At 47.5% G+C, this 143,704-nt stretch overlaps 5 protein-coding genes across 8 annotated transcripts; 2 read left to right on the top strand and 3 right to left on the bottom strand.

Annotated features, from left to right (window-relative positions):
- Positions 1-40,092: 40,092 nt before the first annotated feature.
- Positions 40,093-93,953, bottom strand: eipr1 (EARP complex and GARP complex interacting protein 1). Of its 2 annotated transcripts, XM_014410134.3 has the most exons (9): positions 93,775-93,953; positions 93,582-93,665; positions 85,879-86,011; positions 83,014-83,170; positions 71,070-71,169; positions 62,258-62,394; positions 48,118-48,285; positions 42,741-42,908; positions 40,093-40,387 (listed from the first exon to the last, which is right to left on the bottom strand). In XM_014410134.3, exons 1-9 carry the CDS (start codon positions 93,814-93,816, stop codon positions 40,213-40,215), a joined length of 1,164 nt encoding a protein of 387 aa, XP_014265620.1. In that variant the 5' UTR covers positions 93,817-93,953; the 3' UTR covers positions 40,093-40,212. The 2 variants fall into 2 exon arrangements, with proteins under 2 accessions (XP_014265620.1, XP_076733592.1); XM_076877477.1 differs by lacking the exons at positions 85,879-86,011; positions 93,582-93,665; positions 93,775-93,953 and adding an exon at positions 84,124-84,305.
- Positions 93,605-124,624, top strand: trappc12 (trafficking protein particle complex subunit 12). Of its 3 annotated transcripts, none has more exons than XM_024806335.2 (12): positions 93,605-93,687; positions 95,535-96,800; positions 96,918-97,034; positions 113,257-113,370; positions 115,611-115,749; positions 118,246-118,358; positions 118,670-118,742; positions 119,498-119,571; positions 120,444-120,542; positions 121,341-121,444; positions 122,178-122,265; positions 123,555-124,624. In XM_024806335.2, exons 2-12 carry the CDS (start codon positions 95,544-95,546, stop codon positions 123,795-123,797), a joined length of 2,421 nt encoding a protein of 806 aa, XP_024662103.2. In that variant the 5' UTR covers positions 93,605-93,687; positions 95,535-95,543; the 3' UTR covers positions 123,798-124,624. The 3 variants fall into 3 exon arrangements, with proteins under 3 accessions (XP_024662103.2, XP_024662104.2, XP_024662102.2); XM_024806336.2 differs by lacking the exon at positions 93,605-93,687 and adding an exon at positions 94,023-94,112; XM_024806334.2 differs by lacking the exon at positions 93,605-93,687 and adding an exon at positions 94,172-94,489.
- Positions 124,625-124,674: 50 nt separating this feature from the next.
- Positions 124,675-127,644, bottom strand: adi1 (acireductone dioxygenase 1). Its single transcript, XM_023153631.3, has 5 exons — positions 127,316-127,644; positions 126,511-126,739; positions 125,946-126,065; positions 125,373-125,552; positions 124,675-125,288 (listed from the first exon to the last, which is right to left on the bottom strand). The coding sequence occupies exons 2-5, from the start codon at positions 126,631-126,633 to the stop codon at positions 125,172-125,174; spliced, it is 540 nt and encodes a 179-aa protein (XP_023009399.1). The 5' UTR covers positions 126,634-126,739; positions 127,316-127,644; the 3' UTR covers positions 124,675-125,171.
- Positions 127,645-130,542: 2,898 nt separating this feature from the next.
- Positions 130,543-135,221, top strand: tedc1 (tubulin epsilon and delta complex 1). Its single transcript, XM_004569943.3, has 8 exons — positions 130,543-130,683; positions 131,620-131,701; positions 131,777-131,976; positions 132,047-132,184; positions 132,531-132,593; positions 132,848-132,934; positions 133,057-133,194; positions 134,113-135,221. Exons 1-8 carry the CDS (start codon positions 130,543-130,545, stop codon positions 134,458-134,460), a joined length of 1,197 nt encoding a protein of 398 aa, XP_004570000.1. The 3' UTR covers positions 134,461-135,221.
- On the bottom strand, positions 134,644-137,631 carry pth2 (parathyroid hormone 2). Its single transcript, XM_012924317.4, has 4 exons — positions 137,175-137,631; positions 135,583-135,687; positions 135,238-135,437; positions 134,644-134,980 (listed from the first exon to the last, which is right to left on the bottom strand). The coding sequence occupies exons 2-4, from the start codon at positions 135,684-135,686 to the stop codon at positions 134,802-134,804; spliced, it is 483 nt and encodes a 160-aa protein (XP_012779771.1). The 5' UTR covers position 135,687; positions 137,175-137,631; the 3' UTR covers positions 134,644-134,801.
- Positions 137,632-143,704: the final 6,073 nt, after the last annotated feature.

Genomic DNA, 143,704 nt, shown 5'->3' with positions numbered 1-143,704 from the left:
TCCACCAACAAGCGTTATGCGCTAAAATGCTCAACATGAAGGAGATCATGAATGTTGCAACGAAGATCGCCTGTTCTATTCGCGCCAGATCTCTTCAAAGACGGTTATTTCGTGCACATCTAGAGAAGGCTGACTGCGACCACTCTGAGTTGTTGCTACACACTGACGTGAGGTGGCTTAGTCGAGGGAAATTCCTGCAAAGATTTCGAGAGCTCTGTCCGGAGATTAAGGAGTTTTTCCGTGTAGCTGGACAAGCAGAATACATGCAACTTAATGACGGTCAGTGGCTGTTAGACTTGGCATTTTTAACCGATCTGACAAACATGTTGAATGACCTTAATCTACAGCTGCAAGGAAAAGACAAAACAGTGATCAACATGATCAGCTCAGTTAATGCTTTCAAACGAAAGATGCAACATCTCTCTTTAAAGCTGCAGCGCCATGATTTGATAAACTTTCAAAACCTGGCGTCAGAGCTGGAGATGCAGGGGATGGCCTGTTTGCAACTTGACAGTGCACGCTACACAGAGCAGATTGACAATTGTCTGTCAGAGTTTGACAAACGCTTTCAAGACTTTTCTTTGCTCGAGCCAGTCGCTACCTTCATGTGCTATCCTTTTCGGGAAGATGCTGATGTCGATTCACTCGCATCAAAAATTGCAAAACTATTTCACCTGAACTCTTCTGGAGTGGAAGATGAGATTTTGACACTACAAGCCGACATTGAGCTGAAGTCCAGAGATCATGGACAGTTCTGGAACTTACTCACAGAAGTAAAGTACCCCAACATGAGGAAATGTGCTGCCTCTTTGACTGCATTATTCGGCTCCACTTATTTATGTGAGTCATCATTTTCCCACATGAACATCATTAAGTCCAAGTACCGTTCCACCATGACTGATGAACATTTGGAAGTGTGTTTGAGGCTGGCCGTCAGCAGCTACTGTCCGGACTATGCATCCCTGGCTGATTCAATTCAGTGCAAGTCATCAGAGTAAACTCAGGTAATGACAAAAAATTTACATTGTTAATTGTGTTGTGAAATATTGGATATTGCGGTTATGCATGTATATACATTGTAGATATAAAGAATCCTCAATATATTTATAAATCAGAATCAGAATCAGAATACTTTATTGATCCCTGGGGGAAATTATTTTTTGTTACAGTGCTCCATTTTAAACCAACATTAAGACAAGACAGACAATACGCTAACTAAGAATAGTACAATATATACATATATATACATACATACATACATAAGTCACTTATAAATAAATATTTGGAAAAGAAACATGTGTAGTTGTAGCAGCAAACAGTGTGTTAAGTGGATGCGTTGTACAGGGAGATGGCCACAGGCAGGAATGATTTCCTGTGTCGTTCAGTGGTGCTTTTCGGTAATCTCAGTCTCTCACTGAACGAGCTCCTGTGACTGACCAGCATGTCATGGAGTGGGTGGGAGGTGTTATCCAACATTGTCTTTATCTTGGACAGCATCCGCCTCTCCGACACCACCTTGAGGGAGTCCAGCTCCATCCCCACAACATTGCTGGCCTTACGGATCAGTTTATTAAGTCTGTTGGCATCTGCGACCCTCAGCCTGCTCCCCCAGCATGCAACAGCATAGAGGATCGCACTGGCCACCACAGACTCATAGAAACTCCTCAGCATTTTCTGGCAGATGTTGAAGGACCTCAGTCGCCTCAAAAAATAGAGACGACTCTGGCCCTTCCTGTAAAGTGCTGTGGTGTTTTTAGCCCAGTCCAGTTTATTGTCAATGTGTACTCCAAGGTATTTATAGTCCTCCACAATGTCAACACTGACCCCCTGGATTGAAACAGGGGTCAAGTGTTTCCTGGTCTTCCTGAAGTCCACGATCAGTTCCTTGGTCTTTGCCACGTTGAGCTGCAGATGATTCTGCTCACACCACGTGACAAAGGAGTCGACCACAGCCCGGTACTCTGTCTCATCATCCCTGCTGATGCATCCAACCACCGCAGAGTCATCAGAAAACTTCTGAAGATGGCAGGTCTCTGTGCAGTGGCTGAAGTCTGTGGTGTAGAGGGTGAAGAGGAAGGGGGAGAGGACAGTCCCCTGTGGTGCCCCTGTGTTGCTGATCACCTTGTCAGACACACACTGTGGGAGACGTACATATTGTGGTCTTCCTGTCAGGTAATCAACAATCCAGGACACCAGAGAAGCATCCACCTGCATCGCTGCTAACTTATCACCCAGGAGGGTCGGCCTGATGGTGTTGAAAGCACTGGAAAAGTCAAAAAACATGACCCTCACAGTGCTCGCCGGCTGGTCCAGATGGGTGTAGACACGATTGAGCAGGTAGATGATGGCGTCCTCTGTTCCGAGACGAGGCTGATAAGCGAACTGAAGGGGATCCAGATGTGGTCTTACTATGGGTCGCAGCTGGTCCAGGATGAGCCTTTCCAGGGTCTTCATGATGTGGGAGGTCAGTGCCACGGGCCTGTAATCCTGGGGGCCACTGGGACGAGGCGTCTTTGGTACAGGGACGAGGCATGATGTCTTCCACATCACCGGGACCCTCTGCAGACTCAGACTCAGCATAAACAGTTTATGAAAGACTCCACACAGCTGGGGGGCACAGGCCTTGAGGACAAGGGGACTCACTCCGTCTGGTCCAGCAGACTTGCCTGAGTGAAGTCTCCTCATTTGCATCTCAACCTGGTATTGAGTGAAGGTGATGGGTGGGGGAGGGGTGTCAGGAATCTCACAGGAGGCAACATGTGAAGAGAGAGGCTGGCACAGTGGTGTGGCTCTGATGAGTATATGTTTTGGATTTTTGTAGTGGGTAGATCATGTTGACTTGGTCAAGTAGCTCACATGCGGAAAAAGTGTGAGCACCCCTGGCTTAGCACAACAACAACAACAACAAAAAGGCGCTCTCTCACCCAGGAAACACACAGTCCCAGAGCGCGTCACCCTGTAACCATGGCAACCGTAATGCTGCCGCCTGGAACAACAGAACAAACGAAACCCAAACAGTCCTGACCCGCGACAATATGAAACAGGAAAGTACCGCCGTGTAATCCATTTATTTCAACAAAGTAACTGTATTCTAAATACCACCTTTTAAATCAGTAACTGTAACGGAATACAGTTACTCATATTTTGTATTTTAAATACGTAACGGCGGTACATGTATTTCGTTACTCCCCAACACTGGGCGCAGGTACATCATTAGGTGGGGTTAGTCCTTTTTGGGTGGAGGTGCTGCAGTCTTTGGGTGTTACCTGGGCTTACCTGTAGGAGGGGAGGCACTGCTTTCTGCCAGGCCCCATCAGGCTCCATTAGCTGTCCTTGTAGCTGAGATGATTAAATAATTTAAAATAAGACCAAAGTTCCTACAGACTCTGGTGGTACAGACAGACAGACCTCCTCTCAGCCTCTGAGACTGAAGACGTCACCTGGATGATGATGATGATGTTTCTCCCACTGACATCCAGATGATCAGCGTTTTGAGATTTCCTCACCTGGATGATTGAGCACGCATCACGACGAGTTGACTGAAACATATTCAATCATTGCCTTTTGGTCAGGCTCCCCAAACTAGAACATTAATTGGATAATCTTCCCGAGGCCACGCCTACACCTGTGCGCCGAAGGCAGAGACTGCAGATTCGTTGACCTCCTTTAAATGACACAAACCCACTGAACTCCAGTCTCAGAGCAGTTCTATATTTTAATGCACAGATATTTTTCTCTTTAAACCATATTCAGAAATAAAAGCACATTATTTAAAATCCTATGCACTGTGCCTTCTCTCATTCTTCCACTAAAAGCTTTGGGGAATGCCGACCTAAAGCAGCGGGATCACCTTTGACCCCACCTGTGTCCACTCCCATTACATCCCATTACCACCATTCACGGCTCTGAGAGGAGGTCCCTGGTGGCAGCGTGTTCTCGCGGTGCACTCCGGGGGGGGAGGGTTCAGCTTCTCCTCTCCATCACTTCGTCCCTCCATTCATCCATCATCAGCGGGCTGCTAAATGGAGCAGAGCGCCTCGCTTCTGACCCCTTTCAATGAGCCACGGGGTCTTCCAGGGGTGCCGCGCTCCCTGTGGTCCCGGGGGGTGCAATTTGGATCAAGCCGCTCACGTCGGTAATGTCCTGTTGCTTTCAGGCTACATTAAGCCTCTGGACATAGCCTCCATCTACTCCACGCAGACCTCTGCACCTCCGTCTGTCTGCATACAGACGTCCTTTCACTCGGCAGCCTCAGGTTTGGTTCACGCGAGGAGAAAGAAAGCAGAAGGAAAAGGGAAATAAATCTGTCTTAACTTAATGCATTCGAGGAGAAAGTCGCACATTTTAATTGTGACACAAATTTTCCTTGGAAAGCTGTAAATCCCAATCTTTCCATTATTCCCGAATCTCCGTGCATCTCTGCCTACCCGTACATACTCGCTCATCTACCACCTCTCTATCCCATCAACAAGTCCTCACGCTCCCCTCTCAACACTTCTCCTGCCACTCATCCATCCACTTGTCTCCCCCCATCCATCAGTGCATTTACTCCCTCTGTGCCTTTAGCACTTCCGCGCTCCCCCGTCCATTATTTCATCCCTCCCTTCTTATTTTCCTCGGACCATTCAGTCTCTCCATCCATCTATGCCAGCCTCCGTCCATTCCTCATTTCAACCATCCATCCTTTACTGCTGTCACCTTCTTCTTCGCTCAGAGGTCATTTCTGTCCAGCGGCAGTCTGCCTGTCAGAGCCCTTCAACCCCGGCGAGTGAAGAGAAGCTCATCAAAGATATCGAGATCTGAGCCGAGCAGCCTGAGCTCACGGGGATTACTGCACCCAGACCGAGCACATTATTAGGAAATACTGCCATGTTCAACATTCACCATAGGACATATATGACAGGAAGTGAAGACAAGTAGGATATTTAGACTGTGTACCTCAGTAGGAGTCGCTGGCATGTTGAAGAGACTGATCGAGGATGTGTCAGCTGCAGGTCTGAGGAGGGAAGCCTGTGAATCCCACAGACGTTTGCAGCTGGGAGCCACTGGATTCCTCCTGAGGTCAACATCCTGTTTCAGGACGAAACACCTGATGATCCCACGGTCTGTCAGCTATGGACTGGCTGGCGTGGGATCATCAGAAGACAGAAGAGCTCTGAGTGTCCTTCAAGAAGCCTGGAGAACTTTTCCTGAAGATACTTAACAAGATGATAGAAAAGCTGCTCACACCAAACAATTTTAAACTCACAAATGTATTAATTTATTATAAATGAATCGAGGGCCCACTGACATAGACTGTACATAAAAGATGGACAGAGCCACCCAGCGAGTCTCGTTTTGAAGCCTCGAGCTTGAGTCATCTGTTGTGTCACCTGTGCTTGAACGGAAAGGAAGCTGCCACCAATCACATCAGTGTGTCCATCTTTTAGATACAGTCAGTGACGGCGGCACTTTCTTTACACTTTTTATATTTGATTCTTTGGTTTATTTGATGTTTTTTTTAAAGACTCGAGGGTTCGTCCTCGCTCATGTTTCAATTAAAACAAACGAATCCTCACATAAAATTCTGTCCATTACTTTCTGGAGCTTTTGATCCTTCCTCACAAAGAAGACATTGATCATTTTTGTGTTATTGGCCGACACTCAGCTCCAGATTATTGGATTTGTGACAATCATCCAAAAAGCATACGGAGGAAAATTAACATCCAGCCCGGGACCGCCGCGCAGTCACGGAGCCGGGTTTAGTTCAAATAATTCCCGGTGCGGAACAATCAGACCCACCTAAACACACTCATCTAACAAACACACAATCAGCCTGTTTTAGATGCAGCACCTGGATTCTCCCGCAAATCCCCTCGACGCACCGAGCAGCACAACGCAAAACAAAGAGTCGGCGTCGTCAGCCTGCGATTCAATCCTCCATTGTAATCCCCGAGTTTTTAATCAAGCCGTGTAATTACTGCCTATGATATAGCATTAGTTCTCGTAGCCTAAATTATGATTGCAGAGAAACTGTGATTATTTCTCTGGATCTAACTCTTCCTCCACTTGTGTCATTATGGCCATATTCGCTCTCAGCAATGGGATAACATCCACCCGCAGGTCAGCCCATTTTCTGCCTCGTTCCACGGGTGTCCACGCCGTTCTTAACAAATGTACCTCTGCAGCGCCTCACGGAGCGAGAATAGCTCCAGATGAATGAAGCAATCAGTGCTTGGTGGGTACCAAAGAGTCATAGAGGCTGATTGCACGGTGGGAGCCGCAGAGCGCAGCTCCTCAGACTCTCTCCATGCTCGGAATAACAAGCTCCATCGCCCACAGTGTGAAACAACAGACTGCTAATTGGAATCAGCACGCCTCTCCCCGAGTCTATTCTAATATCTGCCGGCTCCCTGCTTCATCTTATAGGTGAGGCCTGGGGGCGTGCTGACGCGTGTGGCGCAGACATCCGCCGTGGCGCATTTGGCAACGCGTCAAGCCAGAACGCCAGAAAGGGGATCCTACCGTACGCACGCACGCAGCGAGTCTGACCTCGGTTTGTCTCACACGGACCGTCGACGAAACACGCCCGCATCAGTCCCTGAGGCTAAGACAAGAGTCTGTGGACGCTTACGTTCAGCCGACCCCGTCGCCACGATCCAGTCTCACGCTACACGACCCCGACTGGCTGCACAGCTGCTCATAAACTGTGGAAACCGATGAATACACACATTTATTTACATACAGCAACATTATCAGCGGAGACGCTACATTTAAAGACTTCCTGGAGAGTTTCTGCAAACACTTGATGACTGCTCTGCAAACTGGAAACGTTCCCTTTCAAAGTAAAGGTTGTGCCTTCCTGCCAAAAACAACACGTGTCTCTGCAGCGAGCGTGTCTGCGTCAGTGTTTGAGTCGACACTGAGGATTTCATCCACAGAGATGTAGAGTCACATTCATGGTAATGAACATTTGAGCTGTAGTTTGGAATGACAGCTGAAGGACGTCGTTTGGGTGGAGCTGGACCTTGGTGGATGCGCCGCATAGCTCTCTCCTCCTGATCGCGGACGCTCGTCGTTCTCTCGTGTTTTCCAGCTGAATGCAGAGCAGCTGTTTCCGAGCCTACGCTCGATGTGCGTGTTCAACACAGCAGCTTTAAGATCAAACTGTTCCTGCAAACACAACCCACACAAACTCACAGCCGCACACGTGCAGGGCTTGTAGACGTGCTCATACACATGCAAAACATGTACGAGCTGGAAGCGGAGCGAAGCCACGACTCACTGACTGCAGGGCTGCGTTACATTACAGCTGGGAAACATGCAGGCGGCTGCATGCCCAAATCCATCATCCATCTTCTTAACAACTTACCCAAAATCAGGGTGGGAGGGGCTGCACCCTGGACAGGACCAACACAGAGAGACACTCACTGGCCCTCTCACTGCCACAACTACAGTAACATCATAACTAAGCAGAAGTTTAATAAAAGGAAAATTAAGAAGTGATATGTGAGTCTCCCACACACAGGCTGCTGAACGTGTCCCCCTCCCTCCTCGAGCCAAACCCACACCAGTGTCAGAGGTCAACTGGAACATCTGGAGAAATCCCACACAGGCGTGTTCAGGTTAAACCACGGGGAGGTGAACCAAGAAAAACTCAGAAAACACGGGAACAGAGTGAAACTGAGAAAACAAGGGTGACTCTGATTGGTTAAAGACGTCACTGGGAGGTAAACTGGTGAGCTGACAGAGAAACGCTGAACAACACGAAGCAAAGATCGAGGACAGACACAGTGAAGCTGAGCTTGAAGGCTCTGCCTCCCATTCTACTTTTAAATACTCCAGGAACAACAAGCAGGCCTGCAGTGTGAGAGCGAAGTGCTCTAATAGGGTGATATGGTACTACAAGGTCATTAAGATAAGATGGGGCCTGATTACTGTACACAAGTACTGCCATTGCAGCATTTTGGATTAACTGAAGGCTTTTCAGGGAATTTTAGGACTTCCTGATAATAATGAATTACAGTCGTCCAGCCTTTCTCAGCGTCACTCTGAGACAGGATATTTCTAACTTTAGAGATGCTGATCAGATGACAGCGAGAGCAGTCGTACATATGTGTCTGATGTCGTGTTGGGCTGCAAGGTAACGCCACTGTGGGTTTATCACATCGGTCGGTCAGCGGAGAGGGAAACGTGAGCTGGAGCTCATCTTGCTCCAGGATGATGAATTACCTGGTTTGACGATGGTGGGTGGAGCCACTGTTCTCCATATCTTTACAGCTTAACAAGAGTTATCATACGAAGGAGCAGCGAGAGAGCGAGAGACAATGGTGGGTGGAGCCACTGTTTGTCGTGATCCTGGGCCATGTTGGCCCAGCATTCTTAGTTTTCGTGTGTTTTGTTCTTTATTTATGCCTTCGTTTCTAGGTTGCTCTGTTAAGATGTCCCTTATTTGATTACCCCCTGTGTGCGCCTTTGTGTATCTGTAGATCCTCGTTTTTTACCTCGTGTTTTATTTCATGCTTTCCCCAGCCCGTCATGTCGTGCACTCGCTCCTCCTGTCCGAACCTCTGTACTTCATGTTTTACTTTGCCCGTCTCCCGTCAGTGTTGCGTTCACTCCTGCCGTGTCTTGTTATGATTATCTGTGTCACCTGTGTTCCCCGTGTGCTCCCACTTCCCTCGTTAACCCTCTGTGTATTTATGTCTGCGTCTCCCTCAGTTCAGTGTCGCGTTCTCCCTCATGACTGTGTGCCCCTCTGTGTGTTTCCTTGTGAGTCAGTTCCTTAGTACTTCCCAGTTTAGTTTCATGTTATTTTGTATCGCCTTTATCCTCTGTCAGGAATAAAGCTGTATTTTGAGTTCAGTCTTGTTTTCCCGTGAGTTTGCGTTTGGGTCCTCTCCTGCCTGCACACAGCCTGATCATGACACTGTTCTTCATATCTTTACAGCTTAACAAGGGTTATCATACGCAGGAGCAGCGAGAGAGCGACGGCAAGGGTGGAGGCGTGCGTGTTTCCTCATCACACACACACACACACCAGTGCCACCACAGTCTGCCATGTGCTGATCACCTGATATGTGGGCGGAGCTGAACTGGTGTCAGGAAGTAACAGTTCTGCAGTATCATTATAAATATTAAATATTGGGAAAAAACAGACATCAGAAAAAGGCAGAGGTGTGTGTGTGTGGGTGACGATGTGCAGCCTGTAGCTCGAGGTGTGGAATATCTGCCACAGCTTCCACAGACTGTCACTCCAAGACGAACAGTGTGGGTTCTGTGGGTCTGCTCATGGTGCACCTGTCGCTTTAAGAAGTGATCGACCCATAAAAATAAAACTGATTTTAAACTAATTTTAAATTCAAGATCAGCCTCTCGTGCTTCAGAGCTCAAACATCACAGTATAGAGTTTCATGTGGAGGATCGTCTGTGGCTCGTTACAGTTTTTAGTTTTTAGTCTCAGTCTATGAATCCTCCTGATCGTGCTGATCTTCGCCAACATCCTGTGGGATCTGAACGCCGGCCTCTGGGGCAGATTATACGCTGTGTCCACACAGTCTCCAGACAAAACTACATGTAGCAGAGCTGGATTTTACTTATTTACTTTTCTGGGTTTGCTGACCGTTCAAAGAGCTTTAGAGTTTACTAACACATTCATCCAGAGCTTTATTCTCTAAATTAGGGAACCCTGCCAAACTGCACCTTTCCAGGATCTCATCTCATTTCAGAAGTGATGGGAAAAGCTGTCAGAGACCCGTCTCGAACACTGGGTCGGCTTTAAGAGTGAAGCCGTTCAGCTGGTGTGGTACAGACGGGGATTTCTCCATGTCTGCTGGTCAGTGTTTCTCATCCTCTGCTTCCTTTTCTAGCGGTGTTCCTCAGGGTCCAGCCTCTGGGGGATGTTAGTAGGAGGTATAACATCGGTGTTCACTTCTACGCTGATGACCTACAGGTTTATCTTCCACTAACGTCTCAGGATACGCTGTTAAAGGCTGGATGACTAATGAACGATAATCTGTGGTTCAACCACACCTGCTGCCAGCTTCGTCTCACACAAAAGACCCGTGTGTTTGCTTCAACAAAGATATTTGTCACCAGCTAAGACTGGTGACAAACACATCCACGTCCCGACTGCTTTAACTCTCGTGTCTCTTTGAACGCGTTGGCCTTACTGCTTCCTGTTGTAGAACGCACCTGTTATATCACTGATTCATTTACGTTCAGCTCCCAGGTCTCTCTCCTCAAACTCAAAGCAGAGTTTGCTGCTGCATGATTGTGGAGTCAGAGCACCTGCTCTTTGCTTTCAATTCTAAAACTGAGCTTTACTCTGAGGCCTGACCGGCGCTGTCATTACGTGTCTGCTCATTGTCTTAATCCTGCACTCGGTGTGTCCACGTTTGACCTTTTTTAAATGTAACTGCATGTCTTCGTGCGCCTTCAGCATGGGTTTGCTTTATTGCAACGATCTGACTCGTGTGTTTCTGTAAGAGAGGACCTTTACAGTTTCTGCAGCTGCACCTTGACCCTCGGCAGGTGAGATAACATCCACATTTCACCTGTGATTGCCGAGTTACTACGATCGCATCGATTCCTCATTAAAACTAAAAATACAGACCGAGGTGGCTGCCATCCACCTGAAGAGTGCAAACTCTGAGCTGAAAACCTGCACAGCTAAAAATATGAAAACACGCACCCACCTGCAATCGTACGCCACAAACACGTTCACACAGCGTCCACCCTTTGTGTTACTGAGCGCGTGCAACCCTTCTTGTTTTTTCTTCCTTTTCCCACCCCTCCTCACCCCTTTTTAATTAAAGCATGCAGTAAGTGTGAAATTAACTCTCTCCTACACCAGGCCTGACAGCTCCAAGCGGGAGGAGGGAGAGTCAGACGCCTTTGTCTCGGCACATAATTAGTGAGATGGAGAGAAAGAGATGGGAAGAGCAAGGAAGAGAGGAGCAGTCGGTCAACCGGCAGCAAGAGATAAAGGAAAAGGAGGAGAGGAGGTGATAAAGTGGAGGGAGGAAGATAAAGTAAGATGGAGAGGGGCATCAAGAGGAGAAGAGATCTGGGGATAGGAGAGGTTAAAGAAAGAAAGAAGGTATGTGGGGGGTTTGTGAAGGGGTCATTACCACCTGCATTAAAAAAAAAGCTCACGGCGAGGATAATGTGGCGACGAGCTGCCGCGCTGCCTCGATCTGCAGAGAAGAAGGAGAAGGCAGAGGTAGCGGAGTCGTGCCCGACTTGATAGATGGCACAATTTGGAAAAGGAGAGAGGCAGGGAGTCTTATGAGTTTAAGAATTGATGAAGACAAAATGGGCCCGGGTAGCAGGGGTAATAACTTGTGGGCTGCGTGCTGCTCCTTATGGGCCGCGTCCCCGGCTCGGCCCGCCTCTGATAGACGGTTTCCCCACCTTCCTCCATCCGGCAGCGCCTCCCCTCTGCAGCTGGGATGAGAAAAGGGAGGAGTGTGATGCCGGGTTGCAGGAGGACGAGGCTGAGTGTGGTGGAAAGGTTGTGCTGCAGATCGGGCTGCGTTACCCATCTGTCTTCATGATTGGAGCTTTAGCTCAGAAGCTCCTGTGAGTCCGACTTCTCTGGTTTTAACCGAGGGCTGAAGCACGAGCGACGAGAAAATAACAACACACGACCAAGAAGTGCAGACTGGTTCAGAATACTTGATCTCACTGGTCAGTGAACTTGTGACAGCGGCTTAAAAATTAGAGACGATTTTTAGTTGCTGAGCTTCAGCTGAGCTGGAGCTTTGTAATCTCCTCATAACCGAGTGTTTGGGAACTCAAAGAGCCTGCAGAGCTCTCCCGGGATCACCGCCTCTCAGTGGTTTCCTACAGAGATGGATTTATAGACCACTTGATCGCATATTACTGTCGACGCAGTTTTTCCTGCGTCCACGCACAGCTGAGAACCAGTTACCTGTTTTATTCTGAACATGTTTAAATTGTTTAGAGTGCATGATTGTTTTCTGCTGTTCAGGCACAAACCATCAGTTTTCTCAAAGCTCCGTCATTTGGTTTTGCCCACTGAGCACAGATCAGTCAGCGCTTTGAATGCACGGGTTCCTTTCTCCTGTTTCTACAACATGTTTCTATGGCCATTCAAGTCTTCACCAGGCGTCAAACCACCAACCTTCCAACTAGTAGAAGCCCTGCTCCAGCTCCTGACCACAGCCACGCGCCGCTGAGATATAAGTCTAGCACATCTGGAAGGCGCGTGCTCAGCATTCCTGAACCTGCGCGACGAATGACTGAGCAGTAAAACTGTTGTGGTGTGTGTGAAAGCGCACATGTGGCAGGATTGGTGCAACAAGTTACAAAGTAATGTGTTACTGTAATCACATTACACAGTAACTACATGTTGTTACCCTGAGGTTATCTGCACATTTACAAGAACTCAAACAAACACACACTGAACGTTTGTGTGCTGTGGAGGAAAATGGTGGAGAGGTCTCCACCTGACGAGGGGTGGAGATACAGACTTTATTTTAATTGCACAAAAGGATGAGAGTTCAACCTACATCTGGACAGAAACAGCTGCATGATGCTGCTAACACAACTTTGGCTCTTTGCTAACATCTGCACAGCATGCTAACAGTAAGCTAGCAGCTAATGTTAGAGCTGAGTGTACGCAGCCAGAGCCTGAACGCAACAGGTAACAATGGAGGATTTTCCAGGTGTGTGTGAGTGTGTGTGTGTGTGTGTGTGTGAGTGTGTGAGTGTGTGTGTGTGTGTGTGTGTGTGTGTGTGAGTGTGTGTGTGTGAGAGTGTGTGTGTGAGAGTGTGTGTGTGAGAGTGTGTGTGTGCGTGCGTGTGCGTGCGTGTGCGTGCGTGTGCGTGTGTGTGTGTGTGTGAGTGTTGGGAATAATAAACTAATGTTAGTAGTTCAACATGCAGGATTTTATGAAGCTGCAGGTGTTTCACAGACTGACAGCAACAAACACAACTTCAGACGATATTCACAGGTGAGGCTGATTAATAACCTCTCACAGACAGGTGTGTGTCTGGGAGGTCTAACACGCGCACACACCCTGTAGTGCATTGTGTTTCCAGACCAGTGCTGGTGCTGAACAAGCCTCAGGATGCAAACAAGCACAGCCTGATACTCATTCAGTAATTATTGACTGGGAGACCTAATCCATTTAAAAGCACACAGGCTGTACACAGCTCTCTGTTCTGCTGTCCGCCGTGTGCGCGCCGCTTCTTTCTTTTTCTTCTCTTATTAAAGATGCTTTCACTCTGAGAGGCACAATCGTACCATCAGCACTCAGGGTTGGTCGAGGTCAGCCGAAGCTATTGTTGGATATTCAAACTCTCGCACTCGCCCCCACACACCGTTCTGATATTTGTATTTGAGATAAATGGGATCATTGAAGGTTTTATGCAGCCAGGCTGCAGGACTCTCGATTCAGGTGTTGTGACTGAATCACCGGTGTGTAAAGACGACCCAAAAGATAGAGGATAGGTCACGGAGTAACACGATTATTATAATCTAGACTGAAGAGAGGCACACCTTGCATTTGACACACAGTCACACACAGAGTGTTTTTCCAGCCGCTCTCCGGGTCGGCTGCGAGCTGAGAGCGTGAAGGATAAAAGTGGGAGGAATGGATGTCATGCGGTGGTGGGGAGAGAAACAGAGAGAGAGGCAGAGGATGTCAACAGTAATCCCGAGTGGATATCTCACCCCTGAGGGCATCCTGCCCTGCGGCGAGAGGGAGAGAGCGCGAGAGAGAGACCCTCGCGCTGCTCTGAGAGTCGAGTAACAACCAGCGAGCAGCTCAGCTGTTCGACACAATATTTTCTACCTGAAACTTGGAACAGAAACGACCTTAAGATTATCGAACCCTACAAAGACGAGACATCCCACACATAACTGCTGTTTCCACCGACACGCACACACTGAATGACAGACAGGCCACCGTTAGAGTCACATTGCTAGGCAACCCCACAAATTCTCATCTCTTCTTATAACACAACAGAAACGGATACGTGTAAACTCGCTCTGAAAAAGACGTCCCCGTAACCCTCAATCAGCCGAGCGCTTTCAGCCGCTAAACGAGTGGGCTCGTTAGATTTCACACAACAATCCTTTTTAACGTTCCCTTTATCTGTGGCACATACTGTATCCTAGGACATCTCACGACATCATTGATTTTCAGTCATTTTTATGCAAGAAGTTAACCTGTCTCATCTCCATCGGCTGAGCCACTTTCATCGTCACTTTGGGCTTCAAGATTACAGTCAAAAATATTTCACTCAGCTCCGCCCCTCACTGTGTTGTGGTCCTGCGTCTTTGGACTTCATCATGAAATATCTTCGATTTGATTATCAGTTTGCTTATTTGGGAGGTTTTCACCTTCATGTAGCCCCTCAGAGTTTCCTGCCTTTTGCTTATGTGCCAATGTTTAGTTTATTTCTGCATCTGTTCACTTCCTGTTTTATTTTGGTATCACATTTAGTTTTACTTCCTGCTCTGCCTCGTTGAGGTGATTGTCTTCACTTGTGCTGGTTTGCCTCAGCTGTTTCCACTTCCTCCTCGGCCTCCCATGTTGTGCTTTGATCTTTGTTTCTTTGATTGTCAGACTCAGTTTTGGAGTTTTTAGCTCAGTGTTGTTTTTAAACTCCGTCTTTGGGTCCTGATTCCTCACAGTCCACATCACGCTTTAACCATGAAAAGTTGTAGATGTTCATTGACAAATTCCCAGAAGGAAACATTTTAATGATTGAAAATATTTTATGTGAGCGTGAAAGCTGTAGCTTTCTAAAGATGTGTTCAAAATGCTGGATTTGGAGCCACTGTGCACTTCGAGACCTCTAACTCTGAAAATAATTGTCGTATGAGCTATAAGAAATAAATAATAAAGTAATTGTACCAAAGGAAAGACTATCAGCTGATTCAGACTTCCTGGACAGTCTGTTAGTACAGTGACCTCACAGCAGCCATATTGTTGGTCACATGATGTCATTAAAAATGCTTCAGCAGTACAAACACGGTCTAGAGGTCCAGCTAGCAGACAGCTAGCTGCTATGACCGCCTGTGACATCATCCAGCTGTCGGTCAAAGAGGCCACGCCCCCAACAATGCATTAATGTGAGCTATAACCCCCCCCCCCCCAAGCACACACACACACTCACACACAGAAACCCATATGGTTGTTATAAAGGCGGAAACAATCGATACAGACTAAAGGAGGGTTTTTGTATCGGTTACGTTTTAACATGGGACTGACTCACTGCTGCCTCTGCTGGACATCAGAGGACCTGTGGCGTTTTTGCTCCCCAGAGTTTAAGTTTTCACTTCCTGTTTTTGCCACTTTTCTCCTCTTCATTTGCTGAATTTGTCTCCTTTGTTTTCCTTTGACCCATTTTTGTTCTCAGTGGTCATTTCCCAGCATTCCTCTTGTTCTTCGTCATGCATGCCTGTCTTTAATAGCTGATTTTACATATAAGACTCGTTTTGGGACTTTTGTGTCCTACAGTTAGGTCTTCTGACTTTCTCTGAAACTGTTACGGCCTCGCAGTCTTTCCCTCGATTTGGAAGATGGCTGAGACAGCTCAGTGCAGTTTGGTCGTACGTGGTCACGGCGGCGCTGAGCTCTGACTCTTAATAAAGAATGCCTCGCCGCTCTCAAACAGCCGCTGACTGGTTTAATGTTGCATCCACAGAAAACAAGCTGCCATTCATATTCAGCAGCTTCAACACTCGGCCGTAAATATGACAACTTGTTTGTATGGAAACGACTGTGAATGTATGTAATTACAGGGCAGACGGTTTTTAGGATGCATTTACTGTCTGGGGTTCATTTATTCAGGTTCTGTCAGTGTTTCCCAGTAATGGGAGCTCTGATCAACAACGCGTGTGATGGAACAAAAGCCCCGAAACGGCCCAACGTGAAGAAAACAGGAATATTGAGTTATGCACCACACAATGAATTTTGGTCAACTCTTCGATCGGCTCTCAGTCGACCACTTAAGCTGTCTGAAGTGTGAAAGGAGGGCTGTCAGAGCGCTGAGAGCAAAATCAGCTGGTGACGCGGCGCCGCTCTCCGCCATTGATCCCAGCGTCCATCTGTCCGGCCCTCACGCCACCCTCTCCTTCATGTTTACGACGTCCCAGCTCTCGGGGTCGGCATCGTCCCGGCCCGTCCAAGCCGTCTATCAAAACGCCTGCCCAGCCCCGCCCCCTTTCCCCTCCATTAGCTGCACACAAACCCCTGGCGGCTCCACGGGACCAGACAGCCCGCCTCTGGCCCTGGCTCCGCGTATCGATTGGTTCTTATGGTAATGGCCGTCTGTCTCCCTATAGTCTAATTGGCTAAGTGATGGGATTGATCCTCAAGATTGTTCACTAAGTTCATTTGCTGCGGCCACCATCGAGACCAGCGAGTGGACTGCATGCATGTTCAGAGCTGCTGCGAGGCATTCAGGGTAATGGCTCTGTAATTGATCAGCTGCGAGCGCAGGTGGGAGGGGCCGGTACATTAGTGCAGGAGGATGTTCGGAGAATGTTGATTAAGGCTCGTTATGGCCGTCATTATGTGATAATCGATTGAGGCGCGCGTGTTGTATACGGGCCGGTGCGCCCTCTTTTTGGAGCAAACCTTTTATGTGACGTCTGGTCTGCAGAGCGGCTGTAACCGAAGACGCCGTCGCGAGTCACGTCACGGCTCCTCGTTTCAAACCTGGTTATAGTCCTGTTTAAACAGCTACTTCCTCTCCGCTGTAACTCCAGAACTTTCTCACCACCTATTTACACAAATATTTAAGCGTCACGGCAGCGTGCACGTGCTCTTTTATTTTATCCGCAGCCAAAACAGCGAGTGCAGGCCGCCGCCAGCCTCCTGTCCCAGTAGTAATAACACGTACTTAATTCCATATCTGAGTCTCACCTTGCTACTCCCACACTCTTATTGTTCCTCTCTCTGCGTACACAGAGCGGGCAGCGAGCAGAAACAGACGCGTGCACGCCGCTCATTGATTATGACACCTCTGAGCACGCGCACACACTCATGCACGCCACACGTGTGCGCTCACCAGCAGCGTGCACACCAGTCCGTGTTATCTCCCGCACATATGTTTACCTCAGGGCCGTCCCCGGTCCCTGTAATGAACTCAGTCAGTCTGAGCTGTGCTGGAGGGATTGTGGGATGTGTGTGTGTGTGTGGGGGGGGTCGCCTGTCATTCTCCTATAAAACAATTAAATCTGAAATCCTACCCCACCCCGCCTCGCTGCAGTGGCCCGCAGTGACTGCGACAGACACACACCGCAGATCTGTGTGTGTGTGAATATGCATGACGCCGCGTTCAGCTTTATCAGCCTCATTATGACTCATCGACATGATGCGAAGCTTCATTCACATTCAGGTGAATGCTGCACGTCTCCGGTACGATCCCGTCGTGTCAAGAGCACACATACGGCGCCACTTGGAGGAGAGTTCAGCGCCCCGGCCCACGTCAGCCCTCCGGTCTCCTGTGCATGTCAGTCTGCTATCAGTAATGCTTGAGCCTGAAGGGTGAAGATTTCCTCGCAGCAGGAGAAGAGGAGCAAAATAGCGAGCGTGGGATGAGGCGGCAAAGGGAAGGAGAGATAAGATAGGAGAGGGAGGGGAAAGGAGGTGACACGGTGATGCACAGCGATATGTCGTCACAGAGGGAAAAAAGGTTAATCCGTTTAATGTGCTGCATATGATCCCAAAAGCTGAACGGCTGCGATGCTATCGCGCACACAGAACACACCCTTTAAAAATAAACATGAGAACAATTACCCTCCAGAGGACGTGGGGGGACGGTGGGGCTCCCACTGTCTCCATTTGTAATGAGAACATTTTGACAACAAGCAGGTCGCCGCTGAGGTCAAGACATCCTGAGACTGGGACAATTATAACGCCGGGGCAACGTGGACACATCGACTAGTCTGAAATACAGAAATTAGAGTTTCATTTGAAAAGAAAACGAATGTGAAGAAAAACAGAAACGTTAGTTACATGAAAGAAACAGGACGATGTTATTTGCATCATGGGTGACATGAAAATGTAGGAACATTTTAGTTGTTAAGCACCAAGATAAATATCACTAGCTGCTTACAAAGATGAGTTTTTATTGGCTTTTAAAAGGGACCACGAGGCTGCAGCTCAGTCTCAGAGAGAGAGACGTGTGGAGTTCACTGATGGAGGAGCTGTGTCTCCTTTAGGTAGCAGCCTCGTGCGCTGCACAACCAGCTCTGATCGCATGACCTCAGGGTCCTCCGGGAACATAAGGGTGTAAGTTCTCGGACATAAGCTGCTGCGTGTCCATGCAGCTCAAAAACCCAAAACCAGAATCTTCAAGGGAAGACTCTGCGTTCTGCACATGTTGCAAACAAGCTTCGCTAAGACAAGTGAACACTGAATGACCACGATGATGAAATGAGTGCACGAATAACAATCTCCAGTGACGTGACTCCACATGGCAGTATTTCTCAAGTGATCCAAACAGAAGCGAAGCATTCAGAGAGAGGATTCAGGCGACCAAGACTTCCCGTCACCTTTGACACAAATCTGTCAGGGACACAAACAACAACCTGTTTTCTCTTCATCAGTTTGGAGAAAACTGTCAGCCGTCCAGCTTCAGTAGAGTCTAAGCAGCTTTGCAGCATCTCCAGCTCAGGAACATCTCGAGACATACAACAAGATGTCGTTGGCATAGAAGCGAACAGAAATGTTCTTAAAACTGCTCAAAATGTGCTGATGAGGGAGCAGGAATGACAGAAACATTAAAGGTGTCACGGTTTGCAAGCCGTGTGAATTATTTAGGACCAGGACGCGGCAGCTCTGGTGCAGGTGAGTATTTATTAACAAAGGAAATACAAACAACAAAGGCACTGGGAACATGAAACTGGAACCTAAACTGGGTAAAACTAACAAAACAAACCAGAAACAAAGGTGCAGGGAGGTCCGGGGAACTACACATGGAGCGATGCAGGGAGACCGAGGGAAACCAACACAGATGAACCAGCAACTACTATGACAGAAGACACAACTTAAATACACTCAGAGAATACAGGGAGATTACACACAGGTGGGGAACACAGCTGGGAGTGATTAACGTGACGAGACTAGGGAGGCAAACTGAAAACACTCACATAAGACGCAGACCTTCACAATAAAACAGGAACTTACACATGAAAGGACACAAACTAAGAAACGCGGACTAGATACAGGAACACACGGGCAGAACAGAGTAACACTAAACAGAGGAAGAACAGAACCAAAATCGCAAGAAGAGAAAACACAAAACGCTGGGTCAAAAGGACCCAGGATCATGACAAAAGGCACTGAAAGAGAACCTTGTGGCACACCACAGAGAAGGATATGAAGCTCCACCCGATACACCCACCCAGTATCTATTAGCTAAGCATACTGGATAAACTCATGAATGAAATTCACTGGAAGTATACTCGGAGGTTATTAGATTAATTTAAGCTAGCTTAGATAAGGTTATAATCATTATTATGATATTAAAACTAAAGATAAACTGCGATACTTGATTAAAATTAGCGGTAAAATGATCTGAATGTACGACTGGTGGAAAGAGCTCGGACTGAATACAGCTGTTCATGTAAGTGATAAATCAAACTAGTGACTTAGACTGATGACACAGTCACCTCATAGGCACAGAGCAGCCGAGCTGGAATCAAAGCTAATCGTTAGCTTCTGAAAAGCGACACTGCAATACCCAAACAGACTGAACTCATGGCGACCTCTGACCTTTGTCAGCAAGTTCCTGCACCTGCTGCTGCAACCAAACTCAAAGTGTTGTAATAAAACCATATGTAATGAAAGCCATTATCGAGACTACTGTTATTTAAGGGTACAAGTTGTTGAAAGTGCAAAGTCGAAGCTGTAAGTGTCCACGACGTCCTGCAGTCGTTTGTGATTCATCGCCACAAATGAAGTGACTGTTTCTGCGTCCGTGTGGATCACCCTCCTGTTAGCATGTTAGCTACATGATAGCAAGAACAACATGCCGGCGACTACCCAGAATCCACTGCAATCCCTAAGTCCCATTAAACAGTTAGCTAAACGTACGGGTGAATAAAACTTTAAATAGATTATAAATAGAGAAATGGTAAACTGCAAGCTCATAGTATGGCTAAAGGTTTAAATTATTAACACAAAGTTGGTTTTTTAACAGTTTTTGTTTGCTAAAAGTTGAAGGTTTGAGCTAATAGTGAGCCAACAGTTGTGGATAAATGGTTGAGACACTTTGCTGCCATAAACGTTACCCTGAATATCCGATCTTACCCCGAGAGGCGATGTTGGTGACGGAGCGCCGCCATCCTGATGGAAAAGGTTGGAAACAGGTGAGTTTGGCCAAAGGAACGAAGTGTGATGAACGAAATTCCCTGCGATTGTTTAGGCTGACATGTGACTAACGGTCCTGATTAAGAGCAAAGTTAGAGCACGCAGGATTCACCAAGTGTGTGTTAATGGTGTCCAGCAGTGCATCAGTGTGTGCGTGCGTGTTCGATGGCCGGCACGCCAATTACAGACGGCAACAGGAGTAGCAGCAATATCTATAGGTCATTACTGTGATACAGAGCGTGGCTGGTTCCTATGTATTTAATGGACACAGGGGTGTTTGGACCATTAGGCGGCTTCTCTGCAGCCATCTGGTCATCTGAAGAAACTCCTGTAACAACCCAACACTGCACATCATTACAGAGTGTGTGTGTGTGTGTGTGTGTGTGTGTGTGTGTGTGTGTGTGTGTGTGCGTGCGTGCATCAGGAAACGGAGGTTAGCGCTCGGCCGATGATAGAATCAGCAAATGGACGCCACCTTTTGCAGCAGGAGGACAAGTCATTTTAGCAGCATAATGGAATTTCGCAGCACTGGAATACAGTGTGTAGAAGAAGATATCATCTGGTGCAATAGGAGGAGCTGTGTGCTGCGGGGAATTCTGATATTTCTATTTATTCACTCACAGTGGAAGATGAAACTTATTTCCAGGTGAGGTTAACACAGATGAGACTCGGCTGCGGGACTTAACCCTCGCTCTGAGAGGAAGCCGGCCTGCAGGTAGAGCGCGCGCTCGTTGGCTCAAAGGTAAATTTCAGGGGCGTTTACAGCTCGTCGAGCGCCACGTCTCGCTTTTTAATAAGCAAAGCGTGCAGCTGTAAATAACTGCCAGATTCACTCAATCATTAGCCACTAGCTGCTATGTTATCAAAGGGTTTGCAGGTGAGGTTTATGTGTGTTTATTGGCACTGTGAATTTTTAAGGAGGGCTTCGCTGAGGGCAGGAGATCAATAGCTTTTCTATATACAAGTTCTGCTCTAAATCATTTCGCACTGCGAGTCAGGTTACAGCTCTGTGACATGCTGATGATGGAAGTTATGAGCAGCAGTATTGCTGCCAGAATAAAAAGCCAAGTACCATTACCAGGAGGGGGATAAACTTCACTTTGATGCAATTAAAATGTGCGGAGCTGCATAACTGTGGACGCTAACATAGCAGAGTGGGACTAATCACACACAGCACAGCCAGAGGTGGCTGTTCAATCTCTGCTTGGTTTTTGTTCGTGAACGGACCTTCAGCAGGAGGCAGCGCTGCTGAAAATCTAAAACTCCAGTTCTTCTTTGGCCCTCTAAACAAGGCCTGCTGATTGGTCCGGTCTTCCTCAGGTCGTTTAGGTCTGCAGCATTCGTTCATGCACAGCTCTCTGAGCTCTGCAGCAGCTCCGTTCTTTCCTTTTTCAGCCGTTCTGTTGGATCTTTGTCCTGCTGATGACCCAGTTTGGTCCCAGCTTTATCTGTGGGACAGACGTCCTCACACTGACTCTGGGACAGTTCATCATCCCTCCTCCACGTGCTCACAGCTGTTGTCAGGTCTTTATGCACAAACATCTGCACTTTGGTCCGTTTGCTCCTGAACTCGTTGCTCTGTTCAGATGCAGCTTTGCAAAAATAAGCCATGTTCTTGTAGACAGACGAGGCTTTTTCCTTCCTAACTTTGACCTTTAACCTGTAGAGTCTGAGGTGTGACCTCGGGGTGAATTTCCTGGCCTGCCCACTCCTGTGGGATGTGCTAACACACCTGAATGCTGCAGACCTGCAAACTGTCCAAGCTCATTCAGCTGTGCTCACAGTGGTGACGATCACGGCGCTGCTGCAGGAGCAACTGTGAAAATAAATCACTGAAACAGCTGAAGTTAACTAACTCTTAAAGTGTGTCCTGCAGTCAGAACTGTTAGCGTCCAGATAAACAGCTGCCGCACGCCGCTCTGCCTCGTCTTTATTTCTTCTTCTTTGGTATTGGGGTTGGTTGGAATCCTTTGCAGGCAGCACGAGCGATGACAGTCTGCTGAGGATGGGCACTTCGCACACTTGCTGCCAGAAACACGCTTCTTTACCAAAGTCTGCTAACCACTTCAGGTCGCCAAGAGCCGATCACTACAGCACCGAGACGTCCTTATCTCCTCAGCAGCACGCCGCTTTAGCCGGCCTTCAGAGGGGAGGAGACCGGCTGTGCATACAAAATATTCAGTCACAGATAAACAGAGGAGGGGAGATTTGTCTTTCTCCTCTTTCCTCCACGTCTCCTCTTACCCACGAGGCTGTGGGAGATGCGATGTTGGAACAGAAGGCGTGTGCAGCAAACCATGAGAAACACAACCAGTGTCACCCGTCGCCTAATTGCGGTGCTGCTAGCGTGAGGGCAGCGCCGCAGGAAACAAACTGCAAACAGTCGAATGAGATTTTATTCAAATGTGGCTCCTCTGGGGCACCGCTGAGGTTCACCTGACCTCCGTTTTGGACCGCTTTCTGATTGTTGACATGTTTCACGCTGAAACTTCCTGTTTACTCCCCAAAGAGGAGTTTTTGTGTAAACTCCCTCAGCACCTTTGCACTTCCAATTTGCAGTATTAAGTCGATTTGAGCGATCATTCTATTAAGCTGTCAGGTCCCAGAGTCCCAGCACTAGTTTGGGAGGATGAGATATTTCCAGACCTGTAAACAGAGAAAAAAACTGCTTTTTACTTTGTGAGGAAGCAAAAAAATGGCTGCTTATGGTTTCATGTTATAGTAAAATCTGGGCTGATGCACTGACTACAGCTCTGAGAGAACTGGGGAAAAATATAGAATAATCAAACTGGCTGAGCCGGTCAGTGAGAGCACCTGAGAACCACATGAAAGGAAGCAATAAAAAGGAAAAAAGAGCTGAAAGATGAAGTAACCTCCACAGTGGCAAATGTGCGTTACAGTTTCTCCTCCAACAAATGATCGGCTGTTCCTGCCCTCTGTTTTCCATCCTTTAAAGTGACTCTATTTTGTATTCAGTGTGATCTTAAACTGAAGGCTGGGCCCATAAAATCACCTCCACCAGGAGCAGCTCAGCACGAAGCTCTCGGTTTGGAGGCGCACGTCAGCGCTCGCAAACGCCTCTGTGAAGGGGTCCTCTTCTTCTGAGCAGCAGCAGTCTGTGGACGCTCTGATCCACGGCTCACGGCCCTCGGTCTGGTCGGACAAAGAGCCACAGGCCACGCCCACGCAAGTGTCCCAGAGTAAGATACAGGGCAGCAAAGTCGGTGTTAGGAGTCAGGCTGGTGACAGTGCGAAAACAGGAGTTCGAGCCATCACACGTGAACCATTTCCTTTGATTTTTCCAGTTTCTTCCACAGATTGTTTGTCACTGTAACTGTTTCACAGGGACACAAGCGTCACCTGTGAGAACAGAGCAGCGTTAATAGGATTGTTACAGTTTTACATTAATAATCTGAATCAGTAAAAATAAAATCTGAAGCTTTAAAGCCGACGTGGTGAAGATGTGCGCCTGCACGCTGCAGTTTGCCACAAACAGACACGTGAGCTGAGCTCAGATGGTGACAAACTCAAACTTTCATTTCATGAAGGATTTTATTGTGAAAGTCCCGCCCACCCACGGCTGACCCTGATGTCGAACTTTCTGATTTTGACCCCGGGCGGATGTTTGAATACGAGGACATAAGAAGGCATATCGGCTGTAATCTACTGCTTTCACACCTTGTTGCAGGCGCGCTTACATGATTAAGATTTATAGATGCAGTAAATATTGCCTGCTGATGAAAATTAATTGCACATCTGTCCGTTTTTTATTATTATTATTTATTGAAACACCGACTGTAGGTTCCCGTCCCAAAGAGCCTGTGTTGTTGCTCCGTGAGTTGCTGTGAGACTCCAGGGTCTACAAGTTGTGCGGCGCTGAAACTTGTCCGACTCATCCATCATTGCCAGGGAGACTTCCCACCTCTGGTGGCACAGCTGTTTGGGCAGTGACACCGGCGTGCCCGCCGTGGCCCGTACATCTGCTGCCGGGTGGGCGCCGACAGAGTCATCGTGGTTTTTTGGAACACAACAGGCAGCGCGGCGCCGCCTGCAGCAGACGAACCGAGACACAAAAGACGGGGTCAGGGGGCTGGAAGTGATATTTTGGGTGGAATGAGTTTGAGATGGAAGCTGATCAAGAGGAAAATGGACTGAAAAGAAACGTAAAGGCTTCATTTTGGGGTTCTTTCTCCTTTCTTGGAGCTTCTTGAGGAAAATATTCACTCTGCTGATCAAAGTAATGAGGTGAACATTCAGTTACAGGAAAGTGAGCACCCGAGTGAAGCTTCACAGGTCATCTGTGCATGTTAAAGCGTGGTTTTAAACTTCAGCTGAGTCATGCTGACGTTTTCTTTTCTGTAAATTTTTATTTAATATTCATTTATTTTCACGTAATAATTGATTGAATATTTATTAAAGGCTCTGTCACTACGAGGCCTCCAGCAGAGTCGCGCTAACCTTTCACTGAGCAGGAATCCACATTTGGAGGCACAAACACGAGTGTGGCTAACGTTAGCAGCAGCCGCCTGTCCCTGCAGGTGAACACACCTGTGCTGAACGTGATGATGCGAGGGGTTCATCAGCATGGTTTCAAATCCTGTAGGTAACATGCATGTGCCTCTGTGGTGGGAAGGGCTTATAACGGCCAGCGAACAGTGATTGGTTGTTCCTTCTTCCTTCTTGTTCCTGCCTGCTGCAGCTCTCAGTCCTGTCGGTCCAGATGCTTGTGTTGTAGCTCTGCAGCAGCACTGCGCTGAAGCCCATCAAATATTCTGTCTTCCTCCAGGTCCTCTGAAACCTCGCTGACTCTCATCACGCTGTGTTAGCTTCACATCACGTTCCTCTTTTTACTCTGGGGTCACATTAGTGAGAGAAACCACCCACGCACCAACAGAACAGGTGGATTTTATAGCAATTTGAGGGCATCATTATGATTATAATCAGGTGGTATTCACCATAATACATCAAGTACTTTATAGTTTATGCAGTTATGAAAGTTTGTGTTCATGAACAAACTACACACAAACGAAGCGAAAGTTAACTCAGAGAGGACGAGACGGAAAAGTTTCCAGAAGCTAAATTCATGTCTGTGGTGGAGATTTGAAAGCATCCTAATTTATATTAGCTGTCATGAGGCTTTTATTTTGATAGTCACACCTATCTATCAAAATAAAAGCCTCTGTCTATGCTGTGATCAACAGAAAAGTTAACTGAGGCTATTCTTTTAGAAAAATTATAGTCTTCCATCAGGAAACTGTGAGATCTACTTTGAAATGTGAGACATTTAAAACATCGATAAGTATCCCGCAGTTTTCAGCAGGGGCGCCTCTGTCTGACCGGATACAAGTAAGTAAACTTCTTCCTGGAGAGTTTATTCTTATTGAATAAAATATGATGCATGATGGGTAATATTTTCTCTGGGGGAGGGCTCTGAACACTCTGCTGGGTTACATGAGTTAAGTCAGTGTGGTTACTGCCATCTTTTATATACAGTTTATGGGCTAATTTTAGAGTAGTTTGGATATTTTTGGAGTCGTAAAAAACTTTTTAACTAAAACAAGAAATCAGCTCTGAGGCTGTCAGCGTTACCTCCGGTGCGGCGGTCGATCTTCTCACAGATGCACACAGGTGAAGCTCTCTTTTTGAGACTCTTGTAGCTCCTACTTTTTTATCCACAGACTGACGATTTCACACCAGGGATGGAAGGAGGGGGATGGTACGACTGGTATGTGGGTCCTTCATGGCAGATCATCAGAGTGTGGTCTGTTTGGCACCAGCAGGTTTGGAGCCACAAAGAACTGAAGGACGGCGACACTGCAGAGGCTCTTATCGTCAGGATGCCACAAAAAACTCGGCAGAAGGTAAAATCTCACATTTTCATGATTAAACCTGCAGTGCCACTAATGTCTCCTCTGCATCATATCGAGCATTCTCATTATCACTGTGTGGTTCCCAAAATGTATTTCTATAGTTCGCTTAATATCAGACGCAGCAAAACAAACTGCTCACCAATAAAAGATTAAAAACACAACATTCATTCCAACTAACATGTTAAAAATCAGCATTAAATATAATCGCTCATCAAACATCGATACAGCAAAGAGCACAGGTGAGACCTCAGCTGTGTGACGCCGTGGTCAGCTTCTTAAAGGGAACAAAAAACTCTCGCCAGTAACATAATCAAAAATCTGAGACCTGAAAATCTGCAAAAAAAAGCTGAAAACCATCCATCACATGTGCTGTGACGGTGTCACCTCCCTGACTGATACCTGCATTATTCAAACAGCTGAACCCAGAGCAGGTTCATTACTTTATTATTATTAAGCTTTTTACTTTATACATACAGTTTACACACGGACCAACCAATGATGCTGAACCAGTGACATGAGGCCTGAGGAGCTACTGAAGAGATGCAGGGCTGAAACTATAAGCTGCCATCATGCAGATGCTGAATGCGACAGTGCTGTGCAGCTCAAACTGCATTACAAATACTCCACGCCTTTCATACGTCGGCACAGAGATCAGCCTGTAAACATGTTAATTTCTGCTTTAGAGCCTCCGGTGGACATTAGAGGAACTGCACGTATTGATGGCTCACCTGCATACCTACAGGAGCCCTTTGGGGACATTTCACTACAGCCTAGCGTGTATTTTATAGTTTTCTTCAATTCTTTCTGCGACTCTCTGACTCCATAATTTCCCAAATAACTTCATGTTTTCTTCAGTCAGACTTAAGTCAGCTGACGCGTAAACTCATCATCATCACTGAGCTCACAGATCAGCTGAGCAGGACGCTCACGTTCTCAGACTTCTATCCAATCAGACTTCAGAGGAGTCGCCCCCTGCTGGACTCTAGAAGGAGTGTAGGTTTCAGGGCCCGTGATGATAAAAACAAAGTCAAGAAGACATGTTTACGTTACAGGCGTGTTTATGGTCGTATGCATATTTTGGTTGGAACGCAGCTGTCGGGAACACGATCGCTGAAACGAGACGCTGTTTTTTCCCTTTTGTCAGACATGAATGTCTAAACTGAAAGAGGAGGAGCCTCCAGTCAGCGTGATAAAGTGGTCAAAGAGGGGAAACAGACAGAGGGATGCTGTGAACACACTTGGAGGAGGAGGAGGAGGAAGGATGAAGTCATTTTAGAGTTCAAACCCACAAACAGCCTGAAGAGCTGAAGGGAGGCGAGCTGCTCCTCTCCTCAGCTGCTCCACCCCAGCGAGCTTCTCCTCGCACCTCCCCTGCTGAGAAGTCAGCTTTCATGTTCTTTTCAAAGTCTCAGGTAATATTACCCAGAGCAAGCCTGACAGAGCCCGGGGCAAAGGCAGCGCTCGCTCTCACCTGCAAGCACGCAGGCGCGCTCGCCACGCACGCACGCCATTACCCAGGCATCACCGCTGCGCCCTGCCTACCCACCCACACACTGCCTGCACGCACACACACGTACAATAACACACAACCACACACACTTTGATTGTCTCCACGCTGTGGCTGTCATTAAGACTCATTAAGGGGGATGGTTTTATTGAAGGCGGCCATGTTGAGGCATCCGCTGAATTATTCATTTCCACCATGCGCACACGCACACACACAGACGCACTCACACAGACGCACACACGGTGGAGAGGCAGGAAGCTGGAGCAGACTGAAGAGAGAGAGAGATGCAGCCTATATAGGTCACTTCCTCCTCCACCCGCATCGCTCAGAGAAGTGGAACTGGAAGGCAGGAGGGAGGGAGATGGAGAGAGAGGCTTATTATAGCAGGCGCACACACAGAAACAGGGAGGCCGTGGAGATAAAGGAGGCGCACCTCAGAGAGTCGACTGTCACAGGCATGAATGAAGCTTCAGCGCAGCACTAATTCACAGAGGGAGACGGGAAACGGTGTTTAGAAAGGTTTCAGCGTTGAATAACCGTCTCTCCCGGTTACGATAAAAAATCACGTCATCATCTGCTGCGGGTCTTTGTTGGACGTCCTAACCAAAGGAAGTTTGTGTGCACGTGAGACGCTCCTGCTCAAGAAAACAGGAAAGATAAACATCTGTGCATGCGAAACACAGACTGTATATAAAAGATGGACGTGGTCACTGTGACATCACCTGGAAGCATTTTCACCATCGCCATCTTCAAACGCGATGAAGCCAGGGTGACTCTGACTGTGGAGAGGAGAGGATTACAGCCACTGCCCCCCAGCCCCCCACACCCACCTCACAGGAGCCGCACAGGAAGTTTTTCCTTCCTGCTGTTGCCGAGTGCTCGCTCATAGAGGTTAATCTCATTGGTGGGGTTTCTCTGTGTTATTGTAGGTCCTTACCTTACAGTATAAAGCACCTTGACGCAACTGTTGTTGTGAATTAGCGCTGTATAAGTGAATTTAACTGAATTAAGTTTATTGGGGCATGGTGGTTAGCACTGTCGCCTCACAGCGGGAAGGTCCTGGGTTTGAATCCTGGGCTTTTCTGTGTTTGATAAACAGGCAGCGAGTTTGCACGTTCCTCCTGCGTCTGCATGGGTTCACTGCGCGTACTCCAGCCCCAAGTTAGGATCGGCTGATTCGGCTGACCTTAAGCTGCACATAGGTGTGAGTGTGAGCAGGAATGAGTGGCGACCTGTCCGGGGGGTTACCCTCCCCTCTCGTGTCATGGCTGCGGGGTCGTACATGTTTGTTGTGCAGACGGAGATGAATCCAGAAGTGAGGCTGGTGTTTTGGACTTGGTGGCATAGGCTACCACAGAGGGTCCACCTGGGCAAAACGTTATGAGTCTGGGACCGAGGAGCAGAAAACATTTTTGAGAAGAAAGATGAAAACGTTCCAGACATAGAAAGGTGGAGATCTGCTGCTTATGCGACTGTTTTCACTTTTCCACCTCCGACACTGAATCTGACTTTAATGTTCGGGTCCAAATCAGAGCAGATTTCTGTCACAAGAGGAAGACGTGGAAAACTGGAGACTTTCTGCCTTTATTCCAACAGTAAGGTCGATGCTTCTTCTCTGTTTTCTGTGGATTTCCAGTTTTGCTGTTTTGCCTGGAGAAATGTTCTCCATGTTTGCTGGGTAGTGGAGGCTTAAAGGCAAAGGACAGACTCCACGGACCTGAAGGAAGTGATGATCATTTCTCCACCCCCTCCTGCACTAAACCCACAGTGTGAATGGAGCTGGGCACACGTTTACATTTAGTTTGATCAAATATTCATCACATACAATCAGGGTTAATATGACTCAGCACCACGTGGCTGCAGAAGAAGGAGCTGAGTGTTGGGGTAAATGCACACTGGAGGCTAAAATAATTACACTGTGGTGTTGATTATGGTTCCACAGTGTGGCTCTTATTTCTGTTTTTCCACTCCTGTTTCCAACGATGTGCTCGCACGTTTCTTTCTTAGCTTTAACGATGCAGAGCGTAATCCCACAGCGAGGCTGTGGAAACCAGAAAACAGACCACGAGAAATCTTGGAGTGAGAGTGCATCCCGGATTCAATCATCCTTGTCTGAGGTGCCTTTTGGAGTGGATAGGGAGGAGCCGTTTCCTTGGGCCCTTTGTGTGATGCCACAGGTGGAGGAATAATCCTGGTGGTCCTCACACGCCATCGAGCGTCTGCGTTTCAGTCGTGTTTCTGCTGCTTCGTCTTCAGGCTGGTTTCTGTCTTTAGCCCACTTGTGTGGCGGCGGCGCTTTGAACTCTCGGGCCGTAAATCTGTGACGTTACCTGCACGGAGGCGCCGGCAGCTGAGAGATGACAGAGATCTGTTTGAAGAAGCAAACCCATGCTGAATGACAGGTGAAAAAATAACCCTGAGCCATGCTCTCGAGAGTCTCTGAGCAACGCACGCTGCACCAAACGAGGATGAGGAGGAGCTCCCGCCTCCTCCCGAGGAAGATCTGTGGTTTGGTGGCACGCAGCAGGTTCCTCACATCGAAACTTTCAGTCCCGGAGCAGAAAAATCATCGTGAAGAAAAGAGAAAAAGTGTGTTTTTTAAATATCAGAGCAGCCTGTGCTCTCACTGAGAGCACTCTGCAGCATGTAGTAATGAATGGCTCCATAATAAGGCTCAGCAATCAAGAGAAACCACCAAAGTTTGAAAATCCATCATTAATTCACCAGAGCTGAGCGTTCATGGAGCTCTGAGCCGGGCAAATGAGTTTTAATGGATTTCACGGGGCGCCGTGTGACTGACGAACACCTACGCCTTACCTGTTGGTCGCCGGCGAGTCTGCTGCCGAGGTGTACGTCGAGCCGAAACACAACGCCTAAAGAACATAAAGCGGCAGTCCTGATGTCAAAGTTTCTGGATTTTTATAGAAAATAAACTAAAAGTGAGGAAAAGTTTACGACGCTCCATTACGAAGCACCTGATCATGGGAAGAGTCAGAAAAGGGATCATCCAGGAAATTTGTTCGCCAATAAGCATTCCCGACAGGAGTGACCAATCCCGTAAACTCAGCAGGAACGTGTTTCCAGAGGCATGCCGTGTTCCCAACACCTCCTCTAACAGCAGAAGTCTTTTTGCACCCTCCTCGGTGACGGCGGTGCGTCTGTGGTGAGAAAGGTTAACAAGTAATGTGTGAAAGACCCCGGGGCCGCTGCGCTCTGAGGGCCGCTGTAGTGCCGGAAAGTGAATTCCAGTGTTTCCGTGTCAGTTTTAGGTCTAATATCTTTGAAATGACCCATGTTACCTCTGTGTTTTTGTGTCTGCAGCGCAGTTTAAATATCGTTATGGGGCTGTGATTGCTGTTGCTGCCCTGGTGATCCGAGCTCTCTGGAATCAGACTTTTTACGCGGATAAATAAAGGATCTATATTAAAGCTGTGCCCCGTGATACGGTTGTTCTTAGGGGCTCAGAACGACTCGATGGCGTTAAGGAGAGATATCTGACTTCATCACGTTACAGCAGTTTAAATGGAGGCGAAGAGTTTTTGGCACAGCATCAGAAACTTTGAGTTCCATAAATCCAGCATCGCCTGTCAATAAGTCAAGCGGTTTAAAATCATCAACACTAACATTAATCTTACTTTTTATTCGACTCTAAATGTGCTCACCCAGCACATTCTTTACATGCATTGTTGCTTTTAAGAAAACAGGGCGTCCGTACAACCTGATCATCTGTGATCGAAGGATCAGTGACCAGAAAGAACTGGAATGAAAACCAAATCTAAAAGTAAACAAGTGTAAATGCACAAACCGGATGTAATGACAACATCCCGTCATCCACTTCCTGATTGGCTGTTCAAAGGAGGACAAATAACAAACACGCCTCTGAGTCAGGCCTCCAAAGCCACGAAAAAAAAGAGTGCCTCCATTCCTGACAGGCAAACACGGCGTGGAGACGAGCGTGAGCGTGTTCACGGGCTCACAGGGCCGATATCACAGCAAAGGTTCACTGCTTCTCTCCGTCACCTGGGCTCCTCTGTCCTCACCTGATGTCCTGTCAGAGACCCAAATGTCAAGTGTGTGTGTGTGTGTGTGTGTGTGTGTGTGTGTGTGTGTGTGTGTGTGTGTGTGTGTGTGTGTGTGTGTGGTCAACTGGGCAAAGAAGACAGATCTGGGTCAGGCGGCTCCCACGAGTGTGTCCGAGCGCTCTGCGGCAGATGACATGTCTGATATGAGCGAGTGAGCAAGGAGGAGAGAGAGAGCAGCATGACAGAGGAACAGCCGGGGGGTCAGAGGAGGACACACACACACACACACACACGCACGCACACACACACACACACACACACACACACACACACACACACACACACACACACACACACACACACACACACACACACAGCCCTGCTGCCTGGTAGCTCATCCACATGCATCAGTGCATCAGCGCTATGACAGTCACGCAGCGGTGTGTGCGTGCAGCACAGACGAGGAGAAGCACTGAGAGCAGGTAACGTGCAGAATACAGTATGTTAGCTCACATGAGAAAAAGGTATCGCCAGATTTATTCACCTGAATAAACCAAAACAGGAGCCGAGGCTGAAGCGAAGGCTGGACAGGAAATGTCCGCAGTTCATTCATCAGAGCAGCGAGAAGAGTTTCAGTTTCAGGCCACGTGTGTTTAACATGAACAGGCTGCAGCTGCAGCGAGCTGAGGCTGGTGATGCTGCAACACCGTTTTCATACGGCGTTTTTGGAGGGCGCCATCCAGAAGACTCTGGGGTCATTTGTACAATATGTACATACTTGTTTGTGGGTCTGCAGTCATTCGAGCTCACGTTTTCCTGCCTGTTTGACCTCCTGCTGCGTGTCACGGGTCCAGACAGAGGTTGACCGGTGCAACACTTCAACAGTGCAGTGCAAACATCAGTGAACCCTCCTTGTGTTAGCCTTAAAAATGAAAGAAAACAGAGACTGAAGCTGGCTTTATTAGCCTCATATGTGACGGAGCAAATATGACATGTGGCTCATCAGCCTCCGGTTTCCCCTCCACTTGCCACGAGGCAGTGAAGGAGCGTGAGGGGAAAGGAGACGAGGCGGAAACTGGATCAGGAGAAAATAAAAGAGCACAAGACGTGATGCTGAGCTGCTGCTAGCTGTGGAAATGCAAACAGGAAAAAAGGAAGGAAGGTGTCTCCCATCTGGGAACACCTGGCTGTCCCCTGTGGACAGGTGGAGGTGAGGGTGTTGCTGCCCACCCCCGAGACCCTGGAGCTACAAAAACACAACAGATAGTTACAGGGCAGACATTCAGTCTCCTTTAGGACCAAACGCATCTGCAAACTCGACCTTTGCTTTAAAGTAGATCAAGTCTGCTCTAATTTGTCATTGGTGGACCAGAGCAGCTTTGTCCGACTCACAGCTCACAATAATCCTTCTTTATCTGATTCTGGGCCTCAGTTCATGCTTCGTCTGAAACAAGCTCCTCCCTCCTTTAAGCCAACGTTCTGATTGCCCGGCCTTCATAATGGGTGGGGCTTCTGGGACAACCTTAATAGAGATATCCCCTCTCTGGGACGTCATACAGATCCATGAGTAGAAAAACTGTGATTCAGTGAGTGTTTGAAACCATCTGCAGCATGAACATCGAGCTCAGTGGAACAGGAAGCAGGAAATATGACAACATGTTTGTATATAATCCTGCTGTTTCTATCAAGATAGAAACGATTACACTTTCAAAGAGTCACCTGTGACATTTTTTCTTTTGTGTTCGCCCAAGTTTTGTACATTTGTTGGATTTTCTGATTTTCGACTTCCTGAGAGGCCTAACATTTCAAATCAAATCCGTATTTTTGTACCTGTCAGAGCTTTAACGATCAATAGACTGAGCTCTAAGTGAGGTGAAAGTTTTACCTTTTGGACAGGTAAATAAGTTACAGTCCAGAAGCAGCAGCACTTTATAGAAATAGTTTCTGAGTCAGAAGAATGTTACCGGGGGGGGAATCAAAAGGAAGTCGGTCCATCAATCAGCCCATCCCCTCACTCGACAGAACAGCAGAATTATTTTGTAAGAGCAAAGGAAATGGAACAAAAAACACCGTTTTTAAAATCAGATCAGCCTGTATGGACTTGATGTTGAGCGATCCCTCACTGAGAGCGCTTTTCAACACATAATAATGAATGACACACCAGGTCGTGGAAATAATACTCAGCAATCAGCTCAAACCACCAAAGTTTTGAAAATCCATCATTAATTCACCATGGGCTGAGCGTTCATGGAGCTCTGAGCTGTGCAGCTCGGGCTAAATTGGTTTTAATGGATTTCATGGGGTGCCGTTCGAGGGCCGTTTGATTGACAAAGAGGTTTGAGAGTCGCCGTAGCCCCTGCTCTCGCTCTGTCCCCGAGCTATGCACCATTGATCAAACACATACAAACTGTCACTCTGTATTGCCGGGATGCCAGTGACGAACTCAGCAGTCACTTCAATCATTAGTCAATCAGCCTCACATCCAAAAGCTGAGGTCACAAAGGGAAGCACAAGGAGGATGTTGCGTGTATTTCTAGCTGGTTCAAGGCGAAAACAAAAATAATTAATTCATGTTATATGAAGAATTTTGGTTTGTTAAGATTTTTTTCTGGCATGTGATAAGAAAAAAGGGACAAAAGCATGTGGACACAGTATTTTTTAGCAATGAAGCAAACTAAGGTTCACCAAGTATGTTGGTATCAGACAGTTTTTCCATGTTAGTGGGGTTCCCTCGGGGCAAGCACGGCAGGCAGAGCATGCCCAGTGAAATCTAAAAATAGACATGAATTAAAAACTAACTGAATCTAATTTCTCTAACTGAAAATTCATTAAAGTTTCACTGAACATGGATGAAAATTCACTTTTACACACTCAATTATGATTGAAATAATACAGAAAGTGATGATCGACAGGAATCCAACAAATTAAACCTGATAGTCGCGTTTAATTGAATCAATGTTGAATTTTGAGATTTATCGTTTTTGCACCATGATTAACAGTGAAACACCACTGACATCATCACTAAGAAAATAGTATACTTTCTTATCTCCATCTGTTTTAGTGATGTTGAGTAAATATATTTAACCTATTAAACATTAGAATCTATCTAATGCAGGCGTGCCCAATCCCAGTCCACGAGGACCGGTGTCCCTGCAGGTTTTAGATGTGTCCCTGATCCATCACAGCCGATTTAAATTGATAAATGACCTCCTCAACCCTCATGGACTGGGATTGGGGACCCCTGATCTAATGTTTAAATAATAACAGACGGCTTGACATCTGTGAGGAAGTTGGGGTTCTGTCAGGGCAAGCAAGGCAGGCAGTGCTTGCCCAGTGAACTACAAAAGATTGAATCCTCCTGTCTCTGCTATTTGCCCTGACCGTCTCAGTTAATGGTACAGAATGGTACGGCTGCACCAGAAGTCATAAAACTTGCCAGTACTTAAAATATTTGTGAAACCCTTCGGTGACAGTTGAAACATACTTTTATAAAGCATATGAACGTGTAAAGATTGTATGGTATTCATGTATTTTGTGTCAAAACAGTGTACATTCATTTAGCAGCCTCGATCACACAGTTTCTACAAACACAGTAAAGAAACACACTTTTTATTTGTAGTAAATAATTGAATCAATGACAGATGCTACAAACCAAAGCAGTTACAATCATTATGATGATTGTACCTCTTTGTCTCCAGCCAGGATAAATGTCTGGATGTGGATTAAAATATATTTAACCTTACTATTGAACATTAGGCTCAGTAGGTTCATTTATTTAATCAACATTATTAATAAGTTTAAAGCAAGGTTAGAAAAACTGACCTGTGCACGATGAGACGAATCACGGCAGATATAATGGACTCATAATGCCCCACAGGTAAGAAGGCGTCTTATGGCTGGTTTGACTTGATATCTGACAAAAAGTAATCCTTCTTTATGTTCAGTGACATTAACAATGGTATCTGTTAATGAGTGATTTTTGTGTGAGTGTGTGAAGTCGTGTTAAATGTGTTTGAAGTAACAGAGAACCTGCGTATGGACGTGAACTACAGCTGCAGAAACCTGCAGAGCTGCACGGCTCGTGGCGTGGACGTGTTTCGATCGGCAGACCGCAGATCACAAACAAATCACTTTAAAGATTAAAACCAGAAAAAAGAAGAAACAAACCAAACTTGGTGATTTCAACAGTTTACAGACCTCTGCCTGCACAGATGCACGTGCACAAGTCGAGGGAGAAAAAACAATCGTTTTATTGTAACATATGAACAAGCAGCTTCTCCTCTCCAACCTACCATCAAATAATCCAATCCAACATTCAACCTATGACCCGTGATGTCCTTCAACAGCAACCGCCTCTCAATCTCCATGGAGACACCACGAGGGCACAGGGGGGCGAGTGTCGGCACTGGACATGAGAAATGAGCGCAATTACGCCGTTTGAGAGGTAATTACATGTGCGTCGTGGTAGCGAGGCCCATAAATAACCCTGGATCTACTCTGTGTGCTTGTTCAATAATTGAAGAACAGCAAGGTGGGAGAAGGGAGGTGGGCGCACGCTATAGCGCTATAGCTCATCATCCATTGTGGTCCCTTTCACCCCGGAAGAAAGGAGGGTCGGTCAGCCAGACAAAGCCGGACAATGACGAGCACCGAGGCTACGAGCCGGGCCGAGGGCGCTCCTGACAGCAGGCTGGAGGACAGAAGAGTCACAGAGACTGGAGAAACAGCTTCAGGCACTAATACGTGTCCCAACAAAAGGTCCATACAGTTTTAAAGTGCTGGGAAACCCACAGTGGGCCACAGTGGACTGTAAGGGCTTCCTTCTAAACCTAAATACAGACTCCTCCTGTAATTTTGATGGCTTAATAGTCTCAGTTCTAAAGCACTTTATCTCCTCCGGAAGCGATAGGATGGTAAATAAGTAGCTTACGGCACACACAGGAGCTTTTCCCCGACTACAGGGTGGTTGTCAGTGTTAAGTAGCTATCCTCGCACGCTCTGAGCTAACATCAAAAGTGATGGGACCGCGTTTCAGTGGCACTAAGAGCCTGAGAGTCCCAACAAAGAGCTCCCAGCAGCTGGGTGCAAGGAGGTTAGCGTCTAACAGATTTCTTCCCCTGTACAGAAAATCCCCGCACATTTCAAACCCTTTGTTTACTTTCAGTCGTCCAAAGGCTCATCTCTGGGTTTCGGGGGCGGGGGGCACCATCTTGAAAAATGATCATCCCCCTTCGCGTTGCTTTGCAGCGTGCGGCTCAGGATTCACAGCGAAGCGCTTTTAAAAGCACAAACGTAAAAGCGGGATCTGCACGAGTATCAGTGAGCTCGCCGTGAAGCCCCGGAGGACCACGCGTGGCCTCTCCTTCTTCTTCTGTGCACATAAATAATGGTGAACGTACGTTTGTCTGCTCCCGCGGGCGCCTTCCTCAGACCTCTGAAGTCTCTCCTGCTCTCCGTCGCTCTGTCTTCCTGCAGAGAGCGCCGTGTTTGTGCATAATTTTCATTTCGAGGGGTCACATAAATTCTCTTCCATGCAAATGAGTCGAACTCTCAGAGGTAATAATCACCTGAAAGCCCCGCTCGCGCTCACGCTCATAACACACACACAAACACCCCAGGTGGCTCCATATCGCATTGCTGACATGAATAAATAATTAAATGAAATCCCATTTTTTAAAATTTCATTTCCACAGCAGCCCAATCTAATTCCGCCTCCACCCTCGGAGGACGACGCCCGGGTGACCCTCAGGTACAATTACCTCCATTCAAGGCAAACACTTGTGTTTCAGGAGCATTTCCTGTGTAACACATGACACACGCAGCAGACGGCACGCGTGGTATTTGCAGGAGGAACAAAGACGTGCAGTCATCACGTCTCTGTGGCAGTTTCCTCCTCGGTTTGATTGCAGAAGCTTCAAAAACATACTTCTGTCATAGGTGCGGAGAAAACGGCGTCCCGTTTCCCGGCGTCGTGAATATTTCAGCGGTTATCCCCGTCTCCTGAGTGACTGCACTAGCACGCATGAGGCTCCCGGCAGCCACAGCAATGCTGTCACGTCGCATCAGGGTCAAAAGGGTCGCGACCCGAGGAGGCCCAGGTGGCCGCCGCGTACAGCGCCTCGGTCACGTGACCTGCAGCACTCCATTCGTGTCGAGGAGCAGCTTCAGGATGGGAGACATCAGCTTCACACCAATAAGTGAACACAGCTGCCTTAATTCTCATTGGCTCAGATTCAACAAGCCGCTGGTCCATGATGTCATGACATCATCATGACATCATCACACATGCCGTATCCATCATGAGAATCTCAGGATCCACAGCCCAAAGGCGCTTAGATAGACAGACTGAACAGACTAATACACAGAGGTCACACAGAGGTCACTCGGGGAGGCGGTGGAGTTGCAGTTTGGCTGTTTGAGCTTCGGTCGTCTTTGTCGTGAGGCGTGTGGATGTGGACACAGCGCAGTTAAATAACCAAGAACTAAGACGTCACTCTGCTGCAGGAGGCCGACGTGGCAGAAACGCTCACAGGCAGGAAACAAAGAGCACGACGAGGAGCTGAGGCTGTGACGCACTGATATAACAGGAAACAAACACAGCTGACGCTAATCATGGTGGACGAGACACAGGAAGTAAAAGTAAATATCTAAATGTCACCATCAACTTCCCCCTCTGGGAAAAAAGCCCTCTGAGCGCCCTGAATCAGCGTCGTTCTCCGTTGGAAATCTCTGTGGACTCACCAGGATCTGCCTCCTTTCCTTCAGTGAACTCGTCCCCAGACCTGGAACGAGCTTCCATGTTCTCCTTGTGTCCTGTCTTTGCATCATCGGCTCTATAACTATTGGCTGAGCTGACCGTGACATCACCCTTCCAGTTTGAAAGACCTTCCCACTCTCGGGTAACAAGCGTGGTTTCTGGTCTTTGGTGGAGGTCTTGGCTTTGTCCCGGTGCCTTTTTGTTCTTATATGAACCAAAGGATCCAGGGACGGCCTGTGTCCACGTCACGGCATTCTCAGGATTCGGTGGTTTTCCTTTTGAAGGATGGCTCGGTGTCTCTTTGTTGGTGATGTCATACTATGATCACATCGTGAGAATCTGACAGCCCCTCAGTCAGAAGACCTTTGGTGATCCTCGCTGATGCCCTCCAAACTGGTGCGGACGATGGTGGAGCAGGTGGAGCTGGATCTTGATGCTGGCAGAACAGCCACAGACTCTGGGTGGCGTTTGACTCGGAGGAGGCTCAGAGTTTGATTCTGGAAACAGAACCGCTCTGAAGAAGAGGATTAAGTGTGAGAAAGCACGTGAGCGGTTTGATGTTGGAGGGTAACGACAGATCCCTGCTTCACCCACCAGCTGACATCACGTGTTCTTGGCCGGGAAAACGCCGCAGGCTGTAAATAGCAGCCAAATATGATGCAGGTTATTCACGCTGTCAGCACGCATCCAGATCTCCACATCGACCATCGATGCATCACAGCTAATGTAATTTATCGCAGGCATACTAAAAAGGTGCTGTCATCGATTGGCATGCAAACACTCAGCGGTTATTAGCAGGCGGATTGACTGATGGGTCAGAAAGCCGCATTCATAATTTCATACTGTGTCACACTCGCCCTCACACGTCTGCACGCGACAGGAAGGAGGCGACGCTCACCGTCCCTCTGCATCTCCACCCTGATCCCTCTTCTTAATAATTGACTGCGGGGCAACGAGGCCTCCGAGTGTGTGTGTGAGCAGCCTCTGTGATTAGACAGATGCATACGTTGAGTATTCAGCCACAGCTCTGCTGGCGCTGACTGGCATACCTAATGAAGTGCACGGCTCCTCCTTCATTGTGTGTGTGGAGCTGTGATGGTTGGAGTCGAGCTGCAATTAAAAGGCCCGTCAGAGCCATCTGAACTGTCGCCGCCATCGATCGGCCTCGGCACACACTGTACGAATCCACAGAGAGGGGAGGACTACGGCGTGGGCGGCAGGGGAGCGAGGACCGAAGTTAGAGGAAGCGGAAATATTTCCTGTTCTGATGCTGGTGCGCTGATGGGCCAAAACCACAGACTGTATATAAAAGATGGAGGTAGCCACAGTGACATCACTGCTTAATGACATCGCAGTGTTAAGACGTGTGGTGTGTTTTGTAACTTTTACACCTTTAATTAAACTGAGTCGAGTTTAGACTAAAACTAGCTTACATGCTGAAATTATGACAAGAACTAAACAACACTTTTGTTAAAGATTTGTTGTCACGAAGAAAAGACGGCGCCGTCTCAGCCGTGTTTGGATCTGTAGCCCTGCGTACCTGTGACCCCGCCCACTGACGTCACAGCCAACGTTAAAGAAGCACACAAACACAAACTTCATCCAACGGCCAGTTTTTACTTCTAAGCAACACAGATATTTTTTACAGTGGTCAGCATCAACACAGCCTGTCACACACAGACACACACACACACACACACAGGCAGCACGACCCCGCTCAGAGCAGGATGCGGTATTTGAGGGCGCGCGGGACTCTGTTGATGACGAGCCGTCCGTCATAACTGAGTGAAGCAAAGAGCCACGGGTCGGCCGATGACCACTCCGCCGCGTACACGCTGTCCTCGTGCTCCTCGTAGGTGGACACCACGCTGTCTTTCAGCGGCTCCTTACCCCTGCAGCACACACACACACACACACACACACACACACACGCAGGTGAGCTGTGAAATACCAGGCAGCCTCATTTGTCTTATTTTCACTGAAAGGTTAACTTAGATAATGTTTCCAACACAATGATGGGCAGTATCCATAGAAACAAGCATCATGAGGTCAGCAGCAGCATCAGCACCACGAGTGCCGACAGAGACGCTGCTCTGAACGCTGGAGGAGCAAATCTGTCGCCATCAGTCAGAGCAAGGCACCTTTGACCTGCGAGGTTCGAACCCGCGACCGTTCTGATGTGAACCTCAGCGTTCCCGGCTTCATCGACTCAAACCTTCAGGGAACCTTAAACCTATTCAGAATTGGAGGAATCGGCATCCCGGCGTCGTTCACTCAGGTCGCCGTGTGACGTGAGCGTTCCTCCCTCCATCGCCTGTGTGTTTAATTCTTTTATCGACTCGTGTTCATGGTACGAACGCCTGTTTGTACCTAAATATAATAACACAGCAATAAAATCAATAATGCAGGAAAAATACGCACAACGCGACTTTATGGTCGTGAGCGCGCAGACGTTTGGAGATTCTCCCGACTTAAAAAAAGATGAGCTGCTGAGTGTCTGTGAGGTCACTTCCTGTCTCGACCTGAGATGATGGTGGCTGAGCTGTAAAGCAGCGCTCTCTTCCTGCCGCCGCACAGACTAAATCAGACTTCAGCGTTAGCGCCGTCCCCACTTCCTCCCAAGCCCGCCGCTGTTAGCGCTCCTGAGGGGAAATCCTGACATCATATTTCGCGTTAACCGTTTCACGCCGGCTCGAGCGGCTCCCTCCGGGCTGTGCCCCGAAATAAAATCACTCCTCAGCTCATCACTCGTGCGGATCCATCAGGAGGAGAAACGGGGACGAGCGCGTCTGATAAATACTCAGCCCGGCGCCAGTTAGTCTAACGGACCGGAGGGTTTAGGTCTCGTGTCATTGGATGGACACCGCCGTGACATTTGACTGTTTCAGGGGAGCAGCAGGTACGCTGATGATGTCACCAGGCACGCCTCTGCAGCCTGCACGTGCACGCTCGTCAGGGTCTTTGTGGCCTGTGTTCATGTTTTCAGTCAGGCTGTGAGCTAAACGCTGCGCAGCAGACGGAGCGCCACGGCGATGAACGTAGCAGTCACAGCAGTCTGTCAGATCGTTGTGGTTGCAGGGAGGTCGCCGTCCTCTTTTTGGTCTAGTGTGACTGAAGCTCCCCAAGCCCCGCCCACAATCAAGCCTCTGTCATTATTATTATCTTTATGGTCGAGTCTAATTCCTGCACACGCCGTGAGGTTTGCCTTCACGGTTCGACAGTAAGACTGAACAGATCCTTTTCACCAGAAACAAAATGTACAGTCTGAAAAAAATACCCACAAACCCACGGGAGGAACTGTGGAGTGGACACGCAGCGCACAGACGAGAGGGTCAGCGGCTGCAGTGGGAGGGTTCAAACTGGAGCTGAGTGCTGGTGATTAGGAAGGAGAGCTGATAATTGTGGATGAGAGTCGGTCATTGACGATGAGAGGCGGCGGCCGAGGCTGAGAGGGGGACTGGGAGCGTAATGGATGGAGGACGGCGGCAGGTTTGGAACCATTACAGACGATCTCCCTGCTGTGTGGGAATCAGCTCTAAACGCCACGGAGAAAAACTCCTGAAGTGTTTGACAGCAACGCATTTTTAATGTTTCCACTTTTATCACCGCGAGCGCCGCAGAGCCGGAGAGTTCAGCCCATCAGCTTTCATCTGAGAGGATGATTATCAAATAACGCGCTCAGAATATGCCGCGCTCGCGTCATCAGGCTCCTGATGGGCTCCTGACAGCGTGCCTTTACACAGAGCTGATGTGAAGGATAACATCGCAGCATCGGCACAGAGGTCAGAGTTCACGAGGGCCTGGGGAAAACTCAAAGATGTGAATCCAGAATAATAAAGTTGCACCTGATCATGTTTAAAGGAGGTGTGGAGAAGGAAATAACATGATAGCAGCGCCGATCAAACACCTTTAAACCCCGCCCACGCACGTACAGATCACCTGCAGCTGATGGCTGTTTGCACAGGTGTCCACCCTCCCTCCTCTCACACCAACAGAGGTCACGTGAGGAAATAATAGCGTGTTAATAAGAAGGCCGTCCAAAACCAAACGGACCCTGAGGGCGGCGGGAAGCGTGCCGTGCCCCCGACGGCTGCGTTAGGTTAGTCACAGTCACTCAGACGCCGCTGCAGGTACGGCGAGCTTTAAGCCTACGGCGGCTAACCTCTGACCCCTAACCCAAGGTTTTGCAGTGTTCCATCAAAGTCATGTGACCTGTCTGAAGTCAAAGGCAGTGTTCTCTCGTACTTGTCCTCCTGGTGAAGCTCCTCCCCCTCGCTGAGCTCCTCGTCATCCACCAGGTGTCCAAATGGCTCCGAGGAGATGGACACCATGTTGGAGAGGATGAGGCGGCTGTCGCTGCTGGCCGTCAACACCAGCTGGTCGTGGCTGTGGTTGTAGCGGACGCTCCAAACCCTGAGGCCACACCCACACACACACACACACACACACACCGAGGCGCTGGTTAGATTAAGAGTGGTGCTTTTTACGACCTCGCTGCACTTCCAAACAGGGTCTCCCAGAACCACCCGCCAGCAGGCCCCTCCCCTACAGCACAGGTAAGATCCAGGCGATCACCTGGATCAGTCACAGCCGCCTGCACGCACGTTTCCACTGTGACCGAGGCTCTGAGGGAGGCTGCTCTCATGTTATAATCGCTCACAGCTACACGCCCTGCAGCCGACTCACTCATGATGGAGCTTTAACAAGCCACACCCCCAGACCCACATCCATCTGTCAGACAGCTCACCGCAGACCAAATATGAAAACATGGCATCAGAGGCTCCGCCTCCGCTCCCAGTGAGTCTGGTGTGAAGTGTATTTCGGTCGCACTCACTACAGCTGCAGCCTGTAAACACTTACAGTTATTGTATATTCATAACATAACTTCATACAGCGTACACTGTAACATACCTATGATCAGTGTTGGTCAAGTTACTTGAAAAAAGTAATCAGTAACTAATTACCAATTACTTCCCCCAAAAAGTAATCCCGTTACTTTACTGATTACTTATAATCAGTAATTAATTACTTAGTTACTTCTTAAAAACACGATTTACAACCTGAATAGGTGATAAAGCGATAGATCTCTCAGCCCAATTCTACTTTTTCTGCATAATCCATCATACAAAATGTAATCAAATGGAAAAGTCTCTTTTTAAAACTTGTTTTATTAGTTTTAATCTTTTAACTTTATGCATCAAGCAAAAATTTAATTATATGCAACATTCTCTGACTGGAAGAAATTTGTTTAATACTTAAACCTATTTTCTGCACATTCCAGCACATAAAATAATTATTTTTTTGTGTGTGTTTACACTCACTCTTTCAAATAGATGCAAGTAAAACACAGCAGAAATAAAATAAAGTCAAAGACTCAGCGGTCCTTTTGCTCTATTTTCACCTGTAAAGCAGGAGTGGGTAGGCGGAGGTTTACCCTGGTGCAGGTGTGCCGCGGCGGTCAGTGGAAGAATCCGCGAGTTTCTCTGTGAATTTCCCATTACGTGGTAGCTACTCGGTGCTTGCTTGGAAGTTTAGGGGTTTTTTCGCTGTAAAAAGTTTTCTTCCCACGCACAACGGACACTAATGTTTTTGTCACTTTTCAACTCAAAGTAAGGTCAGTACTTCCACGCTTTAAACGCTGCACGCTCATACTCTCTCCCGCACTCGATATATGATCCACTGTTGATCTGCACACAGCTGTTGTCACTAACGGCGCACTCGCTTACGTCACTGTCATGAGACACTCTCGCAATAAAATCACGGTTTTAGTAACGCAATAACACAGCGTTCCTACGGGAAAGTAACGGTAATCTAATTACCATTTTTGCAATAGTAATCCCTTACTTTACTCGTTACCTGAAAAAAGTAATCAGATTAATGCCCATCTCTGCCTATGATAGATCCATATTCTGTAATATATCTGTATTATTGCTAAAGCACTTAAAGTAATCTGACGCATTTATTTGACTTTAAGCCCAAAGAGTCGATAAACTGAGACGCACTGATGAAGTGACTCCTCCTTATCTTATATTATCATCTCTCACAGCTGTGTGGTTTCACTCGCCCACACACCTGAGTCTGACCTCGGCACCATGTTGGGCTTTGAACCAGCAGGAGGTCCCCTTCAGTCTGAAATGAGCTAAGTTTTCCAGCAGCACCGGGGAGCCAGGCGGGCTTTAGAGGAGCGGCGCAGAGCTTCCCAGCAGTAACTGAGCTCGCCTTAGTGGGAAGGACATCATGGTGACAAAACCTGAGGACCAATCACTGGTGAACGTCTTACATTAGCCCCTCCCATCCCTGTGTTTTTGGTGTTTTTTTGTAGAGAGGGGCTCTGTGCCTGTATTTGTAAGAGCGCTGCGTGTGAGAGCCAAACGCTCGGACCAATCGTGCGTGAGGAGACCACACGAGAAGCTCCTGCATCCATCTCGTTCACGCACTCGCGCCCACACCCATCATGCGGTAAACACGGCGACTCCACAGTGTGTCTCTGCGAGCGTTCACGTGCCAGCAATGGGGATTCTGTTCCTCGCGGCCGACGTCTGAGCTTCTCATGAGCTGATGATATCATAAATGATGCTTTCTTTCTCTCCTCCCCACCTTTCCCCTCGCTCTCTCTGATTGGTCACTCCGACTCCCGCCTTGCTCTCTCTCTGCGAGCCCGGGGGTGCAGCTCAGAGTCCCAGTTCCCTCACAGGGAGGGATTGAGGGATAACCGAGGCTGTTGACAGAAAATCAGCCACGGCCACGCCGTTCCCCGCGCTCCCCTAATCCGCTTCCCTGCTAAAAAATAGTCCCTAATACCCCCAGCAGCCCTGAGGCCATATCCTGACTGCGCTCCGAAAAACGAGCACACACACACACACACACACACACACACACACACATGCACTACACAAAGGATGCGTGAACATGCAGAAACCACACACAGAGATAAAAAGAAAACATGTCCAGAAAGACAGATGCGCGCGCACGCACACACACACACACACACACACACACACACACACACACACACACACACACACACACACACACACCTACCTATATCTCGTATCACAAGAGATCCCATCTGCAGCCATGGATATGTTTGCCAACTCTACTTTGGTTTGGAGATAACGGCTGCTCTTGAGTGTGTGTCTCTGTGTGTGTGTGTGTGTGTGTGTGTGTGTGTGTGTGTGTGTGTGAGCTGAATAGATGATCAGTGTGTCTGAGAGCCAAACTGGGCTACTGCTGCAGCACACCAACCCTTACCTGATACACACACACACACACACACACACACACACACACACACACACACACACACACACACACACACACACAGAGCGGACGACCCCGAGCAGGCTGGGTGGCGCTGCGCTCCGGTCCTCAGTGACAAAGCGAGTGGCTGCGTGTTTAATTAGTAATGAGGGCGTGACGAACTTTTTCTGCAGCGGGAGCGGTCAGGCCGTTTCATTAGCTGGGAGATAAAGGTGTTAATAAAAGCAGGAGCCAATGAGCAGCACGGCCATGTTTCTCCTCACTGCGGCTCAAGTGTCCTGCGACTAGGGATGGGTATCGTTTAAGTTTTATCCGATACCGGTGCCAAACCGGTACTTTTGAAACGGTGCCGGTGCTCAAACCGGTGCTTAAAGAATGGAGAACACAAAATTGGTCCAAAAACCTCTCATGTTCAGCTGGTTTTTCGTAAAAAGATAACAATGTTAGCCTTTTCTGCAGCTATGGGGCATATATGGTATCACTCTTGGCTGGAAGCAGTGCTTAAACAATGGAAAAAACACAAACTTTGTCCAAAAACCTCTCATGTTTAACTGTTTTCCACTTTTTTTTGGTCATTTTAGCCTTTTTGGCCAGGGTGAAGGGAGTATCTGCCATCAAACAAGAAGACAGCCGCATGTAACTATGATGATGTTTGCTAGTTCACCTTACATGCATTAATGTAATAACGTGGTTAGCCTACTCAACGTAAATTACACACGAACAACATTAAGCTACTCACGCAGAGAAGAACGGCTGCTGCTGCTGCCATCATCATCAGTCATCATTTCTGCTACACTGGCAGGGCTAGGAGCCAGGACTCTCCTCTTCGGGTTTTTGGGGGATGTTGCTAACTCCGGGTCGATAACAGGCACCACACCCGCAGTAGATGTACTCGGTGTGAGGTCTCGCAGCACGCTATCAAATACGGCGCATTTCTGGGCTTTAAAAAAACCCACTATGCGTCGCCAGGTGTTTCATCGGATTTGAGGTGTTACCTCCTTTGACAGTATCACAGTATCATCTTAAAGCACTTGTTGCAGGCTGCTGAGTTTGCATCTTTTGCTGTGAAGTACAGCCAGCCTTTGACCGCTTCGCTTTGGGCATTTTTAATCTGTAGCTCTGCTCTAAAAGAACGTACGTACCTGGCCCCGCCTACTATCCTCGGAAATGTAAAATGATTGGCTAGAAGTGTATCACAGCTCAGGAAAAAAAGCACCGAAATAAAGCACCGAAATGTGCGCTGCTTTTCGATCTGGTTACTACCGTTTATGTCAGAACCGGTGCCATCATGGCACCGGACACCGGTACCCATCCCTACCTGCGACCCTACAGTTGGTTCTGCAGATGAAGTCAGGAGAGGTTTGCACACGTGCACACAGGAAGCTTTAATGAAAGAATCACTGCTTCCTGTCAGAGCGTCTCAAATATTAAAGCTCATGTTTGCTTCCCGTCGCTGTCTGCATCTGTTTTATTTTGCCAGTGACTTTCTTTGCCTTCCACTTCCTGTCCTTGTCTGTGTTCCCACCTTTGTCATGTGCTGCCCCGCCCTCATCGTTCACCTCTGACTCTGGTTTTTCTGCTGAGCTTCATTAAAGCTCGTCTAAAGATAATGAAGCAAAGGCCAAACGTGACATTAACGCGGTGACACCACATCCTGAGCACAGGTCAGCACATCTCGCCGCTCGTTCTGGAGGCGGGTGGAAAACATCCCCCTCAGAATCAGCTGTTATATTTAATGAGGCCGTGCAGATGATCCTGCAGGTTACGAACACATGCTTCACCTGCTCTATCGTCTTCTGAGCAGACACCTCTGCCACAGGCTGAGGAGAGCCCTGAAAGTTTACCCAGAATGCACTTTGGGATCAAACATGAGGCACCAGCGCTGCTTCCTGCAGATATTAAACTGCTGCAAGTTATTCTCGGCCTTGGTGTAAATGTGATTGTTTTTTTAAAAAAGCTGAAATTAATTTTTAGCCCTGAAATGTTCACCTGGAGGTCTGCTGCAGGTGTGACGTCACGACTTCAAATGCTTAAATACTTACAGCTCCACATTTGTACTCCTGAAACTGTGAAAATAAAGACTGTTACAGCTCTGTGGCAGACTGGAGCTGGGGATGGAACCTCCTGAGCTGCAGCCACGTCGGGCTACATGAAGGTTAAAGGTCGCATGGCTACATTAAATAAACTGAAGTAACTGTATTTAAAGAAAACTACAATAACTTGGGGACTACTTTCAGATTTGAGCCCAAATTAAAGAAAAATCTGCAACACTTCACTTCATGGGCTCCAGCTGGAACTCCACCCACATATGGGCACGGTTCAGGTGTTGGACACCCGCCCTGACCTCTCTGCATCCACCCACCAGTGCGAGTGCTCCTCCAGCGTCTTCACGGGCTCCTGCACGCTGCGGACGTCCCAGAACTTGACCTTGCAGTCGTCCCCGCAGCTGGCCAGGTAGTACTGGCGGTTTGGGTTAAAGTCCAGGTCGCGCACCAGCTGACCGTGGGCGTTCTCTATACAGTAGATCTGACTGGATAGAGAGGGAGAGAGAGCGGTTAGAGGCATGAAGGCAAATGCACAAGAGCAGAAACGAGCAGGATGAGAGTGAGAGGAAGCAATGAATGCGAGGAAGAGGAGGAGGCGTAACAACAAGAGCAGATATGAGGGAGAGGAAGCTTCACCGAGGCTTCCCGGGTAAATCAAAGCCTCTCTGTGTCGCCGTCTGTCAGTGAAGGCCAGCCTCAATAAAGCGGCCAACACCGGTGGTGGTAAATTACAAAGGCGAGCCTCACAACGGCACAGCCTCGACTTCCTGCTAACAGACACGACAGCGCCTCCACCTCCTTTTATCTCCCTCAAACACACCTTTAAAAGAAAAACCGTCCCGCTCTCACACCCTTCCTCCTCTGACCTCAGAGCAGCGACTCCTCTGTGGTTACCGCTGTAAGAGGCGAATTCAGGCCGTCACCCGTGAAGCGCTGCCAACATTCAGCTCGGTCAGCCGGAGCGCAGCGTGAGCACAATGACAGCAAACGCCGCGCTCTTAAAGATTCTCATTAGTGGAGCATCACCAGGGAAGAACCAGTGCTCCCAGAGCTCACGGGTGGAGGCTGAGGTTTTTACACCACCCTGAGAATGAATGCATTTAAAATGTTATTAAAAAGACAGCGCACCCAACAAAAGCCTGGAGCTGCAACATTTAAAGCTGCTGTTCTTCACTGAAAAATACAACATCGATTAAATGGAACAGGTCGGGGTGGGTTCCAAAGCAGCTTGCAGAGAATAAAGCAGCTTAAACACTCTGAACTGTACATGATTTGTTACTCGCCTGCACCGGCAGGTATGAGCTGAGCCACAAGCTGATGTGGGTGGGGCCCGAGGTCAGCTGATCCATCAGGACCGCCTCTGCAGTGGCAGGTGGACTCAAAGAAGCTCATCTGAAGTGGGGAGGGGGTAGAAATCTGGTAAATGTACAGGCATCATTGTGCTTTTCTGCTCCATGTGACCCCACTGAAGCAGCCGGACATCGAACGCCCAACCTTCACGTCCAGGAAGATGACTCGTTAGATCAAAAGTTTCCTGACGGGCCCGACTCACAGAGAGACCACTGTTACACGGTTATCACTCAGTAACATGCTGCATTTGTCAAAACTCTAAGTTTAGTCCAGGAATGATCTCAGCGTTTGGTCTTTAGTGCCGGCTCCGTTCTTTCTGAGAGGCTGCAGAATTCAAAACGACGACTTAATTGAGACAAATGAAGACGACATTTATGGAACGTTTTACCTGCTGCTTGCTTTGGTTTGCTCCGGAGTCGGAGGTAATAGTTGGAGCAGACAATCACACTCTGCGTGCAGGCTACCGGCCAGCAGCCATCGCACGGCTTCTTTTGTTTCCGCCTCCAACCCAGACCTGGTCAGAGGGATCAGCCTGTGGTCTGGCTTCAGCTCTGGTCACTTCCTGTTTTATGTCTTTGTTTCTCTGAGCTTCTGTTCAGTGATTTTCCCTTTGTTTTCATTACTTTTTGCCTGTTGTGTCCACATTTCCACAAACGTGACACCCGAGCGTGCAAATTATGCACGAGTAGATGGAAACCTGCGTGAGTGAAGTGGTGGCGCCTCGGCCACAAATGCAGCGCAGTGTTGCAGAAACTGCAGGTTTTCTGCAGGCCGGCTTGGCCTGGCACGGCTCGGCTTTGTTCGTCTGCGTGGAAAGCCTCTGTGTTGTGGCGCAGCTGGATGCCAACAGCAGCTAGCCAGCTAGCTCGTCGCCCCACTGATTGCGATAGGCAATTAACATGCTAATTAAAAATCTCATTAAAATAAGGAAGGAATAAGAGAACGACCCGAGGCAGACCGCTGGGCTCCAATTAGGTCGAGACGGCTCGGGGACTGTGTGCGACTCAGGAAATGTCAAACAACGAGGAAGAAGTTGAAGCCCACAGAGAGCGAGGGGACGCACGGCCGGCGTGACCCCTCGCTCTGCTCACACCTGCAGATCTGAGTTGATGCCGGACATAGAGCCGTCACCCTGAAGGTCTGACGTGCGCCGCGTCGGTCACGGCATGCTTCAAGTTTTTTATTATTTAGCATCATCACACATGACAGACTCACTGCTCCACCCACTGAACCCACTCAAGCAGGAGAAGACGGAGGATGGACCAAACATGGCGCCTCTCATGTCTTCTCCTTGGACACTTGGCCTGGAGCCACGTGACCACGCCCACCCTTAGATGTATCTGGATGAAATGGTCGTTTCTGTTTTTTTCTACATGTCTGAATTATTTCTCCGATGGAGGCCACGAGCGTTGCTGATGTTCTGATGAGCTGACAGATGTTTTCCATCTCGCTGAAGATAAACAGGCTTCAGAGGGCCTGATGCTTTTATAAATGAGCGGCTCTCATTTCCTGTGTGATGTGATGCCGTCAGTGTTTCTGACCATGAGGACACTCCTACTCCAGCTCGGTACGATTGGTGTCAATAACATGCGTCACCATGGTTACGTCTTTACGTGTCACTCCAACATAAAGACAGCACCATCAGTGAGGATAAGTCGTACCTGCCTTCGACGACAGCGTTCCTCCTGACCTGCCTGTGACATCACTTTCCTGGATGCTGATGCATGTGCGGGTCACGGGGATGTTGGGTCGCCGGTAGGAATAAATACGCCCGAGCTCGTCAAGCAGCAGCTTCCTGATCCGAGCTGACTCGGAACTTCTGGTGAACTCCCAAAATAGCAATTTCATGAGTAATTTCGAGTCGCAGCACATGATTTATTTACAGCGCCGCCTCCCTGTCCTGCGTACGACTCTGAGGTATAAGGCGTGACCCGGGGCTGTAGGGTGGCTGGTGTTCAACCCGGCCCGCTGTGGAATGGGACGCGCCCGCCGCGTGAAAAGGAAATGGAGCAGGAAATTGGGTTAGTTTCGCTCTTTCCCTCTCTGGTGTCTCTGAGCGATCCCCCCGCCAAGCACGCAGGCACACACCGGCACACGCAACCCTGCCCCGCCCCGGCCCGGCCTAATGGAGGAGGGACCTGGGACTGTGTGTGTGTGTGTCTGTGTGTTTATGTTTGCATGAGCAGGATTAGAGCTACAGTCGACCCATCAAACACGCTCAATCTTAAGTCATCCAGCGAGTGTGTGTGATGGGGGGCTGACGAGGGGACGGGGACCTATTACACACACTGTTACACACACACGCAGATAAAAACATAAAACCGGGAAAACACACTCCCACAAATACCATTTATGTGTGTAAATACAGGCAGAGTGTGAGCAGGAAGCTACAAAGGTAGAGACGCGCACACACACACAGGCTTAGTCTGGGTGATAAATCTCTCTGCTGAGGGGATCGACAATCTCACACACACACACATACACACACATCCCTGTTTCCATGGCAACCACAGCAAGATGGGAGGGGGAAGAAAAGAAAAATCGAAAGAGGAGAGCAATCATTTCATCGCTGATCAAAATTAAAGCCTGGCTTTGAGATGGAGCTGGCAGAGAAAGAAAGATGGGAGCAGGAGAGGGAGGCAGGGAGGGGGGAGGAGGGGGAGGAGCCTGCAAACGAACAAAAAGTAAAGGATCGTGGCATCAAGCAGGCTAAACGATGGAGGAGAGCACAGAGGTTCGTGTGAAGCAAAGAGTCCAAACTTCCAACATAAACGAAGTTTAAACACCTGAAACCTGCGTTTGTTATACTGCCCAGCAGGGGGCGACGCCCCCGATCATAAACACAAAGGAGAAAATGAGCTCGCTGCTCACCTGATCTCTGAGCTCGCTGAACTCTTTCATGATGATTTTATGTTCTCAGGTCTTACTGAATAAAACATCTGACCGATCACGTGACTGCGGTGAGGTTACTGTCCCAACTGATAACCAATCAGTGCAGGAAACAAAGGCCAAAGAGTGCAAATATTCACCCAGTTTCCCCCTTTCTCCCTGTAACCTCCGTCCAGCGTGTGCTGCAGCAGGTGGAGCAGCTAAATAAGCACGGCGGTGGGGGTGTTAAACGTAAAGGTGTTCTCTGTAATTATTTCAAAGCCTGCATAAGGTCCCGACCCCTCCATTATGAGAGCTACAGCGGGATGTCTGGTTCGTGTCTTCCGAGGAAAAGCCCGGAGCGCGGGAAAAGGTCACGGATGATCGATCTGACAGCGGCAGGGTTCAAAAGGTCACCCTCAAATCAACAGTGGCATATGGAAGAGCACTATTTCAAAAACAGCTGACATCTTTTGCATAATGGCCCGTATTTGAATGTGAAATATGATACTTTGAACAGCCAACACTTTTTGCATAATAGAGCCAGATTTGAATATGTGAATAAAATATGCTAACCTCGGCTAACCTATCATCACGGCACGCCGAGGCGCTGATGGGTAGGTGGAATGGAAACGCTGGTTTTGGTCAGGCAGCGTTCGGGCTGATCCGGGCGAGGAGGTTTGACGATGTCCGCTCGTCGTCTTTGAACCAGCAGAGAGCCGGCGTTTAAAGAAGCAAATGGCACCGCCATCAATCATTTCGGCTTCTTTCGCTTTGCTCTACATATCTGCTCGTTCTGCACATGCTCACATACACACCACAGGGGAGATGTACAGGATCCATGCTTCACTGCAACACGGCACTGCTGTTCAGTATGCACCCTGCAGAGCATGGTATGGCTGCAGGCCTGACAGCTATTACACAGCTCAGTGTGCGTCTGTGTGTGTCTCACTGTGGACTGTGGGTCCAAAAGGGAACTCTGAGTCGATGCAGAGTAAGAACATCTCCAGTGACAGGCCTCTCTCCCTCACAGAGAGGCACAGCTACATGCCCAGTGGCGAGTACTACATGGCTGTTAGCTAGCCTAATATTATTCAAAGGCTTAAAGCCACCCGGTGGGCCCACAGTCAGATCCTCACAAACTAACAACTTGTTTTCATCTTTCCTCTTTAAAGACGTTTTTAACTTACAAACAGCAGTTACTGGTTGTCCAAAGTGGGAAGTTATTTTTAAAAAAAGTTATTTCTTTGTCTCTGGGAACAGTCCATTTACTCTCTGCAGTCAGCAAGACTTCACATCCGAGTTATTCCACATGGAAGTATGGTTTGTGCCTCTGTGGGGAGACGAGTTACCCGCACAAACAGGAAGCAGCTATGAGAAAGGAGGAAATGGGGCACTTTGAACCAATCCATGATTCCTATAGTGCGCCAAAGCATCCTCGTCACCCAGGCCTGCAGACCGGGGACAGACCAGACCAAAGAAAGTCTTCTTCTGCCTTGGAAACTTGGAAACTGAGAATGTTTGCCTTCAAAATAAAAGTTGACCTTACCAGTGCCACAAACATGCTTCAAAAGGCACTTATTTTGAAGGGCACCAAAGAAATATCAAGCTTTTTGGTGTAGCATGTTCTTCGCCACTGAATTCAACCAATGACAGAAACGTGGGGGAACCGTTCACCAACCGGTTGGGTTGAATCCATGTTTTTCCCTGGTGACTGCAGGTCGCCCAGCAGTCTGCATGGCTGCGTGCCTGAGACGTAAATCTGTTTCATCACCTAAACCAGGGGTGGGGGAACTCCAGGTCTCAAGGGCCAGTGTCCTTGGTTAAAAGACCTCCTCAACAGTTCTCCAGAGGCCTGGTGATGAACTAAACATTTGATTCAGGTGTGTTGACCCAGGGTGAGATCTAAAACCTGCAGGGCTTGGCCCTCGAGGCCCGGAGTTCCCCACCTCTTACCTAAACTAACAGAGAAGTCTCGATGCATGAACACAGCCAAATAGTTTTACAGGTTAACCCGACCAAGAAATCCTGCTGCCTCTACCAACTGAGTAGCTGTGCTGCTTAAACCTAAACACACGTGGAGGATCACCCGACCTTTACACGAGTGGAACTGTACCGAAAACAAGTAAATACCAAACATCCTGACGAAACTGGTCCCAGTTCTTGAACTGGTTGAGAACATGACTCCAGCCCAGACATCTGGCAGTAGCTCCGATGGAGCTGTTGACTGACCAAGAAACACAGCGATTGGAAGAAGAAACCAAAGTAATGCAGACTGGATCCCGAATCACATACGTCGCTACATGCTTTTAGAAATACTGACAGTGTGGAGAGAGCCGCCTTTCTCAGAACAAACTGCGTGATTGGCTTGTCCAAAGAACACAATGAGTAGGCGGTCCTTCAAGGCGGCCCAGGACGCAGTGAACCGCCTCTGAATGAAGCCTCAGGCATCAGTGCAGCGTCACCCGAGCGCCTTCGGGGCGCCTTCGGAGCACTGCGTAGAGCGATCGGCGTCCTCTCACAGGTGCTGTGAGCAGGTCTCTGTGGGGTCATACGCTTTACATTTTTATGACCGGCTGCATGTTTCGGGTTGTCGTGTCACGCTGGATAAACCTGGAGTGAGCGACTGCAGATAAGTGCATGAGACTTTTGCATAGCTCTGCTGCCTGTTCTCAGTTTTTATGTCCTTCAGCACCAGCAACCATGGTTACACTCCAGCGCTGTGAGCCCTTTAATTAGAGACAATCACACTCTGAATTCTATTGTTGTAAACCGATGACTCTGACTTTATTGACGAGCTCCACATGACTTTAGGAATCAAAAATGTGCGAGTAAAGCTGAATTACTGACATTTTAGTTATTCTGACATTGAGCTGGATCCTTTCTGGACTGTTTGTGTACACATCACCAGCTCCAATCTGCAGGATAATTAATCTGCTGTATATAATTATGTGATATTTGTTACAGCCCACATGCTCCACTCTGTGAGCTGATGCACATTTTGCACACATTGTTCATCTCTGCAACAATGCTGCCCAGCTCTCACTAACGACCTGTGGCACAACTGAAATAAGACCTTTTAAAAATACATTAATGAAACAGACCTGCCTAAAAATAAAAAATAAAAAAATCACAACAGCAGCTCAGTACAGCAGGGATTACTCTGTGAATAATGTAAAAGCAAAGGTGCAGTGAGAACAGCCGGCTGAGGAGGAGTGAGAGTGTGTCAGGATTTTCCATTAAACACAGTTTTCTGTCCCCGTATCAGAGCCGAGTATTCCATAATTTACATAATGCTGCATATTACATCAGTACAAAGTGGAACAGGCATCATATATGTTTTATAAGCAGCACTATCTTTGCTTTTTTTTTTTTTTTTTTTTAAAGAAAAAAGCTATGCATCTGGGAGGCAAGAGGGTGCTGTAGAGACCAAGCTCCTCTCCAGGGTGTTAGATAACCAGCTCGAGGCGTCTGCTGCTGGTGGAGCTGCACTCCCAGTCCTTATTTTAGAGAAGAGGAGAAAAAGAATGCTATAGTCACACCAGAGAACCACTGTTGACTGAATGCACAACCAAAATTATTGCCATCGTGCGCAATTAACTTGCAACCAGTTTAGAACTGGTCTGCATCTGGTCTGTAACTGGTCTGCATCCAGTCTGTAACCAGCCTGCATCCAGTCTGTAACCCGTCTGCATCCAGTCTGTAATCGGTCTGTAACCAGCCTGCATCCAGTCTGTAACCGGTATGCATCCGGTATGCATCCAGTCTGTAACCAGCCTGCATCCAGTCTGTAACCGGTCTGTAACCAGCCTGCATCCAGTCCGTAACCGGTATGCATCCAGTTTGTAACCGGTCTGTAACCAGCCTGCATCCAGTCCGTAACCGGTATGCATCCAGTCTGTAACCGGTATGCATCCAGTCAGTAACCGGTATGCATCCAGTCTGTAACCGGTATGCATCCAGTCTGTAACCAGCCTGCATCCAGTCTGTAACCCGTCTGCATCCAGTCTGTAATCGGTCTGTAACCAGCCTGCATCCAGTCTGTAACCGGTATGCATCCGGTATGCATCCAGTCTGTAACCAGCCTGCATCCAGTCTGTAACCGGTCTGTAACCAGCCTGCATCCAGTCCGTAACCGGTATGCATCCAGTTTGTAACCGGTCTGTAACCAGCCTGCATCCAGTCCGTAACCGGTATGCATCCAGTTTGTAACCGGTCTGTAACCAGCCTGCATCCAGTCTGTAACCGGTATGCATCCAGTCTGTAACCGGTATGCATCCAGTCTGTAACCGGTCTGTAACAGGTCTGCATCCGGTATGCATCCAGTCCGTAACCGGCCTGCATCCAGTCCGTAACCGGCCTGCATCCAGTCCGTAACCAGCCAGGAGAGTGTTGCACCATCATCTCAGCCTAAGAAAATACGAGCAGTCAGTCAGTGAATGGAAACAAATTCAAAGCAGTGAGAGGAAACCACCGATGGGTCGGTCTATTTTTACTCTGTGTGTCAGAGAGAAGTGGGGGGAGACACCTCAGAGGTCACCTGCAGAGGTAGTGGAGCATGATGATAGGCTGACACACACAGACACACACACGCGCACACAGACACAAAGACTGCTCTTTCACACTTGCAGCCACTTCACACATGCACAGACAGTGAAACACAAACACGACATGCTGTGACCTCGGTGTGTGTGTGTGTGTCTCTCTCTGTGTGTGTCTGTGTCTACTGAAGCATCTGAATGTTTTTTATTCTTTTACATTTTTAGATTTGTGTATCAATTTTGTGCCGTTAAAGCAGAGCTCAGAGAAAACAAACCATCACTGTTTGTGATCCAACAGGAAGAGTCACTGTTTTGACATGTCAGCATATCAGAGTGGCAGACATCGCTTCAATTTATATATACATTGTTGAAAAATTCGACCACGTGTGTCGGGGTCTCAGTTGGTCGTACAGACGTCAAACAGTAAGTAAATGATGTTTGTTTGTTTTGTTTTTTAAACACAAGCACGTTTTTCTTTTTACTGATGAATGGTTAAGGTTTGGGTTTCTGCTCGTCTCTCAATGTAAGGTGATCTAACAAACACAGCTGTGACACACGCATGCTGATCTGACATGTAACACGGGCAAAAGGCTCGATCAGGAACTGCTGCACTTTCCAGTATTCGGCCCAAACCATCGTCCAGCAAACTCCTCGGCTACAGGAGCGGCATTTGTCATTAACAAATGAGTATTTGTCCGTTTGCAAAGTTACTAAACCACAAAACCTCAGACAGCAGGCGGTCTGACGTCTTCAGAAAAGACTGAAAAATGAAATCTGTGGTTTTTTCCATGTTCATTCAGAAGTTTGGAATTTTAAGGAAACAATAAAAATAAATGACAGTTTTGGACTGTAGTCGGGTTTTCAGATGATGTACATGTTATTTATTCTCTGTGCTTGTTTGCTGCATTAGTCCTTTTTTTGTTGGCACATCAAACATGTGCAGATGAGACTCTTTTTTTGTTTCCTTTGCAGAGTTAAAATGATTTTGTCTGTGCTGAGCTGATGGAGGACTGCTCTGAGATCAGCTACTAAAATACTTAATGATTATTTTTCTGTCAGTTTAATCTAATAAATGGATCATTTACACAGGTCTGGAGGGACAAACACAGGTCATGAGCTTCCTGGATCTCTGAATATGAGGCCACTCAGGTGTCGTCCTCCGGTCAGGTGGAGGTATAAATTCAAAGAGGAGAAGATTAGGTTTGACTTTAACTGTAACTGAAATGTGGTTTGTTAGTTTGATGTTTGGTTGTCTCTTGCCTCCACCCCGACCTCCTCTGTGCATCTCTTTACCTGCTGTTGGTTCAGACACTTTGGACCAAACGAATCAAACGAGGAGACAAATACGTCCTAATCCAAGAAAAAAAACAAATGTGCTGCAAGAGCTCCTCATTTCCAAGTTTCAGCTTATTTTTAAAAAAAACATGAACCGCATACTTAAAATGAAAAAATGAATCAAAGTGCAGATTTTCAGTCCTGACAGCACTTGGATATATTCCTGCACAAACATCTTACTTTATTTAAACCAACGAAAAAGTCGATCGTCCTTATCGGACCATTTTATTGTTTTTCTTTAAAACGTCTGTCATGGTGCGCCCTCTGCTGGCTGCACGTGTCCCTGCAGACTATAATGGTGTGTTTTCACAGCGATATCAGGGATGAGGCTGCTCTCTGCTAACAAGCCCCGCTCCGCCGCCCCCTCCTTCCCTTTGTGCCGATGGCTAAATCAGTACTGTTGCATCCTTCAAAACAGCACAGCGGGAGGAGAGCGGCCAAAACGGGGTGTGCAGGAACTCTTTAATTTGTTATGGGGCTGACGGGGAGCGATATCAATGATTCAACTATCTTATCTGGCCCTGTGATACGCATCGTGTAAATACATTCTCACTCTCTCCTCCTCTCTCCTTCACCCGGCACCCCTCTCAGTCTCTTCAGCACTTTGCTGTTATCATGGCGATCGATGTCGAGGTGATTATTATTCCTGCAGCACAGCCCACACGTAAACACACGCTGACCTCACTCATCAAGTGCTGCAGAAACACACACACACACACACACACACACACACACACACACACACACACACACACACACACACACACAGTGAGAGGTCGGGAGGTGGGCTGCTGATAACCTGCAGTTACAAGGTTAATGTGTGGTAGTACACATGCTCCGTGTCACACAGGAACATTAGTGCTCAGCCGCCTCGCACTTCATCATCTGGCGAGCAGAAGAACGCGCTTGACTCGATTCACGGGCGTCCGCAGAGAGCCGACAGACACACCTGGATGCAAATACGAGCACAGACCGCTCAGGTTTGTGTGTTCGTCTTTGTTAAAGACACAAAGCTGACAGCTACGACAACAAGCTGCAGCCACAGCTCATAATAATCCCTCCATCCTTTGTCTGAAACAAGCTGTGTTAGCTCCGCCCCTTTCAGACAGCCTTCTTCTGATTGGCTGGCTGAACTACATGTGGGTGTGTCGTCTCCACTCAAGATGGACTACTAAAAGCTGCAAGCCACTTTACAACCCGCTCCTGAGCATACTGATTTAATCAGTGTCATCTCTGATGAATGCATAAACAGCTCCAGGCCAGGTGCTCACAGGCAGGTAACGGTTACTGTAGAGCCAACAGAGCTCCTCACTGTGGGTCAGGACTCCAGTTTTTCCTTTAATTCGAGCCAGCAGAACAACTAATCTCACTAATCGTGAATGAATTTGATTCGTGGAGCAGTTCTGGCTTTGGGTGGACAATGTAACATCTGATTCCCCTTAAGCCTCGTTTCATTGCCAGTCCTTTATTGACTTATGCATTATAAGAGTCCATGTGCTAATTAACTGCAGCCGAGTGCCGTGTTACCACTCCGCTGCCTGTAGTGTCGCAGGTTTCTAACTGCTTTATCACATCAGCAAAGCCTCTGATGTAACTGTGCAAAAAATATTATTTCATAATGTTGGAATCTGATAAAGACCCGCAGGCCACGATCGATGAGTGTTTAAACAGCAGTTGAAGGTTCGAAATATTACGGTTCTTTTTAAATAAAGGCACATTTATTTTTATGTACAATTACCTAAAAGTGATCAAAAATATTACAAAATACTCTTAATTGTTCATCATAAATCACTTTGATTTTTTATGAAACTCTATGGAGGCTTTTGTCCTGGTGGCACCTTCTTACCTGATGCAAGTTCATATGTAGTTTAATATTATATTTCAGTATATTTGTAATTAAACGCACTCATTGTCTTTGTCTTGGAAATACTTTCTTTGAAGATAAAACACAATTTCAATTTGAAAGAAAAGACAATGTGTAATAAAAAAAAAGTGAGGTCAGAGGTCAAATGTGACATACCGTAATTGTCGGGCTATAAGCCACTACTTTTTGCACAAGCTTTGAACCCTGCGGCTTTTAGTCAGGTGCGGCTTTTCTATGGATTGTCCATGATTTTTGTCATATCGTAAGACGATTTGTTTTGTTTGTTCCGCTGTTGTACGGCACTACGTTGCCTGGCGGAAGGGCATGTGATCAGACACACAGTATCGGGGTTCAAGAGTGGTATGTTGGTCACATGTCCATCCGCCAGGCAACATAGTGCCGTACAAGTAGCGCGAAAAACAAACTTCAAATTAACGCTACGCGTTCAGCGGGAGTCGTCGATGACGAGCGGCGATAAACTTGCGAAAAGCAAGTTATGCTCAACTCCACCGGTGGATTCTGACAGCGTGGAAAAGTGTGAAAACATCCATGATCACCAACGGATTTCGAAGGGCTGACCTGCTGCATGATGGAGAGGAGGACACCGCCACGGCCCTTCAGAGGGTGTTTGACTCTGACACTGACAACGAGGATTTGTTTGGTTTTGAAAGTGACAACGAAGGAAAGAAGCGGAGAGTGGATGACGAAGCCATCCTGAGCCTGTTCGTATCCGACACTGGAGAAGAGGACTTTGGTGGTTTTAGTGCGCAGGAAGAAGAGAAAGATGGTGGTGAATGACTGACTTTTCTTCTTGTTAAAGCCGTGTCACTGCACCTGAGCCTAAAAGGTAGTCTGAATCTATTTTTCTGGTGTGCTGTAGGTTATTGTTATGTACTACATTTGTTACTCATTTATGAAGCACAGTACATGTTTCGTACTTGTAATTACCAGTACTTGTACATATACCTAAAAAGTTATGCAAATATGTACCCATAACTTGTTTTTCAAAATATTAATAAAAGTGATGTCTCCAAACAGCCATCTCTTTCCTGACAATTCCCTTTGTGCATATTCTCTTACATATGATAAGTCAACATTGAAACACCTGCGGCTTTTAGTCAGGTGCGGCTAATGTATGTACAAAACAGGATTTTCCCCTGATTTTAGCTTGTGCGGCTAATATTCAGGTGCGCTTTGTAGTCCGGGAAATACGGTATATTTAATCTGTATGTTACTTTCTATATGCTATGCTAACGCTAAGCTAGCCAAGAGCTGAGTGTGTGCAGACTGCAGCCCTGCAGCCAGAGCCTGAACATCCACAGGTGACAGGCGTGTTTCTACAGCAGAATCACCATGACGACCGCTTTGAAGTGTCTGTGCTGGTTTCATCTTTGAGTAACAGCCCCAACACCAATCACAACAGAGCAGAAATATCTCCAACATGCACAAACATTTCACCTAAGCATGAATGAAGAGATGGCGGTGACTCTGACGCCAATGAGAACCCACTGAGAATCAGTGACATCGATATTGGACTCCCATCAGCACCGCTACAGAGTTCGATCAGAATTCATTCAAAACTTTTTCAGCAGTCGAGTTTTCAGACAGAATGAAAAACGGGATAAATGGTTTGCGACTATGATACGATATCCAGGCGGATACTCCGGACACTCGGCTAACCTGATGTATCGCTTCTTACGTCAGTATGACAGTTTTCAGCTTTGCTAGCATAATTAGCTCCCTACTCAAAATGATGACAAGTACATTAAAGCATATGATGGTTTGAGCAGAGCAAAAAGCCTGCACTGCAAACATCTCAAAGTCGGTTTAAAATGAAAGAAGAATCAAAATGAATACACAGAAAATAACTATTGTTTTACCGCCCCGCGAGCGAGCTGGCTCGGTGGAGGTTTATGTTCTCGGAGGGCCTTTTATCACGATATCCAATAACGACTCAGTCATTAATCGCATTTATGACGCTGCTCGTTTCCAACGGTTACACAAAGTTTTCATCAGAACCAGAAAAAAATCTGCTCACAGCATGAGGAGATGATGTGAACCTGCTCTGAAGCTGTAATATGAAGACACGCATGTGTTTCCTGATGCACGGAGAGGCAGTCGTGACAAAACTCCCTCAGCATGATGAGTATAATTAAACACACAGCTCTGTGTAGTGCATTCAAATGTCTGCATGTAATGACATGCAAACACCCAGTAAAACCAGTAAGCCCAGAGTTTAACGTACACGACTCATTTCGGTCAGATTTACACAGACGGCAGCTCCTTTTAATCAGGTGCAAAGAAAAAAGCAGAGCATTAACGCTGACTGGCAAATAAGAATAAAAAAAAAAAACACCAACCGTCAGTGACACCTCAGCTCAGCGGCTGCTGTGGGACTTATTCCATCAGATTCAGCGATCAATGCCGTGAAAAAGGAGGTGAAGTCTACACGTCACCTAAATAAAGCACCTAAAGGATCTCTCGGGCAGCGGCGCTCACCTCATGGTGCGGAGGTCCCAGCCTCGTATGGCCGTGTCGTTGGCTGTGGCGAGCTGGCTGCAGTTGTGGTGGGGGCTCCACTTGCCGGAGGTGAACTTCAGCTGACCTTTACCCTCGAGGGTGGCGGTGCTGGAGACCTGCGAAGGAACGGGGGCGCCTTTGTTAGCGGGGACGAGAATTCATCTGTACGTGTGTGACAGGTCGAGCGGAGCAGTTCATTAAATCAGCATAATGAGGCTTTATTAGGAGTCATTTTCTCTGCAGGCCGCTCTCAAAACTACAATCGCTCGCTAACAACTGTAGTAATATTTGGGGTATTAGTGGCACGCCAGCTGCCTGCATCACGCCGGCGTGTACACTCCTGCAAACACACCTCAACTCGTGCTGTTGGAGTTACACTGATTCACTATTCGTTTAAAGACTCTAATAATAATCATTTCACAGTATCTGCATATAAAGAAAGGCTGTGCAGTTTGATGGGGGCATGTCTGCGCACGGCTTTTTAGCCTCGTTTAGCTTCACATGGTCCCGTCATCAGTTATTAAGTCCGCTGTCCTGAGACGTGTGTCGGGAACAAGTTACAGATTTAATTTACTGGAAAAAAGAGGAAGCTGAGAGGGAGACAGACCACATGCACAGGAGGAGATCAGGGCAGAGTGGACACACGTGGGGACACAGCTGGACAGAATCTAACCAACATGATCACACACAAGAGGGACTGTCAAAATAAAACAGGAAGTGACTAACACAGAGACCAGACTAAGACATATGACCTTGACAAAACAACAGTGGAGACAGACACGGGGACATGAAGGAGAACCAACATCAAACAAGAACCGAGAACTAGAAAATAAAAGTGATAAAACTCCAGAAGTCCACAGGCGTCAATCTGGGCTTTGATATGTTGCTTTGTGATTCGAGCTTACGTTATTGCCCCCCAGCACAACAAACACACTGAAACAAAGTTCCTCACACCGCAGATCCAGATTTCTACTTTTTATGAAGAACACATTATGAGAAATATTAAAACGTTATAGATAATTACCAAAGCTTCTTTCCAAAAACAGTTGGATGTCGACCTCGTCTGTCAAATAACAAACACGTGTTTTTTCCAAAACTCTCTCCAGCTCCAGGAATTAGCATTTAAAAGCTGTTTGAAAGTATTGAAGTATTGAAAAGCCTGATTCTTTCTCCCATCGTTGTTTCGCCTCCTCTGCATCGTCCTTGGTCAAAGTGATGCTATGATACAGTTTATGACGAATCTTTTGGTCCTAACAGAATCATGCACATCAGTGACGTTCTGTCGCGTCCACATCCTTAAACCTCTTTCAGAAATATAAAAGTCCTGCTTTCCAAACACAAACGTCTGAGTTCCTTCCACCATCCTGCATATGGAGTAAGGTTGGACAAATTTATCGACCATTGATGACAGACTGAGCCGTTCGCCGAATGGTTTTGCAAGAGGGACTTATGTATTTCCCGTCAGTAAGTTAGCTTCAACCAACATTATTAGAAAAAATAATCTGTTTTAAAGCACGCTCTTGCAGCTGCGAACACATGCACCCTCCTCAGAGTGCGCTGGCTGAAAAGCTTTTCCACAGCTTGTTGAGCTGCATGCAGCTGCAGGATTGCTCCACCCATCAAAAAGTCCATCCATCCATCCATTCGCTTCCGCTTATCCTTTTCAGGGTCGCGGGGGGCGCTGGAGCCTATCCCAGCTGTCATAGGGCGAGAGGCAGGGTACACCCTGGACAGGTCGCCAGTCTGTCGCAGGGCTAACACACAGAGACAAACAACCATTCACACTCACATTCACTCGCACATTCACACCTAGTGGCAATTTGGGTTATCCAATTAACCTATCCCCACAAGCTGCATGTCTTTGGACGGTGGGAGGAAGCCGGAGTACCCGGAGAGAACCCACGCAAACACGGGGAGAACATGCAAACTCCACACAGAAAGACCCCGGCCTGATGGTGGAATTGAACTCAGGACCTTCTTGCTGTGCGGCCCATCAAAAAAAAACAACTTTTTTTTTGATGGGCCATCAAAAAGTCACCTGTGTGAATACAGTGGGGCAAAAAAGTATTTAGTCAGCCACCGATTGTGCAAGTTCCCCCACTTAAAATGATGACAGAGGTCAGTAATTTGCACCAGAGGTACACTTCAACTGTGAGAGACAGAATGTGAAAAAAAAAAAAAAATCCATGAATTCACATGGTAGGATTTGTAAAGAATTTATTCGTAAATTAGGGTGGAAAATGAGTATTTGGTCACCTCAAACAAGGAAAATCTCTGGCTCTCACAGACCTGTAACGCTTTTCTGTCCCCCACTCGTTACCTGTATGAATGGCACCTGTTTGAACTCATCATCTGTATAAAAGACACCTGTCCACAGCCTCAAACAGTCAGACTCCAAACTCCGCCATGGCCAAGACCAAAGAGCTTTCGAAGGACACCAGGAAAAGTATTGTAGACCTGCACCAGACTGGGAAGAGTGAATCTACAATAGGCAAGCAGCTTGGTGTGAAAAAATCAACTGTGGGAGCAATCATCAGAAAATGGAAGACATACAAGACCACTGATAATCTCCCTCGATCTGGGGCTCCACGCAAGATCTCATCCCGTGGGGTCAAAATGATCATGAGAACGGTGAGCAAAGATCCCAGAACCACACGGGGGGACCTGGTGAATGACCTGCAGAGAGCTGGGACCAAAGTAACAAAGGTCACCATCAGTGGCGGGAGTTGAAAGTCCGTGTTGCTCGGCGACAGCCCCAAAACATCACTGCTCTCGAGAAGATCTGCATGGAGGAATGGGCCAAAATACCAGCTACTGTGTGTGCAAACCTGGTAAAGACCTATAGTAAACGTTTGACCTCTGTTATTGCCAACAAAGGTTATGTTACAAAGTATTGAGTTGTATTTTTGTTATTGACCAAATACTTATTTTCCACCCTGATTTACGAATAAATTCTTTACAAATCCTACCATGTGGATTCATGGATTTTTTTTTTCACATTCTGTCTCTCACAGTTGAAGTGTACCTCTGGTGCAAATTACTGACCTCTGTCATCATTTTAGGTGGGGGAACTTGCACAATCGGTGGCTGACTAAATACTTTTTTGCCCCACTGTATATCGCCCAACCTTAATATGGAACAGGTACCAAGTCCACAGCTGTCTTATAGCGCTGGTGCAGAGCCAGGGTGATTTGAGCAGATCTGTCCAGATGTTTAAAGAAGATTAATCCATTGTCTCAAGTACTTTTATTAACACAGTCGAGCAGGGATTAGAGGGTCGAGCCCGAGAGTCTCACAGAGTTTCTGTATTTGCAAAACTTCAAGTTTGATTTGAGGATATTTTCATCATAGAAGAAAACAGCCAGAAGACGCGTTCCTCATCTTCGCACAGTGGTTTGTTCTGCTTACAACAACACTGAACACGCTTGGTTTGAATCTGAACGTCCAGAAACCGTCACCGGCATGACGAGAGCACGCCAAAGCTCGGGCAAAGCTGCGGCGATGAGCAGAGTAACGCTGATTAGCTCGAATGCTGCTCTCGATAGCGCAGCTCACCCATCAGTGTAAAATTTAAGACTGATAGCTGAAAGCCAAATCAAAGGGCTTTAAAGACTGCAATTGATTGCACCGTCTTTGGTTTTTAACACAAACACATTAAAGTGACAAAATGTCAGCGGAGAGGAGCTCAGCTGAAAGGCGGCAGGTTAAACTGCAGCCGGCGACGTATATTTATCAAACCTGCTGCACATACTTCACACGGCAACAATGAAGGTGAAATGAATCAAAGTCAAAATACTTCAAGGACTCTGAATTATAAAGCGTATCACTTCATCGGCTACTTTAAAAATGGAATCCAATTAATTCAGCGGGCCGCTTTGGAAATGATTATCTTTCCTTTAAACTGCGATGCATCCAACAATTCAAACAGCAGCTCTGCACCGCTTCATTTTTCTCTGCTCTATCTGCAGGTTTTATCCTCACCCCCTCCACCACCCCTGCCTGTTGGAGCAAGGATCATCGATCGGCCCGTCACCGCACAGCGCCGCGGTACACTCTCATTATTTCAGCTAGAGAGGACAAACAGAGGGAGGCAGAGCGAGGAAGGCCGGCTGAGCGGGGAGGTTTGAAGGAAGGAGACCAAAGTAGGCAGAAGGGGAGAAGAAAGGGAGGAAATCTAAAGACAGGAGCTGAGGAGGAGGGGAGGAAGAGAACAAAGAGGAGAGGAGCACGGCTTCCTCGGCGGCCTTGAAAAATATTTCCACGACTATTTCATGAATGTCCACTCGTAAACCTCGGCTTCTCAGTCTATGAAAAATATCATTTACACATTATTTGTAACCAGAGTTTCCACGCCGCAGCCGTGTCCATGCCGCAGCCGTGTCCACGCCAAATCCTCAGCCTCAAAAAGGAAAAGCTGGACACCGCCATCGTGACATCACTCGCCTTATGTCAGAGGCACCGGAAACAGACTGCAGATAAAACAGACACGCCTACAGTGACGTCATGCTGTAGGTGCTCAACGTTAGCATTTTGACCGACAACACTGATCATCGCCTCACCTGTCAGTGGGCGGGACCCGTCACAGAGCAGGCGAACATTTTGTCCTCAGAGTTTATGTCTGAAGCAACGTGAGGTGTCGTGAGGATTTGGCTGTGTGGGCGTTCCCGGTCGGCAGGGCTCAGCATCCATCAAAGACGGTCCAAAGGTCCAAGGAAAGAACGGCGGTGAGTCACGGCCGCGGGGAGCCGAGGCTGGCGCATGTGCAGACGAGCTGAAAAGGTTCATGCTGGTTCTGATGGACAGGTGTCAGGACACACTTACCTGGAGAACACCTGTCACCAGGATGCATTATGGGAAGAAGGCGAGCGGACGGGGGCAGTGTGATGCTTTGGGTAATGTTCTCCTGGGAAACTCCTTCCGTCCATGTGGATGTTTGACATGTAGCAAATACCTAAGCGTTCCTGCAGACCATGTACGCCCGCACACGGACACGGTGCTCCCTGATGACACTCTGCCATAAAGCAGAAATGTTTCAGGAATAGTTTCAGGCGTTGACTTGGTCTCCAGTGGAGCATCTGTGGGATGTGCTGATAAAGTGATGGGTGTATATCCAGCTGTATCACACAGACACCTGCTAATCAATAAGATCCACATAAAATCACTCAAACTGGAGCACAGCCTCTGGGAGGGTCTGTTAGTACAGTGACCTCACAGCAGCCATATTACTGGTCAGATGATGTCACCACAAACGCTCCGAAAGGCTCCAGCAGCACAAACACAGCGTTCCACGTAGCTTTTTTAGCGCTTGGCTTTCACAACAACGTAGCGTCGGAGGACGTGTTGCCAGCGCTCTTTAAACAAGCATGAAATAAAGTCTCCTTCTTCCTGCGAAGCGATTCCTCTCCCAAATGTGCAGACAGACTCTGAGCTCTTCAAAGAGCAGACGCGCTCCCCAACTCAAGACTCTGGAAACCCGTCCAGCAGCACAGCCGGGGCGCCGTGCATCCCAGGTTCCCAGCTTTATTAGCACACTAACCAAATTAGGGGCCCTAACAAGGCAGCACACACAACACTGGGGGACGCATTCATTTAGGACGCAAGCGGCACTAATGCAGAGCTATCTGTCAAAGCGGCGCGCAGCCGTGCCTCCTCTGCACGCCGAGAGAGCATTAGTGTGCGTTTGTGGAGCAGATGTGCAGGACAAGGTGTGTGTGAGTCAGCCAAGATGTTTTCACTCAGTCCCACCAGCTGGGCTAATTGATGAGCGCCCCACACACACACACACACACACACACACACACACACACACACACAGTAATCTAGCACAGGCCCTGGAGACAGACATGGACGCTGCAGCTGGACATGCTGGAGATGAACACGCCACCATGTGACAGACAGGCACCGAAGGAATCCCTCTCTCCTCATCGGGCTTCTTTCCCGATCGCTGGTTCCATATTTGATTATTGTGTCTCTACTTCAGTTCCAGGTGACTTTAGGTGGATTAGTTTCCTTTAGTGTTCCCTTTAGTGTTCCCTTCCTCCTCCGTTTAGTTGTGTCGGGTTGTAAATGTATGTGTAGTTAACTTCCTGTTTTATTTTGATAGTCTTTGGTCTCTTGTGCTTTGAGATTACTTCCTTGTTCCTGCTCTGTATCCTCCCGTCTGCCTCTCATCATCATCATCTTATGAACACCTCAGTTGTCTCCTTGCCCTCTGCCGTGTCCTCCCTCTAGGTCGTGGTGTTCCGTGTTTTCCGACTGTTGAAACTTCCTGTCTGTGAAACACAAAGATGCAAACTCTACGCTGAACGTGTGGAATATGTGCCGCCCTTCATTTTTGATGTACAGGGAGCATCTTCCACTTATAGAGCATTAAACATTGACTTGAGCTGGTCTTGACCTCCAGACCTGGGAAACTGAGGTAGCCTGCAGATACGAACTTCCCCCCGGGACAGCATCCTGCAGGAGTCTGCAGGTCCTCCTGCGACGTGTCCTCCTGCGACGTGTCTGTGGAGGCCATCGGTAATCGGTGAGGATGATTTGAAGCATTTCTAACCTGATGGTAAATGGACTGGTTCTTATATAGCGCTTTTCTACTCTATCTGAGCACCAAACTTTATACAACTAATTCATTCACCGAATCAGGCCCTGGAGATGGACGCTGCAGCTGCAGCCAATCACACCCATTCATCCCACAAGCACTTCTTGTGTGCTTTAAGTGCTGAGTATCTAACATTCATACACATTCACACTCCGATGGATGCATCGGAGAGCAACATGGGGTTAGTATCTTGCCCAAGGATGTTTGGCATGCAGACTGGAGCAGAACCACCGACCTTCTGGTTAGTGGCTGATCTTCTCTGCCACCTGAGCTACACCCCACACACACACACACACACACACACACACACACACACACACACCCATGATAATGACGTGAACTGACTGTCCCGTCAAATCAAACACACTCACCTGCCACTTTATAAGGTACACCTGCTCAGCTTCTCATCAACTCAAACATCTAATCAGCCAATCACAGGGCAGAAACTCATGCTGAAGATGACCTGTTGCTCCTCTGCCCGGAGACCTGTCCCTACGTCTGATTGGTCAGGTGTTGCTGGTGAATGCAGCTCGACTGATAAACCCTGGAACGACTTCTCCAACAGTACAGCTCGTGAATGACCACACACACACACACACACACACACACACACAAAAACACGTACAGGTGTGTGTGACCTGGTTGGCCTTTATGTGAATCACTAAACGAGTGCATGAATCACTAATGACTCATCTAGAATCATCGCTCCGGATGGAACAACACACTCATGAAAGCCGGGGCCAACCCACGCCGCCGCTCTATTACTTCTTCCGCGCGCGCCCGACGCACGCCATTATTTCCAGGCTTTAAACACATAATGGGCCTTTTGAGGGCAAAGCTGGCAGGTTGGAAGACTGAGAGCTTACAGTGAAGAGCCTCTTCACCCTACATTAGGAAGGTCCACGCACGATTCAGCCACACACTTGACGCTTTATTTTTACTGCAGTGAAAGTCTCGAGTGTGAGGCGTCTGCAGCGTAACAGGGGATCCTGGTCTGAAGTGGGTTCTCCCAGTTTGCACTGGTAGAACCAGAAGAGTCCAGGACTTCTCTCCTTCACAGAGCTCTTAACTCTGCCCCTCGTGCTTCACTACATCCGTGAATCTTCTCTGAGGTCTTCCTTCATCATGTTTTCTCCAATATAGCCAGTCTGACTGTGAGCATCGGCAGCTCGTCCACCTCTGCAGGCTCTCCTCACTGTAAACGCTTCTCTGATGAGTTCACGGACTTCAGGTCAAAGTTCTAAGTGTCAGAATGACGGATTATCTGAGGCATGGAATAAATATCTGAGTAAACTGTATATGAGACCGCAGACCGGCCTGTGCAGGCCTCTAACCTCTAACTTTCACGAGCTAACGGTCACTGCAGTGCATCACAGTGCAGAGACAGACGCCATCACAGGGCAGGAAGAAGACGCCAAAAATGGATCCAGGAGAAGATGTGAGACGATCCACCCAGAGCACGAGGCCGGTCACTAATCTGCTGCTGCCTGGTTTGGATTACTGGCTGTGGAGAAGTCCTGATCCTCAGTTTCACGTCCACGCTGAGTGGATTCTCTTATGAAGGTTTCAGAGCTGCAGGACGTTACAGGAAAACAGGCGCTTGAACCGCGACCGCGGTGGGTAAATGAATAAACGAGGGGATAAAGTTTATGCAACAATTCTGATTTCATCGTCTGTTAACACAAAACAACGACTAACTAAAGCGTCATTAACGAAAGTCGGTCTTACTGAAGCAGCAGAGCGGCGTCCGCGCGCGCTTCGAGAGACGCTGGGCTTCACGCGTGGTGTGTAATGTTCCTCACACATACATCAGGTTGTGTACTGCAGCGCCTGTAAGTGAAACTTAATGTATAACTGCAGCAGCTCTACTTCAGTGAACTGTGAAAGGAGATGGAGCGATTTCCCTCGTACGTATTAAACAAGACTATTACTGTCACAGCAGGAGCAGCTTGACCAGAATAATATTAAAGCAGCCACAGTGCACGTGTGTGTGTGTGTGTGTGTGTGTGTGTGTGTGTGTGTGTGTGTGTGTGTGTGTGTGTGTGGCAGGATGAATAGTGGACGCTGTGCTGTTGTCGCACACAGGGGAGGATGTGTGCGTCTGATAACACCAGGACGATATGGCAGTTATCAAATAATGAGTTAGCTATTGTGCGATACGGCGTGCGTGCCTCTGGTTTACAGTTTCCTCACCGTGGCCTGTGTGGAGCTCTCCTGCAGGTCCCAGAGCAGCGCATGGTTATCAGCCAATGAAATCATGCGCTTGCCGTCCCCCATGGGCTCCCACAGCACGCTGTACATACACAAAAGACACACAAACACAGAAGCACAGGGCCACAGTCAAATCGAGCGCAAACATGCTGCAGACACACAGGGGGCGGGGTCTGTGACATCCGCAGCGATGGTCACACAGCTGTGTTCTGCATGTTTAAAGAAGATGAATGTGTTTCAAAATCATTTGTAGTAAAAAAATTTTATAAGAAATCAGTTAAAATAATAAGGATTGACCTCGAAACCTGCAGTCCCTCTAGTGTCCAGCAGGGGCAGCAGGGGGTCGGTCCCCACAGACTCATGTTAAAACTTTAGAGCAGAAACAAACATGTTTACAGCCTGATGCACAAACTCTTTGGACTCTTAGATCATTTCCTCTTTCACAACAGCTGTTTAAGGCTTAAATTTTGCATTATTAGCGGCGTGGCCTCTTTGACTGACAGCTGCATGGCGACACAGGCAGCTGTCGGTTGCCATTGGATGTTGGTTGGACTTTTGTTTTATGCTGCCCTCCTTTTTACTTACAGTTAGTCATTTGTGTTTGAGTTCTTTCTTCTTTTCCCCCGACCGCCTGACTCACCTTTATTCTTCCCACCTATGTCTCGATTGCTAACTGACCCTCTGTGCACACCAGTCTGTTTACTTCCTGTGTCCATCACGTGTTTCTCTTCTTCTTATCTTTGTCACCATCTGACCATTCGGATCAATAATGCGGCTGCTGTGAGTTTACCTGTACCATCCATGAAGTGTCAGCTCATATTAGCACGTATCTCTGGCAGTGAAACCTCAAACATGCTATTGTTGGTGTGGATGACATCACAGTGGTTGCTTGTACTTCCAGCAAACAAAACCAACTTCAGGTTCTTTGAATCTGCGTTTAATGGTGTCAGGAGTTTTGAGGAGCAGAGCAGAACCATCAGCGGTGATTTTCTGTGTAGCAGAGCTGCGATACGCCTCACTCCTCCGTGCCATGGAGCCCTGTTGTTGTCTAAACTATTGAAAACCCATCAGTGAGTCATTCTGTTGCACTGGGCTACGCGCTCCTTTGTTAACATAAGCTCGCTGTAGTTTATTTTGAGCCAAATCCACACCGCTGTTCTGCTGCCACCAATACTCACCGGAGCGCCAAACTGGTATTGACCTACCCATTTACAGAAAAACCAAACACACCAAACAGAAACAAAAGAAAAATAATACCTTTAAAAAATGCCAAATCCTTTAATCCGCCTGTCGGGTACAAACAACCGGAGCCGGATGCTGGAGGCAGATTTTTAAATAAAGCTGGAGCGAGGCTGTAGTCACGCTTTAACACAATTTAGGGTGAACTCATAAACCAGCTGTTCCCAGCAGGTGGCACTATGACGACTGTGGTATTCCTGCCTCTCCGGACTCTCAGGTGCTCATGAAACATGAACGCCTCCAGCACAGCTTCAGTCAGGTAAAACCTTTGGTGCACTCTGCTTCCAGCATGATTAGCCTAAATAGATCGTGACAAGGTATCACGTGCTCTCCTACAGCAGCTTTGCATGATCCACAGGTCATAATAATCCTTCTGTATCTCACACTGATCCTCAGCACAGCCCCTCTGAAACAAGCAGCCTTAGCTCCTTCTTTAAAGACAACTCTCTTCTGATTGACTGTCCCGGTATGCCAGCCATACCCTCACGGTGACATCACGCAGTGTGTGTTTGATTGCTGAGCATACGCTCATCTCATTATTAGAAACCCTGGCCATGTTTAAACTCGTACAGGTGAAACTCCTCCCACAATTTAAGTTTGGACGCTCTCATCGTGCCACGCCCCTCTGGCCCCTCTGAAGCACGGCTGCTACTCTGACATCACTCACACGGCACACAAAGTTTGTGTTTGCGCGTCCATAAGGCCTCCTGAGTGCTCACGGTGCTTTGAACCGCTATGAGAAGGCACGCGCTGAACTTCAGATCCATCTCCTCTGAACGTCCCTCCGGTGTCTCAGGGCGTTACCGTGGATCCCCACGCCGACAAGTGCAGGGACCATCGGGACAAGTTAAAGATGGCAGCAGTGCCGAGACCAGTCCAGAGGTGCACGAGTAGGTGATCTGATCAAATCAGCATCAGGACTTTCTGATCACACTCATAAAAAGGAGAAAAAAGCCCATTAGTGCACTTTAAACGCTGCTCTGTGAGTGCTCTTAGTCACATTAGCAGCTTTCTGCACAACAGCCACGAGAGTGACAAAAGCACATAAGCTCAGCCCGGTGAGCACAGAGGACCCAGTTCTGTCAGTCTACTCTGCAGCAGTAAAGTACAGTAGAGCGTTTACTGCACGCTTTGATTCCTCCTGCGCACGCCCGTCTGCAGAGTATCGACCTTTTGCTGCAGCTTCTTTAGGCGAGCCTCTCCTCTGCGCTCTACTTAAACTCTGTATTCTGGAGAGACCTTGCACACCACACTAACTGTTGTTCATCATTCCCTGGATACTTGTTTGCTTTTGTTCCCTCCTCTTAGTTTGGATGGTTTAGCAGCTAAATCGAGACAGAAAGCGACCGCGTGGTCAAAGAAAGACGACAGCCCGAGCGAGAAAGCTCTGCTTTTAACCCGAGTCCTGCCAGCTCTAAAAGCAATGTGTCAGTGCAGTCAGAGACCTGGCAATAAGCTAAATACAACCTTGGCCGGGAAAAGCTGCTATATGCTCGTTAGGGTTTTGATTTAGTGTGACTTTTCAGCTGCGTCTAATCTGGGTTAGAGGATGTAAAATGTCAGCAGCGCGATGCAGACGTGGTCTGGCTGAAGATCTGGATGTCTGTCACGGCTAGAGAACCGCTGCGATTAGAGCTTTACTAAATGATGCCATTTATTTAAGGAGTTCATCAATTAGACAACTTCATTTCCTTGGACTCATCTGTCAGCGGCAGCAACAATGCCAGCGTTTGAAAAGGAGAGAGAGGAGGTGAGAGTGTTCAGGGGAGATAAAAGAAATGACAGGGGAAAGGAGGGGAAGTTAAAGTTTGCTTTTGGGCTTAATCCAGGCTTCAAATACGCACAGTGCTATTAGAAAAGGTGGAGCAGCGACGGAAGGAGGGAGGGGAGTTTATAAGGGCTGTGAAATCACAGCTGCTGAGGGCGGCTTTTACTGCCCTCCTGAGGAGCAGCGAGTCATGGACGCACTCACAGCACGCAGCCTTCGTTTTGTCATTTAGGAGCACTTCACACTGACTCACAGTCAGACCCTGCAGCCTGAAAGGGAAGATGGTTTTCTAAATCTCCCTTAATGCATTTCTCACACTCTGTGAAGAACCTGTGCAGCAGGCCACCTTCAAAGGCCGGACAACTAAATGTAGCCATAAACAAACTGCATCGCTAAACGGTAGGCTGAGCAGATCGCAACAAACTACAAGTGAAAACAAAGATGGGCCATAATCTGGAAACACTGCATCTTACAGGACAGCAGAGCACGAATATATCTGCATCCATCCACGGTGCAACAGCTCATCACATGATGCTCATCCTGGATTATTCTTAATCTTCACTGATAACACTTCACTGTCCGTCCACTGTTTAGAAACAGAGAATATGCACTGAGGTAGTAAATACCAGCAGCACGTATCACACCAAGTAATCTTTCCACATGAATAATCCTCCCAACCAAGTTCTTTAGTATGTTTAATCTCAATCTAAAAAAAACCAAAACGTAAAACTGAATTCACTATCCGGTCGTTAAGTCTGACGTCACTAGTAGAGATGGACCGATCCGATATTACGTATCGGTATCGGTCCGATACTGACCTAAATTACTGGATCGGATATCGGAGAAAAATAAAAAATGTAATCCGATCCATTAAATATCACGAAAGCACCTCACAAAACTTGCAACACGCCGTAACTCACCTCAGAACGTTAGCACGTCGGAGCAGTATGCATCACGTGATAGAGCGGCTGTGGCATGCGGGACCTGTCGGTGGTCTGGATAGCATTTGGAGCTTCGCTAGCAACCCGGCATTTCATCTCTGACAAAGTTATCCCAAGAGAAGTAAAGCAAGTGTGTAAGTCCATCTCTGAATGTTTGTAAAGCATTCCTGCATTAAGCTTAACAAACGATATATGGAGTGACTGCCTCTTCTTGCTGCTACTTCAATCATGAAACTGCTTAATGATCAGCTGATCGGCTTTTCTGTCGCGAGTCCGTGTCTCTTGTTTGCTTTTGGCCCACTTTGCACCAGAAAGAGGAAACCACGTTTAAGCTTGATCAGCTGTTGTTAGAATGTATTTAATATTACTTTCTACTCGAGGATCTTTTTCTACGTAGCTGACGGCTGGTAACTGTGCAGGGGCGGATCTAGCAAAGTTTAGCCAGGGGGGCCGATAGGGCATTAACAAGGAAAAGGGGGCACAAAGACATACTTTTCTTTCTTATTCTCATTTAAAATGTCTAGCTTTTAATAAATAATTATCTGACACCCAAAGTTTTAATTTGATGTAAAATGAATAGAAGTCAATTACTGTATATAGTGACTATTAAGTCTAATATATATACCCTAGTAAGCTATAGTACTTTTTCCTTTGGGAAGGTACCATCTGTGCAGTCTGCAATTTTGTTGAAGAAAGATGTTGAATCTATTTAATATTTCTTGAAAAATAATTGATTTCTGTGCATTTTTTTCCACACTGCATCAAATTAAGGTTGATTAACCCTTTACAGCCGATCGGAGCGGGCACGCTCTGTTTTGCGTAACTATTTTTAAATCCCGGTAGCACTGCAACCACGTAAGCTAGCGCAAAAAATTTTTTTGCATATGAAACCGGAGGAGTTGTTATGCCATCAGCTTGTCCTAGGTCACGGTTTCCTTCCACATAAAGCTTTGCAAAATCTGCATAAAAAGCGCTTGCAGGAACAAAAACATAATATTCCAGAAACACGCTTTACCGATCCAATCAGCTGGTCATAACACTTCCTACGTTGGAATAGACGTCAGCGCGAACTTTTGCATTTCCGCCATTACCTGCCCGAAACCGGAAGTGACGTCATTTTCGCGGAAATGTAGTCTTTTTTACTATCAGGGCCTCAGGGCCTATACTCGTCTTTTTAAAAGTTATCTTTGACTTTATGACTTTCTGTGTCGTTTCTGGGATGCTTAGGACTCATATTGCACTGCTGGAAATAGTTTATTTTGATGCATATGCTGCTTTTTTGCAAATTTGCAGTATAATATTTATTTTCGTTTTTCCTGCAGTGTATAAAAATTGGTGTATTTCAAAAATAAAACTATGAAGACACTCAAAATAAATTTCCTGTGGTGGGAAACTATTTTGTGCAACTTTTTTGTATTTACATTTTTGCGGGATTAGCCTCTTAAATTTCTCTAACTACAAATATATGTTAAAAAAGCAAAAACGATTTTCAATTTTTTTGTAGTTTATTGCATTTTTTTGCAATTTATGTAATTACTATGCACTTAATGAATACATATTATTAAAATCTGGGCTATAATGGTTGTATTGATGTATAGCAACTTGAAATGCTCCCAAAAATGGCTCCACAGCATGTAAAAATATGATATAAGCTCTGGCGGACTTGGTTCTATGGTAGGTCTTAAAGGGTTAAGCATCATGAGGTGGAGTGTGAGGGGTGGTTCCCTATTTTTTATTTATTTATTTTTGTTGTTGCTGGGAGTTGGAACCCTATTAGTTAGGTTGCTTAATATTTATGCTAAGTACTCTTTAAAATACCAGAATAGGGAGGATGGTGTAGGTTTGAGTTTATTAGATTGATCAGTATTGCTGAACTATGAAATTTTTTTTTTTTTGCATACAGGTATAACAGAATAGCTTTAGTGTAGCTGTTGTTTTAAACTTGAGTATGAACTTATACAAAATGCAGCAAGATATTTTAAAAAACAGTTTTGTTGATTAAAACACACTATATCGGATTCATATCGGTATCGGCAGATATCCAAATTTATGATATCGGAATCGGTATCGGACATAAAAAAGTGGTATCGTGCCATCTCTAGTCACTAGCCATGTCTGGGCCTAAACTCTGCTGCAGGTCCATATATCAAACGAGTTGAAAAACTGTCTAAAGTCTTTCATCTTTAATAAAATGATCAGCGTTCTGCTCTACCAGGTGTAACAATTGAGTTTAACATCCAGGCATCCATGAAAACGGAATTTATGACATTTAACGGAGTTAGAAGTTAGCAGGGAGTTAGCTCGCTAGCTTCTATCTAAATACAATATAGCATGTCCTGATTGCGGGGTTTGGGAAACAAATTCAAACGTACAGCTCTGTTATCACTTCCAACATAAATGAAGACAGAAAACTAAACAGCAGTGACGTTTGTAGGGTTACTGAAGTTGGGCTAGCTGGTATATAATGATGTGCTACGTGACCGCTAGTGACACAGCTATGTTAGCATAATATAAACAAGCTAACTTTTTTCCACTCGATAAAAGTTAACGTGAGTGTTCTCGGTGGTCAGGAACAAATGTAATCGCATGGCAGGATGCTGTAAAAGGACCAAACTTCAGCCAGGAGAACAACTGAGATAATCCATCCACAATACGAGGTTAGTCATTCATATACTGTTGCATGGGCTGGGCTGTAATTACATCCTAAGGTTTTAAAAACTGAGCTTAAATAAATGATTAGTGGTAATAAAAGCCGAGGGAGGTCAACAGTGATTACTGACTGTTTTAGGAGCTTTTTGAGATCAAATAGAAGAAAATACAAAACATTAAACATGTTAACAACACAAAAGCCATATTAAACGCAGACTACTTTAGGCCCAGAAGTAGGATTCGTCACGTCATCACTTAACGACCGGATAAGATTAACTCAAGGGTAGACTTAAGCAAACCCCTACTCAAGCTAGCATAATCCAAAAACTTGTGAACCCAACTGTAACTGTTGGAAGCCAAACTAACAATCAAAGGTAACATCTGATCAATCGATTGATGCTTTGTGTCCCCAAAAGAAAGGCAAGTCCCCACAAAAGCCCTGTGAACACTCTGTCCCCTTAATGTAGCAAAACAAGTACACACACACACACTGAGGGCTCCACATAGACCTTGTCGATAGCGACTGCAGCATGTTCGATACCACCGCTCCTTCCTTCCTAAACACACACTTCAGCACACCACAGGACCAATTAAAACACACTCCGCTTTGGGATTCACAGCCCATTGTTCCCTGTAGGATCAATTAATTCATGCAATACTGAGAGGCAGACAGTTCGCCTCCCTCCATCTCTCTCTCTTATGAAACACTCCAAGTTATGTGCGTTTGACCTTGAGCTCTGCAACAAGCTGGCACGCTGTGTACTGGAATGTATGCTGGGAGAGCTTTTACAGCCCCATATATCCACGTCGAGCCATGCACTCTCTCTCTGCTCGCCCACTCTGCTGTGCTTTGCATCCATATGAGTTTAATCCCCCGTTACAGAGAAGCCAACACAAATACTCCCTGGTCCTTCTTGGGCATGAACACAGGGACAAACAGAGCATCTGGAGCTGCAGGACGGACGGACAAATGCAGTGTTGCTACGTACAAACTCGCCACATCTGCATCTCCACCACTTCACTTCCTGACATCACCAGTGGGACGATCTAAGCTACAACCTCCACCCAAACTGAAAAGAGTCAAGAATCTGGATATTTACATGCTATTACCATGACACAGGCTCAAACCTGTTTCCTTTGTTTAGTGTAAAGCAGTCAGAACGCCGTCAGCACAGCTCAGACTTACAGACACACGTTACCCTGGAACTTAAAAGAAGACGTTTTCAGTCCTGCTTTTCCTTCACAGTAGAATCCCGAATGAAAAAAATAAAATAAATAGAAACCTCCACAATTTAAAACCTAAACTGTTCTGTTATTTAACGTTTATTTGGCTGTATGTCAGCAACAGGTGATTTTTTTTCTATTCAGGCTGTAAAACTGGTGAAAACAGCCTCAAATTTACGTCCTTTTCGCCTTTCAATCGGCTGGATTGGACCCTTTGACGGTCCCTGGGCCTTATGTTTAGACCCTCTGGGTCAGGACACCGCTTGATTTTAACATCTTCCACCTGTGGACTGTTTCCTGTGTGTCTTTGTGTCCTGGATGCTAGAAAGCTTCAGTTTTCAGCCCCAGAGGTTTCAGTCTGCTTTGCAGTGCCGACCGTGCAGGAGTCCCATAAACCACCCTGTGGAAAACAGCCAAACCCCACCTCCACCTGTAATGATACAGGTGGAGGTGGGGTCACAATAAACTGGAATTACCATTTAAGGTAACTGCGAGCTCAGCCGCAGACAGATTATTTCTTTGTGCAGCAGCTGCCGTCACAGACGGGAAAAAAGCAGCAGAGCTACAAGCTTCAGCCCAGCGCCTGCACACACACACACACACACACACACACACACACACACACACACACACATACACGGCTGATAGTCCACATGACAGCCCACGTCGGGGGTCCAATTGATTGAGACGAGGCGACGCTCACAGTGAAAATAAGGCTCACAAAGACTCTTTGCATGACGGGGCTGGGACGCAGACAGAGAGCAGAGCCCATCGGGCCTTACAAACGACCACACAACAATAACACACATGGCTGCATCCGTGTGTGTGCGCACAAACACACACAATCACCCCATAAACACCTCCTACCCCCTCCTGTCACACCCCACTTTAGAAAATCAACCTCGCTGCCTTTTGCGCTTTACCGCTCCCTCCTAGGGCCGTGATTGGCTCAAATGGCTCCACGGGAATCGATGCACTCATCTGGCAAGGCTCCCAATCGAAACCAAGTGCAGGAAGAGGGGGGAAAAAAAACACAACATGATTTTTCCCGAGGTTTGTTTAGTCCCGTTATTTTTATTTTTTTGGGTGTGCTTTGCCGATATTTCCATTCAGAGCACGCTTCACGACGGGCAGAGGCTCGAATGTTTGCCCACCCAAACAATGAGGGGATTTGGGGAAGAAAAAAGTGTTATTGTTGCTGAGAGTGGAGGGACTTGCCGGCAACCGGAAAACGCACACATGAAGGATGCGGACACGCTACAGTGGACACACAAGCAGGTGAACAAACACACAAAACAGACAAAAGCCTCATAAGAACTCAGATCTCTTTACTCTTTGTCTTCTTACACACACAAACATGCATGGGTGGTGCAAGCTGCCAGCATTATCACTGTGTGTGTGTGTGTGTGTGTGTGTGTGTGTGTGTGTGTGTGTGTGTGTGTGTGTGTGTGTGTGTGTGTGTGTACTTGCGTTGCTATCTAACCGTGGACTGCTGTGTCATTACAAATCCACAGACACAGGACCGACAGTGAGGACATTCTTCCAGTCCTGTGTTGGTCCTGCTTTAAATGAGATTAAATGATTTTTAACAAATTCATTTTAGTAAATCAGGCACAGCTGTGATTGATGACTAAATATACAGTTAGAGAAGAGATTAATAATTACTGTGGGGCTGTACAGGGCGTGGCTAACAGTGACTTCCTGTATTTAAACTGCTGTAAATGACTTATCAAACATATCTCATGGATGATCCACAGAGAACAATCCTGCCACAAGCTGCAATCAGTTTTTATCTAAATCACTGTCAGAAGCTCTTTATTTGTCCAGAGGGCAGAAATTACAGCAATGTGTAATTTTCTATAGCGATATTTTAAATGGTCATAAAGATATATATTATTTACTGATGTATATCATTTATATATAGCCAATCCGTAACTGCTGTTGACTACAGTCTATGTACCAACACAAGCAGAGGCTCACCGTGGCAGAGTGGGGAGTGCGTGAGCGATGGAGGAGCAGTGGGCCATCAGATGGTTTCAGCTAATGTGATCTGAGCTTTGTCGTCTGTGACAAAATGATCCACATCATTTATAAAACTAATAAAGAGCCAAAATTAATCCCACATGCTCGTTTTGTCAAAATGTCCTTAAAATGACAAAAAAGTTAAAAACAACTTGTTGAAGAAATGACGTCTTTGCAATCCCTGCTGCTGTTAGCAGGACGGGGTCAAAACGAGCACTCCTGCAGGTTCTGCTGTTACACATCGCTGATGCAATGAACAACACCACGCACATACAAGATGTCACATTGCATGGCACACTGTGGCTAACAACAGCAGTGCTAGCAGCAGCAGCAACCTTCCTTCTGTCCTTGCAGGCTAGCAGCTACATGGAGCCTGCAAGGAAGGAGAGCTTTCCACCAAGCTTTGTGACAGCTTCACATCACATGAGGACTACAGGCAGGTGGCGCTGTAACACAATCTGTGGAAGACTGATGGGTAAACATGGGCCGGGGTTGCTTTTGTTTTGGGGGTTTTTGTATTTGCAGTTATTTTGTATTTTTTTGATCTAAAATAAATTTTCCTTTTTACATTTTGTTTCTTAAAAATACTGGAAATACTGGTCCCCTCTTGACCAGTGCAGAATGACAGTCCACACTAGATAAGGTGTGTGTGTGTGTGTGTGTGTGTGTGTGTGTGTGTGTGTGTGTGTGTGTAGCAGAGAGATGGAGGAGGTGGGCAACAGACCAAAGCCATCCATCTAGAGAAGCCAATAGTGCACAGCATAGGCTACAGGCTTCACAGCATTGAATCCAGACTCCACAACACACACACACACACAGTTTGGTGCCCTTGTGAGGGTTACAGCTCTCGGTGTGTTAAGATGGTGGAGCTCAGAGACATCAATCTCTACCCAGCAGCCTTGCTTGACCTGCCCTCTGACACACACACACACACACACACACACTCACACACACACACAGACTCACACTCACACACAGAACTGCACAAATTCAATCTCCTCGGTCTCGTCTCCTTTCTTGAGCTACCCTCCATCTTTCTGTTTTCTTCACCTCCTCCATCTTTATCTCTCCCTCGCAGACACCTGCAGTATGCATCACACTAACTGATTGGTGCCTCTAAAAATGATCGCAATCATGAGGCGGACAATGAAGAGTGGAGTAAAGGCGGGGGGGTGGGGGGGCATTGATTTTGGCTCTCGTGGGGCTCTGAGTTATGGCGAGGAGCTCTGACAGTAAGACAAAAGGATCGGGCCGTGACTACAACCAGAGTGAAATGAAATGGACCGGGACTCATAGGGCGCCGCTCAGGCGGCCATTCGAAATTCTTTCTGCTACACACACACACACACACACACACACACACAGCATTTTAATCTGTAATTAAGGACTTTCTAACAGGCGGGAGGACACACACGTTAGAGGAACTGCAGCTTTTGGAGCTTCTCTGCTCAGCTGCAGAGGTTGCACCTTGGTGCTAACATACCAGTGTTAGCTTTATTGAGCCTCAACTTCATGTCAAGTATCTGCAGAAAGGCAAAAGCTACAAAATCCAAGGCTGACTCTTCGTTACAGTGTAATTATGACGACTTCCTGCCTCGCTCTCAAATATGTGATATCTAATAAAGCTTTGGGAGCATCAAATGAAGACACATAAATGATCACATTATTTATGACAGTGCAAACACCCGGAGAGACTTGAACCCGCAGCTCTACACTCACATTCCTGCTGGGTTAGGGGCCTAGTTGATCTTAGGCCTGACAGCGGCCTGCAGCCGCTCTGTTTCAAAGTCAGCCTCCTCCTTCATTAGAAAGCCTGCGTTGTGCTCCGTGCAGAGTTTTGCTCACAACTATGTCGTTTGATAGTAAAGTTTGCTGAAGATATTTTGAATTGAGAGAAAAGCTTTAAAGGAGTTTTGAAATCTGTTTTTTGTCGTTTATTTGACTCTCTGTGAGCTGCAGGTCGTCCTGGAGTCTATTATTAACACCCCGTCTTCTAATAAGCAGTCGAACACATTACTGCGGATCAAAGGAGCTCTTGCATCATTTGTGCCACGACTCTGAGCGGTTCCCCGGCAACACCTACCAGGCAGCGTTGCCGTGGGTGCTGTCGTCTAGGTGACAGAGCAGCTCCAGGGTTTGGGGGTTGTGGGCGGATTCGTCAGGTGACTCGTGGTTTCCTGTCTCCCAGTCAGAGGGCATCCGCCACACGGCCGCGCAGGACACCACCCTGCTGTCGCTAGCTGCACACACACACACACACACACACACACAGTGTTAGGGAGGAGGGTGCTCTTGTTTTACTGATACTGTGGGGACAGTGGTCCGAGTCCCCGATATCTAAATCAGGATATTTTGAGACATTTTGCCAAACTTTCAACTTTGATTAAACTCTGGAAATAAAAAGTGTTGCATGAAAAACATAGTGCATAGAGTACATTCCAGGTGGATAAAGTAGTCCACCTCTAAGCGCTGCTAATGTTTGTTTTTTGAATTTCTATTTTTCCTCATTGTCACCCAGTTTCAAGCTGAATCACTGCTTAATAAATGAAACCGTTAACGATCCCCGGTGGCTTCTTAAGCAGGTTAAACCAGTGACTGGAGCATAAGGATAAGCTTTGTTAGTGTGTGCGTGAGATGTACAGGCACTAATGTGACTACACTCTCTTCCTAATCCACATAATAAACGAGTTATTTTGGCACATCCACGCCAGGGCTGGAGCTGCTAATTGGAACCAGAGGAGTAAATGTAGAGTAGAGTACAGTCATACGGTAATTGGACTAAAAGTTTGCGGGTGGAGAGCACGGGGAGAGAAAGACTCATTTCTTTTTGGTGTACGTATTGGCAGCGCGTGGGCAGGCGTGGGGCCTATTTGTCAAATTAAAAGCATGGCGACACGAGTCCACAGATTTCCTGAGTGGTTTTAGACGAGCCTGCGCTCGGACTAAGTGGCCGAGCAAACGCCGGGGCTCTGTGCAAGCCCTGCATTAATGCGCTGTAGTGTGCTGCCTGTTGTGTTTCTATATATTTGGGTTGCGCCGGTGTCGGTGTGGGCAGCGGCGCGTGGTGGGCCGTCCACCGTGGCTGTCATCCTGTGAACTCGAGCGTGCAGAACTCAGCTGACAGACAGACGGAGATGGAGGGGGGAGCGTGGAGACTACACCCAGTCCCAGAGCCATCCGCCCCGAGTCCCACCTGACACGGCTGTCTCCTCTCCGCCTTCTATCCTCCAGAGGAGCTCAAACTCCACCAGTCTAGCTTTATTAAAAGCCTTTATTTATCCAGGCGAACGTCTCGGGGAGACTCAAACGTTCGTTTTGAAGTGCGACCGAGACCAGAGGGCATCGGGCACCAACGAGCGAGCGACGCAACGTCTGGGTTCACGCAACAAACAAAAACCATCCTAAAAGATCGACGTAGTGTCCGGAAGTTAACGGCCACCAGGGGGCGACGGCTGTGTTACAAAAACATCTGCTGGATTCATGCACTCTTAGCTGTGGGTCACGTGATATTTATTATAGTGCTTAATATAAAGCTCACAACTCGTGTGTTAAAAATGTTTTTGATACTCACAGCGATGATGTGGTGTCTCAAATCTGACCAATTAGAGCACTGCATTTGGCAACAAGTGCGCTCACAGCTCAAAAACGCTCACTGGGACTGAAACATGCAACCTGTTTGACCTCAGACACATGGCTACGGGTCAGTCGGCTCTCTGGAGGGATTCCCGACTGCCCCGCGGACATCCTGAAGCATGCACGACTCTGGGATTGAACCAGCGACTCCTCCCTGCTGTGCCCGGTCCTGAGAAGACGAACCAGAATCTGCATTTCTTCTTTTTTGTCATTCAGGAACATCAGGATCAGCTCGTCACTGATTCTCGTCCACTCCGGTTTATTCACGGCGCATTCTCGCTTTCGGTGTGCGTACACCTCACGACGAATTTGAATCTGAAAAATTCTGAATTTCGTGTAGTTTTTTCGCTCACTGTGTAAAAAAGCCTTTTAGAGCGACGGCAGCTCACTGGGACGGTTCGCTGGTGGGAAACGCCCGTGCAACCTTTTATTGAAGGGGATCTTGGTCCTTCCAGTTTTCAGTTTAAAGCTGGGTCCGTGGGTTTTACCCGCTGTGTCGTGCTGCCTGAGGCGTCTGCTACATCTTTCCTTCTGTTTGTTGTCGGGTTTGTGGAGACATCGGTCTTCATCTTCTACTTCAGGTTTTTGTCTTTCTGAGCACAGATTTTTCTGATTCACGCCAAAGATGCTTCGTTTATCAGCTGTTTTCCTCATATAAGCTTCTACTAAATGCAAGTGAACGAGTCATTCAGTATATAGTTGATGGATAAAATACTCAAACATTATTCATCTTTATTATTGATTATTGATGAAGATTAGATGGTGCGTCCTGTGGTGACAGATTGTGATTGGGTGATCTGGGGTTTCTGCGTCGCCGTTCCTGGAGAATGCGAACAAACTGCGACCTGCTGAGCAGCTGCTACTTCGAGAAACGGGAATCTGCAGCAGTCGGTCTCCCAGACTCCTACAGATGTGCGTCATAGTGGAAACTTGCACTCATTTAAATAAAACAGCATTTCCTGTCACGAGAGCCGAGGCCCGCTCGGCTCCTTTCATTTTACCGGTTACCGGCGGGCCCGTGCGAGCAGACTCTCTGTAAATAAAGATCAACAAAACGTTTGTGTGACCTTCATCCTGCCACAGCGAGACTCACGTGGCTCCTCGTGTTCACAGATTAGTATCGATTCTATCAGAGTCTGATATATAACGCAGCTGCTGACGTTAGGCCTGTGAGGACAGCGCGGCTGCACAGGGTCATTAGACATAAGAAGTGGAAATAAAAAGAGGAGGATGTAATATATGCACACAGAAAAAAAAGAGGAACATAAAGAGGCAGCGAATGGAGCCACAGACAGAAGGAAACAGTGGGACTCACTTTTGTTATAGCAGGTGGTAAGCACAGCCTTATCTGCAGGACTGGCGCCGATGTGCCATATCTCCCCAGCTTGGTGCAGAAGGACGTTCTTATTAATGATGTTATTCTCATCATCAAAGTCAATGATGTGGATCTGAAAGAAAAGCAGAGATGTGCTGAGGATGAGGCTGAAAAACACCCGGTGCAACTCCCTCCACTCACACCGACTGCAGTTCAAAGCGCCTCTGATTCCTCCGAATGAAGAAGAAGAAAGTTCCTCTTTTATTTTAATGTGACAGTAAAAGTAATTTCAAGGCAGACGTCGCTTTGGTTCAGTTTTTTCTTTTTTTACCCCGTAAACTTCACACGGCTGAAGATCTTCATCTCGATTTGGCCTTCAAAGCAGCGATTAAGACACTGTGAGAGGAGCTGTTGGATTCACGCTGGAGACGTCGGGGAAGGAAAGCCAACCGATGAGGGCTCAGCGGCGTTGGCTCTCTTTACACAGCGCTACATGAGATGACACGTGTCATCCCTCTCATCCTTCTCCGTGGACACTGTGGACGTTTCAGGAGGCCTGTGACGCCATCTTCAGCACCTGAACTGTAAACTCTCCCATCTTCCTCAGGAAACTTCACAAAGTTTCTCCGAGCTCTGCTTACAAAAGCTTCATCTCACAGACTCTCTTTACTTAAACAGGCGGCGAGCGAACTTTATCAGACATGAAATGAAGACTTTAAAATCGTCTTAACAAATAAGAAAATATTGTTTCATTTTCCATTTATCAGCAGAAAGAATTTAAGGAAAATGATTCTGACCCAGAGCGAATCAGCGACAGCAGATTTTTATCTCTGAGGGTGGATGTTAAACTGATTTGGCTCCAACTTTAACAGACTTTATGTTTCCAGCCGCGAAGGCGTAACGTGGACGTCTCCTGTTATGGAGCTACAATGGACCAAAAATGCTGGAAAAACTATCAAAAAGCACCAAATTTGGACCCACGTGTGTAATTCTGTAACAACTGATAGTTTGAAAGTAAAATGTGCCGCGGCTAAAGTTACTATGAAACCAGCTGATTCTGGGGGTAACGTGCTGCTGACCCTGCACTTTTCACCGTGAAATGAGAAGTGAATTCTTGCGTTTAACGTCCTTCAAATGTCCGCCTCCTTTCACCAGCTTTTGTGCCAGCGTGCAGCCGGCTCGGCGTCCCAGCGAGGCTCTCCGGCACGAGTCGCAGTGCCTTCGCTGTGAGCTGGAGTAATCGTGGAGCGCACTTGAAAACACCGCTGAGTGTTTTACAGCGCACGAGTTCAACAAACAAGCCAAAGTTTTATCCAGGAGAAGTTAATGGAAACTCCTCCTCGCTGCGCTCCTTTCATTAGATGGAAATCTATTCTGAGAGGGTCCTCGATTGAATGCGGTTCAGGGCCCGCGCCGCAGTAAAAAAGTGAGGGTCTCAAGGTTTGATCAGACAATTAATGGAGGTTTCTCCCATAAGAAAGACACTTACGGCACCTCGGGGGATCGTTAATGGGGTTGCGCTGGACAATAACTCCTTCCCGGCACTTCCACTCCCCTCGCCTGCACTACTTTTACAGGCTGAACAAGAGGATGAAAGCAGGAGGTGTGAGGAGGTGGAGGAGGAGTGGCAGCATCCTTCAGCCTCCTCAAAGTCAGCTCGGCGGCTATTAACCTTGAGTTGGACTGCGACGAGCAAAAAATTATTAGGCAAAGTTATAATTTTATGGCGGTGGGGGAGCAGTACAAATAAATTCAGGCCGGCGGGACAGGGTAATTGGAGGGCCCGGTAATAGGGTCTACCCCCCCCCCCAAATGAACCTAGGTGAGAGAGGAGACAGAAGTCCCGGCCCTCCTCCCCCAGGTGATTTATCCCCCGTTCTTCCTAGCCTGGAGAGTGACTCACAGCCTTCAGCCGCTCGGGCAGCCGGCCCAGCGCTTTTAATTATGTGCCAATGGAAGAGGAGGAGGAGCTGGTAAAATACAGGGGGGTGAGGGATGCACGAGCCTGGCTCGTGGACCCCGCGTCACGGGCTCCTGCAGCAAAGCTCTTTAGCCGCACTGATGACAGTAAGCAGGAGGAGCAGCGAGCGGGCGAGAGGTGCCAAGCTCGGGCGCTTTATCTCGTTAGCGGCCTTAAATGCCACGATCTGTCACCGCAGCGACTGGTCTCTGAGGGATCTGAGAGGGGCTCGGCGTGTGGAGATACTTCCACTCCGCATTACGCTTAATGGGAGGTGGAGAGGGCAGCGGGCTTACGGGTGTAGCACGAGCTGTCGGGGCTGAAATGGCAATCGGAAAAATGGTTTTCATGGGAGTTCAAAGCAAACCGAGCGAACCGGTGCTGACGACCACCGCGCTCCTGATTCAATGGTCCCCCCGAAACCCAAGAAACAAAGTCAAGTCAACTTTATTTGTCAATTCTGCCACATGTACAGGACATACACAGAATAGAAATTGCGTTACTCTCAAACCCTAGTGATTAGAAAAATGCAAATAAAATAATTAAAAAGTAAAAATTTAAATAAATTTAAATAAATACAATACAATTTTACGTATAACAAAAAAAGCTATGCAATATACAATATACAATATTCAAGTAAGAAGGCATAGTGGTGCAAAATAGGCAAATAGTGCAAATGGGGATTTAGTAGTGTACGGTAAGAGATAGTGTAACAACAAAGGCTTATGAGGTCCAATGCTTAAGCAGTCCAATGCTCCACAAAGTGACTGGAGCAGGCCAGTGAGTGCGTCAGAGAGTGAGTGTGTGTGTGTGTGTGTGACAGAGTTCAGTGAGACCGTGGTGGAGAAGAGGGGAGAGGGGGGCAGAATCGGGAGGGAGTTTAGCTTCTTGACAGCCTGATGGATGAAGCTGTCCTTCAGTCTGCTGGTCCTGGCCTGGAGACTCCGCAGTCTCCTCCCTGACGGCAGCAGCTTGAAGAAGCTTTGCATTGGGTGCGTGGGATCAGCCGCTATGCAAAGGGCTTTTTTAGTGAGACGGGTGCTGTAAATGTCCTGGAGGGAGGGGAGAGAGACACCAATGATCCTCTCTGCAGCTCTCACTATGCGTTGGAGGGTTCTATGGCAGGACGCATTGCAGGCTCCAAACCACACAGTGATGCAGCTCGACAGGATGCTCTCGATGGTGCCTCTGTAGAAAGTGTACATGATGGGGGCTGGTGCTCCTGCTCTTCTTAGTTTGCGGAGAAAGAAGAGATGCTGCTGTGATTTCTTGGCCAGTGCTGTGGTGTTGTACGTCCAGGAGAGATCCTCTGTGATGTGCACACCCAAGAACTTGGTGCTGCTCACTCTCTCCACAGACGCTCCGTCAATGGTCAGAGGAGCATGTTGGGTGTGCATTCTCCTGAAGTCCACAACAATCTCCTTCGTCTTCTCCACATTCAGAGAGAGATTGTTGTCAGCACACCACGTGGCCAGGCGTCTCACCTCACTTCTGTAGTCGGTCTCATCCCTGTTGCTAATGAGACCCACCACCGTTGTGTCGTCCGCAAACTTGATGAAGAGGTTGGAGCTGTGTGATGGAGTGCAGTCATGGGTCAGCAGAGTGAAGAGGAGGGGGCTCAGCACACATCCCTGCGGGGCCCCCGTGTTTAAAATGATGGTGCTGGATGTATTACTGCCGACCCGTACTGCTTGAGGTCTTCCGGTGAGGAAATCCAACAGCCAGTTGCACAGTGAGGTGTTGAGCCCCAGCTGGACCAGTTTTTGAGTGAGCTGTTGGGGGATTATAGTGTTGAATGCTGAACTGAAGTCTATGAACAGCATTCGAACATATGAATCTTTTTTGTCCAGGTGTGTGAGTGCTGAGTGGAGTGCAGTGGAGATGGCATCATCGGTTGAGCGATTGGGCCGATACGCAAACTGGAAGGGGTCCAGGGAGGGGGGCAGGACAGTCTTGATGTGCTGCATGACTAGTCGTTCGAAGCACTTCATCAGGATGGGAGTAAGTGCAACAGGACGGTAGTCATTAAAGCAGGAGGGAGATGACTTTTTTGGAACCGGAATGATTGTGGTGGCTTTAAAACATGTGGGGACGACAGCCTGGATGAGTGATATGTTGAAGATGTCTGTGAAGACATCAGTGAGTTCCACTGCACAGTCTCTCAGTGCACGACCAGGAATGTTGTCAGGACCCGGAGCTTTACGTGCATTGATCCTGCTGAGGGATCTCCTCACGCTGTCCGGGGACAGAGTCATCACCTGGTCACCAGGAGGGGGTGGGGTCTTCTGTGCAGTGGTGCTGTTTCGGACTTCAAAGCGAGCAAAGAAAGTGTTCAGCTCGTTCAGCAGGGGGATAGTACTGTCACAAGTCTGTGGTGGGGGCTTGTAATCTGTGATGGTCTGAATGCCCCGCCACAGGCTCCGTGAGTCTCTGCTGTCTTTGAAGTGATGGGATATTTTCTTGGAGTACTGTCTCTTAGCCTCTCTGATGCCACGGGAAAGGTTGGCCCTAGCTGTCCTCAGGCTTGCCTCGTCTCCATCTCTGAAGGCAACATTCCGAGCTTTCAGCAGCCTGTAGACCTCTCCTGTCATCCATGGTTTTTGATTGGCCCGGACAGTTATGGTTTTCGTGACTGTTACATCCTCAATGCACTTGTTGATGTAGGCTGTAACAGTCTCTGCGTACTCCTGGAGGTCAGTGGTGTTGTTGTAGGTGGCAGCCTGCTTAAACATGTTCCAGTCTGTAGTATTAAAGCAGTCCTGTAGAGCCTCTGAAGACCCCTCTGGCCACACTTGTATCTGCTTACGAACCGGTTTGGTGGCTTTAACGAGCGGTCTGTAAGCAGGCATTAGCATGACAGTGATGTGGTCTGAGGCGCCGAGGTGGGGGAGGGGAAAAGCTTTGTAAGCTCCTCTCTGGGTGGTGTAAACAAAGTCCAGTGTGTTATTTCCCCTTGTTGGAAAGTCTATGTGTTGTTGTATTTTTGGAAAAACGCACTTTAAGTCTGCATGATTGAAATCCCCAGCCAGGATGAGAAAAGCATCAGGATGGGCTGTCTGCTGCTCACTGATGTGCTGGTACAGTTCATTCAGTGCCTCGCTCCTGTTGTTGACATTGGAGGAGGGAGGGATGTACACAGCGCACAGGAGTATGGCTGTATATTCCCTCGGTAGATAGAATGGCCGGCACTTAATAACCATTAACTCCAGCACTGGTGAGCAGTGTTTGCAGACCGCAACAGCATCGCGACACCAGGCGTCATTGATGTAAACACAAAGTCCTCCCCCGCGGGTCTTACCTCCCGCGACGATGACTCTGTCAGCACGGTAGCATGTTAGCTGGTCGCTAACATGCTACCTTGTTCAAAGACTTTAGAACAAGGCCCGCAGCCCTGCAGCGCGACACACCAGTAAAACCAGCAGGATCACAAACTGCAGCCATCACCGACTCAAGGTTACACCAGTCAGTCTTTCCACCAGAATCAGCTGATCATTCATGAAGCCATGCAAGATTTTAGTGATGATTTAGTCTGACTGTGAAAACTGATCTGGTCGCAGTTTTGTTTCATGTCACGCGGAGATCTGCTGCATGTGTGAAGTTATGATCCCCCCCCCCCCCCCCCAGTGTGTGTAGCCGGAGGTCCTGGAACATGTTCACGGTATGGAGGTAAAGCTGGCATCAGCTGACCGTCCTGTGATGTCATCGGGACTGACACGTCTCACCGTCGGCCTTTAAAGCAAACAGCCCGCTGAACAAACGAGCGGCACGACTGAAATCTGCAGCAGGTTTAGGAGGACGGCGCTCGGGCATGCAATAAGAAATCCCGCAGATCGACCGGGACGCGTTGTCACCGTTCCCGACGAGCTGCGCGTTAGCCTCGCTAAACAAGACTTGGACTGCTCGGTGCCAGACTGTTTTCACACTGACGTCTGCCAGGAAACAGGCTCGCTTATTCAAGGCACAAATCTCTCCCTCGCTTTCACACAGCTAATTATTTCTCCCCCGTTTAGAGCCAACTGTTTCTGTCATCTGTCTCCGTAATGACCTCTGCAAGATGTGCATGCATGCTCTCATTCTTCCTGCACCACACACACGCACCACACACACACACACACACACGTTTTCACAGAGAAAACACACAAACAGTTCAGACGTCCATGTGGAGAGGAGCTGATATTAATTCTAAATATAACCATTGAACACATAATTAATCATCAATATCTTTAAAGCTGAATATAGAGTCTATAACATGGTTACAAACTCATAAACCATGTGAATAAAAGCCTTCAGCTGCCTGTAACACAGCGTCTCTGAGGATGCTAACACAGAAAGTCCTGATTACTTTACATATCTGGCCTCTGACCCCTGGTTTGGAGGTCTGTAGAGACACTGAACTTTGATTTCCTGCGTCCTTTCCTTTGAACCTGCTGAGTGCTTTCAAACACATCAAACCAGGGATCCACCTCCAGTCCTGCAGCTTTCAGATGCATCCTTGATGGCAGGACAGCAGCTCTTGAGGGCTGGAGTTGGACACCCCTGCATTAAACCTCATTAAACTTCATTTGAATGAATGTTTAAATTCTCATATGTATGTACAGGCACAGTTCAGAAGCATTGTTTCCAGGTGTCCTGTGAGACCCTAACAGAGGACAAAGGCACCCTGACAACACTGGGACACACACACCCCTCTGCACGGTAAGGTGGGGCTTCACGGAGGAGAAAGAAGCCGAGCAGGAACCAAAGGAACAAGACTGTGAACACAAGCAGGCAAAAGGAGCTTCCTCTGAAGGGCGGCTGCCTCTCCCTTAGAGATCAGGTGAGGAGTTCCGGAGCTCAGAGCAGAGCCGCTGCTCCTCCACACTGAGACCAGGACGTCTCCTGGGCGGGCCGTTTCATAAACGTCCTACTGTGAGGAGCCCTGAGGCGGACCCAGACACCTCGGTGCTCCCCCAGATGAGTGGGAGGAGGTGGCTGGGGTCTGGACTTGAGATGACTCAGGGTCTAAAAGGTGTATTTCTTTGTTTTTACTAAAATAAACACACTCCTTATTTACATGGTTATGTGTGTAATCAGCTTTAAAGGCCCATTGTAAGCAGGAAACCCGTTAAAGTCGCAAAGTGGGAGGAAATTTAAATCTTAGCTGTGATTTAGTGATGAATAAAATTAATTTCTCCAAGTTTCTTTTTCCATCAGTTTGTGTCTTTGTCTGGTAGGAGTCTGGCTGCTGCTCAGTTAAGAAACTTCTATACTCAAAACATTAAAACTCAAAGAACCACTACAGCGAGGCCGTTTATCTTTATAAATGCTTATAAGTCAGAAACCAAAAAGGTGTAATCTCACAAGTATCCAAAAGTCTTCATTACTTCAACAAGCGTTCAATGAAGTCCATAAAGGAAAAAAGATGGGGGAAAGAGGGGTGCAGTGACCACAGAGGAAGAATGGCAACACATTTGTTTATTTCATTGGAAAACCAGGAATCACAGGTGTGGAAGGAAAGGTGTGCTGGAAAATTCCTGCCGTGTTTTATTACCCCAGCTCCAAAGGCGCACTATGATGATGGAGGCTCTGTGGCTCGGAGGCAGCACACCGCTACCATATATTTGGGGACTGTACGAATATTAAAAATTACTGGAGTGTTTTTGTTGTGATGTTTCCACGCCTCCCCCGGGTCCCTGTTTTTTAGTATTTACATGATTTCGCCTAATCCCGAGCTCCCCGTCACCTGTGGACAGGTGCTTCTCACCTGGTTGTCAAACTTGAGTGACTGCGTGCCCACGAGGAAGCGAACAGCGTCGGTCTCAGCTGTCTGCGCCGTCAGAGCTCGAGCCTGCGGAGTAACGAAGTACAGAGTAAGGATTACATACAAGATTCCAGCGCAGAGGCAGCTGACAGACAGCTCGACGGGAATGAATGGAGCCGCAGTGAAGCAGCAGCACCTGAAACTCGAGCCCGTAAATGACGGGAGCGTCGTCCTCCATTTGCGCTGCGTCCTCTGCGCGGTTTGATTCTTTTAATGAAAGGCTTCGCTCAGAAAGCGCCTCTGCGCTCCTTTCTGCTCCAAACACAACACAGCGCCTCACTTCCGCGATTTAAAACTGAAACGTACGGATAGCATGCGCAACGACGGCCGTGTGACGACACTTACGCTTTAAAAACAACGTAGAAGAAGATCCGGAATAGCAACCATGAAACGTGTCCTCTCTGACGCACCGTACTAGTAGCTGTACTGTGTGACGCATGCGTGTTACAGGCGCGTCTGTCAGGTTGCAGTACGGTAAGTAAACAGTCCGTCCTGCTTCTCTTCCTGGTCTTTTATGCGTTTGCGGCTGTTTGTGCGGTGATGTTAGCGGCAGCGGAGCAGCTGAAGACGCTCTGCGCTGTTTTAAAACACTGTTAGCGGCATTTGACGGTTAGCGGCTCGGCTGGCTAACCTGAGCTAGTTGGCTAAAGTAGCACTAGCATGACAGACAGACCCAATAACCGGTTTTACCGACTTGGTAATCCGAGTACCGGCTCCTGTGTAATCGTGAATAAAAGGCCGAGCAGCTCTGGTGCTGCAGCTCAGTGCTGACAGAGACGGAGATACCATACTGTGTTTACAGTTACAGGAAGCGACGAGACTACAGGAAGTGGGATTCATGCTGATTTAAGGTATCTGACATTCAAAATAAACCACACCAGAGGCTTCCTGGAGGCTGTTTAAAGAGCTGACGGGCAGAAACCAAGCTGTGCTGGCCCAGAGGTCACTGCAACCACACGTTTAACCACGGTTTAATCGAGGTAGCCTCAAACACCCTCATAGGTTACAGATCCTACAGTCAAAATATCAGGACGCAGTAACTACTTTTAAATAAACACCTGCGGTGATCGGTCTGTGTCATCACTGTGGGCGAGCTTTGGCCCGCTCTTCTTTCAGTCGTTGAGGTTTGCAGCATTCGTTCATGCACAGCTCTTTGAGCAGCACTTTGGTCTCGTTTGTTCCAGAGGTCTTGTGTTTTGTTCAGATGCAGCTTTTTCTGGTTCCCTGAGCATCGCAGGGTCTGACCTCGGGGTGAATTTGCTGGGCCGTCCACTCCTGAGACGATTGTGTCATTGCGTGAACGCATCTTAGTGCTCCAGACCTCCAAACTTCTCGTTTCACAGAGGTGCTCACCCTGATGATGATCAGTTAATAAATGCATTTGATTAGCAATGTTTCCCTGCGTCTCATCCTCTTAATTCCTGTGGAAGCGGTGAGGGTGGAATTTTTTTCCCGCCGTTGGCACGCCTGCTTTGTAGTCCCAGCTCTCACTTTATTCTTTAAACATCTTTGAAAGTTTAAAGTTGTCCCAAAAATTTGGAGTCTTAATGACTGAATCTCTTTTGTTGTCTTTTACACCGTTTTGACAGTCAAACTTTCTGAAAGTTTAGTTTTACAGTTCACGTTACACCAACAGTGAGACGATGTCACCAACCCTAAAAACATCTTTCTACTTGTTTCCAGCTTGTAGTTTTCCTCTACAGGCATAAATTACACATCATAACTGGACATTTTTGTCCTCTTTCACCTGATGTTTCTGTCCCGTGACGCAGAGACCTGTAATAAAATTTGAAAACAATAAAGAATGACAGGAAATGAGTGTTCCTGCTTCACAGGAACGCCACACAACAATGAGAGGAATTGTTGGTTCATTTGTTTGTGTGTTTCTGTGTGCAGAGCAGTGAGATGGACAGTGGGGAAGCTCACGCCCAGCGGCCGGTCTCCTTGGACATCGCCGTAGAGGATGTAAACCAGGAAGTCTCGGCTCCGGCCCCTCCTGAGGCGACCACAGGTCAGACTCCGCCCACAGACGGTGGTCTGCCCCAGGAGGACAGCATCGATCTAGGTCGGGACTTTGCCACACCACAGGAGGACAGCAGCGCCACGCCCTCAGAGAGCCTCATGGACAAGCTCAACGACCAGATGATGGAGAGCGTCATGATTTCTGATTCGCCCAATAACAGCGAGGAGGATGACGTGGTGCCTATCGATTCCCTCCTGGATGGAGGCGAGGAGGAGGAGGAGGAGAACGCGGTGGAGGGAAACCAAGAGGAGCAGAGCGAGATCGGACAGAATACGACTGAGATTAAAGTTTCGGTGGAGGAGCAGGAGGACGGAGGCTCGCAGGAAAAACCAGAGGAAGTGGCGACCAGCGCCGTTTCCCCGGGTGACGTGAAGAGTCTGTCTGACAGTCGCAGCGAGGAAGCGGCGCCGGAGATCACCAGAGCGACCAAACCAAAGGACGAGCCTGTCCCCGTGTGCACCATATTCAGCCAGGGCACCCAGCCCAAGTCTTTAGTGCCCGACGGCTTCCAGCCCACCCTCATCAAGTCGCCCAGCTTCAGCATGGGCGGCGGCGAAGACACCGTGACGCCCAGTAAGATGGCGGGGGCGCTTGTGTGCCAGCCCAGCCCGAGCCTCAGCAAGTTCTTCACAGATAACGGACAGACCAACCCGGCGTCCGACTTCTTCGACTCCTTTACCGCCCCCTCCTCCTTCATCTCCGTGTCCAACCCCAATGCTGAGATCCCTCCAGTCTCCGCCGAAGCACCCGACCACAAGCTCTCATCCACCTCCTCCTCTATCTCTACCCCCGGAGGGATCCTGGACTCTGGCGCTCCCACACCGAGCTCAGCGTTCGCCCCTGCTGAACCATCCCCCAAGCTCCAGCCACCCACACCTCAAACAGCCTCGGCTCCAGGCTCCACCCCCACCTCAGCTCCAGCTGTCCCACCACAGCCCTTCAACCAGCTGTTTTCAGGCAGCGACGACGCGTTTGCGACGGCGCTGAGCCTGAACGAGGCAGACAGGCGCCACGATGCCTGGCTGCCGTGCGAGGAGACCAGGAAGGTGCTAATCTCCGTAGCAACCCAGCAGTACGGCCCCGCCTACTTGGAGAGCAGCAGACTGACCATGCCAGGACTCAAGTTTGACAACCTGCAGGTAGGAACTCTGATCCCTCAGCAGTAAACCCGCCCATGCTCGTGTTCAGGTGACTGCGAGGACGTTTCTGTCCTGTTGCTTTTGGATGATGTTGAATTTCTGTGTTTTTAAAAACAGGGCGACGCCGTCAAGGACCTAATGCTTCGTTTTCTGGGAGAGGCGGCGGCCGCGAAGCGTCAGGTCCTCACAGCCAACTTCGTGGATCAGTCCTTCAACGGCCTCAAACAGCTGATTGTGAGTCCTTTTAGTTTGTGAGCGGAGCATCACTCGGCGTGAAACGGGACGTTTACGTGTGGGTGGAGCTGACGTTCTCCTCCACCTGCGCGGTGTCGTCTTCAACTCTGCACTAACCTGAGAAATTGTCACAGTTAATCTGCTGATTTCGTTGCTCTGATTTGTGCTGATTCTTTTCATTGTACACAAAGTTAATAGTTTCCTGTTTGAAACGGTGAAAAAGGTCGGCACCATCAGGTTGGAGGAGTGGGTGGAGCAGCAAATCATTTTGCTTGAAGTCATACACGTGGCAGACTTTCACGTTTTTATTTTTAGCATTTTTAAACACGTTATTAACTAAAACCAAGGAGTGCGGCTGAGTTTAGGAAAAGATCCTGATGAAGTCTTTGTTGTCTTGGTTTCCACGGTGACGTGCTAAGTGATTACTCGTGTCCATGAAGAGTTTTACACTTTGGCTCCACCCAAAGAGAGTCACCCACACGGTGATCACAGACTCAGGTGGGCCACTCGTGTTTACCTGCCTGATCACATGTGTGTATCTGCACACACGGGTCCATGAACACCACACAGCGCAGAGGCACATCATAGAAATCTCAGAGAGCAGGAAGGTGACGTCTCCTGGGTCAGGTGACACTGGAGAGGATGATTTGAGGAGCTGGAGATGGTTTTACTTTTGTTGTTGTGCATAATTTGAACAGTGTTTTAAGTTAAATTCATGGAGTTGTTTGAAAGCGTATCTGCAGCTCTGATTGTAACCAGAAGAGCTCAGGCAGCTTTTGCAGATGGTCTAGAAACAGGTCACTCTGCATTTGTAATTCTTGCACCAGGCTCCTCGGCGGCAGCTGGAAGGCTCTGAGAGCTCGTGCTGTCCTGCAGGAGCTTTCTGGAGGTAAACGAGTAAAGCGGCGCTCGGCGTCCCGCGGCGGCTGCAGCCTGTCTGACCTCCTGACAGTCGGTGTTTCTGCTGAAGCCGCTGGCTGCTTTCGGTCTCAGCTGACTGAAAACAGTGAATCATTCGCCTCCTTTCTCTTCATATCCTGTTTCTTCTCCTGCCAAGCATAAAAATGCGTGTGTGTGTCTTTGTGACCGCGCAGTCTCACCTCATTCCCTCCGCTGCTGCCATCCATCTCTCGTCTACCTCTGCAGCCCTCGTGCATTCCCTCCATCATCATTTCTGACCCACAAACGACCCTGAGAGACGCTTGTTATTTAAAACATATGCACAGCAGCAGCAGTGATGGAGAGAGGTGGAGTGGAGAGATGGAGAGGTGGAGATCCACTCTGCTCACAAGTTCTCTCTTCCTGCTGTGCCCATGTATTATGCATAGGACTGCTGTGCATATTTCAAGGGCCTTCTGGACTTGGTGTACACACACACACACACACACACACACACACACACTCAATATGGTGCTTTCAGCCTGCAGTCAGCTGCACTATATGGCGTAGGTGAGTGTGTGAGGATCATACGCCGTCTGCTGATTGGTGTGGGTGGCTCCCCGGAGCAGGAGAGATGGCGAGGCAGGAAGGTGACGCGGGCTCGCCGATGAATGACGAGCAGAGAGAGCAAGCATCAAAGCAGGCTTCGCCTGGACTCACAACTTTTACCCACAGAGCCCATTAAAGATGGATGCAGCCGCCCTGATGTCACAGGTGGCCTTCGTTTTCCTGGAGGTCGCTGCTCGCGCTCACCTCCTGCTGTGTTTGGACGTTAGATTATTGGAGGCGAGCTGATAACAATGTCTGTAAAACAACCTTGTTTATTGAACAGTTATATCATTATGTGAAAGACTGAAAGGTCCAAAGCTGCTCCTGCACGTGGAGCGCTCTGGGATCCCTGTGACTCCTCCTCCTGGCTGTTCTGATCGGACCCCATTGGCTGAGACCTGGAGCTCACCAGACCTGGGTCCAGGTCGGGGCCCTGCGGTCCCTGTTCTGGGTTGGAAGTTGTCATCCTCATACGAGGTTTTCACACACATGTAAATAACGTATATAATCCACAGAAAGAGCCTAAAAGTGTGGATGAGGCAAGCTGTACAAAGCTTGTATATGAAGCAGTCCATTTACCGTCTACATAAGACTAGAAACGTTGGTGAAAGAATGGCTTGCTCAGTGAATTCCAGCGTGGTATCGTAATAGGATGTCACCTGTGCTCAGAGGTCACCGACTTTCTGGAGAGTCAATCGCTGCAGACCTCAAAGCTCATGTGACCTTCAGATGAGCTCAAGAACAGTGCGCAGAGAGCTTCATGAAACAAGTTTCCATCTAAGACTACTGCATTTGGAAATAAGTGTAGCTCAGCGTGCACCGTTATTGAATATACAACAACAGTATTTCTGTATGACCTGTTAATGTGTGGTTTCGTGCCGTTTGCTCGGAGTAAAGGCCTTTAGAGCGACAACCTCCACCTTTCATTGGGGCGGTTCGCAGTTCAGTCGGCACCTGGAAGCTCAGAGCTGAAAGAGGGCAGAGCGCCCAGTCTGACCCGGGCTGCTCGACAGTGATGCGGACGCTGTACTGCTCTGTTGTGCAGAAGGCAAAGCTGCTGGTCGATCCGTGACCACAAGCCGTGGGCAGAGACCAAAAAACAAGCTCCAGGATAGACGCAGCAGAAATGAGCTGAACGATGTCTGAGCTCCGAGTTGACCGAGTCTGAGGAGGTGTGTCCTGTGCATGGCTGCAGAGATCTCTGTGTTTTTGCAGGAGATGCCGGTGAAGTTTTGTTGTTCTCAGAAGAGCTTGAGCAACACTGGATGTGTCAGAAGTCATGCAGTGGTGTCCTCAGTGGAGCTGCGTGACACAGAAGAGCTTCAGATCTTCTCTTTGCTGAATGTGCAGATGCTGTGACACGTCTCACTCTTATATCCTTCTCCTCCACATCAGCACGTCTCGGTGCCACAGACCTGGAAATCCCACATAACGTGATACTTGAGCGCCTCTTTTTTTCTCGGAGTTCAAAGGTCAGTGCGAGCTACAAGGCGGCTTTCTTTCCTTCTGCTGCTGCCTCAGATTCGGCGTCTTGCTTTTGTTCTGTGAGGCAGATGATTTCCAACACAGACTTGAACCCGCGGCCTCCGGCTGAAGGACGACATCTCTGCTCGCTGCATCCTGCTTAATAAGGAGCTTGTGTGGCGTTGCTGACATAATAATGGAGCACTGAGTCACTCCGGCTGATGAATGGATCCGACACCATCTGCCTCCTCCATCTACGACCATCTACTCGCATTCAAATGATTTACTTACCAATAAATTATGAAATTTTCAAACTTCCAAGATCAAACAAACTCGTAGATCAAAGCTGTCGTAGGCGATGTAGCTCGCTGAGCTGGGAGGGGAGGTTAAGATTCAGAAAACGAGAGGATGTGAACGCACGCAGGCGCACACGCACACACACGCACAGTTAGGGAAGTGCAAATGTCAGAAAGCTTTAGGCCATTAAAAGTGCAGCCTGCTGAAGAGTGATGCCTTTAAAGACAGCTGATCAGTCACGTAGAAACAGAGGATGGATGGATCGTGTGTGTGTGCGTGTGTGTGAAGCCTTTTGCTCGGCTGACACTCGTCGCTGAGCTTTATCCTGTCGTGCGGCGTCCTGTGTGATGCAGAGGCCGCTATGAGCTGGCAGAATGAGTCATGCTGCAGATCCAGAGTGTGACTTCACCCACTGCCACTGTTCATGCACACACACATGTGCAGCGAGGACACAAACACACACTGAACACACTCACCGGAGGGCCGAGAGTCTGCACTTCCTCTCTCTCTGACTCTTGGCGTCGGCCTCTCTGCCCTCAGCTGATGAATGAGGACATCGGAGCTGCTGTCACACACCACTGTGCTGTTATTCAGTAGTCTGATTACAGTTACTACTCTTCAGTTAGCTGCACAGCGGGGAATCGAAAAGTAAAAATAATTAGACATTCTTTTTTCCCTGAACACATCTGATTTCTGTTCGTGTGGAGGAGAAACGACAGCAGGTCGCTTTGGAGAGGAGACTTTATTTAAATTTTTATAAAACATAAAAAGAGCATCGCAGTAAAGATCACGCAAAAATACTTCAGCTTCTGGTGCGAGGGGAAAAAAATTCAGGATGTGCACCACTAGCTGACTAATCGTCGCTGTTGTCGCTCGTCGGTACCAGAATAAGGAGTCATTTAATCTTATCTTAAAATCTTAAAATTTTAATGGATGACCAACGACGGTGAAGTGTTACGCAGCCTCCTGCCACCAGATGGAGCAGCGTCATTGCGACGGCGCTTCATGTGTTTGGGAACATTATTACAATCAGATCGCAGATACGCGAGAGCAGCAGAAATGAGGTGGACGAGCTCTGCCGTGCGATACGGCGAGGAGTTAAGTTATGGAGGCGGCCAGGGAAGATCCGCTGCTCCTCCACATGGAAAGGAGACTGTCGCTACCCGATCTGTACTGGAAACCCGATCGGTACCCCGCATGCGTGAAAGGTGTCTACTTCCGGTCGAAGCGTTTTACGATACTTACGGGTCAGAGTATCTGTTAAGATGTTAAGAATAATAAGTATCTCCTAAAATGTTTCCAATAATGAAACATTTCAATATAATGTAGACAAAAACGAAAAAAAAAGATCTTTACGGATCAGGACTCCCCGATCCTTACTGCGCATGTGCAAAGTCGGACCGTACATATCGGCTGTATCCCAATTCAGGGTCTGCAGCCTTAAAGTACGCAGCCTCAACGGTCCTCAAGGGCCGCGTACTCAAAGACCGCTAAGGCCGGAAGTGCGAGGCTTGTGAAATGGGACGGTCTAGCCTCCGTTGCGCTGCCCAGGTTGCCTAGCAACCATGATACTAACAGCTGGAAACTTTTCAGCTTTGTTTGACAGAAATGAAGGAGAAAATCTTTTGTTCATTTGTTTGTTTCTACATGAGCTTTGATCATTCTCTGTAAGATTCAGCTCAGCTATTGAACGGCGTATATTTTAAAGTAAAGGCTTTAAAACCAAGTTCGTACAAACGTCACTAATGTCACATAACTTTGCCGACATGTAGCCAACCGTAATGTTTTAATGTTCTTCGTTATTAAACATTTGCACATAAATAAGTGACATAATATTCAGTACTTAAAGTTTACTCTTCGGGCGCCCCTCATCCGCCGTTTTTTTTCGGCAAAATTATCCACACCCACCGCCGCGCTATGCATTCTGGGATATGTTGGGCCACGAAGTCTACACCGCCACGTCGTTAAAATTCAGGGAAATGAAGGACGCATTTCAGGGCTGTCACTACCCGATCCGTACCGGAAACCCGATCCGTACCCCGCATGCGCAAATCTTACGTCACTTCCTCTCTTTGCCAACATTGCGACATTCAATATATTTGAATGATACGGTTAGCGCCCAGTTAGCTCCTAGCATTGCTCAGCAGCTCTGCCTCCTTTTCGACTGCCCGGGACATTTAAACAATGGATAATCCGTATACAAAGAAATTCATGCTTTTCTCCTCAACAGAGAGCGTCCCCCGATTGAACTACAGCGCCGTAAAATAAGAAGAATGGCGCCAAATTACAGACTTATTAATATTGACTTAGCAATGTGTCACGTGAAGATTCATCAGCCAGATTAAGTGTTTACTGACAATTGACAGTGACAGCGGACATCATCATCACTATTCCAACAATCCTCTCCACACAGACAAGCATAAACACACTCGATTATCACTAAATCAAATTTAACACACGTTTGTAATGACGCTAATTCAGTTTACAATAGGGTTCATTCGCTCAGTCAGCAGGTGGCGGTATCCTCGTACACTGGGGAGTAAACTGCCATTAAACGAACAGAAGAAGAAGAAAACCCCTGCACATGCGCGGTACGGATCGGGTAGACCCGATTTGTACGGTCTGACTTTGCACATGCGCAGTAAGGATCGGGAGTCCCGATCTGTCACTATCTTTTTATTTTTTTGTTTTTGTCTACATTATATTGAAATACTTCATTATTGGAAACATTTTAAGAGATACTTATTATTCTTAACATCTTAACAGATACTCTGACCTGTAACTATCGTAAAACGCTTCGACCGGAAGTAGACACCTTTCGCGCATGCGGGGTACCGATCGGGTTTCCAGTACGGATCGGGTAGTGACAAGGGCCGCATTTCGAGCAGCCTTTGAATTGGGACAGCCTTCGTCGCGTCGCTGTGACGTAATCGGCCTTAAAATGGTAAATGGACTGATTCTTATATAGCGCTTTTCTACTCTCCCGGAGTACTCAAAGCGCTCTATATAACATGCCTCATTCACCCATTCACACCCACTCGTACAAGCACTTCTATACACAAGTGCAAACTAACCTGCATTCACACGCATTCACACTCCGATGAACAGAGGGCAATTTGGGGTTAGTATCTTGCCCAAGGATACTTGACATGCAGACTGGGGAAGCCAAGGATCGAACCACCGACCTTCCGATCAGTAGCTGATCTGCTCTACCACCTGAGCCACAGCCACCTCTTTAAGGCTGCAGAATTGGGATACAGCCATCGGGTCTACCCGATCCGTACCGCGCATGTGCAGGGGTTTTCTTCTTCTTCTGTTCGTTTAATGGCAGTTTACTCCCCAGTGTACGAGAATACCGCCACCTGCTGACTGAGCGAATGAACCCTATTGTAAACTGAATTAGCGTCATTACAAACGTGTGTTAAATTTGATTTAGTGATAATCGAGTGTGTTTATGCTTGTCTGTGAGGAGAGGATTGTTGGAATAGTGATGATGATGTCCACTATCACTGTCAATTGTCAGTAAACACTTAATCTGGTTGATGAATCTTCACGTGACACATTACAAAGTCTGTATTCTTAACAAACTTTATAAAGACGCAGCTTTTACTTTGAAGCTGAACGTTCTTTGTTTCCAGTTTGCATTTATATTTATACAGCAGCACAACTGTAACAACTGTTACAAGAACTGTTACTGTTACAACAGTAACAGTTCTTCTAACATAAAGGCCCTACAGTAATACTGAGACACCCCAACCATCACATGACCCCTGAACTTGGCGACAGTGAGAAGAAAAAACTCCCTTTAACAGGAAGACGCCGCTGGCAGAATCGGCTATCTGATTGGTTGGGGGTGAGGCAAGGAAGCTGGGACAGAGTGGACGACTGTTCTGTGAGTAATTGGCGAGTTTTTCAGACAGGTTTGCGTCTTCCATGCAGACTACAGGTTACCATGGCAATCTGAGGTTTACCATGGCTGAGGGTTCGGTGCAGCACCCTCCCCGTGACCAACGTCAGGTGACGTCCAGGCTGACCTAGACAACGTCACACGAGTGCTTTTCATGTTGCGTCCGATCAGCGGCGGTTGTAATCAGAATCAGAATCAGAATACTTTATTGATCCCTGGGGGAAATTATTTTAACCTGGTGTCGTCCTCCATGTTGGCAGCCCTGTGAGCTAGGCTGCACTTTCACAACAGGTGTGAGCGTACGGCTGCAGCTACATAAACACAGCAAGGTGAAAACAACTGGCAGGAAGGCTTAAACGTGCCCTTCAGCACCGCAGAAGCTGACGGTGCATTACTGCGAGCTCGGCGGCGCGGAGGTGTAATGACGGAGGAAATGACAGCTACGTAGAAAGGTTACGATAATGACAAGTAAAGGTTAGAGCAATGATATCAAAGCCGGCTGCAGCTGCCGGGTCGCTGCAGTGATTATAGGGGTGTGTCTGTCTGACCCGCCAAGGTAGGTTTAACACACACACACAGACACACACGGGCACACGCACGCTGGCCGTGGGCCCAGGCAGCTGCACAGTGAGGGAGGGGAGCGAGGTTAGAGTCTCCGGTGGGAAGCACGGAGGGAAGGAAGTAGGAGACAGAGATGAAGGAGATGGGGGAGGGGCGGGGGCGGCGATGCTAATGAGGGAGACGGATGAGGAGCAGCCCGGGGTGGTGCTGAGCTGGAGTCTAACTCTCTGCTGACCACAGCGGGGACGAGAGAGGAGACGGAGGTCACCGTGAAGAAGAGGAGAGCCAGCCGAGCTGAGCTCATAGATTATCCAGCCTCAGCCCTTCATCACCTCTGCAGAGGAGACAGAGCCGTGCGCTAGGCCGACTCTCACCTGTAAACCGCACTGTTTGCTCAGCTTAGTCGGTAACGTGTTGCCAAAGTTACATCAAAGTGCAGCCAGGTTTGCAGTCAATCAGAAGCATCGAAATTTGGCCGGTCACCTGTTCAGGGTCGTGTTCTCGTGCTGTTTTCAGAGCAACTCTTCTTTTTAGGTCTTTGATTTAGAGATTCAGCTGCTTCAGATACTCAGCATCCATCTTTGTGTTGAAACACTAATACAGTATTTTACTAACACTACTGGTGGGTGTACGTCCGTCTGTCGGGTAGGGCTGTCACGATTACGTCGACTATCAAAATTGTCGACGACAAATTTAATAGTCGACGCGTCATTTGAAGCGTTGTAAGATCCTGAAAGACGCAGGAATAAGTAGTAGGATTTAAGAGTGTAATAACGGACTGCAACAGAAGGTGGCAGCACTGCATGTACAAGGATGCCAGCTGCCGTTAAACCCCAAAGAAGAAGAAGCTGTATCCGGTATCATTGCTGTGTCCAAATTCAGGCCGCATCCTTCGGAGGCCGCATTTGAAGGCCGATTACGTTACAGGGACGTGAGGAAGGCTGTCCAAATTCGAAGACTTCTCTAAATGCAGCCGACAAATGCATCCTACTTTCCCCAGATTTAGCACGGCTCAGCCAATTCCAGTTTCCAACAATGGCAGCAGTTTTAATATTACTCTTATTATTCTTTCTGGGTCACAAAATAAACGTTTAACATATTTTCAGGCGAGAATGTAGCTGTGTAAACCTCAAATATCTGCTCAGTTTATCAAGACACCACATATTTTCAAAAGCGCTTTTCGGAGACGTCTGTTACCCACTAGCTTGATAGCTAGCCGGGGGAAAGGCTCACTAGAGCCGGCGAGAGCAGCGGACTCCCGGCTTCAAACCCACCGCCGTCTTTCACTACTCAGGTTAAACATATATGAGTCACTTACAGTGTTGGGACTAACGCGTTATTAAGTAACGCGTTACAGTAACTCCGTTATTATTGTGGTAACGAGCACGGTAACTAGTTATTATGCCAAAATCAGGAACGCGTTACTCGTTACTGGGATTTAGGCTCGTTATTCGTTAGTTCGTGTGGTGGCTATCGCGGAGCTTCCACAGATTCAATAACATTAGCAAGTGGTGGAGGCCAGCAGGTGGATGAGAGAAAGGGGACGCAGGAGGAGGAGAGACCCGAGGCGGCCGCCGGTCCAAGTATGAACTGAACTTCAGGTAAGAAGTTATAACCTGCAGTCCAGCTGAGTCAGATATAAACCAAGTTTAGGTGGAGTTTATTTTCGTTGTGCTGACTTTTTTGTACTGCGTGCTAGCTAGTATGACGGGGTTTCTATACAGCTGGGTGGGTGCTGTGATGTTAATGATGTTGAACTTTATTTTGTTCATACGGTTAATTATTAGAGTTGCCAACCGTTCCTTAAAAAACAGAATCGTCTGGTATTCAGAGAAAATATTACACGTTTCTTATTGAGGTGAAAAGGAACACAGTTTGTCCCAGACTTCAGCTACAATGAAAAAGACACAAAGCTGGAGTTATTCTGTCTTTACGCTGCACAGCTGCCTCTTCTTCTCTCATTCTCTCCCCCTCCCTCTCCTGTTGCTACTTCAATCATGAAACTGATCAATGATCAGCTGATCGGCTTTTCTCTCATGTGTGTTTATCACTTTGCGCCAGAAAGAGGAAACCAGCGGATGTCGCGGTAAACAACAGCAGCACGTTTGATCAGCTGTTGTTAGAATTTATTTAATATTAATTTCTAGTATCAGCTGATGTTTGCTGGAGCCACAGCTGTAAACCTGCTGGTCATGATGTCGGTTTGGATATGTGGTGAGAGGGAAACATGAAGATGAAACCAGGAGACGTCTTTACTGAATCATCAGAGCTGAACAGGTGATGGAGAAACAGGTTTACCTTTTAGGTGACATGAATGAGTTGAAGTTACGAGCTGTTTCTGAGAGACAAATAACACCAGGATCCTTTTCTATGTAGCTGACAGCTGGTAACTGTGCAGGGGCGGGTCTAGCAAAGTGTTGCCAGGGGTCCATGTAGGGCATTAACAGGGAAAGGGGGGCACAAAGAAATACTTTCTTATTCTCATTTAAAATGTCTAGCTTTTAATAAATAATTATCTGAGTCTTACAACAAACGATTGATAGATTGATGCATATACAGTATACCATCAAGACAGTGTACATCACTGTCACAACAGTGTTTGTTTTCATTCAAAGGCTTTATGATTTTTCCTATAATGGTGGGCCGGTCTCTAGTCAAAATGCCCGGGACGATTTTTTTTGTCCCAGTCCAGCTCTGTATGCAGCTCATCTGCAGTCTGGTGTTGCCTACATCTTCCTATTCAGAAGGCAGAATTTCCGAGTTCTGAGTACAATCAAAGCACCACGACTGCAGTTGGATGTAAAAAGCGAACATGACACATCAACGACGGTCCAGGCGTGGGATTTCTCTCGTGGAAAATATGCACATTATCTTTTCCTTTGGTAGGTGGCACAGTGCACTTGTGGCAAATAAGCAAGCTAGAAGACTGGCAATCTGGCTGGGTATCCAGTTAGCAACACATTAACAAGAGAAGTCTGAGTAAAACCAAAGTTACTTTCCCTAGTAACTAGTTACTTTGAAAGTAACGAGTAACTTGAAGTAACTGAGTTACTTTTGGTGGAAGTAACTAGTAATGTAACTAAGTTACTAATTTAAAGTAACTTACCCAACACTGGTCACTTAGATAACTTAAAAATGTTATTGTTTGGCTTTTTTAGTATTTTATTTGTTCCTGAGTAAATCGGTTTGGCTGAGATTAAAGTTATAGTTTTTACACAGCTGAATAAACGTCAAGCAGACAGCTGATTATCAGAAGTGTGAGATGCTCGAGAATTTACTCCGGTGTCCCGTTATATTTTAGATAGCAAGGAGTTTATTAAACTTCACCGAAACAATCTGCAAATTTCATTAAAATTTAATAAACTATCATCTTGTCTTTATTTTTAGTTAGCACAGACCTTAAACACTTAAAGCTGTAAGCTAATGATAGCTATATAAGAGCAGATGCTGCTGGTGCAATAAGCTGTACGTTTTATGTCCAATGGATGATGATTTGATTAGTCGACTATCAAAATAATCGTTTGTGGCGGCGCTACTGTCGGTCTGTACAGCCTCTCAGGTGTCCTCATGCTCCCTGCAGCGACGCTGAGCCAGGCCAAGTGCAAAACTAGTGAAAAACAGAAAAGATGAGAAGGGAAAGTTTCCAGTGTCCTTCACCTGTGAAACATTCCTGTTTTGTGGTCGTCTCACTGTGTCCGCCTGTGGTTCATGTCATTAACACCAAAGCCCCCCTCTGCTACTGCACTGACCACATCAACACGGCAGAGGTTTAACGATGCTGGGAGTCTTTCCTGCTCAGTCAGTGGAGCTCCTGGAAGCAAAAACGATGTCAGTACCTCCCTTAGCTTTAGTAGAAGTCCTCTCGTCTCCCTTTGCTGGTTCTCCTCCAGTGTGTCAGAACAGCAGGAGACGGGTCGGTGACTCCATCCCATAATGTCTGAAATCCCAGTTCAGGTGTTTTCCTCCTGTTCTTCTCTCTGTCACGCCTCAGGATGTTCCAACACAGGTATGTCTCACCCTGTGAGGTGAAATAGATCATTAAGCTCGATAATGCAAAATACACAGAATAGAAATGTTTTATAAATGTAGTAAAGCAGTGACGTTCAGCATGGCAGGGCGGTGGGAGGGATTTAAACATGACTGGCCCGTTACATCGCGTGTCTGAGAGTTTCAATATCTGCTGCTCGCTGTGTTTAAAGCTTTGCTCCGACTTCCTCTGCCACCTCCATTAATGATTTGGGATTGGCACTACAGGGCCACCGTAGGGAGGACTGTGATGGCGCTGTGCAGTCAGTAAAGAGAAGCCGGAGGTTTCTTCCTGTTAAAAGGGAGTTTTTCCTTCCCACTGTCCCCAAAGTGCTTGTTCAGAGGGGCTCGTTTGATTGTTGGCGTTTCTGTATTAATGTAACCTTACGTTTAAAGTCGGGTCTGTGTGTTGATTAGTGTTCTGTGCCCGGCTGTGAGACTCAGTCCATGAGCAGCTTTGCTAAAGTGTGACGTGCTCACAGCTTAGTATTTATTTTTTAGTATTTAGTATTTATTTATTTATTGTCATTGTCAAGAACAATGAAATTGCGTTTGGGGCTTCCATACAACCCAAAAAAAAGAAGAAAATAATAAATACCCCTTAAAACCCAAGTGTACATATTTAACCCAGTGTGACTCCAATGCAATAAGACAATCCTTAGCAATAATGTTCGTAGAAATTCAGACAAAGACCTGAGAAACATGACAAAATACAACAATGCAACCCATTCAATATTATTGTACTGTGAGATATGATATCAGATATGATAGTTATCTATTTAAGAAAGAGGGGGGGGGGCAGGAGGGGGAAGAGAATAAAGATATGATGCACCAATGCAGACCAGTTCATTGCTATTAAGAAGTTGGATATGGTTATTGTCCGTGAGAGGGGGGCAGAGAGTTCAGGAGCCTCACAGCCTGTGGATACAGGCTGTTGGCCAGTCTGGATGTTCTGGCCTGTATAGACCTGTACCTTCTCCCTGAGGGCAGCAGATGGAAAAGGTGGCGCGCAGGGTGATGTTGGTCCCGCAGGATACTGTGCACCCTCCTCAGACAGCGAGTGGGGAAGATATTACTGATCTCTGGCAGACTTGTTCCAATAATTCTGCCAGCTTCTTTCACCACCCGCTGGAGTGCTTGCTGATCGGCCTTGGTGCAGCTGGGGAACCACACTAGAAATCCATACGTCAGAACGCTGCTGATGGCACAGTTGTAGAAGTTCAACATCAGAGATCTGGGAATGTGTGCGCTCCGCAGTCTCCTCAGGTAGTAGAGGCGCTGTTGGGCCTTCCGTACAACTGAGGTGATATGGTTGCCCCAGGACAGGTCCTCGGTCACAGTTACCCCCAAGAATTTAAAACTGCTCACCCTCTCCACCGCCTCACTGCCAATGAAGAGAGGCAGATGGTTGTTATGACCCCTCTTCCGGAAATCTACAATGATCTCCTTGGTCTTTTTGGTGTTTAAGACCAAGTTATTGTCGTGGCACCATGACTCTAGTTGTTGCACCTCTGTCCTATAGTTTGTCTCATCATTGTTGGATATAAGTCCGAGCACTGTAGTGTCATCTGCAAACTTAACAATGAGATTGGACGCGCAGGAGGAAATACAGTCATGGGTGAAGACTGTATGCTGGCATGCACGTCGCTGCGAGCTACAGAAAGACATCAGTGTTTCCAGTATTCAGGTTGATTTTCATCTATGAAGACTGTGTGTGGAAGATTAATGATGCTTTGCCAGCCATGAGGCCTGTCAGGTCGTCAGCAGCGCTCTGGGGTGGCCGTGTGCTGTCCGACGCTGCTTGTGCCTCAGACCTGATGCAGAGCTCTCTGATGCTCCTGCAGCATCGCCGGGGTAACAACTAAACCTTCAAACGCCGTCCGGCAGCGCGTTTGTCCATCAGTGGCTGATTTGACCCACAGGAGCGTCTCCGGGAGTGTCGGGCTGCATCCCGCCGCGTCTCTGTGAAGAGACAAAATGGCTGCTGCGTGAAGTTGAGTAACCAAACTCGACGTCCTTCAGCTCGAGGGCGGAAAGCGTCCCCTGGTTCGAGTGTCTGCAGACCAGCTACACAGGCATCAAAGCACCTTTTTCTCTTTTAGCATATCACGAATGTTTTTTTATTTCCCACCCCCTCTGTGTAATCCGACATGCAGGGGCTTAATTGAAGCAGTGCTGCAGCTGCGTTAAGCAAAGCCGGTGCGAGGAAGCCTTTTTATGTCTGCCTCGCCTGGAGGCTTCTGGGTCTTGCGAGAGAACGAGTGGGCGTTCGTTTGTTCATCAGGCTTTGTTATGCCGGATTTTTTAAAACTCACTAAAGGATGGGCGCAGTGAACTTCCGATCTTCAACGCAATTAAGGAGCCTCACCCCTTTTAAACTCGCGACGAGACTAATTATGAGTGTGTGTGAGGGGAGTGTGAGTAAGTGGGAGTTTGGGTGAGGCGTTGTAATGCTGCTGAAGTCAGAATCATTCATAATTAGAGTTAATAAAAGTGTTTTCATGTTATATTTGAAGCCACGATGTGCAGAGATGGCCTCATCAGTGCTGATGCAAACTGACACCAGAGCTCAGCCTCTTAAACGTCCCCAGAGACGCTCGTGTCAAACCCACCGTGCAGGCGGGACGTCACACGTCACTCAGGTCAAAGAAGCTGGACCACCGTTCAGTGTGTGACTGGTCTTTCCTCCATCGGCGGGGTCAGACCGACATTTGCCGTGACTCCACTCCGCGACCTGCTCGCTCTCATCACGGCTTCGCTCTGGCATTCGGGCCAGTGACAGTGTCTGAGCATGAAGTTATAGTTATGTAAATCCTGAGGTTTGGCTCCTTGTAATGCATGTTTCTGCATTTTTGCTCCTCCCTCTCCTTCTGGCCCAGAAAGACCTGCACAGAGCAGAAAGACAAATATCACCAGAGTTTAGCTTAAAAGAGCCACAAAAACATTTATTTATCTGTTAAACCAAACATCCAAAACAGCGCTGTCAGCCGGGATTTAACACAAACAGGAGCTCACACCTCTATTAGCACGATGAACCCCACACCAGCCATGCTATTGGTCAGATAAGTAAGACCACGCCCCTAATTATCCAAACTTAATATGATATAAACAGGTGTTACAAAGGAGTGAATTCTCTATAGAGACCAACCAGTTTGTGTATCAGGCTGTAAAGATCTAACATGGGAGTCTACGGGGCTGACTCACTGCTGGCGCCCCAGCTGGACGATAGAGGAACTGCAGGTCCAGGGTTTGGTTTTTCACGCGCCATAAAGTGAAGAAAACATTGAAAAACAAACCCCTCCAATATGTGGGGCCACACTAAAGGTCATTTACTTCCTGCGGTCTCTTCCCCTCCTCACGCAGACACCGTCTTCCTCTCGCACCCCGTGGCGGTGAGCGGCGTGCTGTAGCGTGCTGCAGGAAGTGTGTGCGTGTGTGTGACTGACTGCAGCTGCTTTTGGCCATCCAGGCTGCCTCCTCGTTTTCAGCTTCATTTCCCGCCCTAATGAAGATTCAGAGGCAGCGCAGCGACTGGCACAGGAAGGAGAAGAGGAAGCGGTGACGGGAGGAGGAGGAGGGCAGGCAGGAGTGAGAGTCAGATGAAGGGGAAGGAGGCGAGGAGGAGAAGGGAAGTGGTGATGAAGGCTGTGATAAAGAGAGCAGCCCTCTCGCTGCCTCTCTCTCCTAATTAGCTCGCCGGCTGTGATGAATGGCGCAGCACTTAGGATCCAATCGGCGAGCCGACCTTGTCATGCGTGTTGATGGGGTGGGGTGACTCTGCGCCCCACCCCCTCCCAGCACATACTCTTACCTATTGTACCTCCTCCTGTGGAAGCAGATGCTGATATCTGGGCATGTGTGCACTCGTGTTCTCGGCCTTAATGACCCCCCCCCCCCCCCCCCCCCCCCCCCCCCCCCACACACACACACACACACACACACACACACACACCTGAGCTCATATGGTCACTTTCACTCTGCAGTGTTAAAGTCACAGCAGGACTCATGCAGTGTTTCAGTGTCTCTGCTGCAGGATGGAAAACATCCACAAGCGTCTTCTGGAGATGAGCTGATTTAACCTTTGACCTTTAAGGTCTTTGTCATGTCACATGAATTCAGAGGTGCAGTCATGAGTCGTCCTGCTGCTCAGCAACGCAGGTGGAGTCATGTTTAGGTATTTGACCTCCTGTCATCTTCACCAGGCTGACACTGAAACAATCTAAATGGCACTTTTAGAGGGAACAAGCACGTTTGGTGAACTGTGCCTTTAAAACAAAGTCTCCAACAGTCTCTGAGTACAAAAGGTCATCGAATCCTCTCGAGCCGCCCGGTCCTTCCAGAACCTTCTTGAAGTTCTTTGTTCTGAGCTGCATTATATTCTGTCTGATGTCGGTTCTCCTCCCTCAGCTTCCTCTCCCTGTTTTGTGCAACAGTTATTCTGACTTATTTCTGACGCCTCGTGTCTCGTCACCCCTGCAGAGCAGTAAGAACTGGCGCGCCGCGGTGGATCTGACGGCCCGGATGCTGACGGCTCACGGTCAGGGATACGGCAAGGCCGGCCAGCCGACCTCCCACACCACCGACTCGCTGCAGGTAAGACGCCTCACTGGTTCCCGATGGCATGAATCCCGTGTTCGCTGACATCAGTCGAGTCTGCGTCAGTCTGAGATACTTTTGTTGTTTGCTTTGTCCTCATCTCATACGTTTTACTGCCATATTTTCCCCGTGTGTTTGTGGAGCTCCATCCAGAAGATGGATGGCTGCGCGAGCTCATTAAGAGGCCACCCTCGTGCTCGGCTCTGTGAATTAATTAGCCGTGTCGCTGCCTCATGCCACATATCACAGTTAGTTTTATGTTCTTAAACATCCGGCTCACTTTAGTGCAGGAGTTGGAGTCCTTGTGTTCCAGGGGTTTCTCACATGTTGTGTTGCATGGATGTGCACATGTTAGAAACATGGCAGCAACTGTTTTTCTGTTCATAGATCTGTGTGATGTCGCAAAGAGGGAATAGTCCCGCCCACCCTTATGTTTAAACCTCCTATCTGGTTGTTCAGTGATGACGTGACGAATCCTACTTCCGGGCCTAAAGTAGTCTGCGTTTAATATGGCTTTTGTGTTGTTAACATGTTTAATGTTATGTATTTTCTTCTATTTGATCTCAAAAAGCTCCTAAAACAGTCAGTGATCACTGTTGACCTCCCTCGGCTTTTATTACCGCTAATCATTTATTTAAGCTCAGTTTTTAAAACCTTAGGATGTAATTACAGCCCAGCCCATGCAGCAGTATATGAATGACTAACCTCGTATTGTGGATGGATTATCTCAGTTGTTCTCCTGGCTGAAGTTTGGTCCTTTTACAGCATCCTGCCATGCGATTACATTTGTTCCTGACCACCGAGAACACTCACGTTAACTTTTATCGAGTGGAAAAAAGGTTAGCTTGTTTATATTATGCTAACATAGCTGTGTCGCTAGCGGTCACGTAGCACATCATTATATACCAGCTAGCCCAACTTCAGTAACCCTACAAACGTCACTGCTGTTTAGTTTTCTGTCTTCATTTATGTTGGAAGTGATAGCAGAGCTGTACGTTTTAATTTGTTTCCAAAACCCCGCAGTCATGCTATATTATATTTAGATAGAAGCTAGCGAGCTAACTCCCTGCTAACTTCTAACTCCGTTAAATGTCATAAATTCCGTTTTCATGGATGCCTGGATGTTAAACTCAATTGTTACACCTGGTAGAGCAGAACGCTGATCATTTTATTAAAGATGAAAGACTTTAGACAGTTTTTCAACTCTCAGTAATGCCATAGTGATCGTTTGATATATGGACCTGCAGCGGAGTTTAGACCCAGACACGGCTAGTGACGTCAGACTGAACAACCGGATAGCCAGTCGTCTTCAAAGGGGCGGGGCTACAATGACTTCTTTGACCTGTTGGCCTGCGCTAAGGCTTATTTTGAACTGTGAATCATGCAAAGCTCCTCAAGTTGAGTGGACAGCAGTCCTGTTTAAATGTGCTGCAGGTTCTAATAAAACACACGTGACCATCAACGCTGACAAAAGGTTCAGACGCTTTTCACGCGTTTGAGGGTTTTTTCATTTCCAAAATATGTAATACAGGTCACGCTGAAATGGTCCGACACAGAATTAGAGCCACAGGGAGAGAGCACACTGTGGGAGAACTGTCTTTTTAAAACAACGTTTTTAAGACTCCCTGAATAAAAATGGCCACAAAGGTCACAGTCTTCATCCCGAGGCCGCCGGTCCTTCCCGAAGTCTTCTTGAAGTTCTGAACAGTTGACCTCGTGCCACCGTCCTAACTCCAGCACGCCGCCTCAGCCGGGTCGAGAGGGAGCAGCGTGTCTGCAGGGGTTACACATGCCGCTCGCGACCTTCTGGATCTTTCCGTGGCGAGGCGGTCCATCTTCCAGCTCGAGCGGCTCAGGGTGCAGCATGAGCCCTGGCTTCTGTCCAGCAGCTGAGAGAATCCAGTGCCCTCCAGATGTGGAACAGCAGCCTCCACTCAGACTGCAGCCTGAGGTGGAAGCACTGATGTGTTGATGAAGTAAAATGCTGCATGTATTCATACATTCAAAAGGTTCTTGGTGAGCCTTTCACAATAAAAGCCCTCAACATACACATTGTGACAGCTGTGCAGAGGAAACTGTGGATAATCATAGAGGACATTATGTCTTAGTCGTGCCTGTAGTTTAACTCAGGAGTGTGGGTTTCATCTGCACAGCAGGACAGCTGAATGTCACAGTGTGGGTCTCTGTGTAATGTAGTTTACCAACTCACACAGTGTGTGTGTGTGTGTGTGTTGCAGCTCTGGTTTGTGCGGCTTGCTCTGCTCACCAAGCTGGGCCTTTTCCAAAATGCCGAGCTGGAGTTTGAACCCTTCGGCAACCTGGATCAGCCGGACCTCTACTACGAGTACTACCCCACTGTGTACCCAGGCAGGAAAGGTATGGACACACACACACAGCGTTGTATCCCGATGTTCCTCGTGGTGTTTTCTGGGTCATACAAGAAGAATAAATCTGACTAGACTTAAATATTTATTTAAAAAAGTCTGTAATCACACCGTCATGGAGTAAATACAGCTCCAACTTTCACACGTATGAAACTGGGTCGAGAAATGACGTCCGCAGCCCATCGCACAGACGTCGTTACCGCCTTTACGTGACAGCAGCCAACCAGGTGAGTCTGCGGTGACGCTCGCATTATTTCCGCTGCTGCTATTGATCATAGATCAGAGGCTCGAGCAGAGCCCGCTGCGTGTTGCGTGTTCTGTCCGTGAGCTGCTCGCTGAGGCCTCTGAAGGCTGAACGGCAGTGTTCATGACGGCGCTGAGAGGCTGCTCTGCGAGCGTTGAATGCGTTATTAGGCTGCTGGCTGCTCTACGACAGGATTTAGCATTTTACCCACATTTTTTTTTTTTTTTTTTTTTTTTTTGTAGGAATGCACCAGCGTATCCACCACTGTCCTATTAAATATTCAGAGGAAAGTTGGTGCCAGGAGCTTGATATCAGCCTGTATCATCGAGAAGCTCCAACAACTCCACTTGTCTCCAGCAGCTCTTTGGTTTTGTTTTTCCTCTTTTTACACTGCATGAATTGCTCTCTAATGTATTCCCATTACTTTGGATCTGCTTCGCCCCTCGGGCTACCGCAGTGTGAAGGCAGCACACATCACACAGACACACACACACCCTTACATAAAAAACACTTGAAGCTACACTGCACAGCTCTCTGAAGAGCACCGATTGACTTTCCATTGCTCAATATTAAACGCTTTGTGCCCTGCTAAGGTGCTCTCAGACAAACTGGCATGAGTTGTGTTGCCTGGCATCACAAGTCGAACAATTCTCCGCTTGCATCGACTATCTATTACCCGTGATCGTGCTCTTTGAAGGCCTTCAGAGACGCCCGGTCTGCGCAGCAGCGAGCGAGCGCTCGGGGAAGGAGCAGAGGTCCTCCGTTGGGTACGGGCGTGAAAAGCTGAGTCCAGTTTGGGCTGAGAGACATCGGAACCTGCACACAGTTACTGCAGCTGGTTCAGAAGGAGAGGTCCCACCTGACCCGCTCACAGTCAGCTGTTTGTGCTTTTTGTTATATTCATACTATGAATATTTTCAGACTAGCAGACCTCCAAGTGTGCAGGGCCCGGTTCAAATTTGGTGCTTTTTCAATTGTGTTATTTTTCCCCTCCCAGCGTTGGAGCTTTGAGAGACACAGTGAGACATTTAGCAGTCTAAAGGCGAACTCTGTGTTCTGATAATTCACTGAAGAAAAACGTCAAACTTCTGGCTTAAATTTTCATGGCTCGTATCGCCGTGCGGGACACAGAACACGTAGCAGTATTGTGCTTTTCAAAATAAAAGCATCAGGATTCCAGAGACATTGTTTCTTCTGAAGGCTTTTATTGTGATAGGATGTTTCTATCCTGTTTGTCTTCAGTTCTCGGGTCGTTGTCCTCAGCACCTTCAGCTGTCTTGCCTCGATGTTAGTTCCTACCTGCTCCTGCTCACCAGTACATGTCAACTCCACAGTGTTGGCACCTTGGCTGCTGCCATGTTGTGTTTTTGTTTCCAGAAGTGACCATATTTGGAAAGAGGCCGTATTATTGGTCAGATTAAAAAGGCTCTGACAGCACAAACACAGCCCAGAGGTTCAGCAAGCAGCTACAGACACCTTTGTTGCCATTCACCTACAAGTCAAAGAGGCCACGCCCCCTAATGATGTCTACTATCCTGACCAATCAGGCTGTTTATTTTAACATGGGCATCTCTGGGGACTGACTCACTGCTGCCTCTGCTGGATGTTAGAGGAACTGCAGGCTCTGGTTTAATCCTCATGCTCATATTTCCTTCATTATGAAGGATGCTGCTATTACTAATGAAAGTAAAAGCCATAAATTAAATCTGCTGAAAATGACTGACACCCCGGGAGACGAAGAATAATGAATCGCAGAGTCGTCGAGGTCCCGTCACCGTGACGATAAAACCCTATAACGCAGGGCGGGGGCAGAGCAGAGAGAGTGTCGAGTTGGAGCAGATAGACGAGGAGAGATGGAAGGTGAGATAGAGACGGGCAGCGATGGACCAGACTTTCACATCTGATGGCTGATATCAAAGAGGCGCTGATCAAAGCCCGGGGACTCACCTGAATATAGGCTCTTCCTCAGGGGCGCGTGTGTGTGTCTGTGTGTGTGTGTCTGTGTGTGTGATGTCGAGGCAGAGAGATGAGTGATGGAGCTGAGCAGCGCACAGAGAGAGCGAGATGAGAGGGTTTAATAAGCAGCCATACGTAGCTCGGTGCCATCTGTAGGTTCCTGCCTCCAGGGCTGTGTGCAGTCTGTGTGTGGGTGGATGGCTTTATATTCTCATCCTTCTCCCGCTCTCCTTCCTGCTCTGTCCTCATCCCACCTTGTTTCTTATTCCCTCCCTCCATCCTGTCCAGGCTCCATGGTGCCGTTTTCCATGCGGCTGCTGCACGCCGAGCTCCCACAGTACCTGGCTAAGCCCCAGGAGGCCCTGGACCGCCTGCACCACCTCAAAACCGTCTGCCTCACCGTTAGTGCTAACGCACACACACACACACACACACACACACTGTAGTATTCACACAATAAAAGCACACACCCACGCAGAAGCACATTAGCTGTACAAATCCTGAATCCCACCTGTGTAAACACACAGGTATGGCAGGATTTTGGAGTTCTTGAATATGCAGATTGTAACACACAGAAGTGCTGGCACTCAACCAGATCTCACATACTCACACAGACACACACTCACACAGACACAGACACACACAGGCACACACAGACGCACAGACCATCCTGAAGTTTTAGCCCCTCCCCCCTGCTTCCTGTTCCTCACAGATTCTGGAGAACCTGGAGACTGGCTCAGCCGAGGACGGCAGCATGATCACCTTAATGCAGGAGAACAGACAAGGTAAGCTCACTGTGAGCTGGCCGCAGTCCCAGAATGCATCACACTGTGGGAGGAGAGTGAGGTCACGGGACCCCACCGGTAAAACACACACACACACACACACACACACACACACACACACACACACACACACACACACACACACACACACACACCTGGTGCAGGACTGCAGCATAGCTCAGCCTCTCAAACACACCGATGCGGCGCTCTGTAGGTGTTTCTGCCTGCGCTGAATACCAAACGGCTTCTTTCCCGGCCGCGTGGATCCATACCGATCACTCCCGACCAATCCGCTCACACCTGCTCCGCCACGCCAGGGAGACGGGTGGAAACCCACGCCTGACTTAATGTGCACTCTGGTGTGTGTGTGTGGCTGTTTCAGGAAGTTTTCCAGTCTGAGCATGAGCAGTGGCGTTCGCCACGGCGTGTTTTTAAAAGCAGTCGCGTCCTCTGTCTCTCCTCTCCCCGCCCACGCCAACAGTCAATAACGCCGGGCCTCGCCTTCGCACATGAGACCCCTGCTGAGTGATTAGCTCTTCTCCCCAACACACACACACACGCACGCACACACACACACACACACACACACACACACACACACCATGAATAGTAATAGGCACATGAGCTCTTCCACTCTGTGCCGCAGTGTGTTTGTCTTAAAATAAAACCCGCTGTATTGGGGGGGGGGGGTATAGGGATGCCAACCCCCCCCCCAAAAAAAAACCCTCTTCTTCTTCTTCTCTCCCTGTTTGCAGCGTCTCTAAAGCTGTGGAGGTCTCGCCTCAGCCGGGTCATGTACTCAATGGCCAACTGCCTGCTGCTGATGAAGGTAGGTGCGTGTGCGCGTGTGCGTTTATGTCAGAGATCTCTGATGCCAGCCTGCTGGAGGATTCACAGTGAAATCCCCTCAGACTGACCACTAATTGGATTCTTGGTCAGTGAGTGAGCGAGCGTGGGTGAGAGAGGTGGGGTAGAGACACAGTGCCATCTAGTGGTCGCAGCTCAGATTACACCACCCTGTTCAGATTACATTAGCTTAAATTTAAACACGCAGAGTTCCGACTCTGAATGAATAAAGATTTTATTTTATTCACGTTTAAGCTCCAACCAGGTCATGTGACATTCAGAGCCTGACATCAGCGTCATGAAGGCTTTGTTAACGAGGGCGCGGCGTTCATCAAGTTTAAGCCTTTAACGCTTATATCTGTTTATCTGACACTATTTTTGTGTATGTTCACGTCTTTCTGTATACAGTCGTCTTCTGCTGTGGGACACGCCGCGGCGAGTCATCTTCGTCACAGCTGTTCTCAGCACGCTGTCTCCGCCATGTTTGACAGTGTGATCTTGCAGACTGCTGTGTATCGATTTCAAACTTAATCCGTCTCCAGTTTTAAACTTTTGGTGATTTAGAAACGTGCTCATGAGCAGCACGCCGCCTCCGCAGGTCGTTTCCAGCACACGCCCTCCCCCCTCCCCTCTCTGACCCCTCTGTTGCCCGCTCAGCGCTCCAGTCGCCACGTGAGCGATGTGGAGGTGGACGGAGGGTCACTCCGCCTGCTATTACTCCATATGTTTGATTAATGCTCTCTCTCTCCACACCTAAGCTCTGCTCTTTCTTTACCCTGCTCGCCCTCCACCTGTCTCCGCCACCCACCACTCCCCTCCGTCACTCTGTGTCCTCTCTGTTCTGTCTGTCCTCAGGACTACGTTCTGGCTGTGGACACCTATCACTCCATCATCCAGTACCAACCCCAGCAGAGAGCGCAGCTGCTCAGCGGCATCGGACGCATCTTCCTACAGGTCTGCACGTCTGTACTCCACCCTGCTACACCACCCTCTGTTACTCCAACCATTTAAAGGGGACATGTCACACATAAAGGCTCATTTACATCAGTGAGCTCAACAGCTGCAACTGTGAAGCTGGAGTTAAGAAGTTTTATAAAAACACACAGACACACACACACACACACACTCACTCACAGACACACTCACAGAGACTCACAGACACACTCACACTCACAGACACACTCACACTCACAGACACACACTCACACACACACACACACACACACACTCACACTCACACTCACAGACACACACTCACACACACACACACACACACACTCACAGACACACTCACAGAGACTCACACACTCACTCACAGACACAGACACACACTCACTCACAGACACACTCACAGAGACTCACACACACACTCACTCACAGAGACTCACTCACAGAGACTCACACACACACTCACACACACTCACTCACAGACACACTCACAGAGACTCACACACACACTCACTCACAGAGACTCACAGACACACTCACTCACTCACTCACAGACACACACACACTCACAGACACACTCACAGACACACTCACAGACACACTCACAGACACACACACACTCACAGACACACTCACTCACTCACTCACTCACTCACTCACAGACACACACACACTCACAGACACACTCACAGACACACTCACAGACACACACACACTCACAGACACACTCACTCACTCACTCACTCACTCACAGACACACACACACTCACAGGTCGGGGCTAACATGCTGTTCCTCTCGCACAGATCGGAGACGTTAAAACTGCAGAGCGATACTTCCAGGACGTGGAGAAGTGCGGCCCGGTGAAAGGCAGCCAGCAGGCTCTCGCCACATGCGTGTTAATGAACAGGTACCTGCATGCGTGTGTGTGTCTGTGTTTCATTTAGCGCCTCGTGCAGCGTGTGAACTTCATGCCTCAGCGGCGTGCGATTTCGAGGAGGTCGAACGTCTGTGCCGACCCGACTCCCTCGCACGCCGATGCTCGCCTCGCAGACCTGCAGAGCTGCTGTAAACTAGAGCGGTCTCGTACTTCCTGTGATCGTCTGCATCCGTTTATTTATTTGGCAAATGACAAACTGAAGTCACATCACTTCCCCCGGGTTCGAGCATGCACACAGTCAGTATCTATAATTTGGCATCTTAATCAATATTAATCATATCGTGGTTCCTATTTTTCAGCTTTTTCACTTCTATCTTAGCATTGAAATATCATTTTGATCAATGGATGATTAATGAAAGGCCTTTTGTAATGTCTGTAGCGCCCCCTGGGGGTTGTTGCTGTTTAATCAGGCTGTGATGAGGCTGGTTGCTCTGAGAATAAATGTGATTGGTCCTGAACAGAGCCCCTCCCCTTTTTTATTTTCTTAATGATTTTCACTTTGGTGTCAAAACTTGTTGCAAGTTTCATTTTTTGAGGTGCTGAAAGAGTTTTGAAAAGCAGTGATTTTGTGGCAGCGGTTGGTTTAGTTGCTGCTGAGCTCGTCTGTGTTCAGGGATTCACCTGAACGCAGGTAAACCCGTTTAAACCTGTTTGAACGCTCGACGCAGGTTGGAAGGGTTTGAAATGTGTTTCCTGCTTTCAGGGCTTTCGTCCACCTCAGTCAGAACAACTACGCCGAAGCACACGCCTCCTTCATCGAAGTGCTAAAGATCGACCCAAAGAACCCCGTGGTAGGTACCGCCGCCATCCTCCAAACGGTCCCCAGAGCAGTGCACAGAGTGGGTCAGGCCGCCTCTGTGGGCTCAAACTGTGCTCGTGAATATTTTGTACTTGTAAATCAAAGTTGAGAACTGAGTTTTGTAACCTTGTAACCCAAAATATCCGAATATTTTATGTTTGTGCATCTGTAGATGAGAGTGTGTGTTTAAAAAATATTTACACGAGTTACAAATTGTTTTATGAAAGTCTGCTGACAGGAACAAAGCAAAACACTGCGTGTGAAACTCCCTGCTTCTGTGTGAGTTTCAGCTTACACTACGAATTCTTCCTTTCAGCTGATTGGTCAATGTCATGTCAATTACAGATGTAACAATCCAATCAGAGAACAGATGGGTTTGGCTGTTGGTGGGGTACTTTATTGACCAATCAGCTGAAAGGAAGAATTCGTAGTGTAAGCTGAAACTCACACAGAAGCAGGGAGTTTCACACGCAGTGTTTTGCTTTTTTCCTGTCAGCAGACTTTAATAAAACAATTTGTAACTCATGTAAATATTTTTTTTAAACACACACTCTCATCTACAGATGCACAAACATAAAATATTTGGATATTTTGGGTTACGAGGTTACAAAATATTTATGAGCACAATTTGAGCCCATATTCCTCCACAGTGACGTCATCACATACACTGACTGCAGTCATTACAGTGGTGAGGTTACTTTTGCACACAGGCAGGCCGCTGTGGATCACTTTGTTTCTACGTCATCGTTTCAAACTGCACTTTGTCTTTACTCGGGTCACCTGAGACTTTAATATGTGTAATATTGAAGTTTGATGATCAGTGTGGCAGATACGTCACGTGTCACAAACATCGTCAGTGACGATGATGATGAAGATCAGTAATAAAATCACAGTAAAATGTCATTTTTTTGAGCTGCACTCATGTCCTTGTATCATAACCATCACTCTGTATTATTAGCTTATGATAAAGTGTCACCAGCAGAGGGCGCCAAACAACCACAGCCAAGCTGGTGACTGAGCAGGTTCCTGTAGGAACTAGTTTCTTCACACTGGCTGCATCCTGCAGCCGTATCACTCCTCAGGAGGAAGTGTGTGTCTACTCTGGCTCATGTGACAGGAAGGAAACATTAAATGTGTCGGCCATTAGAAACAAAATAGTTTTGTGCTGCTCAGAGCAGCCAGTCAGAAGACTTAAAGTGGGAGGAGCTAAAGTGTCTTGTCTCAGACTGTTACACCGGTGCGTGCACAGTTAAACCCTCCTCTTCCTCCGTGTGTTCGCAGGCCAACAACAACGCGGCGGTGTGCCTGCTCTACCTGGGCCGCCTGAAGGAGTCGCTGGGCCAGCTGGAGGGCCTGGTGCAGCAGGACCCGGCGCAGTACCTGCACGAGAGCGTCCTCTTCAACCTGACCACCATGTACGAGCTGGAGTCATCCCGCAGCACGCAGAAGAAGCAGGCGCTGCTGGAGGCCGTCGCCTGCCGGGAGGGCGACAGCTTCAACACGCAGTGCCTCAAGCTGGTCTGAGAGGAGGAGCAGCTTAGTTTGACCTCCCAGACACAAAACAGCGAGTTTTATTGTCACGAAACAGATGAAGGGCACCCAATCATCATCATCCTCACAATAACCCACAGGAGCAAAGCCTGCAGCAGCGTCCTCCAGCGCAGCACAACCGCAACCCGAAAATCGTGTCCTCATGCCCTCCCTCTGACTGCTGAATCACACCAGAGCCAGTCTGCGTCTCCAGGTTCAACAGACAGCTGTTCAAAAACAACAGATCTGAGCTGCAGGAAGGAAGCTCGCTGGTTTCCATTTGTAGTCCATTTAACTGGACTACAAACTGGCCAACCATGTTTGAGTCGAGGGTTAAAGAGGGAACAAATTTACTGAAGCACAGACAGCAGAGACCCGCTCTTTTATTAGTCGGGGCAGGAAGAATTTTCAAAATAAAAGCCCCAGTGCAGAGCAAAGTCCAGGATAAAAGCCCACATCGGTGTTTCCCTGGTCAGACGGCAGGACGGCTTCATGTTTCACACATTTTAACTTAAACTGGGTCCAGTTTAATTCAGCTTTATCCCAGCTCGCCTTTTAATTTGTAGTAAAGTCTCAGCCCACTTTGTGTTTTGGGAGGAACAGACGGGATGCTGGAGGCGGGATGTCAGAGACTCCGGCGGGCATTATCCTGATTATCTGCAGACCGGACAGCTTCAGTGACTCGGCCCGCTCGTGTTCAACATATCAGCAGCAGGGTTTCCTTTGAGTTCACCAGGAATTATTATATTTAAGTGATTTGTGTTTACTTTCTGTGCTGATCATATTTATGTAAATGAAATAAAATGTGGTTTTAAGTGAAAGCGCAGCTCACTGTGTGTGTTTGATGTGGGAAAAAATGACAAACAGCAGCTTCATATTTATCCTTTAATCCAGAGACAGGAAGGCACTAACGAGCTGGATCCTGAATAATCACGAGAACCTTTAAAGAAGAGTTAAAGTCCTGATGAAGGAAGCTGTGCTACAACATTCAAACCACCCAGGACCTCTGTGTGGAGGGGCGGAGCCTCCAGGCTCACCGGGCAGGAGTTTTGCACGTCTTATCCAGGCGTCGGGCAGCAGTCTAAGAGTCACCTGACCTCTGCAGTCTCTCTCACGGCCAGCAGGGCGACGCTGCCCTCACGCCATGACCTGCTGATGGTCTCGTCCTGAGTCGTGAAGCACTCATGGTGATGTCATGTTCTGGTCTTAATGTTGTGGCTGATTGTTCCTCACAGTAAAAACTAAAATTTCTGTCTAAGAAGTAGAAACTGAAATTAAAATCTTCATGCTACATCGTCGTCCACATCATCGTTCTCTGCTCTGATTGGACAGCCTTTTTCTGCAGTGGGAATGGCGTCCGCGGCACTCTCAGGATCCCTGCATTGACGCCACGTATCGCTGACGGATCTCGAAGTTGTCAGCGGGGCGGTTGTAAGCCTTCCACACCGGCTCGCCCACAAACAGCCGCATGGCCTTCGTGTAGTTCTGCAGAAACAAACAGATCAGACAGTCAGGATTCAAACCAGCAACCAAATACGCACTGTACAGGCGCAAGGCATGTTTTCGTACCATCTCGTCCAGCGTGAAGCGGTGGTAGATACCCGCCGGCAGCGTGATCAGGTCCCCTTTTCTCATGGCGATCCGGATCCACCGGTCCTCCTTGTCCCTGACATCAAAGTAGGCCTGGCCGTCCAGGATGTAGCGGATCTCGTCGTCCAGGTGGAGGTGCTCCTCGAAGAACATCTTCAGCTGCAGGAGAAACAGGAAACCTCTCACTCACTTCAAATAGAGCTCACATTCCAGTTTCAGCACCGCCGACGCTCGAGTGACCCGGGAATCTTTAACACCAGGATTAAATCTGGAGCGTCTCTGCGATACACGAGTCTGACTTGGTGCAACGATGGAGGCGGGAGGAGCCCTCAGCCTGCCTCCATCAGTGCACAGCTGGACTCAGAGGTGCTTCAGACTCCTCTGCATGCGATCATGCGCTGCCACAGTGAAGTCTGAGATGAAGAAGCTCAGAGGACTTTTCCCTCCCTGCAGTGAAAAACCTAAAAAAGGAAGTGTGGTGCTTTTCAAATTAAAAGCTCCGCAGACACAAACACGTGCTGGTACTTGCAGCTTTCAGAGCGCGTGGGTTACCTTCTCCTCGTAGTTGGGCAGAGTGTCCTTGTGGATCGTGATGATGTCCATGTAGGAGTAACCCCGGTCCTTACGGATCTGCTGCAGCTCCGGGTCGCTTTCATAGATGTCGGCGTTCAGCTGCAGGAAACAGGAAGCAGTCAAACCCTTACCTGATGTGTTTAGTGTAGCAGAAAAAGTAAAAAGCACATCAGTGGTTCCCGTATCAGTTACCATGACGATACACCCCAGCAGTGAGTGGACGCCCTTCTTGGTCAGAGTTACATGGATAAGGTGCGTCACAGTGCAGGTATCTGGACTTCACGTGCTCAGCACGTGACCTGTAACACCTGCTCTGTGTGCAGAAAACATGGGTGCTTGAGAGCAGCTTCAGCTCAGTGACCAACACTGATACCTGCTGTGTCTCAGCTGAACCCTCAGCACATAGTTTTACCTGCTTCAAACCCGAGAACTCTGAGCTGTTCGGGTCCAGCTGGGGATCAAGGGTCTGCACAAACTCCCACCCAGGAACCGCTGACCTTTAACCCGAAAACCTGCACACGTGAGCGGCCTTCTGCGGACTCACCTGCCAGTAAAACACTCCGAGCTCCTTCAGCTGCTCCAGGCTCACCGGCTGGTGCGGCTCCAGCCTGTGCGGCCTCCTCTGGTCCTCCTCGGACCCGTCCATGTACCAGGCCTCCAGACCCATGACGAAACACTTCACAGCTGGACCCGCGCGCTGTCAGACTTTCTTACTGCTGCACGGCTGTTTCGCGTGACTCCGGCAGCACTTCCGGTGTGCTGCTTTCAAGTACCTGGAATGTAGCAGGAAAAATGACGACTGAGAGGTCTGCAGATCTGTGACTGATCATCAACATTCCAGCAGACACCAGCTCCCGTAAAAACATGACAGATTGGAGGGAAAACAAGTTACAGACAAAGAACAGTGAAAAACATTTAATGTTTCAAAACATTATAAATATATGACACCCAGTCTCACAAAGAATGACCCCTGAATGACCAGAGATGATGATAGAAAACAGAGGAAAGGCAGACAGGAACACTGCCTCTGACATTTCCATTCAGCTGTATTTGTTCTATCATATTGGACTTTAATATATTTTTAACGTATTTTAAAGAAATTTTTACATTTAAAAATCGAATTTGAGTGACAATTTCTTTCATCGCTCAAATTAGAATGAAACGTTTTGTTTAATAGATAATTTAACAATAATAAATTAAAATATTATCTCACACAGGCATAAGTTCATAGCGTCAAATAATTTATAGACCCTTTTTTTTTATCTGACTTAACAACAGAATTTAAAAGCTCATTTATTTTACATAAATCTGGGTCAAGTGTTTCTAGTGCGCAGGCGCAATTGGTTTACCATAGCAACAGGAGGAGCCATCAGTTGCTGACATGGTGAATGTTTGTAGGTTCTTTTTGGGGGGCTCTTTGTGTTTTTTTAAGTTATTGTTATTTGTATTCCTTTGTTTATTAGCAAAGGAGAGAAAGATGGAGTCTCTTCTTCGACCCGCTGGAAACAGCGCTACGGCGGCTAACAGGCTAACTTTAACGAGTTCTTAGCTTGTTTGATTCGGCAACATTCGAGCGTTCGCGGGTTTAAACTTTTCCATGGTAACGGCGACCTGCACCAATCAAAGACGTCGCTTCAGTGTGTGATTGTGGGTAGAGCAGTTCTTATCCAGGAAATCGTGGGGGGGAAAGCGTTTTTGTCCAAAATAAATGAAATAACGGTTGATGAGGAGAGTTGTGGTTTCCATAGGAACAGATGGCACTGTTTCACAGGGTCGTAGTCAGGCTGCTTTCCATGGTTACAGCACCGTGGCTCAAAATCCCCTCCCTGTGGAGAATATGAGCGCCATGTGTACAGGATCAACAGCACAAACCACAAATATAAAACATACAATGAATTCATGTTGTTGTTGATTTAAAGATGGCTTTTATTCAGAGTTATTAACATGAACCAAAGCAGAGTGTAAACCCTGCCTGTCTGACTGTTTCCAGGCCAAAGCCACGACTGTGAGAGACGCGCTGGCCAAATGAGTGAGAAACACACACACACACACAGTCTTTATTAAAGTCTGAGTAAGTTAACTTCAGATGCCTGCACTATGATTTGGGGAGGATTTTAATCAGGTAACCATGGTAACTGATACTATAGAACCAACCTGCTCTGGAGCAGATAATGTTCAAGATTAGAGATCCTCATGCGTGACATCCCTACGTACGGACCAATCAGGTCTTTTAAAAATAGCGTCACAGTTTGTGAAGATCCCTCAGAGCTCAGACAGTCTTTGTGTTTATGACGGAGCGTTGGGAAAACATTCGTGTAATGGAATAACGATCATAATCAAACAGAAGTTATATCCCACACAGACTCATTTATCTCCACCGGACAGACGATTGCACAGTTTATCTCAAAGTCTGTGCTCGTCTCTTTTGTTTCACACGCCATCACCACTTTCACTGCGACGGGACGGCGGTCAGACAATAACAGCGCACTTACAACAGTATGTACATGTATGTAATAATGTCTGTGTGTGTGTGTGTGCAGGAGAAGCAGTCAGGAGAGAAACTGAGCGAGGCAAAAGTCGTTAAACTATACGGTCAGATTCCTCCGATAGAGAAGATGGACTCGTCACTGTCCACGCTGATGAACTGCGAGTGAGTCCTGCAGACGGACGGCGTCTCATCGACTCTCACAGACATCATTTGGGAGCCTAAGAGGGACTCAGACTCAGGAGTTTATAACACAACAGTCCATTAGAGCTGAAATAAAGCTTGCATGCACACGTCTGATTAAACATGTCAGGTGCACTTTTCTCACAGCCGATTGGTCAATTAAAGTGTTCGTGGCGTTTTCAGGCCCGTGTTGCCCGGCTCAGATTCTCAGCCCAGGTTCAGATGCTTCTGCAGGCACGACTCCGAGCAGCTCGACTCAAACGCTGAAACCTGAAGGAGACGCGTAACTACGACTCCCAGGGTGCATTTCACTCGATGAGTCTTTTTAATGGGTTTCAGTTTGAAGACGGTCCCTGAACACTCATCACGAAACACAGAAGCTTGCCGTCAGTGGCTCCACTCACCAATATACATTTAATCTCTGTTTCAAATGAATCAGTTCATTCGCCTCCATTCAGGCCTAAGTTGACAGGTTGCGTTGACGGATGAAGCGGCAGTGTGTGGAGTGTAAATGTTGACTGCGCTTTATAGATCTGCCCACTCATATTAGACAGAACAGCCTTTAATGTCATTGTACATACACAACAGAGTCAGAGCTTCAGTTATTTACAGAACAGTGTGAGGGCCACATGGGAGCAGGAGCGTCAGTGTCTTTGACCTGTTGCTTCTTCCTCCACAGGCAACTGTCTCTGTCCACGAACTGCAAAGAGAAAATAACCAACCTCAACGGCCTGAGTGAGTGACACACACACACAGTCAGTGTGTAATGTGATGTTGTGTCCTTCCAGAGAACCTGAAGATCTTGTCTTTAGGGAGGAACAACATCAGACTGCTCACCGAGCTGGTAAGCCACGAATACGGAGGCTGAGAAGGTGGCCGGTGTGTGTCTGTAAAGCTGTGTGTGTGTGTGTGTGTGTGTGTGTGTGTGTGTGTAGGAGGCCGTAGGTGACACGCTGGAACAGCTGTGGGTCTCATAACCAGTTGGAGAAGCTGAATGGAATCCAGTGGCTGAAGAGCCTGAGAGTCCTGTACATGTCCAACAACCTGGTGAAAGACTGGAGTAAGTTCAAAAAGAACCGAGGCTTCAGGAATACTCACTCAAACCAATTTGTTTTTAAGTTTCTCCTTGTTGCTGATTGGTGGGATCTGGATGTGATGCGTGCAGGTGAGTTCATGAGGCTGGCGGCACTGCCGCCTGTGGTTCGTCGCACCGCTGTTCGTCTTATAACGGACTTTCTCTTTTGTAACAGCAGCTCGGGACTGTGCTGCAGATGCTGGAGAATGCCTCGGCTTCTAACAGCTGTTTGCAGCTGGTCCAATGTTACAGCTTTAAGTGACTCAGAGTTCGTGTTCATACGTTGTGACGGTTCCTTTATGATTTTCAGTGATTCTGATCATTTAAATAAATACTTTTGATTTTTTTAAGAATAATCACTGCTGGAAGGTTTCTCACAGTTGGCTTTAAGATCAGATGATTCAAATATATTGGACGTCTGTGACACGAGGAGCAGAAACGCTGCAGGAAACTACAACAGAGTGCATTCTGGGTAAACTTTCAGGTTTCAGCTGTGCGACTCCTTCAGGTTAGAGGAAGACTGACCAATTAGAAACGAGCTTTACTGTTTCTACTGGACTCTATCGGAGAGTTCTATCAGAGGGGGCCATGTTTGATGTTTCTGTCACAGGGCACTGTTATCAATAAAGTTTAGATAGAAACGAACACGAAAAAATAATAATGAACTTACGCCCCACCCACCGCCTCAGGATCTATCTTCTGATTGGTTACGACGAACATCAATCTGCGGCTTATTCCCTTCCTTGGTAACGGCCTCGGACCCGGAAGTAAACACGTTAGCCGCGAAATGCCAACAGACTGACGGCAGAGAGAACATCTGTCCAGCTGCTGCGATGAAGAGGAGCGCAGACGTGCACGTGAAGCAGGTGAAGCACGTGATCGCGGCTCTGTGCAGGCTGCTGGCGGCCGCGGGGCTGGACTCCGTGCCCCCCCCGGACTCCTTCCGACGGGCCAAGTTTGGAGACGCGGTCCAGGTGAGTCAGGAGCACGTCACCGGCCGCTTTATTAGGTACACCTGGTCAACCGCTCGTTTACATAAGTATTCAATTAGCCAATCACAGGACTGCACGTGATGGAGACGAGCTGCTGAAGCTCCAAGAGAAGAAGAAGAAAAGAGATTTAAGAGCTGGGTTTCTGAAATGTCAGAGGGGGGTGGACAGACGAGGAGAAGAGCATCTTTCCCCTCCAGTCAGTAAGAGCTGGTGCTGTGAACGTGGAGCGTGAACCAGCACCAGCACCAGCTCGCTTCATTCACTCATCCACAGCTTGGCTGCAGTGACATCTGCAGGTGACATAGAGGCAGCAAAGGGCTCGATAATCACGCTGAGTTCGGGTTTGTGCGGATGATGCTGGAAGGTGTGCTCAGGGAAGCAGGTGCTGGGATGGTGGGGTGTGACGGGGTCACCACTGTTTTCAATACAATAGAACGGATTTTATTGTAACTATACACACATACAATGAGATTAAAAACAAATAAATAAGGGTTTGTATTTATTGTTATTGTTGTTGCTATTGCACAGCACTGATGGTAATTTGCATAGTCTGTGTACAGAGGGGAGTCGGGGGCTGGCGAGGTCAAACTGTATGGTCAGTATGAGTTCAGGCTGGTTCAAAATTCAGCCTTCAAGAGATCTGGAGCTGCTAAATGTGTTCCTGAGGACTGACTGCAGTCTTTAGTTTTCCACTGGTGCTTGAACTCAGCGTACACGTCATGTGACGATCCAGGTGATCTTCACCTCAGTGAAAAGAAAGCCACAAATATTAAATGTGTGCAAATCTTGGACATTTGAACACATCCACACATGTAGTAGTTTCAGGTGTGTGTGTGTGTGTGTGTGTGTGTGTGTCACATCGTGCACACTTCCTCCTCTTCCTGATTGGACTAACTCAGCGTCTCGCTGGATTTTCAGGAAGATCCGTTTTGGCAGCTGCTCGCCGACATCCTTCAGACCACCAGCATCGTTTCCTGTGACAGCTCTGAGCCGACAGCAGGTCAGCACTTCTTCATCTCGCCCTAACTTTGCTCGTGCACACTGTAAGTGACGTTTGATTGGTGCTTTTCCTCAGAGCGCAGGAAGCTCGTGGCCGCCGGCTTGTGGCAGAGCGGCTTTCACGCTGACTGGATGTATGAGGGAGAAGGAGGAGGCGCAGCCTCCAGCCGGGAACTCCTCCTGGCGCTCGGCTGGCTGCTCGCCACCGGAGCGCTGGAGAGCGTGGTGATGAAGAGAGTGCAAAAGCTGGACAGGATGCTGCTCACGTGCACACCTGTGAGTACCACGGCAGCGTGCAGGTGAGCCTCCCCCATGTGTGCTTACCTGTGTTCTCCCTCTCTGTCAGGTGCTGCCACACCTTCCTGCTGACGTCCATGTAGACTCCGCCTCCCTAAGGAGACTCCAGTGGCTCATTGGCTGCCTGAGACATCAGAGACGGATGCTGCTGTCGATGCTACGAGAGCAAACCCAAGCTCTGCACGCTGTGAGGAAACCTCACCCTTTCATTCACGTGACATTAGAATAATCAGAAACAGCAGTTCCACTTTCAAACAAACTGAGTCAGACACATTTAGCTCAATGACGTGAAACACAATGTTCTATATTATATTATGAACACAACAAGCTCGAAACAGCTTCCCAATTTAGAAATACATCCCAGCACTGACGCTCCCAGTCAGAGCCGTGCTAACCTCCAGCTCACAGGGCTGCTGCGAGCCTGAACCATAAATCCACATTACTGTTTCCACTCATGCCAGGATTTCCACTTTTGTCACGGATATTCTCCACTTCATGTTCACTAAACCAAATTAAACCAACTGTGTGTTCAGGTTCTTTCTGCGAGCGTCACCCCGACGCCGTCCTCTGAGCAGAGCTCGGCTGCACTCGAGGAGGTACGTCTGAGTGTTTCACAAACTCTGTATATGAAAGATGGAGGCAGCTTCCAGCAGTGAGGTCTGTGAGGAAGTGAGCAGATCTCTGAGCTCAGACTAGCTTATGGTCTGTGCGTATTTGGAGATGACGTTGCCTTTAGCGTTACAAGGGAGCAGGAGGAGGGAGGGTTTAGGGCGGGGCTACCAGCTGCTGATTGAACAGTACTGATAAGTTTATAACAGGAGGAGCTGACAGGCGTGTCCTTCTGCTGCAGGACTGCGTTTCTCTGCAGCAGCTGTGCAGCCTCCTGGAGGCGTACCTGAAGTGGAAGCAGGTGGAGGATGTCTTCTGGACTTGGATGGTGCGTTTGTGGTTCTCACACCATGAAAATATGATGAATTTAAAAAAGTAATCAGCTTCACAGCAGAGTGGCTGAAACAGCAATGTTAGAGGAAGTGATGCTGTGTGTGTGTGTGACTGTAGGACAGCGTTGTGGACCTGAAAGATCCCATCACCGGGAGGCCCAAACATCTAACCAATGAGAACCCCAGAGTGTGTTATCATGGAAACAGCAGGCTGGAGAAGCTGGAGGCGGTGCTGCTGGGACTGCCTGCAGCTCAGGTGAGCAGCACGCAGAGGTCAGCCAACACAGGTCCTTACTTTTGTCCTAAATGGGACAGATTTCTCCTCATTAGAAAGCGTTCAGTCAGATGTAGGCACTGAAAACGTCTCGGTTAGGTGGAAATTTGCCCCTTTGTCACAGTGGATCTGTCCCACCCCACATTGACTGCGTCAGTTTCAGAGTGATGCTGATGCATGGAAAACCTGCAGACCGAACCGTGATGTTCCATAGATGTTTAAACTCAAATCGATGCTGTGCGGGCTTCGAGCATTTCCCATGATTCTTTGTTGTTCTGTGCTTTACTCAGATTGCAGGCAGTCGCCTTGACGACATCCAACATAACGGAGCCTAACTCCATTTCAATTTTTAGTTTGAGTTTTATTTATGAAGCACCAAAGCACAGCTGAAGGGTACGGACTCAGTATGCAGCGGCCCAACAATCACACGACCCGCTGTGAGCAGCAGTGGGGAGGAAGAATTCCTTTTTAACAGGAAGTAGCATGAACTAGTTTTTCTCTATCAGTCTTGCAAGAAAGCAGTCTTACATATGTGTTTAATATGTGCGTTGAATGACATGTCCTGGTCAACAATGACTCCAAGGTTCCTCACAGCGTTACTGGAGGCCAAGGTAATGCCATCCAGAGGAAGAATCTGCTTAGATACTATATTTCTAAGATTTTCAGGGCCGAGTACAATAACCTCAGTTTTATCTGAATTAAGAAGCAGAAAGTTAGCGGCCATCCAGGTCTTTATGTCTTTAAGACATTCCTGCAGTTTAACTCATTGGTGTGTGTTATCTGGCTTCATGGACCGATAGAGCTGGGTGTCATCTGCAGTGAAAATATGTGCAGTGTTTTCTAATCAGGCTACTTACATGGACGTTTATGGTGTTTATACTGATATTTGTGCTCCTGCAGGGAGGACAGAGGAGACAAGGAGGAGATGGTAAGGACAGAGAAGGAGGAGAGAGGTTTGGCGTCTCCTTGTCCCTCCCTCCTGTTCTCTCCTCCTTCCCATCCATGCCCTCCCTCTCACAAGTCTGCCGAGTGAGGCCTCAGCTGGAGGAGCCGAGGAGGCGCCCGGCCAGAGGCCCCGGTGGGCAGGCGGAGCCTCCAAACGAGCTCCCGGCGTCCGAGGCCGTGGCGCTGCTTCTTCATGCAGAGGCCGTGCTGATGAAGAGGAGGGACGAGCAGAGGCTGACCAACAGGACGAAGCTGCAGGAGACGATCGGCAGGCTGGAAGAGCTGGTGCTGATTCCACCGTGAGCGTCCAGTTTAAACTGGTGGAGCAGAAGCTGTGAGGACGTTATCGTCTCTGCAGAGACTGAAACAGCTGCTGCATACGAGTCACTCAGAGCATTTAATAACTGATAAACACACACCGTCATAACTGGATATGTTGGTCCGATACATGAAATGTTGTGAAGTCAAACTACAGGCGTCAAAAACATCATTTGCATATTTATTCATTCATCAAATTAAACACAAAGTTGTTTTCAGCAGAGCCAAAAGAGTCACTTTAAATTTAAACATTTTAGAAATTAAACAGATTCCAGCTTCTGATGTTTTCTGTCGTCGGGTAAATTTCTGGCGACCGTGGAGACACGTCACGAATTCACCACCAGCAGTTTCTGCATGTACGAATTGAGCCACTTCTGCCTCTCCATGGAGGTGAGCAGCTTGCTCTTCTCCCTGAAAGCCGCGTCGTCGGCCACCACCAGGTTCCTCTTCGCCATCCCGGCTCCCGGAGACGACCATTCTGCAGGCCACGCCCCCTCCACACTACAGACAGAAAACAACACAGTGCACCACTGTTTAAATGAGAGAGTCAATTTTTCCCCGTTTAAGTTTGACTGTTTGTTAATTTCATAATAATAACAACAATAATAATAATAAACCAGTCTTTATTTTTCTATCCAATCAGACTGCTTTGTACAGATAGAAGAGTCTCCCCCTGCTGGACGCTAGAAAGAATGCAGGTTTAATGTTTTTCATCATTGTCCTTCTTTCATATACAGTCTATGATGTTTCATTATGAATTTATCAGTTTTGCCCAGCTGTACCTTGTCTCCGCCCCCTCTGGAGCAAATAGCCACCCCTCCCTCATCAGTCCTGCTTTGCTGTTGGCTGCTGCTCTAAGGCCGGGCGCTGACATCATTTGGATGCTCCAATCACGGAGAGAGATGGAAGGGTAGAGGACGTCCCAGTCGACTCGTTTGTGTTCCTCCGAATCTTCCAAACTTCTGCGATTGGACGAGATCACAGTGACATCACAACGTCATGTAAACATCATTCACACGGCACCCTCAGGCCTCCGTAGGAGGTGAAATCCTCTTTCCAATGTCCGGCAGAGTGTCTGGCTCATTCATTGGTTCGGAGCGTACCCACCTGAGAGGAAGGCGAGGCTGAGGGAAGCCAGACGTCAGCAAGATCATACCCAGAATGCAAAGCAGCGGGACGCACGTGCGGGGAAAAACAGGAAGCTGAGACATCCTAAAAACAAACAGAAGAAGAATTTTCAGTTTCATGAAGCTCGTTGTGATTTCACGTTGCAGCGCCTCCTCCGGAGAATGATGGTCACTGATGTAATTCCTAAACATTTTTATTCTGCATTGAGGACCAAAGTCTGGCTTCAGGTGTGCGCGTCACGTGTTTCAATCTGAGGCTGACAGAGCGGCTGTAAACCACGGCGCCCTGACCCCGAGGTCACCGCTCGCCTCTGGCTCGTTATTTCTCAGGCGACCGTGAAACAGCGAGTTTGAGCCCTAACGAGGAGCTTTTGGTGCCTGGAAGTTAATCGGGCTGAGCTGACCTTTAACCCCGGAGACACCTGTTTGGCATGGCTGTCGTCTCTCTGCAGCGGGCTGACATGGGCACGTTCTTAACATTGATTTTTTTTTTCATTATTGTAATATTGCAGGATTCGCTGGCATTGTTTTCATAACGACGACAGCTTCGTGACTTTTTCATAGACCGCAGGTGTCATTTTTTTATCACCGTGGCAACGCTTCCGCAGCTTTCATGAAATATTATTTCCTCAGTCTCTTCAGCACATATAATAATGATAATAATAATAATAATAATAATAATAATAATAATAATAATAATAGTGATTAAATCACATACAGTTAAAAGCGTTTGATTGTTCGGGCGTGATGACAGGCGTCACAATGACAAAACAAACATTAACGATGATTCAGACGAATGTTCTTGGATGTAAACAGCGGTGATGAAGGAGGCGGCGCCGTCACGTTATACTCAAACTGGGCTCATGTAATCCATTACTCTTTTCACAGGAAGTCGAGTGATGTCACCACTGTGGTGTTTTTTAAATGTAGCTTATTTGACTTATTCGCCTGTGCAGGCGGACACGGACGCTTTTTATACTCCAATCAAGTTAGTTCAGCAATCATGAAGACGTATTCTGATTGGAGCCGATGTGTGCCGTCACGCCTCCGCCAGTTTCACCCTGATCTGATGCCGGACTGAATTTGGCGCACTGTGAGGGACTAACCTGATCTCAAATTCAAATTTTATTTGTCACGTACACAGTCATACACAGTACGATATGCAGTGAAATGCTTGGACAACTGCTCGTGACCTAAAGAAAACAAAAAAGGAAAAGGCTATGAATAAGATAGGAAATAAATATGAAAAATTAAAAAGGGTAAATTTTACTAGGAAGGAATAAAATATAAATTAAGGTTAAAAATGAAATAACTGTACAACACAAATTAGAATGAAGGGTAAATTTAACTGGGAAAGAATAAGATAAAATATATAAATTAAAGTTGAAAATTAAATAACTGTACAACAAAATACACAATATAGAACTATATAAGAATGTATGAAGAAATATAAATAAATATATACACAATAACAGCAGCTGTACAAGTATTAACTGGAAATGAAGAATGTAGTGACCAGTGTTGTGCAATCCACATTATGTCTTATTTCAGTGCCAGTTTGGCACTTCTTACCTGCTGCTCAGGTGTCGCTGTGTCTCCTCGGAGCTGCTCGCGTCACTCGGGGAGAGAAACCAACCAGAAACTGAGCAGAGCTCCAGGCGACTCTGTCCCAGCCGCTCAGATTTCTGCTTCCTGTCAACACAATAAAGTTTGAATAGAAAGAATAGATCCTCACTCGTGCTTCTTGGTTGACGCTTCGCCCTGTGCAGATGAATGGTGGTCTTTCATACTTATATACAGCTTACTGTGGAGGGTCTGAGCCCCCCCCCCCACACACACGCGCACACACACACACACTGAAGCATGTACACCCCTCACCAGATCAATCCAGCTGTGGTTCAGTGCCGAGGACGCCGTTAGCTTGTTAGTGTCCCGTTTCAAAGACTGTTAGTCACGGTGCTGCTGCAGAGGGCCAGCGTCCTCATTACAGAGCGTGCGTGTGTGTGTGCATACGTGCAGGACTGTTCATTCGTGCCAAACAGAGAAGCTTTATAGGACGTGAGAAATGTTCTCTCTGGAATAACAAGAAAATAAATCATCATGAAAAACAGAAAACGCGTTCATAAATAGAGACACACACACCTGTCTGAGCTTCCTCCACACTGACAGGTTAACGAGGCGTCCTTATCCACGGTGAAGGCCACTAACACAAACTGTGGGCGATGTGAGCACAGACGTTTCCTGCGTGACGCTGAAGCACCTCAGATCGTCAAACGTGTCCCAGGGATGATTCCTGCAGGACGTCCCAGAGTTACTGAGGACCACAGCGTCCACGTGCTGCTAGAGGACGGTGGCATCAAAGGTGTTTCAGGTCATTTTACCACAGAGGACCTGCTCCGCCCACCTTCAGTCCCACCTGTCTCCTTTCCCGATCAGCTCGCTGTTGCTGAAACTTCCCGCCCTCCAGTGTGCGGCTGGTGTTTCAACAAACCTTCATATTAATAGAATCTATATTTTATATCAGCGGCCCCCAACCCCCGGGTCACCGTCTGTGAGAGTTGAGGCTCGGGTGTGAAATGTATGTTTTTCAGGGTTTTATCGGTTTTTTAACGTTAACTCTGTTTCTCTGGGTCTGTTCCCGTGTGTTATGAATAATACTGGTTTTATTTGGTTGTATTCATCCGTGAACCTTTAAAGGCCGGTCTGTGAAAATATTGTCGGACATAAACCGGTCTGTGGCGCAAAAAAGGTTTGTGAGCGCCGATTTATATTATTGATCAAACTTAGGCAGAAAATTAAATGAGTCATGATGAGGGTTCCTGATGTGCTCACACTGAGCTTACCTGAGTTATGTGTTTGTGTCTGTGTGTGTTTGGTGGGTCATGAAGCACAAAGATAAAGGTGAAAACAGATTCTGACAGGAAGCTCGTCTCCTTTTAAGGAGCTCGTTATGGGCGCTGCTGGAAATAATGACCACAGACAGGAAGCAGGTGTCTAACACCCTCACAGGATAACGAGCAGCAGACGCCGAGCGTGAGCCTCCTCGCCGTGCCTGTGCTCATCAGAAATCCCCGTCGCCGGATTCTGCTGGAAATGATATTTAGGCACTGATCAGACTGGAGAGATGTAGGTGAATCAGGGCGTAGGTGAGTCCTGTTGACTCCATCGTGGACCAAACGCTGAGTGCCTCCTCTCAAAGCTGTCACATGTCACAGACTCTCTCCACCGTCCTGCACGTTTGAACTCTAATTCACTCACTGATAGCAGTGGTTACCATAATTCTGCACGCACACATTTTTATTTGAAGTCATTTATTCTTTAATTCTCTTATTTAGAAAATGGGGAAACGGAGACTGAAGATGTCGGAGAGGTAAGTGACGGAAGGAGAGGTAAGTGACGGAAGTGATGTTGTAGGTGACGTCAGACGCCGGAGATTTTGGCGGAGAAAAAGCAAATGGTAGCATAGAGTTTAACAAAGGTTTTCCAAGCTTCAGTATTTCCAAATATTTTCCAAATATACTAATCAATTGTCATATAACTAACAACATCTGTTTTATCATCTCTAACACCCTGGAGGACAACGGGGAGAGTTTAGACGCTCTCCAAGATTACATCGACCGCTGTTTTCAAGATTTAGTAATGCATAAGGCCCAGAGTGCATCTTCCCCGGCCAAAATCGAGACGCCGTCATCGAAGAGAAGTCGCCAGGCAGACTCCCCCGGTACAACATCGCCTGCCGGCAAAGACATCGCAGAAATCCTGGAGTCCATCGACAAGCGATTGTCCAGTTTCGATGCGAGGCTGTCCCTGGTGGAGATTTTACACCGGGAATTTAAATCTCTGAGAGAATCCCTGGAATTCAGCCAGCGGCAGGTGGAAACGCTTGCCGCTGAAAATGCCACGCTACGGGAGTCGGTTAAATCTCTCACCGATAACGTGACCCAGCTAAACATTGAAAATAAAAAAATAAAAGAGTCCGTTATCGATTTACAAGCCCGTAGCATGAGAGATAATCTTGTGTTTTCTGGTATTCCAGAAACTGCCGGAGAGGACGCAGAGGCAACGGTGAAAAGCTTCATTAAAATCCACCTGAAGCTGCCGGAGGACACCGTAAAGAACATCGACTTCGATAGAGTACATCGCTTGGGGGGCGCGCGGTCGCGGACCGGGAGACCACGGCCTATTGTGGCCAAATTCAGCCAATTCAAACAGAAGGAACAGGTGAAGAGTCGCGGCAGAGAGCTGAAAGGAACGGACTTCAGCGTGAACGACCAGTTCCCCAAAGAGATCCTGGAACGACGCAAGGTCCTGTTCCCAGTTCGACGTAGCTTTATCCAGAAAGGCTCCCGTGCTGTCATCGCTGTGGACCGGCTCTACGTGGACGGACAGCTGTACCGCGACCCCGGCACCACACCGTGGTTATACTGACTGCACTCCAGATAAGAACCCGCTACACTCTTTTCTTATTCATTCACACTTTCCCCTTTAAAATGTGTTTAACCTAGTAATATCAGTAGGATGTCATAGCAGATATAATACCGTCACCCTCCGTCATTGCTTTAATTGGAATGTTTCCGTTTCGTTTCCTTTTTTTTGTTGTCGCTCACAGTTCATGTGGTTTCTTTCTTTCTCTTGTCTTTCACTGCTGTGGTCACCTACTTCCCCACTCACCTACAAACAACACCCTCTATTTCTCCATATTTTCACAACACGATCACGCAAACACATCAGCTCAACGGCAGCACATTCACAACAGCCTCACAGCACGCACAGACTTGCAGGACACATAAGCAAGCCACGCTTGTTCATATTAGTGAATATTCACACACATAGTCAGACTTATGGAGTCTCTCACCACACTTCTTTTTCTCTTTCTATTTACAAACAAGGGATGTTTCCATATTCTCTCCACCTGTCTAAACGAAACACCCAGCATACATCATTAAACATACACGCACAATTAAGGGCATGCTGAGGTTTGTCACATGGAATGTAAATGGAGCTGGCACCAGAGGAAAGAGGTTAAAAATATTTAACCAGCTTAAAAAACTACAGGCAGATGTTGTTTTATTACAAGAAACTCACAAACCTGTCACAGGTTTAAACGAACTTAAAACACCTGAGTTTCCTAACGTGTTTGCAGCCGGTTATAATTCTAGACAACGGGGAGTAGCAATTTTAATACATAAAAATGTTAATTTTACAGTACTCGATACAGTTATAGATCCAGAGGGTAGATTTCTAATTATTAAACTATCAATATTGAACCAAAAACTATGTATTGTTAGTATATATGGTCCAAATGTTGATGAACCCTCATTCTTCCACGGTTTTTTTAGTGCACTCTCTGAACACCTTGATTGCACACTCATTCTTGGCGGTGACCTCAACCTTGGACTAAATGAAGAAATGGATAGGCTCAACACAACAGGAACTCAGCGTAATTGGCAGTCCACAAATATAATCAAACAGTATATGAACGACTTTGGTCTTTGCGATGCATGGCGCTCTCTTCACCCCACCAGTAAGGAATATACTTTTTTCTCGCATGTTCATCACTCTTACTCTCGTCTGGATTATTTTTTGGTCAGCAGCTCACTGCTGTGTGACATTTCAGACACTGAGATTCATCCTATAGCTGTCAGCGATCATGCTCCTGTATCTTTAACACTAATGCACAAGAATAATACTACGCCAAGTAAAAACTGGAGATTTAATATATCACTACTTAAAGATGAAGACTTTATTAAATACTTTAAAAAGGAATGGACTTCATATTTAGACTTTAATGACACTCCCGGAATATCTGCTTCTGTTCTATGGGAAGCAGGGAAAGCTGTGATGAGAGGTAAAATAATTTCTTTCTCATCACACAAAAAGAAAGAAGAAAACAAAAATATTCAGGAATTAGAAAAAAACATCAAATCACTAGAAGAAGCCTACGCGTGCGACCAAGATCAGGAAACATTGAACAAAATATGCAAAACAAAACTAGAATTAAATGAAATTATTAATAAAAAAACACAATTCCTTATACAAAGACTTCGCTTGCAGAATTTTGAACACAGTAACAAATCAGGTCGATTTCTAGCTAACCAGCTAAAAATAAATAAAGAAAAAACAACTATATGTGCTGCTAAAGATTTATCGGGGAACACAATATATGATCCTGGAAGAATAAACAACATTTTTAGGGATTTCTATGAAACTTTATACTCACCACAAATAAACCCATCTAAAAATGAAATTGATCTGTTTCTTGACAACGTAACTCTTCCAAAATTACTAGACAGTCAAGCAATGGAATTGGATTCGCCACTGACGCCAAGTGAACTCCAGGAAGCCCTGATAAGTATGCCCAATAATAAGGCTCCAGGTCCAGACGGCTTCCCTGCAGAATTCTACAAAGAATTCTGGACAATTTTGGCACCAGTATTCCACAGCATGTTGCAGGAAATCGAGGAAAAGGGCAGACTACCACCAAATATGAATTCTGCCAACATTAGTCTCCTGCTAAAACCAGGCAAAGACCCTTTATTTCCCTCAAGCTATCGTCCAATTTCTCTTTTAAATGTAGACCTTAAAATAATCTGCAAAGCTCTCTCAAAGAGATTAGAGAAAATGACCCCCCTCTTAATTCATCCTGACCAAACTGGTTTCATAAAAGGTCGGCACTCCTCAACAAACACTCGTAGATTACTTAATTTAATAGACTACTCATACGATAAAAACATCGAAGCCATAATATTATCTCTAGATGCAGAAAAAGCATTTGACAGAGTTAATTGGAAATTTTTATTCGCAACTTTACACAAATTTGGTTTTGGAAACTCTTTCATAAACTGGATAAGAATATTATACAATTCCCCAACGGCTCGTATCAGAACAAATGACCAGACATCCTCCAGCTTCTGTCTCCTGAGGGGCACCAGACAGGGATGCCCACTCTCCCCCTCACTTTTTGCAATTTTTATCGAACCTCTAGCAGCAGCATTTAGACAGGCTACAACAATTAAGGGCATAAAATGTAAGAACATAGAACATAAAATCAGTCTCTATGCGGATGATGTGTTGCTTTTTCTGCAAAACACACAAACCAACCTCTCTGAGGTAATTACTTTAATAAACTGGTTTTCAAGAGTTTCAGATTATTCAATTAACTGGCCAAAATCTACAGTTCTCCCCATTAACTGCTCCTTCCATAATTCTTCCTCTGCCCCACTGCAATCCGGAAATATTAAATATTTAGGTATTAATGTCTCTCCTAAGCTTTCAGACTTAACTAAACTAAACCACATCCCACTTCTAAAGAAAGTAGAAGGCGATCTGACTAGATGGAAATCTTTACCCATATCACTCATGGGAAGGGTCGCCACTATAAAAATGATGATCTTGCCAAAAATAAATTACTTATTTTTGATGATCCCTAACAAACCATCACAAGATTGGTTCAGATCTCTGGATTCATATATTTCCAAATTCCTTTGGAAAGATAAACCCCCGCGTATTAGCTTAAAAACGCTACAAAGAACCAAGGATAGAGGAGGATTAGATCTGCCTAATTTTCACCAATACTTCTTAGCCAACAGGCTTCAGTTCATCTCAGAATGGTTAAAACATACCTTCTTAGTTGAGCCCTGGCTAGATGTTGAACAGGCACTATGCAAGGATCTAGAGATTTCAGACCTACCATTTATTAGCTCAAACATCAAAAGACATGAATGCTTTAAAAGTATCAACATCAGCTTTTCTCTAACAGCATGGTGGGAGTTTCTAAAAATAACGGAGTCTTCATTAATCCCATGCAAACGTACACCTATCTGGAATAACCCTGACATATTACAAAACAATAATATGATTAATTTCCCAGAATGGAGTTGTAAAGGAATTAAATACTTAGAACATATATTAGAGGGAACAGAATTTATTCCATTTGACAGACTAGTTGAACAATATGGGATCAACAAGACAAGGTTTTTAGAATATCAACAAATTAAATCCATAGTAAAAAAGAAATTTAACCTCAGTCAAGTGGAATTACAAACACCACTAAGTGCGGCACATTTTCTTACTCTTAAATCCCCCAAATTATTATCTAAAAT

The sequence above is a fragment of the Maylandia zebra genome, linkage group LG19 (genome assembly GCF_041146795.1).
Source record: "Maylandia zebra isolate NMK-2024a linkage group LG19, Mzebra_GT3a, whole genome shotgun sequence".
NCBI classification, from domain to species: Eukaryota; Metazoa; Chordata; class Actinopteri; order Cichliformes; family Cichlidae; genus Maylandia; species Maylandia zebra.
The sequence above is the reverse complement of the archived record's forward strand: the minus strand, read 5'-3'. Positions and strand labels throughout refer to the sequence as shown.

Coding starts and splice junctions, on each gene's coding strand:
- eipr1 (XM_014410134.3), bottom strand. CDS start 93,816: ATGGAGGACGACGCTCCCGTCATTTACGGGCTCGAGTTTCAG. Junction 83,171..85,878: donor TACCACCTGCTATAACAAAA/GTGAGTCCCACT, acceptor GTGTGTGTGCAG/CTAGCGACAGCAGGGTGGTG. Junction 42,909..48,117: donor CTGGAGGAGCACTCGCACTG/GTGGGTGGATGC, acceptor GTGTGGCCTCAG/GGTTTGGAGCGTCCGCTACA.
- trappc12 (XM_024806335.2), top strand. CDS start 95,544: ATGGACAGTGGGGAAGCTCACGCCCAGCGGCCGGTCTCCTTGGACATC. Junction 96,801..96,917: donor TCAAGTTTGACAACCTGCAG/GTAGGAACTCTG, acceptor TTTTAAAAACAG/GGCGACGCCGTCAAGGACCT. Junction 115,750..118,245: donor TGTGTACCCAGGCAGGAAAG/GTATGGACACAC, acceptor CATCCTGTCCAG/GCTCCATGGTGCCGTTTTCC.
- adi1 (XM_023153631.3), bottom strand. CDS start 126,633: ATGGGTCTGGAGGCCTGGTACATGGACGGGTCCGAGGAGGACCAGAGG. Junction 125,553..125,945: donor TGCCCAACTACGAGGAGAAG/GTAACCCACGCG, acceptor TTTCTCCTGCAG/CTGAAGATGTTCTTCGAGGA. Junction 125,289..125,372: donor GCTTCACGCTGGACGAGATG/GTACGAAAACAT, acceptor TTGTTTCTGCAG/AACTACACGAAGGCCATGCG.
- tedc1 (XM_004569943.3), top strand. CDS start 130,543: ATGAAGAGGAGCGCAGACGTGCACGTGAAGCAGGTGAAGCACGTGATC. Junction 132,935..133,056: donor ATGTCTTCTGGACTTGGATG/GTGCGTTTGTGG, acceptor GTGTGACTGTAG/GACAGCGTTGTGGACCTGAA. Junction 133,195..134,112: donor TGGGACTGCCTGCAGCTCAG/GTGAGCAGCACG, acceptor GTGCTCCTGCAG/GGAGGACAGAGGAGACAAGG.
- pth2 (XM_012924317.4), bottom strand. CDS start 135,686: ATGTCTCAGCTTCCTGTTTTTCCCCGCACGTGCGTCCCGCTGCTTTGC. Junction 135,438..135,582: donor CAGCCTCGCCTTCCTCTCAG/GTGGGTACGCTC, acceptor GTCCAATCGCAG/AAGTTTGGAAGATTCGGAGG. Junction 134,981..135,237: donor GTACAGCTGGGCAAAACTGA/TAAATTCATAAT, acceptor TGTTTTCTGTCT/GTAGTGTGGAGGGGGCGTGG.